The sequence below is a fragment of the Ahaetulla prasina genome, chromosome 2 (genome assembly GCF_028640845.1).
Source record: "Ahaetulla prasina isolate Xishuangbanna chromosome 2, ASM2864084v1, whole genome shotgun sequence".
NCBI classification, from domain to species: domain Eukaryota; kingdom Metazoa; phylum Chordata; class Lepidosauria; order Squamata; family Colubridae; genus Ahaetulla; species Ahaetulla prasina.
This window is the reverse complement of record NC_080540.1, coordinates 282,668,505-282,777,020: the sequence shown is the minus strand read 5'-3', so window position 1 is coordinate 282,777,020 and position 108,516 is coordinate 282,668,505. Positions and strand designations below refer to the sequence as shown.

The 108,516-nt window shown below is 42.3% G+C and overlaps 1 protein-coding gene across 7 annotated transcripts; it reads left to right on the top strand.

The window, feature by feature from the left end:
• Positions 1 to 26,702: 26,702 nt before the first annotated feature.
• ZNF532 (zinc finger protein 532) lies at positions 26,703 to 106,834 on the top strand. 7 transcript variants are annotated; one of them, XM_058170380.1, is made up of 10 exons: positions 27,321 to 27,863; positions 32,621 to 32,693; positions 54,374 to 56,743; positions 77,357 to 77,538; positions 81,313 to 81,489; positions 85,535 to 85,697; positions 87,027 to 87,305; positions 102,372 to 102,484; positions 102,826 to 102,973; positions 106,288 to 106,834. In XM_058170380.1, the coding sequence occupies exons 3-10, from the start codon at positions 54,401 to 54,403 to the stop codon at positions 106,780 to 106,782; spliced, it is 3,900 nt and encodes a 1,299-aa protein (XP_058026363.1). In that variant the 5' UTR covers positions 27,321 to 27,863; positions 32,621 to 32,693; positions 54,374 to 54,400; the 3' UTR covers positions 106,783 to 106,834. The 7 variants fall into 7 exon arrangements, with proteins under 7 accessions (XP_058026367.1, XP_058026363.1, XP_058026365.1 ...); XM_058170379.1 differs by lacking the exon at positions 27,321 to 27,863 and adding an exon at positions 27,900 to 31,658; XM_058170385.1 differs by lacking the exon at positions 27,321 to 27,863 and adding an exon at positions 27,900 to 31,658 and having other exon boundaries at positions 106,536 to 106,691.
• Positions 106,835 to 108,516: the final 1,682 nt, after the last annotated feature.

The window sequence follows — 108,516 nt, the reverse complement described above, 5'->3', positions numbered from 1 at the left end:
CCGGGTCAGAGGCCGCAAAGGCACGACAAATTTGATTACAGAAAATATGACTTCAGTAACAGTGGTCAATGCCTGGAATGCACTACCTGACTCTGTGGTTTCATCCCAAAACCCCCAAAAATTTCATGAAATTTAATTTTTGCTACTGTATTATTGCAAAAAGGCTTGGGCGCTTTAAACATTTATGTAAAAAGATAAGAGAATTTCCAATAGATGTTAAATCTTACCATCTCTCTTCTCTTCAGGAAAGTTTTTAAGTTATAAGGATGCTGATTTTAAAATTAAAAATGTATTTTTAATACATCCAAGTTATATGTATTTAATATGTAGAAGAGAGCGGGTCACCCTAAACAGAGAGGCCGGGCGGTTATCTGCCGACGCAATGACGGTGGAAATGTAGGCCCGCTTTGCCTCCCTCAGAGCCACTAGGTAGGTCTGAATATAAGACCTAACAAGTGTCCGGTCAGCTTCGGAACAGCTGGACTTCCAGGCACTCTCTAGGCGTCTTTTCCGGCGTTTCATCTCCCTCAGCTCCTCAGAGAACTAAGGAGCTGTTTGAGATCTATGCCGGGTCAGAGGCCGCAAAGGCACGACAAATTTGATTACAGAAAATATGACTTCAGTAACAGTGGTCAATGCCTGGAATGCACTACCTGACTCTGTGGTTTCATCCCAAAACCCCCAAAAATTTCATGAAATTTAATTTTTGCTACTGTATTAACATTGCAAAAAGGCTTGGGCGCTTTAAACATTTATGTAGAAAGATAAGAGAATTTCCAATAGATGTTAAATCTTACCATCTCTCTTCTCTTCAGGAAAGTTTGTAAGTTATAAGGATGCTGATTTTAAAATTAAAAATGTATTTTTAATACATCCAAGTTATATGTATTTAATATGTAGAAGAATATCACTACTACTTGAAATGCTCTTGCTATGGGTAATTCACTTAATTATTTCACATGTAGACTCTCTACCCATAGGGAACACAAAACAGCTAATATTAAAACAGAAAAGAAATTACTGTATTGTGAGGAAGAGAGGGAAAGTTGCAAGATCTTAAAATAGTCTTCTCGCTGCTCCAGCAATTTTCTTGCTATTCCCTTCCTAGTAAAAGCTTGGTAAGTGTTTGAGGTCATCACACAACATTCTTGTAGCATGGAGGTCAATCTGGGTCATTGGTGATTTTGAAGTAAAACCCAGGCAGAACATTTCCCCTGCAGCTTTTTCTTACTGGTTCTCAGTCTGAGGAAGGGAATATGTTTTTCAACTTTCTTACAAAAGAGAAAAGCATTTTGATGAAATTCCCCTTGGGGATTGGAGCATTCTTTCAGTTGTAAGGTGGTGGATATGAATACAGGTGGTCCTCGACTTACGATCATAATTGAGTCTGCAGTTACGGTTGTAGGATGCAACAGTCATGAAACGGGTCGCCACATGACCACACACGATTTTATGACTTTTTTTTTTTTTGCAGCTGATGGTTGTAAAGCAAACATCACGATTATTAAGCAAATGCTGCGGTTGTTAAGCGAACCCATTGTTTGCTATGGACCGGTTTTTTTGTCAGGAATCAGAAGTAATTGTCAAGTTCCAGTAAAAACATTGTAAATCAGTCATCTGACTTGTAGGGCACTACAAACAGTCTTAAAATGTGACAGGAGTGGGGTGGAGGCACCGTGTGAGTTTCAGATCCGTGTCATAGGTTCCTTTTCCAGGGTCTATCATGACTTCAAATGGTTGCTAAATAAACAGACATAAGGAATATCTGTATCCTGTCTTTCCTCTCTGTATCAGTCTCCATCCTCTCTGGCCTCCTGTGATTCCATTAAATCCCAAGGAAACTCTTGAAAATTCCAGAAAAAAAAATGTCTGCCAATGGATACTTTTTGCAATGAAGTTCTTCTCAGTCTTAAGGAGTCCTGCCTTTTGGAATGTGGCACAGTCAACAAGACTGCACTGGGGCTCAACTTCAAAGGACTATGTTAGGATATTAAATTTAGTAACTGAAACAGTAAAATGTACAATGGGCCAGAATACACAGTTGTAGTTGATTGGTTTGAGAGTGTTAGCTCGTGCAAGAGGCAATCTATGCTATGATAGGTTACTGTAAAGCAGTGGTTCTCAACCTTTATAGTGCTGCGCCCCCTTTAATACAATTCCCCACGATGTGGCGACCCCAACCGTAAAATTATTTTTTTTTAGGCAGAGATCTCAGCGCGCCTCAGCAGCCGCAGAAGGGGGGGGAAGCGGCAAACTGTTTTTTTGAATTTATCGCGCCTGAAGCCGTATTGGCTAGCGATCTGAACTGCTTGCGATTGCCTTGAGGACGGAGGCATTAAAGCGGAGACTCCTCCCCTATTAAGTTTATCACGCCTGAAGCCAGATTAGGCTAGCGATTGGGAGTGATTGCAGCTGGCTTGAGAGGGAGACATCAGAGCAAAGATTTCTTTTAATTCATCGCGCCTCAAGCCGAATTCGGCCAGTGATTTGAAGAGCCTGCAGCTGGCTTGTGGAGTCAACCATTGGAGCGCGATTCTTCGACTCACAAGTATACTTCCCATATTTCCGATGGCCTTAGGCGACCCCTGGCAAATCGTCATTCGACCCCCAACGGGGTCGCGACCCACAGGTTGAGAACCACTGCTGTAAAGGAAGGGTTTTCCTTTTTCTCGCCTTTTGCTTCTGTGTGTTCTGTGTGGCTGTTTTAAAAATTATTCATGGTGTGATCCCACTGCAAACTGGTAGTAAAGGTAAGCAGAATCCACCCCTGAACACAAAAAACAAGCTTAGTGTTAATGTCTCTAGAATTTGTATCTGTAGGAATTAAATATCTGCATTGAAAGCCTGAAACGTTTACAATCCTTAATTTGAGGAGCAAAGTTTAAATAACATGTAACTTTCAGTATTTTTGGCAAGTTTATCGGTATCTACCGATATGCATGAGAATAATGGAAAGAGAATGGACGCAGTTCAGTTTCTGAGGCATGACATCATTCCTGTAATTTCAGTTCTATTAGGTGAGGCATGCATTCCCAAACTATTCCACTAGAGGTCACACATTTCACATCAATTATACCAGAAAGCATGTTTGTGCTCAACTTACCTTAGTACCAGGGATGGCTAACCTTTTCAGCACCAAGTGCCGAGAGCGCGTCCGTGCACGTGCAAAAGCACACTTATAATGCAATGTGTGTGCAACCCGCCCATGTGAACCCCATGCATGTACATGCTGCCCACCCACATGCGCCCCACTCCCATGCACGTGATCTGCGCATGCACCCCACCCCCTGCGCATGCATGCGTGACCCGCCCCCCCGTGCATCTCCCACATGCGCCCTGTCCCCCGCGCATGCACGGCAGGGACCCAAAAACCAGCTGGCTGGCAGGAGGCGCACGCACATGCGTGGCAAAGCTGAGCTGGGGTGATGGCTCGCCTACCTGCAGAGAGGGCTCTGAATGCCACCTGTGGAAGGGGATTTGGAAATCCCTTCACTTGGCTGTGAGGGCAGAGCAATGTATGGTATGTTGGTGTGCTTTTTTAGCCAACTTAAGGACAGAGGAAAGATACAGGCACTAAATAGCTCCCCTCTTCATCCTAAGTGTCAATTCATCCAGAATTTCAGTAGTTGGCTCTTCTCATAGATTCACTTACCTTCCCTACCAGTTCGCAAATGTGAGCGCACCACCTTCCATGCAAGGTCAGCCTTCCGCGCATGCTCTTTGCTTTCACGTGTGCCTTCCGTGCATGCGCACGGCCTCCAAAACATGGCTAAATAGGATGTCATTACCTCCAACCAGGTAGGTGGGGCCTACCACAGTCGGCACTACCGGTTTGCCCAAACCAGACAGAACCGGCTGAATCCCACCACCGCATAGATTGCACACCCCCTTTGCATAAACTCTGATGCAATGTTAATTTTGCAACTAGCTTAATACATATTTTGTCCTCCTTGGTAGTAGTTGTTAATGGTTTATATTATCCTGTCTTTCCTCCAGTTCAAGGTGGTCTATTCTTTCCTCCCACACAACAACTCTGTGGGGTAGGACAACTTGAGAGAAAATATTGGCCCAGAATCACCCGGTAATTTTGGCTACCTGTTCCCTGGTATCCTTGGTCCTGGTCTGATGCCTTAATTAATTAGGCCACATCTTTATTAAAATATAACACAGGGACAGAATTAAAACTCCCGAGGACATGGACAGGTTGCTGGGTAGGCTGAATGCCACCACATGTTTACTGGATCCATGCCCCTCCTGGTTAGTACTGGCTACTCAGGAGGTGACACGAGGCTGGCTCCAGGAGATTACAAATGCTTCTTTGCGGGAAGGGGTCTTTCCCGCTGCCTTGAAAGAGGCGGTGGTGAGACCTCTCCTCAAGAAGCCTTCCCTGGACCCAGCTGTTTTAGGGAATTACCGCCCAGTCTCCAATCTTCGCTTCATGGCGAAGGTTGTAGAGAGTGCGGTGGCATGTCAGCTACCCCAGTACCTGGATGAAGCTGTCTATCTAGACCCGTTCCAGTCCGGCTTCCGGCCCGGATACAGTACGGAGACAGCTTTGGTCGCACTGGTGGATGATCTCTGGAGGGCCAGGGATAAGGGTTACTCCTCTGCCCTGGTCCTATTAGACCTCTCAGCGGCTTTTGATACCATCGACCATGGTATCCTGCTGCACCGGTTGGAGGGGTTGGGAGTGGGAGGCACCGTTTATCGGTGGTTCTCCTCCTACCTCTCTGACCGGACGCAGACGGTGTTGACAGGGGGGCAGAGATCGACTCCAAGGTGCCTCATGTGTGGGGTGCCGCAGGGGTCGATTCTCTCACCCCTCCTGTTCAACATCTATATGAAGCCGCTGGGTGAGATCATCAGTGGCTTTGGGGTGAGATACCAACTGTACGCTGATGACACTCAGCTGTACTTTTCCACCCCGGGCCACCCCAGTGAAGCTGTCGAAGTGCTGTCCCGGTGTTTGGAAGCCGTACGGGTCTGGATGGGGAGGAACAGGCTCAAACTTAATCCCTCCAAGACGGAGTGGCTGTGGATGCCGGCACCTCGGTACAGTCAGCTGCAGATGCGGCTGTCTGTCGGGGGTGAGTCATTGGCCCCGATAAAGAGGGTGTGCAACTTAGGCGTTCTCCTGGATGGACGGTTGTCTTTTGAAGAACATTTGACGACCGTATCCAGGAGAGCTTTTCATCAGGTATGCCTGATCCGCCAGTTGCACCCCGTCCTTGACCGGGATGCCTTATGCACGGTCACTCATGCTCTCGTCACATCTCTCCTGGACTACTGCAATGCTCTACATGGGGCTCCCCTTGAAGAGCACTCGGAGACTTCAGCTAGTCCAGAATGCGGCTGCATGGGTTATTGAGGGAGCGGTTCGGAGCTCCCACGTAACACCTATCCTGCGCAGACTGCACTGGCTATCTGTTGTTTTCTGGGTGCGCTTCAAGGTATTGGTTACCACCTTTAAAGCGCCCATGGCTTAGGACCGGCTATCTACGGACCGCCTACTGCCGGCCTCTATCTCCCATCGTCCGTGCATTCCCACAGAGAGGACTCCTCAGGGTGCCGTCAGCCAAACAGTGTCGACTGGCGGCCCCCAGGAGGGCCTTCTCTGTGGGGGCTCCACCCTGTGGAACGAACTTCCCTCGGACTTCACAACTACCTGACCTTAGGACCTTCACCGCGAACTTAAAACCTATTTATTTCGTATGGCTGGACTAGCTTGATTTTTATCTTTAATTTTAATTGAATTTGATGGGTTTTAAATTTTGTAATTTTATGGGTGTATATTATTTTAATTTTTGGGCATATTTAAATCAGTTTTTTAAGGGTTGTTTTAATTATTGTGTATGCTTGTATTTTATCTGCCTGTTCACCGCCCTGAGTCCTTCGGGAGAAGGGTGGTATACAAATTAAAATATTATTATTATTATTATTATTATTATTAAAAAAGTATGATGAAATGGATGCAAAACTTAAAAGAAATAATCACAGTACAACAGTGCGAAGAGCTATGGAATAACATTGGTAACATTTACTCCAAATTATAATTTCAGGAAAATTTGGTTTTACAGATATTTAACATTGTTAACAATTACCGAGATAAACCAATTATATGACAATGAACATTAGAAATTCTACAACAAAAAGAGACTATTCTAATATATGTAAAAAGACTCAAAAGCACTAGAAAGAAATGTATGAAAATATTCAGAAAATCCTAAAAATAAAAATTGAACTTCTCTGTGGGGGCACCCACACTCTGGAATGAGCTTCCCCCGGGTTTACGTCAAATACCTGACCTCCGGACATTTCGTCGCGAACTAAAAACACATCTTTTTATTCGCGGGGCTAACAAATTAGTTTTAAGGGGAAATTTTATTAATTTTAAATGGGGTTTTTAGTATGGAAAATTTTAATTTCAGGCTAATTTAATAAGTTTTTAAAAGGTATTTTAATTTGTATATTGTGTTGTTTTTTACTTTTGCCTGTACACCGCCCTGAGTCCTTCGGGAGAAGGGCGGTATAAAAATTAAATAAAATAAATAAAATAAATAAATAAATATCTCATTATTATTATTATTTTTGAGCCGTGGTAACATAATGGTTACAATGGAGTATTGAAGGCTAATTCTGCAGTTTTATTCTCACGGGCTCAAGGTTGACTCAGCCTTCCATCCTTCCAAGATTGGTAAAATGAGGAGCCAGATTGTTGGGGGCAATATGCTGACTCTGTAAACCGCTTAGAGAGGGCTGTAAAGCACTATATAAGTCTAAGTGCTATTGCTATTTTTTTACTCACTGTTATTCCAGATAAAAAATAGATTAAAAGCAATCACAATTTACTAAGACATATACTGCCAGCTGCAAAGACAAATTTTAGGCCCACATTGGAAAAGTGTAAAGTTACTGATAATATTGGGCGCTATCTAACAAAATGAAATTCAACAGTGAAAAAAGTAAGGTTCTACATTTAGGCCAAAAAAACAAAATGCACCAGTACCGTATATGTGGTACCTTGCTCAATAGTAGTACCTGTGAGAGGGATCTTGGAGTCCTAGTGGATAACCATTTAGATATGAGCCAGCAGTGTGCAGCAGCTGTTAAAAAAGCCAACACAGTTCTGGGCTGCATAAACAGAGGGATAGAATCAAGATCACGTGAAGTGTTAGTGCCACTTTATAATGCCTTGGTAAGGCCACACTTGGAATATTGCATCCAGTTTTGGTCGCCACGATGTAAAAAAGATGTTGAGACTCTAGAAAGAGTGCAGAGAAGAGCAACAAAGATGATTAGGGGACTGGAGGCTAAAACATATGAAGAACGGTTGCAGGAACTTGGTATGTCTAGTTTAATAAAAAGAAGGACTAGGGGAGACATGATAGCAGTGTTCCAATATCTCAGGGCTGCCACAAAGAAGAGGGAGTCGGGCTGTTCTCCAAAGCACCTGAAGGTAGAACAAGAAGCAATGGGTGGAAACTGATCAAAGAAAGAAGCAACTTAGAACTAAGGAGAAATTTCCTGACAGTTAGAACAATTAATAAGTGGAACGACTTGCCTTCAGAAGTTGTGAATGCTCCAACACTGGAAATTTTTAAGAAAATGTTGGATAACCATCTGACTGAGATGGTGTAGGGTTTCCTGCCTGGGCAGGGGGTTGGACTAGAAGGCCCCCAAGGTCCCTTCCAACTCTGATAGAATAGAATAGAATAGAATAGAATTTTATTGGCCAAGTGTGATTGGACACACAAGGAATTTGTCTTGGTGCATATGCTCTCAGTGTACATAAAAGAAAAGATACGTTCATCAAGGTACAACATTTACAACACAATTGATGATCAATATATCAATATAAATCATAAGGATTGCCAGCAACAAGTTATAGTCATACAGTCATAAGTGGAAAGAGATTGGTGATGGGAACTATGAAACGATTAATAGTAGTGCAGATTCAGTAAATAGTCTGACAGTGTTGAGGGAATTATTTGTTTAGCAGAGTGATGGCCTTCGGGAAAAAACTGTTCCTGTGTCTAGTTGTTCTGGTGTGCAGTGCTCTATAGCGCTTTTGAGGGTAGGAGTTGAAACAGTTTATGTCCAGGATGCGAGGGATCTGCAAATATTTTCACGGCTCTCTTCTTGATTCGTGCAGTATACAGGTCCTCAATGGAAGGCAGTTGGTAGCAATTATTTTTCTGCAGTTCTAATTATCCTCTGAAGTCTGTGTTTTTCTTGTTGGGCAAATGACAGACTCAATAATTCCTCGGTAGAACTGGATCAGCAGCTCCTTGGGCAGTTTGAGCTTACTGAGTTGGCGCAGAAAGAACATTCTTTGAGATCTTGCGATATGATAGAACCCAGAAATTTGAAGGTTTCTACTGTTGATACTGTGTTTTTTTTTTTTTATTATTTATTATTTAAATTTGTATACCGCCCTTCTCCCGAAGGACTCAGGGCGGTTCACAGCCAAGTAAAATGCACAATACATACAATTAAAATACTAATAAAAAACTTATTTAAATTGGCCATAATTAAAATTTGGAAGTAAAACCCATTTAAAAACCCATAACTTAAAAAAAAACTAACCCAGTCCAGCGCAGATAAATAAATAAGTTTTGAGCTCATGCGAAAGGTCTGGAGGTCCGGAAGTTGACGAAGTCCTGGGGAGCTCGTTCCAGAGGGCGGGAGCCCCCACAGAGAAGGTCTCCTGGTCGCCAGACGACACTGTCGCTACCGACGGCACCCTGAGGAGTCCCTCTCTGTGAGAGCGCACGGGTCGGTGAGAGGTATTTGGTAGCAGCAGGCGGTCCCGTGGTAACCCGGCCCTATGCCATGGAGCGCTTTAAAGACGCTCACCAACACCTTGAAGCGCACCCGAAGGCCACAGGTAGCCAGTGCAGCCTGCGCAGGATAGGTGTCACTGGGAGCCACGAGGGCTCCTCTATCACCCAAGAGCTGCATTCTGAACCAACTGCAGCCTCCAGATGCTCTTCAAGGGGAGCCCCATGTAGAGAGCATTGCAGTAGTCCAGACGAGACGTCACAAGGGCGTGAGTGACTGTGCACAAGGCATCCCGGTCTAGAAAGGGCGCAACTGGCGCACCAGGCGAACCTGATAGAAAGCCCCCCTGGAGACGGCTGCAATATGATCGTCTAATGACAGCCGTACATCCAGGAGGACACCCAAGTTGCGAACCCTCCATCGGGCCAATGACTCGCTCCCGACAGTCAGCCGGACTCAGCTGACTGTACCGGGATGCCGCATCCACAGCCACTCCGTCTTGGAGGGATTGAGCTTGAGCCTGTTTCTCCCCATCCAGACCCGACGGCTTCCAAACACCGGACAGCACTCGATAGCTTCATTGGGGTGGCCCGTGTGAAAAAGTACAGCTGGGTGTCATCAGCGTACAGCTGGTACCTCACCCCAAAGCCACGGATGATCTCCCCCAGCGGCTTCATATAGATGTTAAACAGAAGGGCGAGAATCGACCCCGCGGCACCCACAAGTGAGGCGCCGCGGGCCGACCTCTGCCCCTGTCAACACTGCTCGCGACATCGTCGGAGAGATAGGAGGAGAACCACCGATAAACGGTGCCTCCCACTCCCAACCCCCAACCGGCGCAGCAGGATACCATGGTCGATGGTATCAAAAGCCGCTGAGAGGTCTAATAGGACCAGGGCAGAGGAACAACCTCATCCCTGGCCCTCCAGAGATCATCCACCAACGCGACCAAAGCCGTCTCAGTGCTGTAACCGGTCGGAAGCCGGACTGAACGGGTCCAGATAGACAGTAGTGATAACTTTCACTGTAAAGTATTAATATTTCAATATCTATGTCGTGATCAGCAAATGTGTTACTGGAAAGTTTTTCCACGTTTATTTATGCTCAGAATTTGTTTCTTTTTTTTGAATTCTCTTGCCGCAACCTAATATAGACCTCTCCCTTGTATTTCATTATTTTAACAATAAAATACATTTTTTAGAAAATTATTATGCCACCTTTGGTCTCATATTATTCATCACTTGGATGCATCTTTCCATGTCTTCTTGGTGTTGCTATTCACAGCTAATATCGCAGATGGCTCTTTTTTTTGTTTTCTTTTTTTTTTGTTAAAGCCTGTAATGGCCCACCATATGTCTAACATTTGGTTTATGTTCTCGTTTGGCCACTCTTGCAGATCTTCAACCTCATAATGTATTATAGCACATAATACAAATACTTTGCTGTTGCAGGTTCAAAAGGAGAAGTTCTCAGGCCTGCTGGACAAATACCTTCCTTTCATTCTCTGTAGGTTATCTGAAATGGCTTTTTCTCTAGGACAGGGGTCTCCAACCTTGGCACCCTTGAAGACTTGTGGACTTCAACTCCAACTTGTGGACTTACAGTGGCATTCTTGGGATTTCTGACTGTGGTTAGGTGAATCTCACATGGTTGTTAAAAATGTTGGATAACCATCTGACTGAGATGGTGTAGGGTTTCCTGCCTAGGCAGGGGGTTGGACTAGAAGGCCTCCAAGGTCCCTTCCAACTCTGATGTTATGTTATGTTATATTAATACCAGATTGTACACTTTTAGACCAAAATGGGAATCAATGGCCTCCCTGACAGTAAATATTAAACAGGAATGGTTTCTTTTTATATTATATCACACATTTCATAGCTAGACAAATTTAGATATTTGGAATATGGTTTTAGGAAAGATGTGGCCAAAGATAGACAGTTTCCTCCAGGTGCAGGGGAAACTGATATGCCACCATATTTCTACAACCTTCGCTGGCAAGGTTGAGACCGGACGATAATTACCTAAAACAGCCGGGTCCAGGAAGGCTTCTTGAGGAGGGCCTCACCACCGCCTCTTTCAAGGCGGCCGGAAAGACTCCTCCAACAAGGAAGCTCGTAATCCCCTGAGCCAGCCTCGTGTCACCTCCTGAGTGGCCAGCACCAGCCAGGAGGCACGGGTCCAGTAAACACGTGGTGGCATTCAATCTACCCAGCAACCTGTCCATGTCCTCGGAGTCACAGGGTCAAACTCATCCCACACAACATCACCAAGACCGCCTCAGATACCTCGTCTGAATCGCCACAATTTTGGTCCAGACCGTCCCTAAGCTGAACGATTTTATCGTATAGATAACGTTAAACTCCTCAGCACGTCCCGCGGTCATCCCGCCTCCCCTGGTGAAGGAGGAGCGGGTCACCAAACAGGGCAGCTGGGCGGTTATCTGCCGACGCAATGAGGGAGGAGGCGAGGAACGCCGCTTCCCTCAGTGCCACTAGGTAGGTCCTGGTATAGGATCTAACTAGTGTCCGATCAGCCTCTGAACGGCTGGACCTCCAGGAACTCTCTAGGCGCCTTCTCCGCGCTTCATCCCCTCAGCTCCTCGGAGAACCAAGGAGCCGGTTGGGATCTGCGCCGGGTCAGAGGTCGCAAAGGCACGACACGGTCTAAAGCCCCAGCCGCAGCCCGCTCCCAGGCTGCAGCTAGTTCCTCTGCCGTGCCGTGAGCCAGACCTCAGGAAGTGGCCCAAGCTCCGTCCGAAACCTCTCTGGGTCCATCAGGCGCCTGGGACGGTACCACCGTAATGGTTCCGCCTCCCGCGGTGTTGGGTAGCGGTCAGAAAGTCCAGGCGAAGGAGAGTGATCTGACCATGACAAAGGTTCAATGACTATTTCCTTTAAGTCCAGATCTCTCAACCACTGACCAGAGACAAAAATCAGGTCCAGTGTGCCTCCCCCGATGTGAGTGGGGCCATCCACTACTTGAGTCAGGTCCAAGGCCGTCATGGAGGCCAGGAACTCCCGAGCTACCGTCGATGACGAGCCGGCAGATGGCAAGTTAAAGTCCCCCATGACTAAAAGTCTGGGGGTCTCCACTGCCACCCCGGCAAGCACCTCCAGGAGCTCGGGCAGGGCAGCTGTCACGCAGCAAGGAGCCAGGTACGACCAGCAAGCCCATCTGACATCTATGACCCCACCTCACAAAGAGGGATTCACACCGCAATCTGAGGTACAGTGGTCTCCTCGGCTCTAGACTCTCTTTAATAGCAACCGCCACCCTCCACCCCTACCCTGGGCCTCGGCTGATGGAATGCACGGAAACCGGTGGGCACATCTCGACCAGGGCACACCCTTCAGTGCCCAACCAGGTCTCCGTAACGCCTATAATATCCGGCACCCCTGAATCAGATCATGTATTAGGGGGCCTTATTGGCCACGGACCGTCGTTGCATAACATCAGACGAAGGCCCAGGCTCTGAGGGTCTTGGCCATCCGGGAACGGGAGAAGTCAGATCGGGCACGCGATCGCCTGCAAACATCGAACGTGACCCCTATGTCGATACGATCCCCTTCCGCCATATCTGCCCCTCCCACTTACTGCAAATAGACTCACCTCACACAAAGGAACACACTTCCATAACCTCCGAACCCAATTGATAGTCGCCACGAGCATGCGCTGGAACTGGTTTCCCTCCCGACGGGCTACCCCCCCCCCCCACCCTAACCCTCCACCCCACCCAACACTACCTCCCCTTCCAACCCAGACCCGTCAGTTCCCACCCTCCCCTTAAAACTCCCATCAAAATTCCCCTTAAAAACCCTATTAAAATAATTAATTAAAAATCCCCTGAGTCTCCTATTTTTGGCATGTTGTCAAGTATTGTGAGAGGTGGAAGTATGGAAGGGTTTTTCCTAAAATCTACCACCATTTCTACGGTTTTGAGTGTGTTCAGTTCCAGATTGTTTTGGTTGCACCACAAGGCTAGTCGTTCGACCTCTCGTCTATATGTGGATTCGTCATTGTCTCGAATGAGACCAATCACTGTTGTGTCATCTGCGAACTTCAGTAGCTTAACAAATGGATCATTGGAGATGCAGTCATTGGTATACAGAGAGAAGAGAAGTGGGGAGAGCACAGCCTTGGGGGCCCCTGTGCTAATTGTACAGGTATTTGATGTGATCTTGCTTAGCTTCACCTGCTGCTTCCTGTTTGTTAGGAAGCTTGTGATCCACTTACAAGTCTGTTCCGTACCTGTAGCTGGTTTAGCTTAGTTAGAAGAATGTCTGGAATGATGGTATTGAATGCTGAACTAAAGTCTACAAAAGGACCCTTGCATAGGTCTTTGGAGACTCAAGATGTTGTAGGATGTAGTGCAGAGCCATATTAACAGCATCATCTGTTGATCTATTTGCTCGGTATGCAAATTGCAAGGGGTCTAAAAGCGGATTCGTGATGGTTTTCAGGTAGGAAAGCACTAGCCTTTCAAAGGTTTTCATGACTACAGATGTTAGAGCAACTGGTCTGTAGTCATTCAGTTCCTTGATGGTGGGCTTCTTCGGCACTGGGATGATGGTAGAGCTTGAAGCAAGAAGGAACATAGCACATCTCTAGTGATTTATTGAAAATATGGGTGAAGATGGGGCCAATTGGTCAGCACAGACTTTTAAGCAAGAAGGAGTTATCTTGTCTGGGCCTGGAGCTTTTCCTGGCTTTTGTCTGTGAAATAGGTCCTGCACTTCCTTTTCTGTGATCACTAGGGTTGTGAACCCAATGAAATGGGGTCAGTTGTAGGAGGCTTGGCTGTTGTTGCTGTGTCTGAGATGGGGGTTGTGGAGATAGGTGGCTGTAGTTTCCTTTCAAACCTGCAGTAAAACTCATTCAGGTCATCTGCCAGTTGTTGATTACCTTCAGCCTGGGAAGGAGGTTTGCCATAGCCGGTGATATTTTTAAGAGTTTTCCACATGTTTGCTGGTTCATTTGCTGAAAATTGATTCTTTAGCTTTTCAGAGTAGCTTTTTTTTGCTGCTCTTATCTTCCTTGTTAGTGCATTTCTGGCCTGATTGTACAGCATTTTATCACCTTTTCTGTAGGCTTCTCTTGGAATGTCGTAGCTGCTTAAGTTTAGGTGTAAACCAAGGTTTGTTATTACTGTGTATTCGCAAGTTCCTTGTAGGTACATAGGTCTTCACAGAAGCTGACATATGATGTTACAGTATCTGTGAGTTCATCCAGGTCTGCAGAGGTATCTTTAAAAATATTCCAATCAGTGCAGTCAAAACATGCCTGTAGCTTTAATTCTGATTCCTCCGTCCAGGTTTTCACTGATTTAATTATTGGTTTTATGGCTTTAAGTCTTTGCCTGTAAGCAGGTACAAGGTGAATCATGCAATGATCAGAGTGTCCTACAGCTGCACGTGGTAAAGACCGATAGGCATCTTTTAGTGTTGTGTAGCAGTGGTCTAGAGTATTCTTGCCTCTGGTGGGACAATTGACATGCTGAAAGTATTTTGGTAGTTCTTTCCTTAAGTTTGCCTTGTTTAGATCTCCCAAAACAATGGCCAGTGAATCAGGGTGTTTGGCTTCAGCCTCCATGATTTGGTCAGCTAGAGTTCGTAATGCCTCGTTTACACAGGCTTGTGGTGGGACATAAACAGCAATTAGAAGAAATGAGGAAAATTCACGAGGCGAATAGTAAGGTTTGCAATTGATAATTAGAGTCTCTAAATTGTTGTCACAGAATTTGTAAATTATGTTAAAATCTTGACACCAGGTTGAATTAATATATAGGCATAAGCCTCCTCCTTTCTTTTTACCAGATGTTTCTGGAACCCTGTCTGATCGTTCAATTTGAAATCCTGGAATGTTCAGGCTGCTATTTTCAATGGATTCATTTAACCAGGTTTCAGAGAAGCATAGGACTGCTGAATTGCGAAAATCAGAATAGTATTTGTTTAAGAGGAGTATTTCATCCATCTTATTTGCAAGTGAGCGTATATTTGTTAGGAAAATTGAAGGCAGAGGAGTTTTAGTGCGAGTTCTTAGCTTGATTAAGATCCCAGATCTTTTACCTCGTTTCCTTCATTTCCGTCGTTTGGTTTTTTTAGTAATCCATGGCTCCGTGGGAATTGCCTCCTCCTGTGTTAGAATCTCCTCCGTGTTTGTAAAGACAGGCGGGGGTGAGATTAAAGAAAGCTGCTCCTTAAAGAAATGTTCCTTAATTTTTAGCAGATGGTCTCGTGAGTAGGAAATCCGTAGTGAGTCACAGAGAACAATTAGAAATAAAGAAACAATTAGAGAGCATTTCACCGAGGCAGCCTTCGTCGGCGCCATCTTAGGTGGAAATGTTATGTTATGTTATGTTATGTTATGTTATGTTATGTTATGTTATGTTATGTTATGTTATGTTATGTTAATACCAGATTGTACACTTTTAGACCAAAATGGGAATCAATGGCCTCCCTGACAGTAAATATTAAACAGGAATGGTTTCTTTTTATATTATATCACACATTTCATAGCTAGACAAATTTAGATATTTGGAATATGGTTTTAGGAAAGATGTGGCCAAAGATAGACAGTAGTGATAACTTTCACTGTAAAGTATTAATATTTCAATATCTATGTCGTGATCAGCAAATGTGTTACTGGAAAGTTTTTCCACGTTTATTTATGCTCAGAATTTGTTTCTTTTTTTTGAATTCTCTTGCCGCAACCTAATATAGACCTCTACCTTGTATTTCATTATTTTAACAATAAAATACATTTTTTAGAAAATTATTATGCCACCTTTGGTCTCATATTATTCATCACTTGGATACATCTTTCCGTGTCTTCTTGGTGTTGCTATTCACAGCTAATATCGCAGATGGCTCTTTTTTTTTTGTTAAAGCCTGTAATGGCCTACCATATGTCTAACATTTGGTTTATGTTCTCGTTTGGACACTCTTGCAGATCTTCAACCTCATAATGTATTATAGCACATAATACAAATACTTTGCAGGTTCAAAAGGAGAAGGTCTCAGGCCTGCTGGACAAATACCTTCCTTTCATTCTCTGTAGGTTATCTGAAATGGCTTTTTCTCTAGGACAGGGGTCTCCAACCTTGGCACCCTTGAAGACTTGTGGACTTCAACTCCAACTTACAGTGGCATTTTTGGGATTTCTGACTGTGGTTAGGTGAATCTCACATAGTGGTTAAACATGTCGTATCGTCACTATTTATGACTTTCCGCCAGCTTCCTCGTTGACTTTGCATGTCCGAAGCCCGCAGCGAAGTTTGCAAATGGCAATTATGTGATCGTGGGTTGCTGTGATGTCATAATTGCAATCCAGTTGTCAAACACCTGAATTAGGCCTACATAACCACTGCAACAGCTGCAATAATGAGAATAAGTCATAACCCCCAGTTCAGGGCTGTCATATCTTTAAATTGTCACCAACAAGCAATTGTAAAGCAAGGACTATTGTACAATTAATCCATAAACATCTCTTTTTTCTCACTTTTTGACACACCATCCAGCAGCACAGTAATTTTCTTGTCCTCTAATAAACATTCCTTCAAAAACTTCATGAAAATTCCATTGGCCAATCCAGACTGCTGAATCTCAAAAGCTTCTGCCCCTTGGCACCTTGACAATACGTAGAGAGCATGTTAGCACCATAGATGGGAGAGGCATCTGTATCACGCAGCGACTAAACCAGAGGTCTCCAACCTTGGCCACTTTAAGACTTGTGGACTTCAACTCCCAGAGTTCCTCAGCCAGTCTTGCTGGCTGAGGAACTCTGGGAGCTGAAGTCCACAAGTCTTCAAGTGGCCAGGGTTGAAGACCCCTACTCTAGGATATCCAAAATGGCCTTTTGGTCCAATATAATTTTAATGATGAATTAGGCAGAGCCAAGTTGATTGAGATGGAGTTGGTACATCCATCCTTCTGCTCCTTGGTCTTTGAATAAAGGTATCCTCCTTAACTCTCTGGAGTGGTTAGAATTCTGTGATGGTTTTTTTCAGAGATAGGCTTCACATTCTGTTACCACTGGTTCGCCCAGCACCGGAAATGTGAGCGTGTGTGTGTCAAACAACAAGGGAACTCACAAGCGTGTGACATCTGTGCATGTGTGTGATGTCAAAACCACAGCGATATAGGACGGGATTGCGCCCAGGCGGGTGGGCAGCCACCCGCAGGTCGCTACTACTAGTTCACCTGAACCAGTCCGAACAGGCTGAATCCCACCTCTGGTTTTCTTCCTTCTGTTGTGACCCAGGCCCAAATAGGTAGTAGTAGATGCACTCGGTTCAAAAACAAACAGACTTTATTAGAACAGCTGAGAATTAACTCATTCTCAGCATAGTCCAAACTAAATCAAAACAAATTCTTCATAACACAAGTCTTCAGTCTGATCACCAACCTTGGTTTAATTAGGCAAACTGCCAAAGGCTTTTCTTGGCAAAAGTTCAAAAGCAGAAGACATCAACAAGAAATAAATGCAGCAAGACAAGGAGCAAGTCTATCAATGTTGTTTTCCAACAAAGAGCCCAAACGCTGTTGCTGCTCTTTTAAGCCTTAAGGGAGGGGGCAATCATGTCTTGGCCCTACTCCCGAGTCGTCCTCTTAACATAACATAACATAACATAACATAACATAACATAACATAACATAACATAACATAACATAACATAACATAACATAACATAACATAACATAACATAACAACAGAGTTGGAAGGGACCTTGGAGGCCTTCTAGTCCAACCCTCTGCGCAGGCAGGAAACCCTACACCATCTCAGTCAGATGGTTATCCAACATTTTCTTAAAAATTTCCAGTGTTGGAGCATTCACAACTTCTTAGCTTTAGCTGCTCTTGCCTTCTGGCAGCTCTTCTCATGCGTGCATTAGGAACAGGCTCCTCCTGTTCCTCTGCCTCACTACTGTCAGCCTATGGAGGCTCCGGAGTCTGCACACCACTCCCCAATGGCCCTGGCCCCACCTCTGCCTCCGATGCAGAGCCCTCATCCAGGCCTTCCCCAGCCTCCAGGACTGGCCCATGTTCTTCCTCAGCTTCATCACTGTCTGACTCCACTACTAGCTCTGCAGGCTGCTTGTTGTGACCCAAGTTCCTGGACCCGGACTCCTGGACTCGAATGATTCAGAAAGTGAGGGAGAAGACCTGGCCAGCCCTGCTTCTCGTGAGCCCTTTCCCTCCCTGGCACCCACTCAAAGGGAGGAGGAGGGGCCGGCAAAGCCTGATTCCATGGAGCCTCCTTCTGATTTGGCAACGCCCCAAGAACAGTTTTGGAGTGATGCAAGATTACGAAGACGTGATCGGCGTGCGCAGCAGCGGAAGAGTTGGGACAAAGCCAAGTCATAATTGTCATGCAGTGACATCTGCAGAGACTATAAATAGGAGGCGGGACTTCCTGGTTTTTTGTCTTGGACAAAGTAATGAATTTGCGTGGGCAATCTGTATCAACGGAGGGAAGAATATATTCGTGAGTAATTCTGGCCTTATCTGTAATTTCCTTGTTATCTCCAGAAACTTGGCAGGCCCGTGGGTAGACGTAGCCAGGACATTTATATATATGTAAATAAATCAGAAAAGAGGCCTCTGACTGACTCTTTGCTGGGAGTATTGGGGGAAGGGAAACAGAACACTGCTGGTGGACCACAACACCTTCTTTCAGAGTGTTGGTTGAGTACAACTTGATCCCTGCAGGCCTCTTCTTTGTGGGGTGGCTACACTAGCTCGCCCCTATATTCGACAGCTACCTGAATTCATATCTACTTGGGATTTGTGGTTCAGTTATCTCTTTTGACCCCCAGAGCATCCAAGTGAGGCTGTCAAAGACATGTTCCAATAACTGCCTGGACCTTGATGTGGAGGAACTGTCCCCAAATTAGTCCTTTCACGACTGAGTAGGTGGGAGTTTTAGGGGCACCTACTTATAGAAATATTCCCTTTGCCTTTCAATAGGGATGTCCCAAATGTGCCTTTTTTCCCAAAAGGCAACTGGACTGTGAGTAGAGTAGAGTAGAGTAGTGTAAGAGTAAGAGTAAGAGTAGACAAGAGTAGAACAGAACAGAACAGGACAGGACAGGACAGAACAGAACAGAACAGAACAACAGAGTTGGAAGGGAACTTGGGAGTCTTCTAATCCAACCCTTGCTCAAGCAGGAAACCTTATACCAGTTCAGGCAGATGGTTGTCCAATCTCTTCTTAAAAACTTCCAGTGTTGGAGCATTCAAAACTTCTGGAGGCATGTTGTTCCATTGATTAACTGCTAGGAAATTTCTTCTTAGTTCTAGGTTGCTTCTCTCCTTGATTAGTTTCCAACCATTGCTTCTTGTCTTTTGTTTTAGATAACTGAGATCTCCATTGACATTGAGGATGGTATGGATGATTGAAAATCTCCATAGACGTTTTGATAAGGTTGCACTTCCCCCTTCAAAGGTGGTTCACAATTTGAGGGTCTTTATGGATTCACACTTGGAATAGGTGGTAGCTATGGCCATGACGGCTTTTGCACAACTTCACCTATTCAGGAAGATCCTTCAGGATGACTCATGCCTAGTCATCTGGCTCAACTATTGCAATGCATTCTAAATGGGGCTGCCCTTGAAGTCCACCTGGAAGATTCAGGTGATCCAGAATGCAAGAGAGACAATTATGGACATATCTCAGTACCCATTACTTGGCACTGTGACACTCTATATTTAAGAGAGTCAATTCTCAAGAGATTAGCCAGGTTATTAAAACAAAGATATACAACAACGTGGGTATGAAGCTAAATGTCACTAATATTCCTTGAAGTCACCAAGCAGGTGAGCATACAGGTCCTGAATAATTGATGACAGGACAATTTGGGAAAGGCAAGCATTGACTTTCTTGATAATCTGTATGGGTCACTATCTTATCAGACACAAGCGCAACATATAATGTCGTGATGAGCAGCATATGTTTAATATATATTGAGAGTAAAGTAAAGCCACCGATCTAGCAGTACAAAGGAAAAGGTGAAGAAAAACATTTTACAGATTTCCTAAGCAGAGAAGTTGGACAAGATCAGCTGTCCATCCTGTGTGTATTTAATATCCACCGAGTCTGAATCACGGAATATTAAAATATGACTCAGGAATACAAACAATTGTGTTTTTCTTCTGAAATGAGAAGGGGGAAAAAACCCAAATGGTACAAAGAGAAGAAAATTAATGCTTTCATGGCCAACACAGCCCTAGTCTGAAATATCCTATCTGAATAGCAGCTTTGTCTTGCTTTGTCTGTTCCATTGAGCAATAGTTGCTACATCCCTCCACTGGGTTGGGGAAAACCAAACTGCCATTCTTGCCCACAAAAAAAAAGAGAGAGAGCCTAAATTTGCATAAAATCTGCATATTTTCACAGATGCAAAAATAGGCAGAAATGCTAAGAATAAATAATTACTGTAATTAACCTTATTATGGTGGGAAAATTATGACTAGACACCATCTGCTCTATGCTGATGCTTAAATCCTAAATGCTGATGAGCGACTTCAAGGCTATGGAACTCCCATCTTGGATGTAGATGAGTGGTCCTTCAAACAGAGGACTATCTCCCGATACCTTCTGATATCTGTAAATGAAGCTCTGTGGTTTATGGCAATTCTTTCATACTCTCCCCCCACCAAGTTGGGCCTTTTTCCTCATGGGGGAAGATTTAAACTCACAGCCCACAGGGGCTAAATACATTTAAAAACAAGTGAAAGTCAGTTGTTAAGGTGTTGGATTGTGAGGACACCCAAGTTTAAGTCCAACTTCAGCTAGCTTTAGGCTACTTCCACTCTCTCAGATCAACATACAACACAGGGTTTTATTCAGGGGATGAAATGGAGATCCCCCTGTAAATCACCTTGAGCTCCTTGAAAAAAAGAGCGGATATACAACTAAAAAACAATAATTGCAGAGATTATGGGCAGGCAATAGTTGGTTTTTTTAATAAGTGTATAACAAATCTGTTCTACTTTGATGGACCTATAGAGGTGGTGCAGTGGTTAGAATGCAGTTTTACCAGCTAACTCATTACTCACTGCCAGGAATTCAATTCTGACCAGCTCAAAGTTGACTCAGCCTTCCATCCTTCCGAGGTCGGTAAAATGAGGACCCAGATTGTTGGGGGCAATAGGCTGACTCTGTAAACTACTTAGAGAGGGCTGTAAAAGCACTGTGAAGCAGTATATAAGTCCAAGCGCTATTGTGGCATATACTTATAAGTGCTACTTATAACTGTATGACTGTAACTTTGTTGCTTGTATCCTTATGATTTATATTGATATTATTTCCTGATTGCTTATTTGTACCCTATGACTATCATTAAATGTTGTACCTTATGATTCTTGATGAAGGTATCTTTTATGTACACTGAGAGCATATGCACCAAAGACAAATTCTTTGTGTGTCCAATCACACTTGGCCAATAAAAAATTCTATTCTATTCTATTCTATTGCTCTATGGCAAGGGTCTGCAAACTTGGTTCTTTTAAGACTTGTGGACTTCAACTCCCAGAGTTCCTCAGCTGCTGGCTGAGGAACTCTGGGAGTTGAAGTCCACAAGTCTTAAAAGAACCAAATTTGCAGACCCCTGCTCTATGGTATCACTTTAAAATGGGGCACACCAAGTTGCAGGTTGGAGAAAGATCACATCTTCTCACTAAAATATAAAAAAACACAATTAAACAGAGTTAAACAGAGTTAAAAGCAGAGTTTAAAAGGTGAAGAGAGTAGTGCCCTCAAAGCACCAACCACTTCCAAGGTTGTATGCCATTGTTAGACCCCAATGCCAGTTGGCAGAGACAGATCTTTCCAGTCTTCTAGAGGGCAGAAGAGTGGAGCCAGCCTCACCCCTGGAAGCAAGAGTTTAAATAGAGTGGGGGCAATGGCAGAAAAAGCTTTCTTTCTAATAATGTTAATAATACTGGGGGAAGAGGCAAAATAGATCTGATTCCTAACCCAACAATTACTATGAACTGGAAAATGAATGCAACTTCTAGTTCTCGCATGAAGATTAACAATAGAAAAAGCCAGAAAAAAATGAAGCAGCAGCAAAATGAAATGAAATAATGAAATAAAGTGAAGCAAAGCAATAGAGGCAGTCCTCAACTTACTGTTGTGGTCCACTGGTAGCCTGCAGAGCTGGCAGCAAAGTCAGACAATGAGGAAGCTGGGGAGGAACATGGGCCAGTCCTGGAATCTGGGGAAGGCTCGGACGAGGGCTCTGCACCAGAGGCAGAGATGGAGCCAGGGCCATCTGGGAGTGATGTGGTGACTCAGGAGCCTCCAGAGTCTGATGTCAGCAAGGCAGAGGAACAGGGGGACCCTGTTCCCAATGCGTGCATGCACAGAGCTGCCCAAAGGCAAGAACAGTTAAGACAAAAGGGGCAACTCGGGATTAAGGCTTTGAGATGATTGGCCCTTCCCATAAGACAAAGGAGGAACAACGGCACGTGAGCCTTTGGAGGAAGCAACTTTGTTCATGCTGGTCGGTTTAAATTTTGAAGCTCCGTTTTGACTCTGTGCTCCCTGTCGCCTTGCAAAACTAATTGCCAATTAGGTCTTTGGAAGCATGCCAAGGGAGATAAAGGTGGGTGCTTATCAGCCTTATCCCGAAGGACTGTAGCAAACTTCTGTTGGACTCTTTACAAACTATTCGGGTTTTGAATGAACAGGGCTTTGAATGAACAGAATTCACAGTCGTTGAAATAAAAAGAGGGTTTTGGGGACCAATTGTGTGCTTTTTACTGTCTCAGGAAGCCTAGGTAAGAACACTTACAACCACAATGGAGCCCAAAATGTCTGTTGCTAAGTAAGACAGTTATTAAGTTATTTTTGTCCCATTTTACAACCTTTCTTCCCATAGTTGTTAAGCGAATCATGGCTGTTGTTTAAGTTAGTAATACAGCTGTTAATGAATCTGACTTTCCCATTGACTTTGCTTGTCAGAAGGTCACAAAAGGTTATCACATGACCCAGGACACTGCAACCATCATAAATATGAGTTAGTGGCCAAGCGTCTGAATTTTTATCACCTGACCATGGGGATACTGCAGTGGTCTTTAAGTGTGGCAAAATGGTCATAAGTCACTTTTTTGTAGTGTCGTTGTAAGGTCAAACTGTCACTAAATGAACTGTTATAAGTTGAGGACTACCTGTACATTGTGTTTTTTGCCTCCATGGAATCAATCTTTTTTTAAAAAATATCTGTGCAAATGGGTAATGAACATAATTTAAAGCATCTTCTCCTTTTATTTAAGAGCTTTGCCAAAACTAAGACAGATTTACCATGAAGGGATTTTAATACTAGTAACGCTATTGCATCAATTATGATAGCATTGTGGCAAGGCAAGGATAAGGATAAAGAGAAAGAGAAAGTGTGCGGTTGATTACAAATACCCTTAAAGAGGAAAACTCACTCATATCACCTCAGTCTGATTTATTTTACCCAGTATCTGTCTGCCTCTCTTTTTCCACAACCTCCCATCTCCTTGTGGGGGAGAAATAAATACATTTCCAAATTCACTTAAACAATGTGACTTAGTTTTGTTGGAAGAAATGTCCATCTGGGTCAGGGGTGAAATCCAGCAGGTTCTGACAGGTTCTGGAGAACCGGTAGTGGAAATTTTGAGTAGTTCGGAGAACCGACAAATACCAAGTCTGCCAGTGGGGTGGGAATGGAGATTTTGCAGTATCCTTCCCCTGCCACGCCCACCAAGCCACGCTCACCAAGCCACACCTCGCCTACCAAGCCATGCCCACAGAACCAGTAGTAAAAAAAATTGGATTTCACCACTGATCTGGGTTTACTTCCAAGTGGGGAAAAAGACACAGGAAACATGGAGACTGTTTGGAAAGATGGTTTAATAGTGGACAGGATCACATGCCTTGATGATGTTGGGTGAAGGAGAAAAATGGGGAGAGATGCTGAGAGTCCCTAGGTTTTATGCCCACTCTGGGCTTTTGAATTTGGGCTTGTATTCTGATTGGTTGTCAGACTCCTATGGGGCCATGCAGGGGCAACTCTGTAGGCTGTCCTGAGTCCCAAGCTTGGCTGAGCCTTGCTGGGTGATGTAATCTTCCCAGGTGCCATGTGGCAAATTCTGTTGCTAGATGGGTAGAGGGCTAATCCTATCTTTGTTGGATCTTGGATGCTTATGAATAGACCTAGCTATCTCTTTATCTCTTAAGTGCTGACATCTGCTGTGGGTTATTGAGGAGGGTGGGGGCTATTAAGAGTGAGTCTGCTTCCTGCCTAAAAACATGTTTCTCCATTTCTCATTCAGGAAAATATAATTTTCTGCCTTTTTAATATTTCCTAGAATATTTCATTTTCCTAGGAGAGGGTGGGTGCTAACTTCCTACAGTTTGATCTCACAAATTTACCTCCACTGTAATATTTTGTTTTCTTATGGAAAGGAAACACTGCAACCAGGAGAGTTTTCAAAGTGTTGGCTGCAATAAAACAGAGCTTTTGGCCAGGTTAAACAAGCTTTCCAACCTTTGGGCCAGTAGGCACACATAGAATTTAAAAACAGGATGTTACGTCCACAGAAATGTAATTTCCAAATTACCTCACTCTGTTCCCACTTGAACTCCTGGGCCCAGTTCTGGGGACCAATTTTGTCAAGGATGCAGACAAATGCAGACAACCTCAAAGAAAGTCAGCAAGGGTGACCAAAGGACTAGCTATTAAAACCTGTGAAGAGAAACGGAAAGAGACAGCCTGTTTTGCTTTGAGAAAGGGTTGTAAGAAGTTAATACCCACCCCCCTCCTAGAAGAATGAAATATTTTAGAAAATATTTAAAAAGGCAGAATATATTTCCCTGGATGAGAAATGGAGAAACATGTTTTAAAGACAAAGCAGCTTCCTGACTCCCCCCACCTTTGTCAATGGGTCAGAGGTAGAAACTCATTCTCCCCACCTTTGTCAATGGGCCATCATCTGCAACATAATAGGACCCATCTAGCAACTGAAACTCACCACATGACACCTGGGAAGATTACATCAGCCAGCAAGGCTAGCTAAGACCCCCACCCCCTGGGAGTCTGACAACCAATCAGGATACTCTTCCTGTGCCCCAGAAAGTTCAAAGCTCAGAAAAAGCACAAAGCCAGGGAGCGCACAGGATCTCATCCCTTTTCTGTTCAGGATCTCAAGCCATGTGATCCTGGCCACCATTAAGCCATCTTTCCAATGTCTTTGTCTCCACTTGGAACTGAACCCAGATGGATATTTCTTCTAACAGGGTAAAGGAGAGGAGATATAATAGCACCCTTCAAATATCTTAGAAATAGTTCATAAAAAGTCAAACTCTGCTCTAGTTCCACAGTGCAGAACCCAGAATAAATTATAAGGAAGCAGAAGATGTGAAAGATTTTGAAAGAAGATTCAAAATGGAACCAACTGACAGGCTGCACCTTCACTGCATGTCATAAAGAAGATTCATAATGTAAGCCGCCCTGAATCTTCGGAGAAGGGCGGGATATAAATGCAAATAAAAAAACTTTTTAAAAAATCCTTCCTTCCCTCCCTCCCATCCATCAAAAAAAAAGGGTCCTAATTCCCAAAATTATTGACACACCATTCCTTCCTTCCTTCCTCCCTCCTTCCATTCCATCCATCAAAAGAATTGTTTGGGTCCTAATAACCAAAATTCTTGACATACTTTTCCTTCCTTCTTTCCTTCCTTGTCCTGTCCTTCCTTTCTCTACCTCCCTTTTTTTTTTTGTCTTTCTAAATCTGATGGCCTCATTTCCAAACCAAGCCCTGAGCTATGCTCTTTCTTATTATTATTTGCAAAGAATAGCACTCTGGTTTGTGTCCAGAGCCATTCTTGGAAATAAAAGTTGGGCCCCAAAATCTGGGGGCTACAAAGGAAGAAAGTAGCAGCCGCCACCACCACCATCACCGGCAGCACATCAGTCACCAGGTCCTTAAGGGCCCTTTCATTTATCCATCACTCCTGTTTTTGTGGATCACCTTCACAAACCTATTTCACTGTTTTTTTCTGGTTGCAAACCTCAACCGAGGGCTGCATTCCTCTTTTTAAACCCTCCACCCTTCCCCTTTCTCCTTAGGATATAACATTTGTCGAGATATATATATTGTAATTAGGGAGAACAACCACCCCCCAAAAAAACAAAAAAACCCCACGACCAGCTTTTTCCCTTCCACCCCTGCAGCGAGGAGCGACTGCAGATCTCTCTTTTTTTTCCCCCACCACCCCAAGCTGCTCCTTTCTTCCTCACCGGTAATTAAAACATGCCGGAGATTGAAGAAGGGGTGGTGGGGGTGGATATTGAATGCCTTTTTTTTAAAAAAAAAAACAATCACTTTTTTTCTCTGCCTTCTCCACAAGAGGGAATCCCTGATTTATCAAGCGACGGGGAGGGGAAGGAAGGGGAAGCTTCGGAAGAACACTAATAATGGTCGTTTTGGAGCGCGGGTGGAGGTGGGGGGGAGGTTTTCTTTCCCTTCTCCACCCCCCCCCTTCCCTTCCTCCTCCTCCTCCTCCACCATTTCTTCTTCACACTCCAGTGGCAAGTTTTAAATTGAATCCACAGGGGAGAGCGCTTCATCCACCCCCACCCCCCAAGCCCATCCATTCCTCTCTTTCCCAAGCCAGAGAGGCAGCCCCCCCCCCTCCCACTCCTTCCTCGTCCTTGCAAAAGGCTCGCTCTCCCTGCGTCTGCCTGCCTGCCTGCCTGCCTTTATGTGCAACCATCTTTTTTTTTTCTTTAAAAAAAAAAAAAGAAAAGAAAGAAAAGCCAGGCCTCTGGCTGCAAAGGCGCCTTTGGCGGGGTGGAGGAAAACCCTTCTAAAACATGTCTGTCTGAAAAAAAAAAAATACACCCTGGCAGGATCGGCCCCTCCCCGCGTGGCAGCACCCTGGCCTCTTGCCCAAAAGCTACCAGCAGCAGCAGGTCTGTTTGCATGGGGGTGATGGAAGAGGTTGCATGCGAGGGGTTGGGGAAGCAAAGCTGGGGAATCCATCAGGCTCTCTTTGCAAGAGATAACACCCCACCCCCCCATGTGCCCATCTCTCGTCCTCTTTTCTTTCTCCTCGCCTCCGTCCACCGTTGCCGGGGCCTGCCTGCTGCAGAGCCTACACACAGGGCTGGGTAGTGGTGGTGGTGGTGGTGGTGGGGCGGGGGAGAGAGAGAGAGAGAGAGAGAAAGGCACACATCTTCTTTCTCCAGCCAGATTGTCCTTCCCGGCTATGGCTCATCGCCGAGCCCCGCAAAGGAACAACGAGGAGGAGCCGCCGCCGCCGCTGCTGCGGTCGCCACTCGCTCCTCTCCGGGCCCGCCAGCTTTAGAGGCTCACGAAGCGCCAGCGGCCTCCACAAGGGGAGGAAAAAAAAAAAAAAAAAGGACCGGGAAGCAGCGTGGAGGGAAAAAAAAAAAAGGCCAGGCCAGGCCCGTTGGTGCTCTCGCCGGCCGGAGGGGGAAAAGAAAAAAAAAAGGCTAGGCCAGGCCAGGCCCGTTGGTGCTCTCGCCGGCCGGAGGGGGGAAAAAAAAAAGGCAGCCCGGTTGGCAAGGCACCGAAGATTTTAGGCCGGAGAGGCGGCAGCGCCAGTGGTTTCACAAGAGAGGCGGCTTCGGGCGGAGGACTTGACGACCCTGAGCTCGGGGAGGCCTGGGGCTGCTGGAGCGTTTGGCTTGAGGGGTTTTTATTTTTATTTTTATTTTATTTTGAACGCGCCCGCCTGGGAGCCGTAATAGAGCCGGTTTGGCAGCCGCAGAAATGGGTTGACTGAGCAAGGCCTCGGTCGGCGCCGCCTGGCAGAGAGGCGCTCTTTCTCAAGACCGGGACAGCCCCGCTTCCCTTCTTCTTCCCCGAAAAGCAGCCTTTGGGTTCGGGGTTTTTTTTTGTTTTTGTTTTTTTGGTCTGTTTCTGCAAAGCCCAGCAGGAGCCACCGGGAGCTAAAGGCATTGCTGGCAAGGGGGGTATCCATGGGGGGACTTGTTCAGGCCCTCATCCTGCCCTCCCCAAGAGCATCAGCCAAGCCTGGGCCCATTTGCTGGAGGCTCCAGTAAATGCACTGAGGATTTCTCTCAGGTAACGCCGGGTAGCTTTTTTTTTTAATTTTATTTTTGGCCGGCCCTTCTCAGTCTTTCTTCTTGGGAAGACCTGAAGGTGGGAAGAGAGGATCAGGCGATGTGGAGTTGGAGGGGGCTGCAGAGGTTAAAAGTTCTTTTTTTTCTCAACGTGCAGGGAAAGCGAAGGGTTACGAGAGCAGCCTGCCTTATGACGATTCTTAAAACATTTCCCCCAAAAAATGGAGAACCCACATACTCTATATAGGTCGACCACAGATAGGATCATGAAAGGAAGTTTTCTTCCCCTGTATTTAAATCTAGATAGTGACACCTGAACTTCCATTATTTCTGGCTGCGGTTCCTGGCCGTCTGCCCTGTAAAACAGGAATAGTTTGTCAACCAAATAAGCTTTTATTTATTTATTTAAAGCATTGATATAGATGTTGAAGTACATTTTGGAGCTAAGGGAGGTAGGCCCGAAATCAGATATGGAAGAGATCACATCTCTTTACATTGTTATAGGCCCCCCTGAACATGTCTGTTATATGCACAAGATTTCTGGGTGTCACGTTGGGGAGTCATTACACCACCACCACCCCATGACAAAGCATGAACAAAGAGATACCATGATCTGGGTGCTTAGGGAATTGGGTGGTATTGACCCATTTATTAGTTGCTTGGTGAAAGTTACATGGTTGGTACTTGTATCTGAGATGCTTTTCTGCCCCATATAGCTACGTGATCAACTTTCTATTTCCAAATATTGTTAACCACAGGACTGGAAACAGAAGTATTGAGATTCTAGATGTGTGGCTTTGAATCATCTGCATTCTGAAATTAAACATTTTTGGGTGGATAGAGTCTCACTCTTGACATGGAGTGATTGAGATTGAAATCCCCTTAGGTAGAAGAGTTTGAGCCAATCCTTATTTGTCACTGCCGGTTTGAGTTATTGAAGGGAAACGGTCTCTGTAGACATGAGCCCTTGGTTAGGAATATGAGATAACAATGTAGTAAGTGGGTGCTGCCAGAATCTCATTTCTAAGTGGTTATGGCTGCACAGTGCAGAGATGGTGAATGCAAGTGCCAATGACAAGATTGTTTTCCATGCTGATAGCAGTAATAGGGATGTAACAATAATGTGGGAGTCACCTATTTGACGTAACTGTGTTTTTTCCATTCTTTACTACAACCAACATGGACGAGTTGCTGTGCAAGCAGCAGCTGTATATTTGCAAATATTCAAATAATTGCATTATTCCAGTCCATCTAGTTTTTCAGTATGCTCTCCAGCTCTTTTTAAACTGATGGCTTCAAGCTAATGTCCTCCTATTTCAGTTCCCATGGAGGACACAAGTTCAGGAAACTATCTGTTCTGATCGTCAATGATCTCCCAGTTTTTACAACAATGGTCTTTGCCATCATGTAACAGGAGATAACAGGCTGAAACTGGTTCTTTTGCTTGTCAAACTGGATGCTTCCACTAATCTATATCCAATCACTGCTTATGGTTATCCAGCAGAACAATGTCTATATAATTCTAAGGTGGGATATTTGCAAGGGAACAGACGGACATAAAAGGGTGCACCTTGTTGAGAAAGTGATAATAGTAGAGATAATATAATGGAGAAATGTATGTCTGAACAACTGTCACAGTTGTTTGGTGGAATCGTTGCCATTGCAAAATTGTTCTTCTATGGTTGGTGCCCATTCTGTAGCAGAACCTACTTGTGAAGGAGTTGGTTGAATCCAAATGTAGAGTCAGGAGGAGATTAGAATGAGGTGAATCTGGGCTTCCTTGTGAAACAGATCTCTGTATTATATTTAAGAATGTGAGAATAACCCATAGATCAGGCCTAGACTCCTCTAGCCACCATTCCATTTGCTGTAGTAGTTTATCACATGTATCTAAGAAGAGATAAGTGGAGCCCTCCTGTCCCATTGTTGGTGCTATGAACCTAATACTTAAAAGTTGCCATATGCCCATTCATCAGAGCTAGAGGACAATGACTGAACTGTCCTTTAAAAGTATATCTAATCTCCAATTGAAGCACATAAAATAATGGCCAGCATCAGATCTTAGTAGTTATTTCATAAGTTGATTACATGCTACATGAATAAATATTTCCTTTTATTGCTTTTAAATCCACAAATTATCTTCATTGGTGGCCTCTAGTTCTAGTATTGTGGGAAATGGAAAACTCCCCCAGATTAGTCTTTCTTCCCCATATATAATTTTTAAAAACTTAATTATAATTTTTGTATTTCTTTTTTCTCAATCAAACTTCACCAATCATTCTATCTTGTCTTCAAGGCCCCTGATCATCTCGAGTGTCCTTTTTTGTATTATCTTCAGTTCCATAATATCTCTCCTGAAGTGTGCAGACCAGAATGGTATACGAAATGTGACACACAATAGGAAAGGCGGGGGGTCCCTTGAGGTCCCATTTGTGGGCTTCCTAAATGCATCTGGTGGATGTGAGGTGGAATGCTATATATCTGATGGATGTTCTGTTGAAGCCAATCACTAGTAGTTGCATTGGCATCCTTCTTAGAGAGGCAGCCAGCAAATCAGTCCTGCCATTATAATATGACTGAGAAGTGAAGGGTAAGTGTTTATGGTAATTAATACTTAAATTCTTACAGAGTGCATTTGTGTAATGATGACAGAAACTACTGGATGGCCACAGGCAGTTCTATCAAAATGGCGGCTTCTGTTCTTGTGTTGAATGGTGGTGATTATCAGGGATTGGGAAACTCTGGCTTTTCAGATGTTAAACTACAATAAACAATAGTCCCATCAGTATGATTAGTGGTGAGAGAGGTTGGGAGCTATATTTTTCAATATCCACTGGTCCAAAATTCCCATAACAACCAGTAAATGACTGGAAAGCTGCCCAGAATGATTATGTGTAACCCGTAATTCTTGGAGGAGACAAACAGAATAAGATTGTTTTCTAGTTTAGAATCTGCCATTGAGGAGGTTTTGAATTATGGAAATAGGAGATTTTAGTCTATGGAAAATATGGAATCTCACTGCTATTGAGGCTGGATTTGGAAACCATTTTAATAAGGAGAAGAAGGAAAGAAGATCTCTGAATGAAAACATAAGTTAAAAGATGCAGGACCGAGATAAGGAGATGAGGACTGGGGATTTTGAAAGCTGCTGTTCCAACACATATAGAAAATACCAACTTGGAAAATGGTGTCTTTAGGAACATCAGTATTTTAATATTGCAGAAGGATGAGTCAACTTCTCATGGCACCTTGCTTCAAGTTGCAGAAAAACAACATTTGCTGACACTTATTCAATGTTATAAGAGTAGAGATGAACATCAGTGAGGGACATGGAACTTCTGAATGGCAGGGTGAGCATCTTGTGAGGAAGGGGTCTTGCATAGGTGAAAAGAAGGCCTTGTAGTTGTAACAACTGTTGCTACGGTACGTGTAAGTTACTAGTGACTTAGAAATGGATAGACAAGGTTGGCAATAAGCCCCTTGTGAAGAGCAAGGACTATTTTACAACCACTCCAAATGTTCTACAGATGTGGGGTCTGAGAACATGGAAATCCTGCTTTTGTAAATGCCCCAACATTGAGAGCACATAGGAAAGTATGTCACTCAACAGAAGCATCTCCCTCTCTTGGGGAACAGAAGTGGAAGTGGGGGGGGGGTTTGCTTGCTCTTGTGGCCGAGTATCCTTCATGCAGCAAAGGAGATCCTGTGAGCATTAAAAAAAAAAACCCAACCAACAACTGCGGTCTCTCTTTGTTAGCTTCAAGACATACACAGCTTTTCAGCCAGGTTTTGGGAGGTAAGTTGTGGACGGCAAAGGGAAAAAGCTATAATGTCAAATGTTTCTGTCTCTCTATCTCAGTGTCTCTCTCTCTCTCTCTCTCTGTCTCAGTGTAAGGGGCTGTGATTGAAATTGCAGGGGGTGGGCTGGGGTGGGGGGAGAAACCAGATCAAAATTATCTGCACACCAGAGAAGAAAACAACTGAACCACTCTGGTTTTCAGGATTTGTTGGCAACTCAGCGAGGGTTGCCATAGCTTTCTACGTAGGGTGACCAGAACCGGCTGAAACTGGTTTGAGGCAGTTCAGCTCCTGAACACAATGCAGTTATTGAGATGGCTTCCTCCCGCCCTTCCTTCATGGCACCAAAAGCAGAGGATCTTGCAGAACAGATATCATCCCCTAACAATATGTGAATGCACACTTTAGACACACAGCTCTGGTATGTGGCTAATATAACAGTCATAAAGGTTTCTGTGTATGTTATGTGCCTATTTGCAATGGCTGATAACTTTGGCTGGTTCATGCCTTTAGAAAATAATGATAATAATGGTAATGCTATAAAAGAATGGACCATAGCTGAAGTTTATCACCCTTATTAAGAAGAAAGAAAGAAAATTGTTTCCTTTGCTAAGTGGGACACTGATATATTTTGGTGCTTGTTTTGTTTTTAAACAGCAAAATAAAATGGGTTGGCTTGCATTTCCCTTTTATGCATGTGGCTCAGGATTGCTACTTTGCTCTCTCTCTCGCTCTCTCTCTCGCTCTCTTTTTAACTGTGGTTGTATTGTGGATTTCTTTTCTGGAAAAAAAACCCTGAAATCTGTGTCTGCGTGTATCTATCTGTAAAAGGCCAAAAAACCCAAAAAACCAGCATTGTTGTAAAATTGTGCATGAAAGCCTTTGCAAAATAAGCTTTAAGAGGCATGCTCTTGTTTTCCTTTCAGGCCTATTGATTAGGGCTGCCTTTAACTCTTTCAGGTTTGCTGTGGTTGTGCAACCTTCACCGGCATCATTGGCATTTAAAAAATTGTCACAAGGCAAAGTACACAAGGTGAGCTGCGGTGCTTGTTAAGGGTGTAACAATCTGGGCATGGGCATAACATGGTAACAAAGCCTGAACACAATGTGTAATTGCATACCGAGACACACTAGAGAATAACACGTAGTCTGAGTTAAGAGAGGAAATGCTATTTAACTGATTTCAGGTGACCTAGGATTAAAACTACCTATTGTTTTATAAAGACTTAACTATAATCAGTCTTTGTTTGGTACACCTTACAGGAAGACATTTCTTTGCTACTGTTAAATCATAAAAGAAGAGGGCCCCATGTGATAAGTCATAAATTGGGGTCCATATGGCAGGGAGCTGTTTTGAATTACTTGATCATTAAACTTTTAACATCTTTTTCCTCCATATCAACACGATGACTTCTTATCCCTTCTCTCTCCTTTTTTTTTTTTTTGTTGGCTTAAATGAGATAACCTCGCTTTGATCTGTAAGTCAAAGACAGTTTTAAGGCAGACTGTACATTTTATACAAATTAGCATATGTACATCTTCCTGTCATTCTGTGAATTTTGGTCATTAAATAAATCTTGCGCTGAACATTTTAGCAATCCAGAGGAGGGGATCTGTTTCAAAAGGTTTGCAGAACACCAGTGGATTACTAGTAGGCTAAATTGCAATACTCTCACATTAATGACATTCAAATAGGAACCGGATGGACAGTGCATCAGCTGGTAAGCAATGTCTCCTCCTGACTCAAAGCTTCACAGCCTTAGATTTTGGATAATAATTCGCTTTCCTCTTAAAAAAAAAAGAAAGAAATGTATACCTAGATAAAGAGCAGACATTTTGCATCTTATGCTGAAGCTGGAAGCTCCAGGGAAAGGGAGTGGGGAAGTAAGATGAAGCAGTAATGAAATGGCAAAGGGAAGAACAAAGGCTCTTAAAGACGGTACTGGAGGACTTTTATTTTTGTTTGCGTTGGTGGCTATTTTGCTAGAAACAGTGACTTCCTAAAACAGGAAATCATCAGTAACCCTGGAATTTTATGTGCATTGTGAACTTACAGCAATCCACCCTGTCGTGGCTGACAATTGGCATTATGAATGTACAGTCCTGGAAAATAATAACTAAGGATAGAGGATAAAGAGTTGAAGGAAAGAAAAATGTGTTCTGATGGAGTTTAATATTTAGGGTGACTGTTGTATTCAAGCGGAATAAAGTAGACAATCTTAAAAGCCCTGGGAGTCTTTTGATTGGGCAAGTTCCATGGAGGCTGATGACAGGCAGGACTCGCTACTTTAGAGGGTGACACAAGCATTAAGGAACCTCTTTATTTCCTGATTGTGCAGCAGATGACATAAGGTATTTAAGGAATAAATTGTAGTGTATTGAAAAATTGCATGTGATCTGTTAAGCCTGAAAATATTTGGTCTGGTGTTTTAATGTGCTGTGCTTCTCCATTCTGACAGGGCATTGAATAGCTTGCATGAAGGAGCCCAGGGTGCTGTGATACCATCTTTGTGTTAGTGTTTAATAATACCAATATACAATAGCTCTGTATTTAACTGTGGATGTCTGTCTTACAAACCACCAGTCCCTGTTACATGATGGGGGAAAATAGATGGCTGTTCTGCACTGAGGCTTTTTCTAAGGGTCAGCTCCAATCCATGGGGTGGGGGCAGATGCTCACCTCTCTCTATATATATATTTATATTTATATATATATATATATATATTTGGAAGGCTTTTGCAAAATTGTGAGTAGCAGTGCTTTGTCTTGTGACAATGTCCTTCAGGCAGCTTAGGTTTGGAAATAGTAGTGCACCATACATGCTTCGGGTTGTTTGCATGTTGCCTTCATTTGATCTTTCTTGCTGCAAACGTTTTTTTCCTCTCCCCCCTTTCATTCAAACATTATGCTGGGAATTCTTTCCTATCACAGTAGAAATCTGAACAGATACTGTTTATGTTTCTTTGGCTGTTTCTATTTAAATTGTACAAACGTTGTAGAGAAGAAATTTAGGGGAGGGTGTTGTTGTTTTTTTAAAGCCATGTAGGCCATTCATTTAAGCAGAAAATGCAGATTAATGTCTCAGGACTGGCCTTTTGCCTTCTCCCAGTAGCTGATTCTGAGCAAGGCACAATAATTTAATGACAGCGTGGGGAGAATCTGGCCTGCAGGCCCAATTTAGGCAGGTTTTATGTCTTTTTCTGAAATGAAATAGTTTTGCTTCCTTTTCACTAAATACATTAATCAAAGGTGGAAGATTGGCACATATGTTTCTTTGTCTTAGCAGGTTTGAATGTATTCATGAAAATTATAAGGCCTACATCTTTATATATTTCAAGTTTTTTTTGGGGGGGAGGGGTAGTTACCAGGACTTGCCTTCTTATACAAAACATTGTCCATGGCATTTGCTCTGTTTTGCTTTAGCAGAGAAACCAAAAGGAAACCACAGCAGAATATTTCTTGGTTTGTCTTGTGTTTTTAACTAAAGATCTAAAGCATTTCAAAGCGCTCAAGGTAATATTAAATCCACTTACGGCATTGCAGGCCATTCCAGAACATTCCTTAAGTTTCAAGGTGTGGCTGACTAAGCTAGAAAGGAGAGATATATTAGGATCCTTGTGCCAAACTAAGTTTGGCAAATAGGCAAAATGCTGAACTAGGAGACAACCTGTAACTGATACGGATTGATCTAGAAATCTAAGCAGCTCAGCCTTGTCTAGTACTTGGAAGGGGAACCAACAGGACTGCAGTTAGACCGGAAAGTCAAGAAAACATCCTAAAAGAAAGCAATGGAAAATCACTTGTGGTATTGTGCCAAGATGAGTTTCTGTATATTTTTAAAGAAAATATATATATATATATATCTGCAATTTCCGTTCAGGACTTGGAACAGCTGGTCCAAGAATGTGTGCCTGTATGATATAAGAGGCGATAACTTGATTGTACAAAACATTTGTTGCTCTCTTATCATAGATTACTGTTTCCATAGGAGGAAAAAAAAACTCAAATACATATTAATGCAATATAAGTAGGTCAAGTGGAAGAGTTAAACGAGGACAAAATCCAAAGCAGTACCATAGAACTATATGATTTTGGTGATACAAATCATTTATTTATGATCTTACTTTTTTCCTTTCTTTACCTACTTTGTATGCATTTATTTAGCTACCAGATTCTCAGAGCTACTTATTATTCCTTAATTTTAGTGTTTCACTGAATCTCAGAAGATTGGCATGATGTAAGTCTTATTATATTAGCAGTTGAAACTAAAACATAACACATTTTATTCTTCTTGTAACAGTGACTTTCCTAGAACCTAGAAAGATTGGAACGTTGGCAATTTAGTTGCTTGGAAGGCTAGGGTTGTTATTGATCTCCAGATAATAGAAATATTGTTCAGCAGTCTGCATGCTGGTTTCTTAATATGGAAAATATGTTAGAAACTGGGAACGTGGTTTGAGGCCCAGCACATCTAGAATCTGGAGATGGGTACAGCTCCGTGATGGCAAACCTATGGCACATATGCCACAGGTGGCATGCGGAGCCATATCTAGAATAGAATAGAATAGAATAGAATAGAATAGAATAGAATAGAATAGAATAGAATAGAATAGAATAGAATAGAATAGAATAGAATAGAATAGAATTTTTTATTGGCCAAGTGTGATTGGACACACAAGGAATTTGTCTTGGTGCATATGCTCTCAGTGTGCATAAAAGAAAAGATATGTTCATCAAGGTACCACATTTACAACACAATTGATGGTCAATATATCAATATAAATCATAAGGATTGCCAGCAACAAAGTTACAGTCATACAGTCATAAGTGGAAAGAGATGGGTGATGGGAACGATGAGAAGATTAATAGTAGTGCAGATTTAGTAAATAGTTTGTCAGTGTTGAGGGAATTAGTTGTTTAGCAGAGTGATGGCCTTCGGGGGAAAAACTGTTCCTGTGTCTAGTTGTTCTGGTGTGCAGTGCTCTATAGTGTCGTTTTGAGGGTAGGAGTTGAAACAGTTTATGTCCAGGATGTGAGGGATCTGTAAATATTTTCACGGTCCTCTTCTTGATTCGTGCAGTATACAGGTCCTCAATGGAAGGCAGGTTGGTAGCAATTATTTTTTCTGCAGTTCTAATTATCTGTGGGCACACGAGCATTGCCCTAGCTCAGCTCCAGTGCACATCAGCCAGCTGATTTTCAGGCCTTCCAGGCCCACCAGAAGTTGGGAAAGAGGCAGTTTCCAGCCTTTGGAGGGCTTCTGGGTGGTGGGGAGAGGCAGTTTTCACCCTCCCAGGCTCCAAGAAAGCCTCTGGAACCTGGAGAGGGCAAAAAAAGGGGCCTACTGGGCCCACCGTGCCATCACGTGCCAAAAGCGGGTGGAGGGCAAGGGGGTCACATGCACAGGGGCGGGGCGCATTGAATTATGGGTGTGGGCACACACATGCACGACCCCTTCCCCCCCCCGTACTCCCCCCACATTTGACATGCGACAGCAAAAAGTTTAGCCATCACTGGTGTAGCTCATATCTGCTTTATGTTTCTTCAGAGCAACGTCTCCCAGTTCCAAACAGGAGAGAAATCTTGATTTTCTATTGAGGTCCCAAAGGTGCTTTTTCAAGAGACAACTGTGCTTTTTTGTTTTTTCTTTGAAGATGTTTTGCTTCTCATCCAAGAAGCTTCTTCAGCTCTGACTGGATGGTGGGGAATGGAAGGATTTATATTCCTTGCAGACAGCTAATCATTTGCATCCTTTTTGAGGGTCATTGAAGCACTTGGAGGTTTATCTGTGTCCTCAGGGTCACTTGAGTAGTGCTTAATGGTTCCTGTAGTCTGCAATTTTTCTGGAAACCAATTTGCACAGAGATTCTTAGTCATCCAGATCATGGTTGTCCCAAAGGTGCTTTTTCAGGAGGCAACTGGACTTCCTTGTGCTTCTCTAAAAGGATGAAAATGACCAGCTGTCTGCAAGGAATATAAATCTTTCCATTCCCCACCATCCAGTCAGAACTGAAGAAGCTTCTTGGATGAGAAGCGAAACTTCTTCAAAGAAAAAAACAAGAAAATCCAGTTGCCTCCTGAAAAGGCACCTTTGGGACAGCCATGACCTGGATAACTGAGAATCTCTACAGACTTCTATTGAAGGTTGCATTCAGTGGAGATCCCGTTTTTGCTAAACAATAGTAAGAGTGCTATGGTCTACCATCTATCCCCGAATTTTGTGGATATTGTAGCCTGCTGGCTCCTAAGGGAAGGTTAGAAGCCTACTCTTAGGGCAAACCTGATACCCAATCTCAACTCATATTATTGTAATCACAAATTAGCATATCAAAATAAAATTAAACTAAAAAGATAAAAGTAGAATTAGTGATAGGACTCCACCCTGACAGATGTTTTCATATTTGCAGCCATAAAAATACTTGTCTATTGAGTTGATCTGCCCTTCATCTACGGTTCTATTATAAGGTGACAAGAGGACCCTGTCTTGGCAAGAGAACAGAAGTGCTTTCCTTGTTTTTCTTTTCCCAGTCTCTCTTGCATACCTGGGTAGGTATGCCCAGTGTTCTTCCATCTAGGTACAGCCAACCTAATTCTGCTTACCTTCCAAACCAGGAGAAAGTCTTATGGCATTGCCATCTGCTGAGACATTCCATCACGATAAAAAAAAAGGCTCTGAATATTGAAGATGTATTTGAGTGGCCTTGCTATTATTAGCTATTATTATCACCGAGAAACCTGGCTGCCTTCTAGCTCACTTCTCAGCTCTTCCAGGCATCCAACTTATGGCTGCTGCTGTGATATAACCCTTCATTTCTCCATCTTGTTTGTATTTTATTTCTATCTATATCCAGCTGTTTTCACAACCGAATTAGGATGTTTAGGGGACCTAGGATGATTGTGACTTTCTTCTGCTTGTGGTTAAAATGGTAGGATTGATTGCATTTAGGCACATAACAGAGGTTTTTTTTTTAAAATGGTAATATTTCTGTTGATGGCTTTGATGTGTTTAGGATTGGTATCGAGAATTTCCATGAAGCTTATCAGCCAATTTGGTTATTGCTATAGTAATACATGGTTAGGGTTCAGCAAGGAAGAATTTAGAGTGTTCTGCTGAATCAACCCTAAATCTAAATTAATTCAGTGGTCCCCAACCTTTTTGGCACAAGGGACCAGTTTCATAGAAGTCAGTTTTTCCATGAACCTGGGGGAGTGGGATGGTTTTGTTTACTCACTCGCCCACCGCTCACCTCCAGCTGTGTGGACTGGTTCCTAACAGGCCACAGACTGCTATCAGTTCCAGGGGCTGGGAACTCCTCCTCTATAATACAGTGGCCAATGAGATTAGCATTGTGGAAAATTCAGTGAGTATTATGTGCATCCTGGAGGATCTAGAACACCCTTCCCCTGCTGGATGTCCTCTAGATTTCTAGACTAGAATTCTGCGGATTATTATTATTGCAACGCAAAGAGATTATAGAAGAACTAGAACGACAGTCTTAAAATTGAGCTAAATTTAAATTGAGCTAAACCCTAAATTTAATTTTGTGAATTTATTTTGTTTACACAAAATATTTATATTACCGTCTCTCTTGCAATGCCTTGCCAAGCAGTGTACAGAATTAAACAATACATTTAAACTCAACACATAAAATACAGTAAAAATGTGTACACATCAGGAGGTAGGTAAGAATGGGGGAGGGGGGGAGGTTACAAGCAACTCAGAGGATCATGATTTTTGTTTTAAAAGAACCTAGTTAGGTTTGTGAAAGGAAGGTGGAAACATTGTCAAAATTCACCCTGGGCTTTTCTTCCTGTTCTGTCTGTTCATGTTTACAGCAGGCATTTGCAGGCCTGAAAAAATTAACATAAAGATTAAAATATAATCTTTAAAAATAAGTAGTAAATTTATTTTTTTCCCAACCCTAATCCCGATGAAAGCATGTTTTATTTGGGGTGTGTGTGTGTGTGTGTGTGGGTGTGTGTGTGTGGGTGTGTGTGTGTGACTTATTCATTTATCTGCTGCCCCATCATGAAATGCTGAACTGAATAAAATCATTTCCAGTCTATGTCTAGTTTAATAGCAAAATTGTGCATGCTATTTCTAGGGGAAAAGCATTCCAATCAATGGGAATTGCATTGAGAAGCCATTATTTGTAAATGCATTAAATGCCTACGTTTTATTTTTAGAAATGCAAAGGATAGTGAGTGATCAACACTGTTGCTATGGGTGGGGAAAAACAACTGGTTTGCCCTGAAACAGTTGGAAATAGGATGCAGAAAGGTATGATGCGAAGGGACAAACAAATGAGGAAGGAGACCAAAGCTACCAACACAGACTGGAGATAAAAATAGTAGAAAAAGAAAAGGAAGCCAAATATTAATCAGATGTAATATGTAATATTGTGATAAGTTTGGTTTTTGCTTAACAATAGTATGTGAATCTGGTCAATATATTTGTAAACTACAGTATATAGCTTAGTGGTACCTGTGAATTATTTAACAAGCCAAGGTTAAATAAATTATGGTTTAATTTAATATTCATTGTGCAGCTTGGTGTATGAGTAAAAAGGTAAAAATTTCCCTGTCCAATAATGTCTGACTCTAGGGCATGGTGCTCATCTCCGTTTCTTGGATGAGGAAGCCAGCATTGTCCGAAGACATTTTCCATGGTCACGTAGCCAGCATGAGATAACCTTTGTTGTCGTTTTTTACTGTAAGCACGCTGGCACACATTAAAAAATGAAATTCTGTTGCCTGCTCTCAAAAGTGTACACCTACATAAAAACACATATAGATATGCTCTATACATACATATGTATATACCTACATCCTAACATATAAATACATATAAATATTAATCACAACATTAATCAAGACATAATCTTGAATACATAACGGAAAGAGGAAGCTTGAGAGTTCACAAGGTTGATACTTTATGGAACAAAACTGACTGAATCTGGATGTTCTGCTTCGGACACCACGAAGCCTCCTCCCGGAAGGTAACAAGGAAAACAGGTTGTGAAGAAGATGTGTATCTTCCCAGACAATACTGTGGACCCTGCTCAAGCAACGCTTATATGCCATGTCCTGGATAGAAGGGAGTGAACTACCGATAATCTTTTCTGCTATCCTCACCCCTCTGTACCACCTTTCTGTCCGAAGCAGTAATGCTTCCAAGCCAGACAGTAATGCCATATGACAAGATGCTCTCGATTGTCCTTCCATAGAAAGTGGTAAGGACAGGAGAAGGAAGATGTATTTTTCTCATGTGACACAGAAAATGCAAGCACTGCTCAGCTCGCTTCACCAGTATCTCATTGTTGAGCGACCAAGCTAGCCTACTCATTAGCTGCATACCATGTCTACACGCCAAAGGTGCACAGAATGCTGTTACCTTCCCACCAAAGTGGTACCTATTGATCTACTTGCATTTGCATGCTTCCAAACTGCTAGTTGGAACAAGGACAGGAGCTCACTCCGTTGCATAGACCTTGGGTCTCGAACCTGGTCTGTGAGCTTTCTAGCTGACGAGCTCAGTATCTTTCACCACTGAGCCATCACTCCCCTTCATGAATGAGTATCAGTAGGCAAATTAAATGTGTAGTCTTTTCCCATCTATGGTTTGCCTCTACGGGTAGTCCTCGACTTACAACCACAATTGATCCCAAAATTTCTGTTACTAGCAAGGCAATTGTTAAGTGAGTTTTGTCCCATTTTACCATCTTTCTTGACACAGTTATGTGAATCACTGCAGTTGTTAAGTTACCAACAGGGTTGTGGGGTGAATTTGGCTTCCCTATTGTCTTTACTTGTAAGAAGGTTGCAAGAGGCGATCCCATGACCCTGGGACACTGCAACTGTCATAAATATGAGCCAGTTGCCAAACCTTCAAATTTTAATCACATGACCTTGGGGATGCTGCAATGGTCGTAAGTTTGAAAAACTGTCATAAGCCGCTGCCATTGTAACTTTGAATGGTCACTAAACAAATGGTTGTAAGTTGAGGACTATCTGTATACAGTTGAAAACTCCTGGGTATTTTGATTGAATAACACACAGCCCCTTTTTAAAACTCCTTGATTAGTCTTCAACAACTTTGCCTACAGAGCTTATTGGGAAACTGAGTTACCTAATCACAACACTTGAATAAATGTTTTATAAGATCCAGGAACTGGAGAGAAAACACTGAAGAGGAAAGGGGGAAATGCTAGTTAGATTTGCTTTTATCATTTTCATTAAATATGCATTTGTTTAGTTCCAACTTCTGCTGGTTTGTGCTTTGATCACTAATACTGTTACTGTTATGATGAAGGTTCTTGGTATTTTCTTTTTCCCCCTCAAACTATTCATTGGGTTGATTTGAAGTCAGGAAGCAAAGTGAAGCAATCCCGTTTCATTTGTTGGGCTGAAGGTAAATAAGATGTGGGTAAATAATCTGTCAAATTCAAGATTGGTCTTTGCTAAGACACACACAAAAATCACATCCTTTAGCTCTTCATGGGCTCACTAACATCTGCATTGAGGTGAAATAGATCAATCAAAAATCAATGAATTACATTTGTCAGTTAGTTGATTAGTAGAAAAGCTAGCTTTTGAAGTGAAGCTTCATTACAAAATGAAGACCAAAAAATCCTCCTAACCATCTTCCCTAATCCAGTGCAGAGGACTTAGACTATATTTCATACATTCTCCACCCAAGACAGCCTTTGGGAACTGTATAGAGAGAACCTGTTGGTTGAGATCCCCTCAAAAAAGGTTCAGATATTCATAAACATTCAGCGGTTTCCCATGTTCAGTTGTGCCCGACTCAAGGGGGGAATCCTCCAATTCTCAGCCGAGGGAAAAATGTTTCTTTTTCATCATGTGGCCAGCATGAAAATATAGAACATAGTAACCTTTCTCACTGAAGTAGTACCTATTTATCTACTCTCATTTGCATGCTTTTGAACTGCTAGAGTGGTAGGAGCTGGGATGAGTTATGGGAGCTCACCCCGTCACACAGCACTCAGGTCTCAAATGCAGGCTGTCAATTTTTCAGCTGACCAGCTCAGCGTCTTAACCGCTGAGCCATTGAAACCTTAGATATTTATAGGCTGTATCAATTCCAACCTCCCCCCACCCAGGGTGGGCAACTCATGATGGGCCGAAGCTTAGGGTCCTGCTGAATGTTCCCCAGTAATGGTATCCAAATTCAGACTCATATTGTTCCTGGTGGGGAAGGTCATATTTAGCTGTCATTAGCAGGTGCTGATACTGTTGGTGCCCTTGAAATGTCTAGGTAATATCAACCTGCTTACAGCTGCATGCCATCTAGAGTGGTACCTTGGTACACAACTGCTCTGAAACTCATCAGATTTGGTACTCAATGCATTTTGACGGGAAAATTTTATCCCGGTACTCATTGTTTGATACCCAACGCACAAGCTAGAACTTGTCGGTGTCGGCTGCCTTGTGACTCACTATATTATTGTTTATGAGAAAAAAATTGGTACTCATCATTTTTGGTACTCATCGTGCCTTCTGAACCCAATTAACTATGAGTACGGAAGTACCACTATATTCTTGAAATCTGCAGTCTCTGGCAGATATCTGTTTCATTACTTAAGATTTCACAAGATTTTTAAAGTGAAGAATTTAATTTGGGATCCTTCCACTGATTAAATTTTAATTTTGTCACTCAATATCTTGACCAGTGGAGTTGGGAACATCAGTGAGGGTCTACTAATGAAAGAGATATTGAAAACGTAACAGCTAAAGTGGTGTGTTAGACAGAGGACATGGATCAGATGACTGAAGTGGAAATAGAAATGCCTTATGAGTTGTCTCATCTATCAATAACATGGAGACCAAGTGTTGTGGTCCACCAGCAGCCTGCGGAGCTAGCAATGGAATCGGACAGCAATGAGGTTGAGGAAGAACATGGGCCAGTCCTGAAGGTTGGGAAAGGCCTGATGAGGACTCTGCGTCGGAGGCAGAGATGGGGCCAGGGCCATCAGGGAGTGCAGACTCCGGAGCCTCTAGGGACTGACAATAGTGAGGCAAAGGAATAGGAGGAGCCTGTTCCTAATGCACACATGAGAAGAGCTGCCAGAAGGCAAGAGCAGCTAAAGCTAAGAAGACGACTCGGGAGTAGGGCCAAGAGATGATTGGCCCCTCCCATAAGGCTTAAAAGACCAGCAACAGTGTTGGGGCTCTTTGTCGGAAAGCAACGTTGATAGACTTGCTCCTTGTCTTGCTGCATTTATTTCTTACCAGTGTCTTCTACTTTTAAACTTTTGCCAAGAAAGGCCTTTGGAAGTTTGCCTAATTAGACCAAGGTTGGTGATAAGACTGAAGAATTGTGTTATGAAGAATTTGCTTTGATTTAGTTTGGACTACGCTGAGAATGAGTTAATTCTCAGCTGTTCTAATAAAGTCTGTTTTTGAACTGATTGCATTTACTACTACCTACTTGGGCCTGGGTCATAACACCAAGAATAGAGAGGAAGAAGATGAAATGTACCAATATGGGCATGCTCAGCTTCTGCAGGCCATTACTTCTAGATGTTCCCAATTTACAGAACTCCTATAGTCCATCACCCAAATTGGGAAACTCTGAATTAAGAGAACGAGATTCATTTAGTTAAATGTTAAGAAAAACTTCCGGAAATGGTAAGAGCAGGTTGACAGTGGAACTAATTGTTGAGGGAGTTGATGGGCTTCTTTCTATGGGGATGGGTTTTTTTTAAAAGCAGGAACCGGACAGCCATCTGTCACATACGCTTTCATTTGAATTTCTCCCTGAACAGAAGAGTGACTCCTTCCAATATTATGATTCTAGTGTTCAAACTTAAACCTCATGGTTATTGCTTAAGCTTTGTATTGCAAAGGCAGCTTTAGACATCTAGTTAAGGTATGATGTATTAGCTGATGTGAAAGCAATTATGAACCATATTTACATGAAGTGTATCCTGCTGTTCATAAAACTGATGGTGTATATTGCCTCAATATGCTATGGAAAACAATACATAAAAAGGTTGCAAATGATCATCAAATCCCTAGAGTTGGAACAAGACTATTTAGAGCATCAAATCCAACCTCCTGCTTAGTGTTGATTTCTAAATTTAAAGCATCCCTCACAGATATCTTTCCATGTTATTAGATCACAGTTGATTAATTCAACCCCTTTGAAAATTAAAGCAATTTCAGGTTAGTTACTGATGTTGCAATTTTTTTTTGAATAAATGAATAAATAAACAATTGTCTTGTATTTTAAAAAAAATAAAAATCTGCTTTTGGTTAATTCAATATTTTTTAAAACAGTTAATGTTTTCATATTACGTTGAATTAGTACATAATTAAATTAATTCCTATAATTCCAGATTTTCCATTGAAGAGCAGTGAAAAACTAAAGGATATGTTTTCTTTGGATCAGCTGCATTTGAAAATAAGGGAAATTGCAATGACTGAAAAATTAATTTGAAAAAATATATAATTATGGATATTTTAATACCATTTCAGAAAAAAATTCATCTGCACACATGCCATCTTAAGTAATAAAGAAGCATATTAATGTTTCCTAAGAGAAACTTGATTTTGCTTTTAAGTATTTTTTTTAAATACAAAACTGGAAAGTGCAGTTTAGGCCGTTATATCTGACTCTTCTTTCCCAATTTTTTTCCCAAACTGTTAGTTTCACTTTTAAAAATAATAATCTAAATAGCACAAACACATACCAATAAAATTACAGTATTACAATTTGATTACTTAGTTTTTAAATGAAAGACAAATATCTTTTCATTGCTCATATTCATCTGCAATGGTTTACTTTGGAGAAAAATAACAAATAATGATTTTAGCTGGATGAAGATTCTCCCCAAGGTATATTTTGAATGCTGAAATCAAAGCTCCCAATAACTCTTCTGCTTAATTTTGATTTATCATATACTATGTTCTCTTATTTTCTTTGCATTTTTTTCTTGTTAAGTTAAGCAGTGAGCCATAGACATTTCTGAAGCTGAAAATAAATAAAATAATTTATTTTATCTGTGATTTTACAAATAAGCTACAGTGTCTGAATTCAAACAGTGTGTTAAACCAAAACCAAGTAAACCTCATCCTAGTTTGGTGTGTTATATGATTTCGGCTGCCTGTCCAGTTGCCTGTTTTCTAATCTTCTTTTACAAATAAAACGGCTCCAATTCGATAGCATTTCAGGTAGTGTTATGTCATGTACAGTACTCTCCTGTCAAGAACCTAGTTGAACGCATTACATGAGAATAACCCAAAATTTGTGCATTAGTACTGCATTGCAGGATCTTACAACTTCTTAAGATAGAGTAGTATCTATTATTAAGTATATTGGCCAGCCTGAGCTGCCAGACCCTAATTTTTAATTTCATGATCGTGCTAGATGTATCCTTGGTATATGTTCATTAGCAAACCTTTCTTTCAAGTTAAAAATGAAACTTGGCAAAAGATTGTACGGTACATAAATACTGCTGTAAAGCAGTCCCTGTGGATTTTAGAGGGTGCATTGCTCATCTTTGTTTTAAAGCCATTGAACCAATGCTGTCCAAATATATTTCTGCAGTGATGTGGCCAGCATGATGTCACAAAGCGCTGTTAGCTTTCCACCGAAGTGGTACCTATTTGTCTACTTGCATTTGAATGGTTTCTAACTGCTAAGTGCGCAGGAGCTGGGGCAAGGATGGGAGCTCATCCTGTTGTGTAGCACTTGGATCTTGAACGTCGGCTGCTGGCTTCCCAGCCGACAAGCCCACTGTCAACATTTATAAATGCTATAAATCAACATGAACCTGAATTTTGTACCCCTGACAGTCTTTGCAGTAACATGCTTTATGAATCCCACTGTCTGAGTTCTTTTTCTGATTAACACATTTTATTAAAAGGCGAACGCATTTGTAGCTGCAGCTCCCTTCATCCGACCAAAGAGTGGTGAGACAGATTTAGGATTTACATTGGGAGGAACTGTGGGGAAAGGAAAGCGAAGACAGGTTAGTGATTCAGAGGCATGTTATGTGTGAGATAGGTAACAAGTACATCATCAATTAACAATTGTAGGATGTTAAAAACCCACTGCGGCAGTTGCAGCATTTTTAGATTGCCTTAAACATTTTGCGCTTCAGTAGCCTCCCAATTGTTAAAGCCTAATTTTTTCCAAAATTGTAACCTTGAGGTCTGCCACACAGTAACCTGGGAGACTTGAGTACTTTGATAGATTGTATAATTTGACTTTTTCTGATCACAGCAATTTACCAGAAGCCTAGCCGCTACTCTGTCATGCCTTCTGGAGAAAGATGCTGGCTACTATTTTGGCTAAGGTTTATCTTTTTCCATGTCAGGTGGGCACACTTGCAAGCAAGCCATTTTCTAAAAAAAAATATTTCAATATCATGGGCTAGGAGGGCCTTCTTGTAAATAAGGCTCCTAGAAGATCATACTTGTCTATTTAGTATGTTGGCTTCCTATTTATTTTTTAAAAATGAATTTATTTAATTTGAAAAAATAAAAGGCAAGCGGACAGGAAGACTGGCAAGGCAACAAGAGAGGCCAGTGGTACGCTGGATGCCATATGAAGGAAATCCCAGATTCCTTATTTTTAAACTCTGTTTCTTCAAAGAAAGAAGAGAAAAGCATTGGTTGAAATTGATCATTGTGTTCGTTTTAAAATATATTTAAAAATTCTCTCTCTGTGTGTGTATTATTGCAATCTGACCTTGTTGTGCCTTGAAGCAACCAAGATCATTTATAAGTAGATCCTGCTTACTTTAAGATGTATTGCTTGGTTCTTTGGCATATTTGCTATTTTGTAAGCTCAGAGAAGGCTAGACTGAGTGAAAATATTTGGTTGCAGAAGGCATGAGACTTTGCCGGGGAAAATGCGTAGTCTTCTCCATTGAGGTTCTAAATTAAAACAAATCTATTTTAAAAATGTTTTAAAATCCTTCGATATGTCCTCAGATAGCCACCTAATCTCTGTAGTCTTTTGTAAGATCTTCTGAAGTATCGACTGTTTTTAACTGAACATCTATTTAATGTAAAACAAAAAGAAAATTATTTGTGAGTTCCCCAGAGGTGTTCACCTTTTGCAATTGAATATCGCAGTAGAAGGAAGAGCATTCTTAAGAGGATCATTTTGTTTCTTTAAAAACAATTCTCCCTCATTCTGGTCATTCTGGTCATTCTGGACCTTATTTTCAGGTCAGTGTTTGCATTGCTGGTTGTTTCTTGCCCTCTTCACCAACAATTTTAAAACAATGATTGCGGAAGATAGGTGCAATAGTAGCAAAACGTTTGGGGGATTACAAAGTTATTGGCATATTATCTGGATCCTCAAAAATCCCGTAAAGGAAGCAGGACAATTATACAATAAAATCTCCCATAGAAATGGTTTTACTGAGGCCAGGAAACTAGACAGTACTGTCCCAGCTAAGAGCAATGTAAGAAAGGTTTGGTAGGGCTTAACATACAAGATAAGAAGCTATTCTATACTGATCTCTCATGGTTTCTTACTGTTGTGACCGAGGCTCAAGTAGTGATTACCAAACACAATTCAGTCCTGAACAAACTTATTTTATTAGAACAGCTGAGAATGAATTCATTCTCAACTTAATCCAAAACAAATTCTTCATAAACAGTCCTTACCAAACTTCGTTGTCTTTGGCAACCTGCCAAAGGCTTTTCTTGGCAAAACCCCCACAAAGTTCAAGAGACGCTGACAAGAAGCACTGGAATCAATGTTGCTTTTCTACAAAGAACCCAACGGCTCATTGCTGCTCTTTTAAGCCTTATGGGAGTGGCCAATCATCTTCTGGCCTTACTCCTGAATCGTGCTTTTTGCTTCAGCTGCTCTTGTCTTCTGGCAGCTCTTCGCATGCGTGCACCAGGAACAGGTTCCTCCTGTTCATCTGCCTCTCTGCTGTCCGCCTCTGGAGGCTCCGGAGTCCACGCATCACTCCCAGATGACCCTGGCCTCATCTCTGCCTCCGATGCAGAGCCCTCGTCCGGGCCTTCCCCTGATTCCAGGACTGGCCCATTGTCCTCCCAGCCTTCTCATTGTCCGACTCCGCTGCCAGGTCCGCAGGCTACTGGCGGACCACAACGCCTACAGTAGAGATGTAGGAAGTTATGCTCTGGAGTTAACAGCATATTTCCACATTGGGAGAAAGCAAATTAGGTTCCTTAAGGTCTGTTGCCTAAGCAACTCTTATTTGCCAATGTGACAAAGCTTCCATCTTTTCTGCAACAAGTTGTAAAAAATATAATTGAGGAACAATTGTAGAATTAGATCTGTACATTGATAGCGCATTTCAGACCATATTGTTTTTACGGGAGAAAAAGCAATTATTTACTTCTCCCTATTAGATTGAATACAGGTAGTCCTCGACATACAACAGTTCGTTTAGTGACTGTTCAAAGTTACAACCACACTGAAAAAAGTGATTTACAAATGTGTTTCACGCTTACAACCATTGCAGCATCCCCATGGTCATGTGATCAAAATTCAGACCCTTGGCCACTGATTCATATTTATGACCATTGCAGTGTCCCGGGGTCGTGATCCACTTTTTGCGACCTGACAAGCAAAGTGAATGAGGAAGTCAGATCCACTTAACAACCCTGTTACTGCACTGATTCACTTAACAAATGTGGCAAGAATGATTGTAAAATGGGGCAAAACTCACTTAACAAATGTCTCACTTAGCAACAGATATTTTAGGTTCAGTTGCGGTTGTAAATCAAGGACTACCTGTGTATTGATGCAATTACTTGGAAATTCTGTTTGGGAAAATATTTTCTGCATTCCTTATAAGTGGTCACAGTACATTCATTGGTGAGGTGTGAGATCTTCCATAGTCATGATATTTGAGAGACAAGGATTGGTTGAACTTGTTATGGATTGGATTCTGTCTATTTAGCAATAGCACTTACACTTACATACTGTTTCATAGTGCTTTACAGCAGGGGTCCCCAACCCCCAGGCTGCGGCCCACTACTGGGCTACGGCCTGTTCGAAAACAGGCCATGTAAATGGCGGGCGAGCACATGCACACATGGGAAATTCCACTCGCACAAACATGGCTCCCCTTACACACAAAGGTCCTGCAACTCTCAGGGAACTATCTCCTCTTCTCCCTACTGGGCCGCCAAATCAGAAAAGTTGGGGACCGCTGCTTTACAACACTCTGAGCAGTTTACAAAGTCAGCCCTATTGTCCCCAACAATCTGAGTCCTCATTTTACCGACCTCAGAAGGATGGAAAGCTGAATCAACCTTGAGCTGGTCAAGATCCAACTCCTGGCAGTCAGCAGAATTTGCCTGCAATGCTGCATTCTAACCACTGCGCCACCACTGCTGCTTCAGTTTAATCTGGAATTCCTTTAGCGTTAGCTGAACGTAGACTGCAGAACCTTCATTTACAGATTTATCCAATTAATATGCGGATTCATTAAGTAAAACAGATTTCTTCCCTCCACCTTATTTTTTTTTTTAAACTGAAAGTGGAGAGTGAAAGCTCATTCCCACCTCTGGTGACTTTGGGTCTTAACATCATCTGATTCTATATCAGTTAATAGTATTTTGGAGGGTGGGGGAAATAGTATCCAAAGGTATCTGGGCATTGTATACATAGTGCACAATGTATGACCACAATTGAGCCCAGAATTTCTGTTGCTAAGTGAGACAGTTGTTAAGTGAGATTTGCCCTATTTTACAACCTTTCTTACCACAGTTGTTAAGTGAATCACTGCAGTTGTTGCATTAGTAACACAGTTGTTAAGTGAATCTGGCTTCCCCATCTGACATTGCTTGTTAGAAGGTCACAAAAGGGGACCACACGACTGTGGGATGCTGCAACCGTCACACTTGCATACCTATTGCCAAGCATCCAAATTTTGATCATGTGAACTACGGGGGAATGTTACAACAGCTGTAAATGTGAAAAATGGTCTCCTCAGTCACGTTTTTAAGGGACATTGCACCTTTGAAAGGTCACTAACGAACCGTTGTAAGTCGAGGACTATCTGCACGGTGTTTTGGATTTGATTCAGAAAAAGTGATTCATCAACATAGCATGCGTCTGAAACTCTTTAAAATGAGTCGGGCTCAGATAGGTGCCCTTTGCAGCCACTGGTACAATTTTTGGAATTGAATCCAAACTGCTGCACAGCTTTAATATACATGCATCCAAATGACTAGCATGTGGGTCTATAAAAGGATTTTATTTGATGGGTTATTTTATCTTTTTGGCATTTATACTGTGATCATCCTTCAGCAAATGTAATTATGATAATCTCTGTCTTGCAATAATATTTGGAGAGAAGCGACTTACATACCCACTGCAGCAGTGCAAACTAAATGGAGTCCTTTTTCAGTTTTTCAAGATTACCGATTGGTTTTGTCAGTTTACCTAATTTGGGGAGAGCAAATTCAATAAAAAGGCAAAAATACTGGAGGAAATATTTTTATTGTTCGATATTGCAATGAAAAATTTGGACGAAACAAGAGAGTGGCGGATAAATAGAGCCTCATAATTTGCTGTTAATAGGATTTTTGAGTCACCTGGTATGTAAGCTGTTCACTCCATTCCAACTCTTCATTTTGCCTATAATATTCAGATGTTTATACCTCAGATCTAAATAGGTTGCTCAGATAATTTTGCCAAGCCAATTTAAAATTTCACTGATTTACTAGCAAATTGTTTTCCACAGTAGGTGTTTTCAGAGCATATATAAGCTGCGATTTATAAAGATAAAAGAGAAAGAAACAAGATAAACTGATTGTTTATATGTCTTCCCTCTTCCCTACCTGCTATCTTTGCTTCTACTTTGATTTAGCATTATACTGAACTTTATGATTAAGATGGATTGCGATTAGTTTGAAACAAGGGTTTGTTTTTTTTAATTAAAAAAAAAATAGAAGCAAAACTTAAAACGTCCCTGAGGTTTTAGAAAGGGATTGTTTGAGACACCAGTATTTTTCTTGATTTGTTCCCATCTCCAAACACCTTTTATTCCCTCTGGTTTACAGCAGAAATCCCCAAGTAGAGGCACTCACAATGCATGATCACATCTGTGGAACCCCCAAATTAAATATAAATTATTTTTGATAGCCAGAGCAGGCAAATTTTGCAAACTTCAAGTGAAAAATCCAGCTTTTCAAGATACTGTGTGCATACATGAGATTCTGTGCATTGCCAAAATCTCACAATATTTAAAGATTTTGCAACAGTTTCACCTTTGTTTAGCGTTCAGTATTTTGGCACTCATCTCTGAAATATTTTGCCAAATCCTAGTTTACAAATCCTGATTACAGTGATTGTCAGATATTACAGTTATTTCCTTGATGTGGTTTAAAAATATTTTATGTGTGTCAAAACAAAATAGGTATGCAAAATGTCCCATCGTTGTTTTTACCCCCAAATAAACTGTTCTGACTTTGGAATAAATTACTGTATTCCAAGTACAGGAAGTGCTCAATTTACAACCGATTGTTTACCAACCATTCAAAGTTACAACAGACACTGAAAAAAGTTACATTTCCAACCCTCCCAGCCAGTTTCCAACCAGCAGAGTTGGGGGGAGGGGGGACAGGGGAGAAGCCATTTAACAACTATGTGATTCACTTAACAGCTGCAATGATTCACTTAACAGTGAGGGCAAAAAAGATCACAAAATCAGGCATGACTCACTTAACTATTGCCTTCCTTAGCAATTAAAATTCTGCTCCCAGTCATAGTCATATGTCGAGGATTAACTAGGTTACAAAAGGGGTCAACCAAAATCAACCAATTTATGGGTCAACAACTTCGTGGAACACTCAGATTGGTTCATTCATTGGTTCAATATATAACTAACTTTCTGGCTAGTTCCCTCTGCCCATGCTGCCCAGCTGAATTCTGTGCAACCCCTGCTGTACTCACCGATGCATGCGCATGCGCGCTCACAACCAGCAAACCCGTTGTGAACGTAAGTACAGCCCACCTCTAGTTCATTCCCTGGTTGGAATAGTCCATTCTAGGTGTGGAACATTGCATGATATTTTACATGTTCCTACTTAATATCTAGCAGTTCAAAAGCATACAAGTGTAAGTAGATTGATAGTTAATTAATAGGTACTGCTTTGGTGGGAAGGTGACAGCATTCCATGTGCCTTTGGTGTATAGCTATCCTGACCACATGGCCACAGAAATTGTCTTCGGAGAAGTCAGGCTCCCTTGGCCAAAAAAATAGAGATGAACACTGTGCCCTAGAACAGGGGTCTCCAACCTTGGCAACTTTTAAGACTTGTGGACTTCAACTCCCAGAATTCTGCCCTAGAATCAGACATGACTGGATCAGACATGACCCATTACTAAGATTGACTTTTGAAATTGGCCATATAAACCTAAAATTAAATTAGAATTGAATGCATGGTCCTTTTTTACATGTGCATGTATTCAGTTATTCCACATAAGCTTCTTATTTGATTAGCTAGCTAGTTACATTTTATTTTTAAGTCATCAGCTCAGCATGGAGAAATGTATTTTTTTTTTCATTGTGGACATGTTGGTATAATTTGAATGTATCCATATTTAAACATAATAATTTCCATTTTTGTATGTAGCATAAAGAGGATTAGGTACATACAAATTAATTTATTTCCCCCTTCATCTAACAGAGGAAAATCTTTAAAAAAATTCTTGTCCCATTACAGGAACATACTTACATCGTCATTCTTTCTTCGGTATTCATTGGACCCTGAATATACTTATTTAAAATTATTATTTTAATTTCTGTTTCTGTTAAGAATTTTTCTCCTGAAACATTTTTTTCCTGTACAAATCAGACATTATAATTATGATTCTCCAATAGGCATTTTCTTGTCTGCTATCCCTAAAGAGGGACACAGAGTTCTTTTTTGTGTTGCGATGCTGAACAAATTGAGCTACCTTGAGTACTGAGATTGAGTTAAATGTTGTAAAGGAACTTTTATCATACTGTTTTAAAATATTAAGCTTAGTAAAGAATATGGAGAGGAATTTTTCAGTGAAATGCATACAGTATTTTTTTTTCAGACACTCTATGGCTATGCTAATTTTTTTTATTTATTTACATTTATATCCCGCCCTTCTCCGAAGACTCAGGGCGGCTTACACTATGTCAAGCAATAGTCTTCATCCATTTGTATATTATATACAAAGTCAACTTATTGCCCCCAACAATCTGGGTCCTCATTTTACCTACCTTATAAAGGATAGAAGGCTGAGTCAACCTTGGGCCTGGTGGGGCTTGAACCTGCAGTAATTGCAAGCAGCTGCCGTTAATAACAGACTGTCTTACCAGTCTGAGCCACAGAGGCCCTGTGATAATTATCTTTTTCATTCAATGCAATGTGGTGAACTCATTAAATAGAGCTAAAATTAGTAGTTTTGATAATTTTGATGATGTGCTGATATTTTTATCTGTATATTATATTAAATATTTCTGGTATGATTAGTTAAAATTGTAACAGTTTCCATATTTGTGAGTTTTCAACATAAATTAGAGACAAAGGACTGGAAGAATATAGCCAGTTTGAAAAAAATCACATAAGCTTTTTTATTTCCACTGATAGTTTTAAAAATGGGTTTCATTTTTTTTTTTAAATCAGAAGGGTATTGTTCTGAAACATAGATCAGGTGTTTTGAAAGAACAAAAGGTGCTAACATAAACATTTGTTTTGTTTTGCAGATTGACTCCTAAAAAGCTAACGTGACCATGGGAGATATGAAGACTCCAGACTTCGACGATCTGCTTGCAGCCTTTGACATACCAGATATGGTTGACCCGAAAGCGGCTATTGAATCTGGCCACGAGGATCACGACAGCCATATAAAGCAGAATGTCCATCCGGAGGATGATTCCCATGCACCGTCCTCATCTGATGTCGGTGTAAGTGTCATTGTGAAAAACGTGCGGACAATTGATTCCTCTGAAGGAGCGGAGAAAGACAACCACCATTCCACAGGCAACGGGTTACACAACGGTTTCTTGACGGTATCAGCTCTAGAAAGTTATAATAAAGAGGAAGGCAAATCGCTCAAAGACGAGGGCTCCGTCTCGGAAAATACACTGAAAGAGTCTGCCTTTAACCAATTTAGTCCTATCTCAAGTGCTGAAGAGTTCGACGACGACGAAAAAATCGAGGTGGACGACCCCCCGGATAAAGAGGACATGCGTGGGAACTTCAGAACAAACGTATTAACAAGGTCTGTCTCCCAGCAGGACTATGAGAAGTTAAAAATACTCGGAGGAGAAAACTTGATGAAACACGGAGTTGCAGGTCCAGGTAATTCTGAGAAACCCAAGGTGTCTAAAAGAGACTCGGAAACAAACCCATCACCTTTGGGTCACTATGAATCCTTTAAAGCTAGGAAGATAGACGACAAGCTGCTTAAAGAAAATGCAGAGAAACTCCTTGAAAACAGAGCAGTCGATGGGAAAATAAATCCGGAGAAAGGAGAAGCAACCCTTACCAGTCTTTCCCAGGCTAAAGCGAAATCCTCAGCAAAACTCTCTTCCTGTATTGCTGCAATTGCAGCTCTAAGTGCTAAGAAAGCAGCCACGGACCCTGGTAAAGATCCACAATCCAATTCAAGGGGATCCTCTCCCTTGCAGAAAGACACCAGTGAAAGCCCCCGCGCCGTGGACAAATCCCCCGAGTCTCAGAGCCTCATTGACTGTGCAAAAAAGCCCCCTGTCAAACAACCTGACAGTCCCAGGAGTATATCAAGTGAAAACAGCAGCAAAGGTTCCCCACCATCGCCTGCAGGCTCAACGCCAGCCATCCCCAAAGTGCGCATCAAAACCATCAAGACATCCTCAGGGGAGATCAAGAGAACGGTCACGCGAGTGTTGCCGGACGTGGATTTGTTGGACAGCGGTCGGAAACCAGAGCAAGCTGCTTCCATGGTGGCTTCTGTGACATCGTTGCTTTCTTCCCCGACTTCCGCTGCAGTTCTTTCTTCTCCCCCCAGGGCATCTCTCCAGCCGACAGTGGTCACCAACGCGGTGGCTTCTGCGGAGCTCACTCCCAAGCAAGTCACCATTAAGCCGGTGGCCACTGCTTTTCTCCCTGTATCGGCTGTCAAGACGGCAGGATCCCAGGTGATCAACCTGAAACTCGCAAACAACACCACGGTGAAGGCCACCGTCATATCCGCTGCTTCGGTGCAAAGCGCCAGCAGTGCCATCATCAAGGCTGCCAACGCGATACAGCAGCAAACGGTTGTGGTGCCCGCCTCGAGCCTTGCCAGTGCGAAACTTGTGCCAAAGACGGTCCATCTTGCCAACCTTAATCTACTGCCTCAAAGTGCTCAGACCACCTCCGAACTCCGTCAAGTGCTCACAAAACCTCAGCAACAGATCAAGCAGGCAATAATTTCTGCAGCAGCTTCTCAGCCTTCGAAGAAAGTGTCTCGGGTTCAGGTGGTGTCCTCTCTACAGAGCTCTGTCGTTGAAGCTTTCAACAAGGTGCTCAGCAGTGTTAACCCCGTCCCAGTCTATATCCCAAACCTCAGCCCACCTATAAACGCGGGCATCGCTTTACCCACCCGTGGTTACAAATGCTTGGAATGCGGTGACTCCTTCGCCCTTGAAAAAAGCCTGGCTCAACACTACGACAGGAGGAGCGTGCGGATCGAAGTCACCTGCAACCACTGCACAAAAAACCTGGTTTTCTATAACAAATGCAGCCTTCTTTCTCATGCACGGAGTCACAAAGAGAAAGGGGTGGTGATGCAGTGTTCTCATTTGATTTTGAAGCCAGTTCCTGCCGATCAGATGATAGCTTCTCCCACCAGCAATAGTTCTGTTACGTCGTCCATTCTTCAGAATCCCACCGGAGTGGGCACCCACACCATAACGAAGATACAATCCGGCATAACTGGGACAGTCATATCAGCTCCTTCAAGTACGCCTGTCCCACCAGCCATGCCTCTAGATGAAGACTCTTCGAAGTTGTGCAGGCATAGTCTGAAGTGTTTGGAATGTAATGAAGTTTTCCAAGATGAAACGTCTTTAGCCACCCACTTCCAGCAGGCTGCAGACTCGAGTGGACAAGTACAGTATCTTACGTTTACATTCCAGTATTTTTGCCATGTGCAAAAAAACCTTTGGATGGGGGCTTTTTCCTAGCTTTCTTATAAGCGTTAACTATCTTTATAGCAAAGCAGTGGAAGGATGATTTTAAATTGGGAGGAATGGTTTGAAAAGTAGTTATTGCTTTGAAAGAACAAAAGCGGCTTGGAATTCCTACTTAGCTCTTTATTTGTTTAGAATATAAGAATATAGTTATCTCTTTAGATCTATACTGAAAAGTCAGAACTGAGTTATAATAAGCCAGAAACAAAAGGTAAAGTCAACTGTAAAACAGTATTTCTTAACCGTAGCCACTGTAAGAACTGAGGACTTCAGCTTCTAGAATTCTGGGAGTTGAAGTCCACACATCTTAAAGTGACCAAGCTGAGAAATGCTGCAGTAAAACATTTCTGCAGGGTTAGTGCAGAATCTACTAAAAATTATAGACTAAACACATAACTATGGAACTAACTCATTTTCCTTGTCTCTGTGAGTTTTGTTAGGATCTGGAACTGGAGAGAATTAGAAAAAAGATGGTACTGTTCTCTCCATGCTCCTTTTCTTGTTGCTCCAAGCAAGTATTTTTTAAAAAAAAGGATGACAATGGTGGGAATAAGCATTATGTAAATTACAGGTCAGGCCCAATAGAATAGAATAGGAATAGGGTAGGGTAGGGTAGGGTAGAGTAGAGTAGAGTAGAATAGAATAGAGTAGAGTAGAATATTTTATTGTTCAAGTGTGATTGGACACATAAGGAATTTGTCTTGGTGCTTACGCTCTCAGTGTACATAAAAGAAAAGATACGTTCATCAAGAATTCTAAGATACAACACTTAATGATAGTCATAGGGTACAAATAAGCAATCAGGAAACAGTAAATATCAATATAAATTGTAAGGATACAAGCAACAAAGTTACAGTCATACAGTCATAAGTGGAAGGAGATGGGTGATGGGAACGATGAGATTAATAGTAGTGCCGTCTTAGTGAATAGTTTGACAGTGTTGAGAGAATATGACTAGTAAATTCACATATAACGTTCTCCAAGATGATAATTTAGATTTTCAGATTAAAAATGTGATTTGGTCTAGTGGTTAAGGCATCAAGCTATAAAACGGAAAGCAGTGAATTCTGGTCTCTCCTTAGGCATGAAAGTCAGCTTGGTTATTTTGGGCCAATCACCAGGAGACTGTCACTTCCAGTCCCACCTTAGACATGAACACCAGTTCAGTGACTTTGAGCCGGTCACTCTCCCTCAGCCCAACCTACCTCACTGAGTTGTGATTATTGAGAAAATAGGAGGAAGGAGAAGTATTAAGATATGTTCACCACCTTGTGTTATTTATAAAAAATAACAAAGGGAATATATAAATAAAAATAAAAGTGCAAAAGGCAGCAATTCCTATAAATCTTAAGGCACACAATAGAAAGATACCGTGTGAGAAATAGCTGTGTTAGAGGCTTTGTTGGCATCATTACTGAATATGCCATGCTGGACAATTTCAACATGGAGAAATATGAGGGAATGAAAAGCAAAGTGACAGCAAAAGACCGTTCGTTCTTTGCTGAGATTTTATTTTATTTATTTATTTATTTATTTTATTTTATTTGCATTTATATCCCGCCCTTCTCCGAAGACTCAGGGCGGCTTACACTATGTCAAGCAATAGTCTTCATCCATTTGTATATTATATACAAAGTCAACTTATTGCCCCCCAACAATCTGGGTCCTCATTTTACCTACCTTATAAAGGATGGAAGGCTGAGTCAACCTTGGGCCTGGTGGGACTTGAACCTGCAGTAATTGCAAACAGCTGCTGTTAATAACAGACTGCATTAGTCTGTTGAGCCACCAGAGGCCCTATAAAAGGTTTTTTTTGTGTGACATTTGGTTTTGACAATCAAGAGTTACTTAACACATTTTCTGTTTTTATAAGTGCTTGAATTAATGTTAGCAAATTTTGCTATATACTCAACTTGCATAATGCAACCTTATTTATGGGAACTTTCTAGTTCATCAATCAATTGATGTAACCATTCCCTTTTTTAAAAAAAATCCCAGTTAAGCTTTTTCTACAAAGTTTCCTTACTTTTTGGCCTTTAGTCTTCTCAGCAATATTTTTGCATGAAGTCCATGTAATAATATGTCTGCTGTGATATATAGGCTTGTCACATTTTTTGGGGGGTGGGGGAGGTGAAGTTGGCAATTAATAGTTATTGTTTCCTTTTACATGGCAGATTTTGTGCTTGGCTCAACATCTTCTATACTAAATGGGTTTTAATGGGATAGATGGAATAACTCTATATCCTCTACCAACATGGATTTTGCATTAAGGATCTACAGTGGTGGCAACAAGACAAACGAAACATCCCAAATGCTAATATATGTTCTTCCAAATAATTGACGTTTTCCACTTACTGACAACAAAAGAAGAGATAAGCCTGTCTTATCTATCTGTACTTCATTTCCTTAAACCTCCTCTGGCAGTTGACTGTCCAAGTAGAAAATGTGGCACAAGTTGTATAAAAGAGAAAATACTGTGAATGGTTGGATGGTATATGCAGGGTGGGTGGGGGAAGGAAACTATCCAAGGCCTCTTGTATGCCTCAAAGGCATTTATGTTTCTTCCTGGTGAAGAAAAAGAATAAATATAGGTTCTCATTCTGACTAGTTTTTATTTCAGCTTGTGACAAATGTGGCGGGATGAGAACAATTCCATTTAAAATAAGCCTTCCTGCAATTTTTCACTAGCATCCCTTGATTTCATATTTATTTATTTAAAACCATTTATACAGGTAGTCCTTGACTTACGACCTCAGTTGAGCCCAAAATTTATGTTGCTAATCAAGACATTTGTTAGGTGAATTTTTCTCCCATTTTACAATGGGACAACCTTTCTTGCCACAGCTGTTAAATGAATGACTGCAGTTGTTAAGTTAGTAACATGTTTAGTTAAGTGAACTACTGCCTTCGCTTGACAGAAGTTCTCAAAAGGTGATCACATGACCCTGGGACATTGCAACCGTCATAAATATGAATCAGTTGCCAAGTGTCTGAATTTTGATCACATGACCATGGGGATGCTGCAATGGTCATAATTGTGAAAAATGATATTAGTCACTTTTTTCAGTGCTGCTGTAATTTTGAACGATCACTAAACGATCTGTTGTAAATTGAGGACTACCTGCATAGCGACTCATCCATCAATCAACTCTGGGCAGCTCCCAATTAATATAAAACAGGGGTCTCCAACCTTGGCAACTTTAAGACTTGTGGACTTCAACAGTTGAATAGATAGAATTATATTGGCCAAGCGTGATTGGACACACAAGGAATTTGTCTTGATGCATATACTCTCAGTGTACATAAAAGAAAAGATACCTTCATCAAGGTACAACACTTACAACACTTAATGATAGTCATAGGGTACAAATTTAACACTTAATGATACAACACTTAATGATAGTCATTAAGCAATCAGGAAATAATCAATTACAGTATAAATTGTAAGGATACAAGCATCAAAGTTACAGTCATAAGTGGAAGGAGATGGATGAGGGGAATGATGAGAAGATTAATAGTAGTGCAGATTTAGTAAATAGTTTGACAGTGTTGAGGGAATTATTTGTTTAGCAGGGTAATAGCGTTCGGGGAAAAACTGTTCTGGTGTCTAGTTGTTCTGGTGTGCAGTGCTCTATAGCGTTGTTTTGAGGGTAGGAATTGAAACAGTTTATGTCCAGGATGTGAGGGGTCTGTAAATATTTTCTCGGCCCTCTTTTTGACCCGTGCAGTATACAGGTCCTCAATGGAAGGCAGGTTGGTAGCAATTGTTTTTTCTGCAGTTCTAATGAAGTCTGTGTCTGTCTTGTTGGGTCCACAAGTCTTAAAGTTGCCAAGATTGGAGACCCCTGATATATAACATAAATAAAATTATATAAACATCATAGGGCAGCTTGGCACTGGAGAAAAGCATTTATAAACTAATTAAAAGCTAAATATTTAGGGTAAGGGGGATAATTTTCTGGAATGCATTCTGGTATATCACTAGTGATTATACTCGTGGCCAACAAAACCTTGCCTATAATATTTTGCTTACACTTTTCCTTCTAGTAGATAGTAATAGTAGTAGTAATAATTATGATCGGAATGTCTGTCACTATGCAATGCAGTCATAAAGCCCAACATCTTGTGACCATGCTATTTAGCAAAAGAAATTCCAGCACTTCCAATTGCTGTTGGTAAGCAAATCACCATTGGCCATTAAGTGAGGATGTCATGTCATTACTATTGGTAATCTCTTGCCAGCTTCCCCATTGACTTTGCTTCTAGGAAGCTATCAAAAGAGATCGCAAATGGCAATCACATAGTGGGGGGGGGGGTTGCTGTGATCAACATAGTATGTTCAAATGGTCCCTGAACAAGTGGTCTTTATGTGAGGACCACCTATATTTTATTTTTTTTACACTTGTATAATTTGAGCTGGAGCTTCATCATTTAGCAGGGGTGTCAAACTCAAATTTCATATTTTTTTAAATCATTTTTTTATTATTATTTGCATTTATATCACTAGTGATTATACTCGTGGCCAACAAAACCTTGCCTATAATATTTTGCTTACACTTTTCCTTCTAGTAGATAGTAATAGTAGTAGTAATAATTATGATCGGAATGTCTGTCACTATGCAATGCAGACATAAAGCCCAACATCTTGTGACCATGCTATTTAGCAAAAGAAATTCCAGCACTTCCAATTGCTGTTGGTAAGCAAATCACCATTGGCCATTAAGTGAGGATGTCATGTCATTACTATTGGTAATCTCTTGCCAGCTTCCCCATTGACTTTGCTTCTAGGAAGCTATCAAAAGAGATCGCAAATGGCAATCACATGGGGGGGGGGGGTTGCTGTGATCAACATAGTATGTTCAAATGGTCCCTGAACAAGTGGTCTTTATGAGAGGACCACCTATATTTTATTCTTTTTACACTTGTATAATTTGAGCTGGAGCTTCATCTACAGCAGGGGTGTCAAACTCGAATTTCATATTTTTTTTAATCATTTTTTTATTTTATAGACAAACAAACATACTATATATAATCAATCATTCAGTGTATCATCTGCGTGCATCTTTTGTGTCTTCTTCTTACTCCTCCTATATTCATCATTTCTTGGTACTATCTGTTCATTAGTTGTAACATTCTCCCCACATTTCTTTCTTTGCTGTTAATACATTTATCTATCTTCTATCTCTTCTTTCTTCTTCCCTTGTTTCATTACGTTACCCTATATATATCTCTTCTCTAACCAATGGTAAAATTGTCCCCATATCTTAAAATATTCCGAGTCCTCCCTTTCTTTAATTATCAAAGTCAATCTATTCATTTCTGCACAATCCAATATTTTCTTAATTACTTCCCCTTACAGCAGGGGTGTCAAATTCAGTTCCGTTGAGGGCCACATCACGGTTGTGTTTGACCTCGGGAGGCTGGGGTGGGCGTGACCAGGATGGGTATAGCCAGCTCAATGTCACTTGTGTCGGGGGCGCCTGTGGTGGCCTGAGCACTCTGCCAGCAAAAACGGGCTCCTGAGTGCCGATTTCAGCTGTGATGGCCTCCTGCAAACCCCTGCCAGTGAAAACGGAGCTCAGGTGGGCCACAGATGCAGCCCTCCCTAGCTCCATTTTAGCTTGCAGAGGCACCATGGGCCTGTCCTTTGTTTGTTTCCAGATCTGCAGTGTGGCTCAGGCTGTAAGAAGCCTGTTATTAAAACACAGCTGCCTGCAATTACTGCAGGTTCTAGTCCCACCAGGTCCAAGGTTGACTCAGCCTTCCATCCTTTATAAGGTAGGTAAAATGAGGACCCAGATTGTTGGGGGGGCAATAAGTTGACTTTGTAAATATACAAATAGAATGAGACTATTGCCTTACACACTGTAAGCCGCCCTGAGTCTTTGGAGAAGGGCGGGATATAAATGTAAATTTTAAAAAAAAAGATCCCCTTGAGTTTGAACACCCCTGATCTACAGACATGTAGTTGCTTTATCAGCTGTGGTTGCCACCCATCTTCTGCAAGGGATGAATTCCTGAATAAGCATGACCCTCCAGAAAGCTTTAAAAAAGCAAACAGACATGCTGATAGCCTGATCAGACGATTCATCAGCTGTGTTGGGCTGATTGATGTGCAACTGTAAAGGGAAATCGAAAAAAGGGCCTCATAATGTATGAAAAGAGGGCGTTTAGATCAATTCTACAGGGGACTCTTTCACTAGAAGGCTTTTTACAACCCTCACTCTCAAATGAAGTTATGGAAACTCATTTAGAATGTTAAAGCTTTTAAAGGAGAGATGTAGAAGTTATGATACAATATTATTTCATTTCCGAGCATTAATGCTTATAATAACTGGCCCCATGCTATTCAAGATTTTAACAATTATCTTAAAGACTACTTTGGATTGTACGAAGCTCTGGAATTTCATTTTATTGACATTGACAGAGTCCTTTTAGTGGTGGTGCCAGAATTGTAAACTTCTGTTTCTGGACAGCTCTGAAATGCAACTGATCACAGGTCATTTATGGGCAACCCAGCTTGCATTCTTCATTTTCTTAATATTGTACTTTATGATTAAAAATAAGTTTCTAAGACAATTTAGATTAAAATTGTCTGAAATTGTCCTCTGGTAGCTCAGACTGCTAAGACAGTCTGTTACTAACACAGCTGCTTGCAATTACTACAGGTTCAAGTCCCAACAGGCCCAAGGTTGACTCAGCCTTCCATCCTTTATAAGGTAGGTAAAATGAGGACCCAGATTGTTGGGGGCAATAAGTTGACTTTGTATATAATATACAAATGGATGAAGACTATTGCTAACATAGTGTAAGCCGCCCTGAGTCTTCGGAGAAGGGCGGGATATAAATGCAAATTAAAAAAAAAAGAATATTAATTTTAAATGTGGGATACAAATATCTTCAGTAAACAACCAGATCCTTGTTTGAGTTTCTCTGCCTTAAAACAGGCAGAACAGTAACATACCTGTTATGTCCCCCTCCCCACTTCACAGAGCAAACACAAAGACGCGTGTCTCCCAGTCTTTTTTTTTGCTACAGACCTGATTTTCTTCAGTTGAGGAAATACTTGGCAGTGACCGTGCAAAGGCTTGCCAAGTTCTGAGTCCGTTATCTCGTGTCCAAGATCCATTGCCAAAACTCAAAGTCCTTTAACCCTCCAACAACCGAGCTGCAGTGCGTCCTTGGTAGCTTTTTTGTCCATCACAAGGGCCACATGGCAGCTCCACTCACTTTTATACCCTGTGGGGTGTGGCTCAGTGACTCAGCAATCTCTGAGCCTGCCACACCTTTTCCTCTGCTGTGCATGCTTATCTTTACCTCGCTGCCTCGGATCAATCCAGGATTGATCAGCAGCAGCTGGGACTTGAGGCATTGCTAGGGAGGAGGAGGGTGCGAGAGAGGGAGGCCTTGTCAGCTTCTCCTCCTGGCCTGCAGCTGGAACTTGGGGCGGTGCCAGCGAGGAGGGTCCTGGCGAGGGAGGCCTTGCTGGTTCCTCTCCCTCACTCCCCGAGTCACTCTCCTCCATGAGGACATGTTCGGGGGCCAGAGTCACAACACTACCAGAGAATATAACAATATAATATTTACGTGTTTCCGACAATTCAGAGGAGACTGATATAATTATAACTCCTGATTAAATAAGTCTCATTAGCATGGCTGTGTTTTAGCTAGTGGAATAGATTATATGATTAATTTTGTTAATGCACATGGACCTGGTATGCTGGCTAGTTATGCTGCTGCTAAATGAGAAGTCCATATTTCACAAAATTCTCATTAGTTACAATTAGAATATTCAGTTCATTCCATTTATTCCCTAAATCAAGTTCCCCATTTGGTCATCTTGACTAGGAAGTCGGAAGGCTGAAATCCATCCTTTGTAAATTATCAGATTGCAAAAGGCTGGGATAAATCCTTTTTTTTTTTTTTTAATTGTTAGGATTGTTAAATCTGCATAGCTTATCAAATGTTTTTATGGAGTAATTTATAAGCAGAGATAAGCGTTGCAATAAATATTCATTGCTCCCCAAATCATTGAATATTTTTTTTAGTACTTTTGATTTCTTTTTGTCTCAGTAGATGTAATGGAATATGTGGATGCTGTTGGGGAACAAGGAAGAGATGCTGCCTAGAACAGGGGTCTCCAACCTTGGCAACTTTAAGCCTGGCGGACTTCAAAGCTGGCTGGGGAATTCTGGGAGTTGAAGTCTGCCAGGCTTAAAGTTGCCAAGGTTGGAGACCCCTGGCCTAGAAAACAGCTAGACAAAGCGAGGCATGAGCCCCCAGAGGCTTATTGCTCAGAGACAGAAAATTAGGGGAACCCCCCCCCCCCAATGGAACAAGCCGTTGAAAATGGCGTCATTAGAAAATTTGTATAGTCAGACTTTCAAGAGTCTACTAATGTAGCTTCACAATAAAGTAGAATTAGTTCATCTTGTCATGTTTCCTGTTTGGTTTAGCTATGAGGGCTGACTCAATCTTACAAGTCTCCTACTCTTTTCCCAAGAGAGGAATTTCAAGAATGGCGTCCAATCCTCAAGGAACCCTTCTAACTGCTGAATGTCTGGCAGCCATGTTGTTAAAACACTAACAGCAAATATATGTACAGATGACTAGCTTACAGATTGCCGTGATAACAGCCAACACAGCAACTGGAGAAGAATTTGCCTCAACCCACAGCATCACCAGAGTGATGCTTGCCGGAGATTCTTGGAGAGGATCAGGATCAATTCCATAATTTGGCTCCTGGTGTGAGATGTTGATGTCAGGCAGACCAAGTGGAATTTCTCGCTGATCGCAGCAAAATAACGTTGGCATTGAGCTTGCTGAAGGAAGCAGCAGCAAAGGGAACAATGCTGTTTATTGAGACAAAGAGTAAGGAAATATATTTCAGACTTTTAATTTATTTGTTGATGATGCAGGGTGGAATGACTTAGCCCTGATGACCAGTTCAGCGAAGGGCTGACTGATGACCTGAGAGGTGAAACTGATGAAATAAAGCACCACAACTATCCTAGAAGAGCTCTGTCAATGTGGTATAATTATAGATGCCCAACTGAAGGAGTTACGGCAGAGGAGAAACCCCCATTGGGTCATGACCTCAGAATACAGCGTGGGAAAGCCCAAGCAAATTGGAGACCAACTAAGATATCCCTGTGGTTGGGAGAGAAGGAAAGAAGAAAAGATCAAGCGCTATGTTTTTACAATGAGACCCCTGGACACCCAGCCAGATCGTGCCCAGTAAAAGCGCCAGCCACAACAATAAGATGCAGAACTTATGAAACAATGGAGCACAAAGCCAGCAAATTGCCCAGCTTGATCCCAGACAGCATCTCAGGAAAACTTCACCAGCCCTCATTCCTTGAAGCTTTCTCTCAATTTGACTTTTATATCTCATATGTCCCAGGTTCCCACAACAAGCTTCCAGAACCCGTCTTACACAAGCCAGAAGATGAATGACCTTAATCTGTCCGTCCCGGCCCCTCTCTCTCTCTCTCTCTCACACACACACACACCAGCAACAATCCTGCAGCCAAGCAACTTTGAGTTTCACCCTAAGACAGATCAACACAAAAGGCTGGGAGCAGTAAGGCAAGTTGTTGGTCTCTGATTGAATTAAGGTAGAGCAGAAGCAGGATGCATACTCCAGAGCCCAGGTAAATGAACAAGGAAGCCCAACAAGGTACTGTTTCACTTTTTCACAATGGCAAAAGGGCAGGTATTGCACAGTGGACACTTACATACTGTGTACCTCTTCCTCCATGGGAGGAAGTACCTGTGCCACGAAAGCAAATAGCAGGACATGGGGATATTCAAAACCCAACAAAGAGAGAATTTTGATGGTCCCACATCCTTGGAGATACAAGAGGTGTTAGGTTTCCTTTTGTCATGTATGTCAAAGAGCAAAGCCAATCCCTGGTAAGTCAAGATTTTTCAACTGCTAAACACTCCCCATCCCACCCCGCCCCTCGGCTGCACAAGGAAGATTGTATTTCTAGATTTCTTCACTGGTCTTCCTCTGATGCGGAATTATATTACCATACTGATAATAGCTATGTTATTTATTTACCAAATTGGTCCATTTCATTCCTTGCAAAGGTCTCCCAATGGCCTCCAAAAATAACTCTTTTTTAAAAATGTCTTTAGGTATAGAAGATTAGTCAATCACGTCATAAGTAACCAGTAGTCAATTTACTTCCAAATTTTGGCAGACCCTCTTGCAAATGTTAAATGTTAAAATTTATTTTTCATCTGCCCATCTTCTGGCTTTCAACAGAGAAACTAAAAAGATTAACCAGCTCCAAACATTGGAACAATATTTAAAATGCTACTTTTCTTACCAGCAAGACAACTGAACTGCTTACAACAATGCTGCACACTCCTCTATTGGTGTGTCTTCATTCCAGGCAATACATGAATTCTACCTGTTTGTTTTACCAACATCCAGACAAGAAAGTGCTGTTCCTCACACCACAGATTTCTTCCATGAGAAGCAAGAAGCCCAAAGCCTCTTTAAAGAACAGGTCAAACTAGCAAAGATATGTACAAAAAAGCAGCACTTGCACATAGATATAAGAAGTGCAGAAGGAGATTTAATATGCCTTTCTTCAAAAGGTTTAAATTCTGTGAGACCTTCCAAGAAATTAGACTCAAAATATATTGGTCCCTTTCCAGTAACTAAAGAAAGCAACCCAGATCAGCCTACAAAACACGAGAGGTGGAGATCAACAGATTCCCGCAGGAGGGACAACTGTCATCTCAATTCGGGTAGATGCTTTACAGGACACCTGGTGTGCTTATTGGGAGTTGCCAGGAGAAGACAGAAGTGATACAGCTATGTTACTTTCTGACAACCGACAACCTATCTCCTGGGGATTTGGGAGAGGAAGATGTGTCTAAAGGAGAAAGTAATGTAAATGTGTGTATCACCTTCGGGAATGAGGGGAAGAGACAAAGCTGGCTGAGGAACTCTGGGAGTTGAAGTCCACAAGTCTTAGTTGCCAAGGCTGGAGACCCCTGGCCTAGGGAACAATCAGACAAGAGAGATAGGAGCTCCCAGTGGCATAACAATCTGAGAATTTTTTTTTTTTAGGAAGGACCAGCCCTAATGGATCAAGGACCTATTCCCAAATTATGTCAAAAATGGAGGTCTTCATGCAGTGAACTCAGTATATCAAATCAAATATGGCCTTCTCCTTCCCTATGTAGCATATATTTGTAACCATTTCCACTGTTCCTGCTATTTTATGGTGCTGTTCCAGAGTGATGAAGTAGAATGGATTTTAGGTTGTGGCCCTTTCAAAGTTTCCTGCCTCTGCTGCTGTTCCTTGGTCTTGCTGTCCTCTTCTGAGGAGAGAGGCAGTGATGGGTACAAGGAGTTTGTGTGTGAGAGAGAGATGGATGATAACCACTATCCTTCTGGATTGCTGGGTGAAGAGTGGCCTCTTTTGCACAGTACATTTCATGCAATCAACCTGTTCTGTCCCCTCCAGCTCACCCAAGAAAACACACGTGTCAAAGAATGTCTACCAGCAATTTATTTACAAGTTGGCCTGGTTTCCTTTGGCAGAGGAAAGTTCTGGCAGCGATTCCCCAAGTGCCTGCCAAGTTCTTATCAAGAGTCAGCGTGTTTACAGTCCATTGCCGGAGCAACCAGGAGTCTAAAGAATGATCAAGAGTTACTCAGGAAAATCCAAGCCTTAAATCCAAAAACTGTCTGAAGCTCACACGAAGCAGTTCACCCTTAGTAGCTTTTGTCCGTCACAAGGGCCAGATGGCAACCCCACCCGCTTTTATCCCCTGTGGGATGTGGCTCAGTAACTCAGCACTCTCTGGGCCTGCCACACCTCTTCCTCTGCTGCACACGCCTCTCTTGCCGACGGTGCCTAGGGTCTATCCAGGATTGATCCTCCTCATCCTCTATCTGTGGAGGCTCTGACACGCCTTCTTCCTGACCTTCCACCAGCACTTGAGGCGTTGTCAGGAAAAAGGGACCTGGAGAGGGAGGCCTTGTCGGCTCCTCTCCCTCACTCTCTAAGTCCTCCTCCTCCATGAGGACAGGCTTGGGGTCCGGAGTCACAACACAACCACTACCTGAGTCAAAGCTACTTACTACTGATTCTGGTAGCATTTAACCACATGGCTTGGATCAACGTTTTGATGAATATGTCTCTGCTCAGTCCAGAAGGCACCTTGTATCTCGTAAGACCTTCCCTGAGAAGAAAGCTGGCAAACTCCATGCTATCATTAGCTCCCGTCCTATTGCCTAAGCAGGGACAGTGACCCTAGGTTTGGGGTTACAACAAACAGTTTTGGGGCTGCCAGGACTTTGCCAGTGAGTTGTATAATGAAACTTTTTAAAACTACTCTCCATCTTTTTTAGAAGGGCCTCTGTGGCTCAGACTGGTAGGACAGTCTGTTATTAACAGCAGCTGCTTGCAATTAATGCTTGCAATTACTGCAGGTTCAAGCCCCACCAGGCCCAAGGTTGACTCAGCCTTCCATCCTTTATAAGGTAGGTAAAATGAGGACCCAGATTGTTGGGGGGGCAATAAGTTGACTTTGTATATAAATATACAAATGGATGAAGACTATTGCTTAACACAATGTAAGCCGCCCTGAGTCTTCGGAGAAGGGTGCGATATAAATGCATTTTTTTTTTAAAAAGAGTGATTTAGTTGGGATTTTAAAACCCAGCTGGTGGTGAAATTCATTTTTTTTCTACCAGTTCTGTGGGCATGGCTTGGTGGGCGTGGCAAGGGAAGGATACTGCAAAATCTCCATTCCCACCCACTCTGGGGCCAGCCAGAGGTGATATTTGCCAGTTCTCTGAACTACTCAAAATTTCTGCTACCAGTTTGTCAGAACCTGCTGGATTTCGCCCCTGGTTATGGCTTGGACAACATGACTGACCCCAATCAAACCCAGGGCTGCTTTGGATTAAATTGAACGGCTCTCTGGGTTGTGATATTCACATTTTATTAGTCCACATTAGCTCAATGAAAATTTTTGTTGGCCAACCTATCCATTAAGAAACTATACTGGGGATATTAACTTGAGTGCCTACCTCTCGTAAGGACAGCCTGGGTAATATTCACTCTCCTTTTTGTTGTTTTGTTGCTGTTAGTTGCAAAGTCGTGTCCGACCCATCGCGACCCCACGGACAACGTTCCTCCAGGCCTTCCTGTCCTCTACCATCCTCTGGAGTCCACTTAAGCTCACACCGACTGCTTCAGTGACTCCATCCAGCCACCTCGTTCTCTGTCGTCCCCTTCTTCTTCTGCCCTCCATCTTTCCCAGCCTTTTTATTGTTAGACCTTCCTAAGTAAAACTCTCAAGTCTGGAGAGCTGATTGGTTAAGAAGGATAGGAAATAACAATCCTTTTTTCTCCCCAGAAAATTTTTGTTGTACGTCCTCAGAAAGAAGACAAAATCTGCAAGATGATGTGGATCTTCATGATGCAACTGTCACTCTTTTTGTGTCCATTGACACAAACAGACACATGAATGTGTGTCCACCTACTTTTAACATGAATGCATGTTAAAAGGAGGTGGGGCTAGCATTGTGGTACTCAATCCATCATCTTTCCCATTTACTTTATACCCTCCCTTCCTTCCCTCCTCTGCAGAAATAGCTGCATCAAATGTTTTGCCCAGCTGGAAAAGTTTTACAAACTCTTTTTGGTTTGGTTTAAAAAGAAGTTCAAGGCAGAAACTACCAAAATGCATTTTCACTGTTAGTAAAAGTTGTCTTAGAAGCCAACTAGCTAGGTAGCTAAGGCATGTTAACAGTTCTGGTCTAAGATGGTAAGTGAATGGGAAATTAGGGGAATGTGCATGACATCCACCCTCACTGCGTCATGATTTCTGAACCCTCTGAGTGTTGGTGGCAAATCCAAACAAAAAGAACCACATTTGAAATATAGACACCCATAATCTGTAAACTAACATTGCTGTTCTGGGTATTTTATTATTGCCCAGAGACCTCCATCTGTTAGTTATTTTATACTCTCCTTCTGGACAAGATTGGCCCATCTGGTCCTGTGCAGTGCAATCCAGCAATGGACTCTCTGTACTAGATCAAGACCATTCTTTCTTTTACAGATGACATGGAATCATTTCTATTTGTTTAGAAAAGAAAATCTAACAGACATATCTGTTAGTCATTTTTCTCAGTTGGTTTGGTACATCAGTTAGGGACTCTTCTAAAAAAATGACCCAGAAACATTTTAAATGGATAAAATAATGACAGTTATACGGGTACAACAAAAATATGCTTCTTGTATGTTCTATCTCATTTGACTAAGAATTTGGTTCTACTGCAGCCCTAGCCATAGAAGCAAGTTGTAGAGGACAGGGTATGCATCTTACCTGTATTTTTCGGAGTATAAGACACACCTTAGTTTTTTGGGAGGAAAATAAGAAAACTGATTGGCAGGTGGATCGACCTTCCAGAATACCCCAATCAGCTGTTCCCAGAGGTGAATTTTAGCAACAGGTTCCTTGATTATGAGCTCCATGCCTTGCTTTTTTTTTTTTTTTTGCTTTTTTTTCTGCCTCTAAAAACCTCCAAAACAGAACTTCAGGAAAAAAAGCCTCTGAAGTTCTGTTTGGGAGCTTCTTTTCTGAAGCTCTATTTGGGAGCTTTTTTTTTTTCTGAAACTCTGTTTGGGAGCATCTTTTCTGAAGCTTCTTTCAGCCTCTGAAACTTTCATTTGAGAAGCTGGGTGGGGCTACATTCGGAGTATAAGACGCACCCAGATTTTCACCCTCTTTTTTTGGGGAAAAGGGTGCGTTTTATACTCCAAAAAATACAGTATTTTGTCATTAAATCATCAATAACCTCTGTACTTTATTTAATCCTGGTTTCTCTCTGGTTTAATGAAATATTGATGTGATTTCCATCTATGGGTGTGGACTAGAAGACCTCCAAGATCCCTTTCAACTCTTTTATTCTGTCAGGACCCATAGCCTAGGGTTTTCTTTGTGTTGACCTCCTAAATTGTGGGTTTTCTTCCAACAGTATTGTAATTAGTCACTGGTATGCCTTCAAAACTGAATTGTTGATCTCTAAGATGAGCATAAAATTATCCTTGCCAGTTTGTGGCAAATTTCCTCTGTGGATATTTTATTGAAAGATTTAATTGTTATACCAGAATGCAGTATTTTTCATTGGGCTGAACATGATCTTGATTTTTGAGAAGAAAGCAGAGCGCTTGAAATCAATGCCATCATGGTTAGTTCTAAACCAACTTAGAAGGATATAACTCTGTCTTGGGAAAATTGAGTTATTGTTGTTATTTCTGTCAAGTTGGGAATCAGACTGTGGAGTCGGTGGTGATTTCTAATCTTGGATGTTCGCTTGCAATGTTTAATTACCTGACTAAGTAATATCATCAGTGGTAGTGAGTGTGGGGTTTGCTTCATTTTTATAATGGTTGTTTGACCTGCCAGTGGGGGTGTGCTTTTCCCCTTGGTTTTACACACCATTCAAAAGAGACAATTTAAAAAAGCTAAGAAGTGGGTGCGGGGGAAGACCAGAATATATCCATTCCATGAACCAATAACCAGATAAGCAGGGTAACACCAGACAAACAGTCAAGCAGAAAACAATACTATAACCAAGGAGAAAAACCCCACCCCACCAACACCATCAGGGTATCTACTTTATATAAATAGGGAGCAAACCCCCCTCACACACGGCAACTAATGGTGTTATCTAATTGCATATTGAAACATCTGCAATCTAATTGCATATTGAAACATCTGCAAGCAAACACAGTCGGAGAACACCAAAGATTACACAGCTCAATCCTGAGCTACATATATTACCTTCTATGGAAATAAGATTATTTGAGCCGTGAGAGAAGATGCAGCATGTTGAGAATACTGATCACAGAGGAAGGTCTACTCTGTGCCTCTCAATGATAGCCAAAAATCAGAGAGCTCCTTTTCAATAAATTCTATTCAAAAGCATAAGCATTTGTGAGCTACAGTCTCTTCTGATGGGCTAATTTACTCCACACATCATATATTTTTCCTCTGGAAGAATGTAAAACAAAAGGGGCCATGCCAGATACCTAAAGTAGTTCAGGTGCACACAGTTTATTGATCAAAAAATAAAATGATCAGGATGGTCTGTATCAGATCTAGACTGTAGTAAATTCAAATGGTTGAATGCGGAGAAGATTGGAGCTAAAAGTGAGAGAAGCTAATGCAGCAGTGGTTCGCAGGGGTTCGGGAGAACCTCTAGCTAAGATTCTGTGCAGTTCGGAGAACCCCCAAATCCCACTCCTGGCTGGCCTCGCCCACCCCTCCCCTCCCAGGAGACCCCACACGGCCTGTTTTTGATGCAGGTAAGTACAGGGCGCTCCCGGAGGTTCAGGGAGGGTGAAAAATGGACCTATCGGAAGTTTGGGAAGGCCGGAAACGGAGCCATTTCCGGCCTTCAGAGGGCCTCTGGAGCCTGGGGAGGCTGTTTTTGCCCTCCCAGAGGCTGAAGGAAAGACTCCGGAGCCTGGAGAGGGAAACCCCCCCCCACCATGGTGCAGGAGGCCAAGTAGGCTGCACCCACCATGGCCACGCCCACTCAGCAACTGGGCAGAGAACCCCTTGCTTAAAATTTTTGAAGCCCACCCCTGAGCTAACGGACAAGAAATAATTGACTAGCTGAAATCACTTCGGTGGCTGAGGGTGAGCTTGAATCTGGACTTCAGATTAGTCAAACCCTTTAACCCTTCAACCTTTCAGTCGAATTGGGTCTTCATTCTATGTTGACTTATAGCCTCTGTCCTAATCATAAAACATGGGTCTACTATTACAAGTTGGTTGGAGGGGGGCAGCAAAAGGAATTTTCTTTTTAAAATACAAGCACCTTCATTCAAATGTAGAATTCAAATCCCATTTCCCATCTAGATAGGAGGGAGACTCGGATCAAGTTGATTTTATTACTGTAAAGGACACCAATATGGTTTAGATCAGCAGTCCCCAACCATTTTGGCTCAGTAGACTGACAGAAGTGGTGGCAGGAAAAGACGAGATGGTTTAATGTGCTCTTACAAATGCAACTGTGTGCATGCGCTCTCGCTTACCACTTCCACAGGCCAAATGGGCTGTGGCCCAGCACCAGGCCAGCGACCACGGGTTGGGGACCCCTGGTTTAGATTATCAGATTCAGGGGTGAAATTCTCCCAGTTCACACCGGATCATCCGATCCGGTAACGATGGTGGTGGGTGGTTCGGAGAAGCGGTAGCAAAAATCCCTCCCCCCACACCCCAGCTGAGCCGCGTGATCATCAGAGGTGGTTTTTTTTTTTTACTTTTAAAAGCATTTTTTCTTCTGCTGAAAAAATGTTTTTAAAAGTTAAAAAAAAGCCTCTGATAATCGCACAGCTCAGCTGGGATCATCAGAACCCTTTAAAAGCTTTTTTTTTAGCAACCTCTTCGGCCGAAAAGGTTGTTAAAAAAAAAAAGCTTTTAAAAGGCTCCTTTAGCGATCCCAGCTGAGTTGCCTGATCTCCCGAACCTTTTAAAAGCAGGTTTTCTACAAGCTCTTCGGCCGAAGAGGTTGTAGAAAAAATGCTTTTAAAAGTTAAAAAAAAAAAGTTGGCCACCCCCACCCAGTCACATTACCCCCACCACCAAGCCACGCCCACAGAACTGGTAGTAACAAATTTTACATTTCACCCTGATCCGATTCCCCCTTTTTTTAGAGATAGAGTGTAAACAAGCACAAGTAAAAAAGTTGTGAAAAGAATAAGAGATTGAAGGGGATAAGCAGGGGATCGAAAAATATACTGGAGGTTTCAGTTTTCCAGTGTATCTTTAATTATCTACGAATAGTTGAATATGTTATATCATTTTAAAAGATTAAGAAACTTTTGGAGATGGTTAAGCTTTGAGCTGAAAATAAATACAAAGAACTATTATAGTCAGTACAGTATAAATCACAGATTGAAATAAGCTATAATAAATTGAATTGATATTGAGAATCTATTCTCATTAGAATATCGCATGAAACTAAAATATAGACTATGTATACAGAGAACCCCACATTTTGGATGAGGTACAAATCCATGTATTAAGTTACACTTTGGAAATGGTTTCTATTTTGAATTGAATTCTAGGTCAACTTTATTTTTAAGGTGCGAAGTAATTCTAGCCCTTCACTCTTACTCCCACAACTTCGTTAACCATTCTTCTAAGGGGGAAATCAAACAATCTTTCCAGCCTAACGCATACTGGAATTTCAGTATGAGACATACTAATTCAGTATACTTGGATGGGATGTATGGTTTAGTAAAGTTCAATTAAAAAGAGGGCAAGTTGAAATGGGAATTCAGGCTTCAGCATTAGTTTCATTGTAGTTTGGATCATTTTTCAGAATTGTTCAGCTTTACAGCATTGCTGCCAATTATTGCAAATGATTCAAAAGGTTCTAAACTGATTTTTAAAAAAATGATGTGCAGTATTATAAATCCATACAAGAATTTACTTTTTCCCTAAGAAGTCTATTTTCTTTTTTTCTACACCAAGTATTAGCAAACTGTATGGTCATCCAACAGAAAACCAAAACCATTTGTCCTAACACTACCTTTATTGTAAGGTTAGAGTACTGTAATAGTACAAGTCTGAAAGCACTTTCCTCCTCCCTGCCTTTACTTTCCAGAAAAGTTAGTCCTTTCTGAAGCCAATTACTGTCTTTTTGCCTAACAAAGATTATTGTGAATTGAAATAGTATAATGAACACAAAACATGTTGAAAGTATTTGATGCTGTCTCTGTCACTATTTCTTATATGGGCTGATAGAAGAAATGTCTAATATGTTTTGTCTGGCTGGGGTCTTCAAACTTAGCAACTTTAAGACTTGCGGACTTCAGCTCCCAGGATTCTTCAGCTGAGGAGTTGTGGGAGTTGAAGTCCACAAGTACAGGTAGTCCTCAACTTACGACCACAATAGAGCCCAAAATTTGTGTTGTTAAGTGAGACATTTGCTAAGTGTTCTTTGCCCCTTTTTGCTACTTTTCTTGCCACCGTTGTTAAGTGAATCATTGCAGTTGTTAAAATCAGTAATATTGTCGTTACTTGAATCTGGCTTTCCCATTGACTTTGCTTATCAGAAGGTCGCGAAATATGATCACGTGGCTGTGGGACACTGCAACCGTCATAAATATGAACTAGTTGCCAATCATCTGAATTTTGCTCACATGACTGACCATGGGGATGCTGCAATGGTTGTAAGTGTGAAAAATGGTCATATGTCACTTTTTTCAGTGCCGTTGTAACTTCAAACAGTCACTAAATGAAGCGTTGTAAGTCAAGGACTACCTGCATTAAAGTTGCCAAATTTGGAAACCCCTGTTCTAAGCTGGAGCTCCTCCTCCCCCTGTCTCCCAAGGTTATCCTCACAGGCCTTTACACAATATGATCCTGCTGTTAAAAAAAAGCAAACACAGCATTACTAGGAAACAGAAATTTTAAAACTTGAGGAATAGCCATTATACTCTGCTCTGCTTTGGTAAACACCAGACTTTGAGAAGATTTCAGACAAACTTGGAATAGCTTTGGGATCTGAGGATGATCAGGAGACCAGACACTAAATCCTGTGAAGAGAGATTCAAGGAACCGTGTAGTCTTGGTATCAAGATAACTATCGCGGGAAATGATAGGACTGTTCAAATGTTTGAAACAAGGTCGCTCAAAAGAAATTCAAGAAAGGTTTTCTGTAGTTCCACAGTGTGGAATGCAAAATCATGGATTTACCTTAAAACAGGGGTCTCCAAACTCGGCAACTTTAAGACTTGTGGACTTTGACTCCCAGAATTCCTCAGCCAGCAAAGCTTGTGGACTTTAAGACTTGTGGACTGAGGAATTCTGGGAGTTGAAGTTGCCACATTTTGAGGCTCCTGCCTTAGAAGAAGGCAGATTCTCCTGGAATGTTAGAAAAAAAAATTCTTGACAGTAAGAGCAATTCAGCAATGGAACCCAACCCTCAAAGCATTAGATACCACTTTACTGGTTGCAATCAAAGGGAAGCAATATAAACAGGAGAGATCTGTTCCTAGGAATGTACAATCTAATTCAGGGGTCTCCAACCTTGGCAACTTTAAGACTTGTGGACTTCAACTCCCAGAATCCTTCAGCCAGTAAAGCTGGCTGAGGAATTCTGGGAGTTGAAGTCCACAAGTCTTAAAGCTGCCAAGGTTGGAGACCCCTGATCTAATTTCATCTTAATGGAAGAGAGAAGAAGCTAGAAAAGGAAAGGGTAAGAAGTGAAAGCAAGTGAATACACACTTGTACCTTACTGACTGTAAGGTACAAGTTGCTCTTAATCTGGAGGTGTGAAAGGACAAAGACTCAGTCAGTTACGAGCAAGGGTAGCTAATGGCTGTTTTATTGTTATTCTTTCGAATGCTGATATTTTCATAATGTGATTTCCTTTCAAAGGTTTGTGGCAGGTCATAACCGACTCTGTAACTGTGGAGTATTTGTGCCTGTGTTCAATGGCTGATTGTCGCAATTTTTTCAATTCCGTAGAAGACCTGCAGTATCTGCCAGATGTTGCTTCCAAATTTGTGCAGTTTTGCATCACATCAGAGGATACATCAGCATAAATCTCCATATACATGTCCTGAATGTGGGGCCATTTGCAGATCAGTCCACTTCCAAACTCATGTCACAAAGAATTGCCTGCATTATACAAGAAGAGTTGGATTCCGGTTAGTATGATGACGATGATTTAAAACTATTCAAATATATACAAACATCACACTCCATTGGGACCGGAAAGGAAGTATTCCTCTCCCTTGTCAACACCTTGATCTTCTCTATCTTGCTGATTAAAGGGGGTAGGAGCATCATGGGGAATTTTTCTCATCATAAATTTTTTTAAAAAAAACTTCCATATCAAACGAACTGCTGTCTCACAGAGGATCAGGTTGCACAGGTAGTCCTCGACTTACAATTACAGTTCCTTTAGTGACCGTTCAAAGTTACAACGGCACTGAAAAAAGTGACTTACGACCGTTTTTCAGAGTCATGATCTTTGCAGCATTCCCCATGGTCACATGATCAAAATCCGGCCGCTTGGCAACTGGTTCATGTTTATGGCCGTTGCAGGGTCCCAGGATCATGTGATCCCCTTTTGCGACCTTCCAATAAGCAAAGTCAATGGGGAAGCCAGATTCACTTAACAGCCGGGTTAGTAACTTATCAACCGCAGCGATTCACTTAACCACGGTGGCAAGAAACATCGTCAGATAGGGCAAAACTCACTTAACAAATGTCTCATTTATCAAAAGAAATTTTGGGCCTCAATTGTGGTCGTAAGTCGAGGATTATCGAGTATTTATAACTTTCGTTTTTGCTTGTTAAATAGTGATTGGGGGGGAGATGTTTATTCAAATCATTTTCTTGGCTGCTTATTTGATCACAGCCTTGGACTCTTCCTCCTGTTCTTCAGGGCCATTCCCTATGCCCTCTACACTTATACAAACATACAATTATTCAGCATTTTACACACTGCTTAAGATTTAAGGTGATGATTGTAAATGATGGTATAGCGCACCACAATTCTCCATCTGAGCTAAAGTATCGTAAGTCACTGCCCAGATGTTCTGTGGAAAATTTTGGTGTTCAGTTCTGACTTCAAAGCAATAAAAATAGGGCCCTCTGCATCTCAGAAGGCAAATAATTCCAGTAGGTAAAGTTGTTGTTTCTCAAACACAACTTTTAAGATGAGTGGGCATGCTGGCTGGAATTAAAGTCCACATATCTTAAAAGTTGCCAAATTCGAAAACACTGATATAGGAGGAACCTCTGGTTTTTCACTACCTCATTTTACATAGGACAGAGTAAATATTCAGCAACTTTCCATGTGTAATATGGACTGACCTTGTCATGAAAGTTTGGTTCAAAACATCGTCTATGAAAGCTAGTTTGTTTTTGCTTGATCATCACGTAGAGCTCATAAAATATGGTGGACGCCTCCATTGTCTCATACAACATCCTGAGAACAGGGAATACAAGTTTTGCATAGTTTGAATCTAAGCCAATTGTAACATCATCCCATTGCAATTCTATGGCTACATATTATAATGAAATTTATTATGTTTATATATAATGTATGATGTAGCACGACCACATAGCCACATACATGTATAATGTATGATGTAGCACGACCACAAAGCCAAACAACAGCTATGCAGCTCACCAGCTCAAATCCCCCTGCAACACAGACTAAACTGAGCACAACCAAGCCCCCACCAACACAGGACACACCCCGAGCCAATCAGAGCACAAAAAACCCCCATCCAATCAGAGCACAGCCAAGCTCCCACCCAATCAGTTCAAACCCCCACTAGCAGTTAAAAGGAAGAAACAGCTGCGATCACACATTGCTCCCAGAAGCACGAAGCTGAAGCCTGAAGATGATGAATGAGACTTCGTCGAAACGTCGCCAAGACACTTCCAATTTTACGGGAGAAAACCGAACAACCAAAGACATATATATATATATATATATATATATATATATATATATATATATATATATATATATATATATATATATATATATATATATATATATATATATATACCGTCTTTCCCTGAAAATAAGACCCTGTCTTATATTTTTTTTGAACCCTGAAATAAACGCTTGGCCTTATTGCCATGCACTCAAAAGCCCAATTGGGCTTATTATCAGGGGATGTTTTATTTTGGGGGAAACAGGGTATATATATGTATACGGTGTTTCCCCGAAAATAAGATCTCCCTGGATAATAAGCCCAATCGGGCTTTTGAGTGCATGTGCTAAAATAACTCCCCCCCTCTGAAAATAAGCCCTCCCTGAAAATATTTAAACCCAGGTGCAGCTGGTCCCTGCCATTTACTCTGATTAGGGTTAGGGAGACAGCTGGAAATCAGATAACACGGCAAGAGGGCCGGTGAATAGCGCAGGCTGATAATGCCTGTTATTAAGAACACAAAGCCTGTTATTAAGAACACAAAGCCTGCAATTACTGCAGGTTCGAGCCCGGCCCAAGGTTGACTCAGCCCTCCATCCTTTATAAGGTAGGTAAAATGAGGACCAAGATTGTTGGGGGGGCAATAAGTTGACTTTGTAAAAAAAATATACAAATAGAATGAGACTATTGCCTTATACACTGTAAGCCGCCCTGAGTCTTCGGAGAAGGGCGGGGTATAAATGTAAACAAAAACAAAAAAAAACAAAAACAAAAAAAGAGGAGCCCCATCTTGCTCCACGCGCCCCAAAATAATAAGATCTATATTTGCTGAAACTTTTTTTTGCCATACCCTAAATTAAAAAAGAAATCTAAGCCATACTTTAATATCATGAGGTAATAGCTTAGAACAGGGGTCTCCAACCTTGACAACTTTAAGACTTGTGGACTTCAACTCCCAGAGTTTCTCAGTCAGCTTTGCTGGCTGAGGTATTCATGGAGTTGAAGTCCACAAGTCTTATACTTGCCAAGGTTGGAGACCCCCGGCTTAGAATTTCGAAAAGAAGTTTCCCGATATGGAAGGAAAGATGTACTGTCTTATCTTTGTTTTCCCTCCCCCTTTTAAATTCTACTATATTTATTTTCAGTATTGTATTTATTAAGTTGCAATCATTTTTATTAGCTGTGCCCTGCTGTCAGATACAAAGCCAAGCAGCAATATTTAAAACCAACAGAGCACATGTCCTCGGAGGCCTGAGATATGTGACATTTTCCTTACTGCTATAGATTCTCTCAGCAAACCTCTCATCACGCCTGGCCTCGCTCACCCAGCTGTGTCTTTACATCCTGCACAAGGAATGTTAGGAAACTTCCCCCATGACATACAGCTGCCAAAGAGCAGATGCCTTGACTGCCTCTTCTTTTGTCCTGCTGGAAAGACAATTGCAGATCTTTTTAAAAAATTAATATTTGTTGTGACTTCGTTTCACTTCCAGGATGTCTCTGTACTTAGATCTGTGTTTCATGGTGGCCTATTATTTTAGGAAGGTAAAAACTCTGGCCCTATTCGTCTCTGGAGATTCTCAAATCATCCAAGTCATGGTTGTCCCAAAGGTGTCTTTTTTTTTTTTTCAAGAAGCAACTGGACTTTCTTTGTTTTTCCTCGATGTTTTGCTTCTCATCCAAGAAGCTTCCTCAGTTGTGAAGAAGTGTAGAAGCTTCTTGGATGAGAAGTGAAATATCTTCAAGAAAAAACAAAGAAAGCCTGGTTGCCTCTTGAAAAAAAAAACACCTTTGGGTTTTGCCCTGCTCCATCACTCGTTGCTTTCCTTTCAGCTACAATAAGAATCTTTTCCAGTCTTTACTGAGGAATTCATGCTTGCTTTTCTGTTTCTGTTTAATGTGCCCAGTTAGAAATCTTTCGGGTAGACGGATTTTGCAATATCATTTATAACCTTTGTCCTGGAGTGGGGGGAAAAACTGGCCAGTACATCCAGCAAGACTCTTAACTCTCTATCTTTCTTACAGCTGTGTCCATTGCAACGTGGTGTATTCTGACGTGGCTGCACTCAAGTCCCATATTCAAGGTTCTCATTGTGAAGTCTTCTACAAGTGTCCTATTTGCCCAATGGCATTCAAATCAGCACCCAGCACCCATTCCCATGCCTATACCCAACACCCTGGAATCAAAATAGGAGAGCCCAAGTAAGTGTCCTTCTTGTCAAATTCCAGAAACTATTGAAGCTTGGATGACAGACTGTGTGCTTATTCTCTTAAGAAGTATATCCTGTATATAAAATGGTAGGGCTCCCTTTCCCCCCCCTCCCCTCCCCGGCCACTTGAGAAGCAGGAAAAGGCAAAAGCACTATAATATAAGTAATCCTCGACTTACGACCATAATTGAACCTGAAATTTCTCTTGCTAAGTGAGCCAGTGAGTTTTGCTCCATTTGACGACCTTCCTTGCCACAGTTGTTAAGTGAATCACCGCAGTTGATAGGTTAGCAACATGGTTGTTAAGTGAATCTGTTTTCCCCCCATTGACTTTGCTTGTCAGAAGGTCGCAAAAGGAGATCACAGGACCTTGGGACACAGCAACGGTCATAAATATGAGTCAGTTGCCAAGCATCTGAATTTTAATCACATGATCATGGGGATGCTGCAAAAGGTCCTAAAGTGTGAAAAACAGTGTCACTTTTTCCAGTGCTGTTGTAACGTAGAATGGTTACTAAATGAACATAGTAAATGTTACTACATTGAAGAAAATCTGTAATTCATATTGCTAGAACTAAAAGGAGCGTGCTGGGCCTTTTAGACAATGCAATTATAACATAAGATTTATAATATTTTATATTTATATTTTATTAGATTTTTATACCGCCCTTCTCCCGAAGGACTCAGGGCGGTGTACAGCCAGAATAAAATACAGAATATATACAATTAAAAGAATTTAAAATAAACTATTACTAAACGGCCGATAATTTAAAAGATTTAAAAATTTAAAATATTACTAAAACCCCAATTTAAAATCAACTATTTATGCCAGTCCTGCTTGAATAAATAAATATGTTTTTAGCTCACGACGAATTTCAGATAAGAATTTCAGGTTGAAAATAAGCTCCTCTTGCAAGGTTGGAGCAATCCACCTCTAGCTAAAAAAACTTGAATTTGAATTCTGAATTGGAAGGTTTCCCCACCCCCCACCCCATTTTAGATACTACAAATGGGAAAGTTGAAAATTATTTTGGATGGAAAAAAACAAATTCTGGGGAGTTGCACGAAATAAGTATTCTTTCTATTCTGGTTCAGGGCAATGCATAGGTAAAGGTAAACGTAAAGGTTCCACTCGCACATCTGTGCTAGTCGTTCCCAACTTTAGGAGATGGTGCTCATCTGCATTTCAAAGCCGAAGAGCCAGCGCTGTCCGAAGACATCTCCGTGGTCATGTGGCCAGCATGACTCAACGCCAAAGGTGCACGGAACGCTGTTACCTTCCCACCAGAGGTGGTCCCTATTTTTTCTACTTGTATTTTTTACATGCTTTTGAACTGCTAGGTTGGCAGAAGCTGGGACAAGTAACAGGAGTTCACCCTGTTACTCGGCACTAGAGATTTGAATCGCTGAACTGCTGACCTTTCAATCAACAAACTCAGCGTCTTAGCCACTGAGCCACCGCCTTCATTTTATTTTATTTTATTTATTTTATTTTATTATTTTATTTTTAGAGACTTTCTGTTAAATCAGAATTGTTACTTCCTTTTCAGTTATGCATGGATGGCCTTTTAAAATTGACATTTGGCTGTGACATATTGGGTTATGTTTCCACCATAATGCTTTGTGTGGGAGTTAACTTCCAGTGAACCATTTTATATCCTGCTGAATCAGTTAAGGGAGTGTTTACCCTTGTTCCCCACTTCCCATCCCTGGCTTAGCTATTAGCTGCAGTTGTAATTGGAGAGTAGGTAGAAAGACGGAAAATCACTGGACCAAAGAGAAAGATAATCCTGAATTACACAGGTGGCAACAACCGAACCAAAGAACAGGAAACTGCTGTGCCTGGAGGACAAATGACATTCTTTAGAGCAGGGGTGTCCAACTTTAAGATTTCCCAAAGGTGTTTTTTTCAGGAGGCAACTGGACTTTCTTGGTTTTTTTTCTTTTGAAGACGTTTCGCTTCCCATCCAAGAAGCTTCTTCAGCTCTGACAGGAAAGTGGGGAATGGAATCTTAAAGACTTGAGGCTTCAACTCCCAGAATTCCCAAGCCAGCCATTTTTATACACATAAAAAACACACAGCTCACAGTGAGAGCTATTATCTTGATCGCTTTTGCTACTACTACTGTTTCACGGATGCCCCTAGACATCAGTTCCTGTTCAAAGGAAGTGAATTAAATGCTAACAAAGAAATTTGAAACTAAAACGGGAAGGATACTGCAAAATCCCTATTCCCTCCCCACTCTGGGGCCAGCCAGAGGTGGTATTTGCTGGTTCTCCGAACTACTCAAAATTTCCGCTACCAGTTCTCCAGGTGCTGGGATTTTACCCCAACGTCTTCCCATAGCCAAGCCTATATAGGATTAATTTTAGGATGTTGCTACCTTAAGCAGTGCCGCTTTTTTTCACGAACAGCCTCTGCTATTCTGGTTTATTACTTGGACCTTTGTGTTAGGCTTTTGAAAATAACTAACAATATTGGGCATATTGGTAAAATGTGATTATCACTTGCTGCGATCTTGAGATACTATAGAACCGTACATTTCTAGAGTTGGAAGATACCATAAGGATGATCTGATTCAAGTTTTCAATTTTTTTCCCCCCATGTGGCCATGTCCCTTCCATCTGGTCACAGCATCCCCAGATGGTTTCTGCAGCTCTTTACGAGGTTGCGAGACGGAGTTGCAGCACCTAGTTTCTCAGACATTGGTCACCCATGTTGATAAAAATGAATGTTGCAATAAAAACACTGATATTTCTGATACCTCAACAAGAAATCAGCATTATCAGAGAAGCCAGACAGCTTTAAATAGTTAACTTCGAGTGACCTCCCCATACCTTTTGGGCACCCAGGGATCGGTTCCGTGGTTTGTCCATGGACCAGAGTGGGTGTGGTTTTGCATGCTGCCTACATCCCACAGATGGGACTTCCCTTGTTTGCATGGCCAAGTTTCTGACATGCCATGGACCGGTCCCGGCCACTGACCAGGGGTTGGGGACCCCTTGACTTAGAGTGTTTTTTCATTTTAAAAAAAAACTTCGGGTTTGGAAAAGAAACCTAAAAATGTTCGCTGGAATCCTCACAGTACTTTTGATAATTCTTGACCTTGCAGAAATGTTTTGCCTGAGGAACAATGCCTGCTTCAGATGTTGTTTCAGGCAAAATATCAGTTTGCGCCTTAATGGTACAGTAAATGGCTGATGACACCTCCTGATTAACAGCAAAACAGTTTGTGCTTTGTTGCCTCAGGCAATCCACACCGAGGTTCTTTGAATGTCACAGAAACTTCCTTAGAATGAATTTATAATGCAGGGAATAGGTCACACTCGTTAGCCTCATGACCAACATCACTGCGTCCTTCCCGATATGTTCCTGGCCTTTGTATGTGAGTTGAAAGACCTGTAAGGAATGTCTGTCTGAGTACAGCTGTGTATCTGTGGAATTAATATGAAGCCTTGGTGGTGCAGTGGGTTAAAGTGAATTATTGCAGACAAACATGAGTTTGATGATCCTGATGGGCTCAACGTTGACTCAGCCTTCCATCCTTGCTAGATTGGTAAAATGAGGACCCAGATTGTTGGGGGCAATATGCAAATAATGCTTCTACATTGTGAACCTCCCAGAGAGTGCTGTAAAGTGCTATGGGGCAGTAGGTACATAAGCCTAAAATGCTTATTACTAACATACAGAAGTTAGGGTCCCTACTGAGGCAGGAGTGAAAGGTGGGATTCCATTCTTCCTCCATGAATTTCTCCAAATCTGGAGTCCAGGTGAATTTCTGTCAGTATGAACCCTAATATAACAAGCCATGAGTCAGAACATTTCAGTCATGCCCAAATATTCCATTAAGGATCTCTTACTTGGAGAAATGCATCTGAATAAATTGTAATACATTGATTTGGGGGCAAAGAATATACAATGTTGGATGTGTCTTTTTTGTTGTTGTAGTTGCTAGTAACCTTTTCGCTTAGTCTTGCTATGAACTAAATGACTGCAGTGGGCAGTCATTACTTCTTCAACTCTCTTTGGTTTTTAGAATCATATACAAATGTTCCATGTGCGACACAGTGTTTACCCTGCAGCCGTTGCTGTATCGTCACTTTGACCAGCACATTGAAAACCAGAAAGTATCTGTCTTCAAGTGTCCGGACTGCTCGCTTTTGTATGCACAGAAGCAACTCATGATGGATCATATCAAGGTACAAGTCATCCGATTTTACTTGGAAACAGCCCTATGGCATAAAACAATAAGGGGTGATAATTAATAATAGCGAAGTTATCAAGAGTAGATGTCAGAAGCCGGGAGGTACTCAGCAAACACCTGAATTTAGTGGTACATTTAGATCAGGGGTGTCGATTTCATTGAGAGCCGCATCAGGGTTGTGTTTGACCTCAGGGGCCAGGGTGGGCGTGGCCAGTTTGATATCACTCGTATCAGGGGTGTCTGTGGTGGCCCAAGCACTCTGCCAGCGAAAACGGACTCCCGAGCTCCATTTTCAGCTGCAACAGGCTCCTGCCACGCTCTGCCAGTGAAAATGGGCTTCCGAGCTCTGTTCTTAGCCGCGACAGCTTCCTGCCACCCTCTGCCAGTGAAAATGGGCTTTCAAGCTCCGTTCTTAGCCATGACAGCCTCCTGCTACCCTTTGCCAGTTAAAATGGGCTCCCAAGCTCTGTTTTCAGCCGCAGCAGGCTCCTGCCACCTTCTGCCAGTGAAAACAGAGCTCAGGGGTGGTGCATGTGCCATTACCCCCGGGTCCATTTTTGCTGGCAAAGGGCAGCAGGAGGCCATCAAAGCCAAAAATGGAGCCTGGGAGGGCTTACGTGGCCCTCCCGAGCTCCGTTTTTGCTGGCAGAGGCACTGCGGGCTGGTCCTTTGCTGTTTCTAGGGCGATCAGATCTAAGCACCCCATGGGCCAGATCCAGGCCCCGGGCCTTGCGTTTAACACCCCTGATTTAGATAAAAAGGATGAGGGTCCCTCTTCATTACTATGTCAACCACTAATTCACTGTTCCAGAACAGTACTGAAATTTGTGGTATATTTTTTTCAAGCTCTGAATGCCTTCGACTTCAAAAATTCAAATGGCGTGTCACCTCGGAGACAATTTAGTGTCACGATGTTGATGATCCTATATACCATGATATTAGAAGACTTTACACAAAGACAACAAACCTTGTGTAAGATTTCAGTGTTCTCACATAAAGCCTCACGTGACTGATTGTCACGTGAGAGTGATCGAATGCCCAACTTTTTGCACACAAGCCCATAATAATAATAATAATAATAATAATAATAATAAAAGCTCTCTTGAATATTCCATTCCCTCTAAATCAGGGGTCTCCAACTTTGGCAACTTTAAGACTTGTGGACTTTAAGACTTGTGGACTTCAGTTTCCAGAATTCATCCCAGCTTTGCTGGCTGAGGAATTCTGGGAGTTGAAGTCCACAAGCCTTAAATTTGGCAAGGTTAGGGACCCCTGCTCTAAATAGCAAGTACAATCTAATGGCCTTCCTTTCCTCCTTCCACAGTCCATGCACGGGACGTTGAAAAGCGTTGAAGGGCCACCGAACCTCGGTATCAATTTGCCATTGAGTACAAAGCCTTCCATCCAGAACTCAGTCAGCCACAATAAAGAGGACTCGAAATCCATCAATGGGACGGATAAAGCAGAGAAGAATTCCCCCACTACTGCGAAGAAGGCAGAGCCCAAAAAAGGGTCTAATCCTGGCTGGACATGCTGGGAATGTGATCGGCTGTTTACTCAGAGAGATGTTTATATATCCCACATGAGGAAAGAACACGGAAAAGTAAGTTGTTGAGGGGTCCTGGGTCGCTCTCCGAGCTTGCTTGTTTTCTTGCAGACTTTTGAATACCCAAATGTTCTGACCTAGGCTTCCGCAGCAGCACGAAGCCCAGTCCTCGTCCCGATAAACCCCTTTTATTTAATTTACAGTCTTTCCTCTCCCACAGTTTTTCAAGATAGTTCACAATTACTGACCTTTATCAGGCTTGGAGAGTGGCCAAGGCTGATACCTTTCAGATGCCGCAATACTTGGCAACAATGCAGGAATGAACTAATTGTCTCCTGCAAACTCCACTCCCCTTTCGGTCCTCTTTTATTCCCTCTGGGAGGGGTCGTTCATCGTCCACCTGTGGCCTTACTCCCAAGCTGACCCTTGTTCTTTAGCTGTTTCCTTCGTCTGGCAACTCTGCGCATGCGCACACTGGGAAGAGGCTCCAGCTGTTCGCCTATCTCACTGATGTCTGACTCTAAAGGCAGCTGATAACTGGCATATGGCTCTGGCCCCCTCTCTGCCTCCAATGCAGAGCCCCCATCAGGGCCTTCCCCAGACTCAGGACTGGCCCAAGTTCCTCCCCAACCTCCTCATTGTCCGAATCTGCTGCCGGCTCTGCTGGCCACTGGCGGGCCACAGCACCAAACATTATCAGTGCTAATAAGTTGTTGCTCTTACATCCTTCTATTTGTGAGCTCTACAAGTAGTCTCGACCTACAGCAGATCGTTTAGTGATGGTTTCAAGTTACAGCAGCACTGAAAAAATGGCTTAATGACCATTTTTTACACTTATGACCGTTGAAGCATCCCCATGATCAGAATTTGGACACTTGGCAACTGCCATGTATTTATGATGGTTGCAGTGTCCCGGGGTCATGTGATCACCTTTTGTGATGTTCTGACAAGCCAAGTCAATGGGGAAGCCAAAATTTATGTTCTTAATTAAGACATTTGTTAAGTGAGTTTTACAATTTTTCTTGCCACAGTCGTTAAGTGAATAACTGAGGTTGTTGAGTTAGTAACACGGTTGCTAAGTGAAACTGACTTCCCCATTGACTGCTTATCAGAAAGTCACAAAAGGGGATCACCTGACCCTGGGACACTGCAGCCGTCATAAATATGAATCAGTTGCCAAGCATCCAAATTAGGATCATGTGACCGTAGAGATGCTGCAATGGTCCATAAGAATTGCTTTGCATTGCATTGCATTGCAATGAATTTTTTATTGGCCAAGTGTGATTGGACACACAAGGAATTTGTCTTGGTTCATAGGCTGTCAGTGTACATAAAAGAAAAGATCATCAAGAATCGTAAGGTACAACACTTAATGATAGTCATAGGGTAGAAATAAGCAATCAGGAACCTATCAATATAAATCATATAAATTCATAAGTATGAAAAGCAGTCATAAGTCACTTTTTCTGTTGTAACTTTGAACAGTCACTAAACAAACTGTTGTAAGTCGAGGACTACCTTTACTAATTTAACCACAATGATTCACTTAACAACTGTGGCAAGAACGGTTGTAAAAAGGGACAAACTCAGTCTCACTTAGCAACAGAAATTTGGGGCTCAATCATGATTGTAACTTGAGGACTACCTGTATTTCATGTCATGCTTAACAGAATCATGGGGCAGGATCCATGCGTGTCATGAAAAATTTCCAGACTGTACAGATGAACTGTTTACCTAATCCAGAAAGGTTTAGATTTAACCCCAAATCTTTGACCAAAGGTTTTTGGTCTTTGACTAAAGAAATTCCTTCCAATCAACTAAATCTCTCCATATGAAGGAAGTGACTTATCTGAATATTATTTGGCTCTTTTCATTCCCTGAGATTACAAGAGGATGAATTTGGAGGGAGGGGAATGAATGAATTTTGGGGGTGGGGAACTTCCATCTGTCTCTTTCACCCTTTTTCTTTAGCCAGATGAGGGGGGCAGGGCGGGGAAACCCTCCTGAATATGTCTGAGCAGTGCTGACCACAAGTATATCAATGGATTTTAAAATCTCTTTGGTGGGGGAAAAAAACATGAAAAGAGAGGAAGTGAAAAGGCAGCTTCCTGTGTAGCAGTTGTAAGAACTAAAAGAAAAAATGCTGCGTCATAGATCCAGACATCTTGTGTTGTTTCATGCCAGCACGCCACACAATGAGTCTGTTGACTGGTGAGTGGGTGGCTAGAGGGGGTTTGTGTTGCATGAACACAACCAGTATGAATATTAGAGTCAAGCTGCTTTTTAAGTTGGTGCTGAATTAGGGTTAGTGAATTATATTTTATTCTTAGTAGCTCTCTCTTTCTCAATTGAATTATCTGTGAAATGTACTGATTAAACCTGTGTGTTGCCAAAGTCTTAGAAGATGACTCTTTTGGCAGCATTGAAGAAAGTGTGAAAATCTATCACCCAGTAAATGAAATTAATTGTTTGTTAAAAACACGTTTGCCTATTCATTTTTCTCTTGCATTCCTTGTTAGTGCAACACGCAAGTAATAAAATAGCTTCAGAAATAAGTCTGCAGTTCAGCCTTTCACAATTTTTAAGAATATGAGGCTACCAGTTCCATTACATTAAATTATATTAAATTACAGAATATCTCTCCAGCATACTAAGTGGGATTTTGTAGGAATGCATTTATCTTATCTTATCTTATCTTATCTTATCTTATCTTATCTTATCTTATCTTATCTTATCTTATCTTATCTTATCTTATCTTATCTTATCTTATCTTATCTTATCCAAGGAGATAGGAGGTTAAGAAATATGAATGAATGAATGAATGAATGAATGAATGAATGTTTGTTTGTTTGTTTGTTTGTTTGTTTGTTTGTTTGTTACAAAAAGCCCATTTGTTCTAGTGGCTAAGATACCAGGCTAAAAACCAGGATGCTGTTCTACTCCCACCTTAGGCATGAAATCGCTGATTTTGTGATCTGTACTTATGGGGAAAAAATAATTATATACATCTTTTTAATTCCTATGGCCACCCATCTTAAACAAATAGTGGGCTGGCAAACATCACAAAAACAAATAAATGATAGCTAGGTAGGTGGATGGATGGATGGATGGATGGATGGATGGATGGATGGATGGATGGACGGACAGGCAGACAGAACCAACCAGCATAAACAAAACAAGATACAGTTAATATTGAATTATTATTAAAATGAACATGGCTCTAAGCAGTTCACAAATTATTTTAAACATTAAAAATGACAAAGAAAAAGAAGGGTTACAGTTAAAACAACAGCCACAGGGCACTCAGTGATTAAAACTAGCAACAGTTCTATTAATGAAGTAAACCTGCTGTACTTGTTGGCATCCAATATTAGTCATTGAGAATGCAGGTCTCTTCGCTCAATAAAACAGTTTCATATAACATTGGATCAGTTCTAACATATAGTCTGCCCCTGAAGCATGATCCATGTTCAGGGTTTTATAAACAACACAACCATGTTCTAGCTCTTGTGTATCTGCATGCTACAACACAATGCATGCACGAAAGGGCAAGGTTTCCATCACAATACAGTTAGCTCTCAGTTAATGACCAGCATTGGGACTGGAACTCTGCTGCTAAACAATGCAGTCGTAACATGAAAAATCAGGCGACCGCATTGACTTGTGACGACAGTTCTGGCAGTTTTGCAGTTGCAATCAGTACGTGAATCACGCCCGGTTGTTGACGTCACATGACCACAACTTGTGATTTCCTTCTGGCTTCTCCGTTGATTTTGATTGTTGGGAGCTAGCAATGAAGGTCACAAGAATCTGAATAACAGTCATATGAACAAAGAGTCATTACAATGGCCATAATTTGGAATACTGTCACAAATCTTCATCTTCAGCATTGCGGTAACTTTGCACGGTTGCTGAGCAAGTGGTCACTAAGCAAGGACTATCTGTAATGTCATATTGGCTCCTATGGATGGTCATGTCCATAGCTTTGGACAGAGAAACAAAGAAATGGACCACGTCCCTATCTATAAGATTAAAAACACACTTTTTTGCCTGCATAACATTTTCTTAGTTGTCTGTTCATTAGATTGTTGAGGGTGGGAGCTTCCAGGATACAATACAGGTAGTCCTCGACTTATGACCACAATTGAGCCCAACATTTCCATTGTTAAGTGGGACATTTGTTAAATGAGTTTTGTCCCGTTCCCCACAGTTGTTAAGTGAATCACTGCAGTTGATTAGTTAGAAACCCAGTTGTTAAGTGAATCTGAGTTGACGGGACCGCCTACTGCTACCGAATACCTCTCACCAACCCGTGCGCTCTCACAGAGAGGGACTCCTCAGGGTGCCGTCAGCGAGGCAGTGTCGTCTGGCGACGCCCAGGGGAAGGGCCTTCTCTGTGGGGGCTCCCACCCTCTGGAACGAACTACCCCTAGGACTTCGTCAACTTCCGGACCTCCGAACCTTCCGTCGCGAGCTTAAAATTATTTATTTTATTTATTTTATTTTATTTTATTAAATTTTTATACCGCCCTTCTCCCGAAGGACTCAGGGCGGTGTACAGCCAAAGTAAAAACAAAGATATATACAGTTTAAAACAACAATTAAAAAGAGCAAATTTTAAAGGCCGATTATTAAAATTTAAATTAAAAAGTTAAAAAATATTAAAACCCCAATTAAAATACATCACTAATTATGCCAGTCCCGCTTTAATGAATAAATATGTTTTGAGCTCACGACGGAAGGTCCGAAGATCGGGCACTTGACGCAGACCGGGGGGAAGTTCATTCCAGAGCGTCACTGCCCCCACAGAGAAGGCCCTACTCCTGGGGGCCGCCAGCCGACACTGTTTGGCGGACGGCACCTGAGGAGACCCTCTGTGCGAGCGCACGGGTCGGTGGGAGGCAAAAGGTAACAGCAGGCGGTCTCGTAAGTACCGGGTCCTAAGCCATGGGCGCTTTAAAGATAGTTACCAAAATCTTGAAGCGCACCGAAGACCACAGGAAGCCAGTGCAAGCTACGGAGCAGCGGTGTCACGTGGGAGCCACGAGCGGCTCCCGTTACTACTCGCGCAGCCGCATTCTGACTAACTGCAGCCTCGGGTGCACCTCAAGGCAGCCCCATGTAGAGAGCATTGCAATAATCCAGCCTAGGCGTAACCAGGCGTGGTGACCGTGCATAAGGCATCCCGATCAAGGAAGGGCGCAACTGGCGAACCAGGCGAACCTGGTAAAGGCCCTCCTGGCGGCCGCCAGGTGTTCATCAAAGACAGCCGTCCATCCAGGAGGACACCCAAGTTGCGAACCGCCTCCTTTGGGGCCACTAACTGCGCCCCAACAGTCAGCTGCGGATGCAGCTGACTGTACCGGGATGCCGGCATCCACAGCCACTCCGTCTTGGAGGATTGAGCTTGAGTCTGTTTCTCCCCATCCAGACCCGTACAGCTTCCAGGCACGGGACAGCACTTGACCGCCGTTGGGGTGGTCCGGGGTGGAAAAATACAGCTGAGTATCATCAGCGTACAGATGATAACTCACCCGAAACCACTGATGACCTCACCCAGCGGCTTCATATAGATGTTGAACAGGGTGGGCGAGAGAATCGACCCCTGAGGCACCCACAAGTGAGGCGCCTCGGGGCGACCTCTGCCCCCTGTCAACACCGTCTGCGACCGGTCAGAGAGATAGGAGGAGAACCACCGATAAACGGTGCCCCCACTCCCAATCCCTCCAACCGCGCAGCAGGATACCATGGTCGATGGTATCGAAAGCCGCTGAGAGATCTAATAGGACCAAGGCAGAGGAGCAACCTGTCCCTGGCCCTCAGAGGTCATCCACCAACGCGACCAAAGCCGTCTCCGTGCTATAACCGGGTCGGAAGCGGACTGGAGCAGGTCCAGATAGACAGTTTCCTCCAGGTGCGGGGAGCTGCCATGCAACCACTCTCAACAACCTTCGCCACAAAGCGAAGGTTGGAGACTGGGCGATAATTACTCAAAATAGCTGGGTCAGGAAGGCTTCTTGAGGAGAGGTCTCACCACCGCCTCCTTCAAGGCGGCGGGGAAAACCCCTTCCATCAAAGAAGCATTTATAATCCCCTGGAGCCAGCCTCGTGTCACTTCCTGAGCAGCCAGCACTAACCAGGAAGGGCACGGGTCCAGTAAACATGTAGTTGCATGTAACCTCCCCAGCAACCTGTCCATGTCCTCGGGAGCCACAGAATCAAACTCATCCCAAATAACCTCAACAAGACGCGTCTCTGTCGTCCCGGCTGTATCATCACACTTAAAACACACACTTATCATCACACACTGTAAAACACACTTATTCATCTGCGCAGGACTGGTTTAGATTTTAAATTTATTGGTTTTAAATGGGTTTTATTTTTTATAATGTTTTTAAACATTCGGCCTTTTAGAATAAGTTTTTTTAATTGTTATTTTAATCTGTATTTATATGTTTTTATTTGCCTGTGAACCGCCCTGAGTCCTTCGGGAGATAGGGTGGTATATAAATATGATTAATAAATAAATAAATAAAAAAAAATAAAGAAGGTCACCAAAAGGGACCTCAGGACACTGAAACGGTCATAAATACGAACAGTTGCCAAGTATCTGAATTTTGATCCCCTGATCATGGGGATGCTGCAAAGGTCACTGTGAAAAACGGTCATAAATCACTTTTTTCAGTGTCGCTGTAACTTTGAACGGTCACTTAAATGAACTGTTGTAAGTCGAGGACTACTTGTAAAACTTAAAGGTTTTCCTGTCCAGTTGTGTTCGACTCTAGGATGCAGTGTTCATCTTTGTTTTTTGGCCGAGGGAGCCGACATTGTCTGAAGACATTTTCCGTGATCATGAGGCCAGCATGGCTATACGCCAAAGGCTACTAGGTGGGCAGGAGTTGGGGCAAGGAATGGGAACTCACTCTGTTGCATGGTGCTCAGGTCTTGTTGTGGCCTGCCGGCGGTCAGCAAAACTGACAGCAGAGTCAGACAGTGAGAAGGTTGGGGAGGAACTTGGGCCAATCTTGGGGGCTGGGGAAAGCTCGGACAAGGGCTCTGCGTCAGAAGCAGAGAGGGAGTTAGACAGCAGCGAGGCAGAATAACAGCTGGAGCCTTTTCCCAGTGTGTGCATGTGCAGAGCTGCCAGAAGACAAGAGCAACTCAGAAAGCAGGGTCGGCTCTGGAGTAAAGCCTCACCTTGGAAGTGATTGGCCCCTCCCATAGGAAATAAAAGAGGAGCAAACAGAGAGTGGGCTTTTGCAGGAAACAATGGGTTCGTTCCGTGACTCTGAGAGACTCTGTGCTGGGTTTTGCCTTGTACTACAGTTGGAAACAAGTTAAATGGCAGCTTGCCAAACGAGATAAGGTGTGTTGAGAAATACTCCTTTGCAAAACTGTTTGGACAAACCTTGCTGACTGTGAATGAACGTAATTCACAGTTGTGTAAATAAAAGTGGTTTTGCCAGGACCAGTTCTTGCCTCCTAACTAATTTCGTTGTATACATGATGTACAATGACAATAAAGGCTGTACTATACTCCTGCTTGTTAAGGGAGCCTAGGTCAGAACAGGTCTTGAACTTGGGCTGAGTAGTTTCCAGTTAACAATAGAAAGAATTAACAAAACAGGTGCCTTTCCATCTATGGAAATCCAATTGCACGTCTCCGTTGTCAAAGCTAGGTTGGACTAAGCATGTGCAAGCATTAGGGAATATTTGCTGAGTGCTGGAAGAAGGTCATGGGAGGTGGTAGAAAGACCAGGTATATCACAAATATATTTCGAAGATGTACAATTCAAATGCTGAATGGGAGTAGCAAATTATTTCCCCCTTCCCCTGAGCAAACTGGATGTGGGGGAGCTGACTCATACTTTTTTGTGCCTATTACTCAGTGCAAACCTTTAGGCAGGAGTAAACCTAATAAAAATAATGCCAGTTTTGCTGTCAAAGTGGGTTGAGGAGGTATAGGAGGGAGGAAGCAGCAGATGAGCCCATGGGAAATCTTGTGAAAATGAAATTGGCTCCAAGAAGTTAGCAGTAACAAAACAAAAAACCCAGCTTCCTACAGACCTGAGTTGCTAGGTGAGAGAGGTTGCAATACAACCTTCCTCAAATTCCACCTATGTTAGACTCATCATCCTCAGCTAGTACACCTTTGCTGATCAGGCCAGGTTATTATCAGAATTGCTGATAATCAGAATAATTGGTTGCAGCAAGTTGGTATAATAAAATGCTGGTTTGGTTTCTTTCCAAAGCTGTTAGTGAAAAGGGTTGCACATTGGAAGCAGTGGTGAAATCCAAATTTTTTTACTTACTGGTTCTGCGGGTGTGGCTTGGTGGGCGTGGCATGGGAAGGATATTGTAAAATCTCCATTCCCTCCCCAATCCAGGGGAAGGTTGCAAAATCCCCATTTCTTCCTGATCAGCTGGGACTTGGGAGGCAGAGAATAGATGGGGACGGGGCCAGTCAGAATTTTTACTACCAGTTCTCCAAACTACTCAAAATTTCCACTACCAGTTCTCCAGAACTGGTCAGAACCTGCTGAAACCCACCTCTGGTGGGCGTGGCTTGTGAGCATGGCAGGGGAAGGATATTGCAAAATCTCCATTCCCACTCCACTCTGGGACCAGCCAGAGGTGGTATTTGCTGGTTCTCCGAACTGCTGAAAATTTCCACTATCGATTCTCCAGAACCTGCTGGATTTCACCCCTGATCTGAAGGCAGATGGCTGAAGATGCATGTTTTTGTTGATTTGCTAGGAAGCAAATCCATCTTCCTCCACAAGCTCGAGCAACGTATATAGTATTCCTCCATCTCTCATAGAAACAGTCCTGGAGGTAGCTGAGCAGGCAGAGGGAACCGGCCTTAAGTCCTCCATTGAGTTTCTGCTTTTGAGGGTTGTATGAACCTGGATCTCTTGTCTCCACATTATACTCCAGCACCTTAACTACTGTACCACTCTGGCTGTAGAAGATATGGTGTGTTAGGCTTTGTGTCCCAAAGGTGCTTTTCTCAAGAGACAACTGGACTTTCTGGAGATTTTTTTAAAGACATTTTGCTTCTCATCCAAGAAGCTTCTTCAGCTCATTTGCACCATTCAGGTGATCCTGATGACACAGATAAACGTCCCAGTGACCTTAACGACCTGCTAAAAAATGCAAATGACCAGTTTTCTGCAAGGAGTATAAATCCTTCCATTTTGCACCATCCAGTCAGAGCTGAAGAAGGTTTTTGGGTGAGAAGCGAAACATCTTCAAAGAAAACCAGAAAGTCCACTTGTTTCTTGCAAAAGCAACCATGGGACTATGACCATGACCTAGATGACTAAGACTCTCCATAGACATTTTCTTTGAAGAAATTTCACTTCTTATCCAAGAAGCTTCTTCAGCTCTGACTGGATAGTGGAAGAATGGAAGGATTCTTGGATGAGAAGTGAAATATCTTCAAAGAAAAACAAGAAAGTCCAATTGCCTCTTGAAAAACCACCATTGGGACAACTCTGGCATGGATGACTGAGAACCTCAATAGACTGTTAGATTTGTGGTTTCCAACGTTCAGTTGGATGGTGCTCTGCTTGCAAGTGGTTTGTTGAAAGAGATAATGTTTCTGCTTTCATGTTGCTTTAAGGCCTGGAAGATGCCTGATGTGAATCAAGGAATGGGATCAATGGAGGACTCATCCCTAGGATAGATGAGGGTGGTGATGTGATCTGAAACAGAGCTTAGAATGTAATCTGCACATGGATTGAGTTGTCCCTGAAGGGCCACTGTATCTCAGTGAGCAAAGTTTTAAGGAGTGAAAACCCCTCCTTCTGAACCGAACCCAACCTCCAGGCTTGCTTTTCTTCAGATGTCTTTCTTCCCTGTTTCTTTCTTCATAGAACAGAATAGAATAGAAAAGAAAAGAATAGAAAATAGAATAGAATTGAATTTTTATTGGCCAGGTGTGATTGGACACACAAGGAATTTGTCTTGGTGTATATGCTCTCAGTGTACATAAAAGAAAAGATACGTTCATCAATAATCATACGGTAAACACTTAATGATAGACATAGGGTACAAATAAGCAATCGGGAAACAATCAATATCAATATAAATCGTAAGGATACAAGCAACAAAGTTACAGTCATAAGTGGAAAGAGATGGGTGATGGGAACGATGAGAAGATTAATAGCAGTGCAGATTTAGTAAATAGTTTGACAGTGTTGATGGAATTATTTGTTTAGCAGAGTGATGGCCTTCGGGAAAAAACTGTTCCTGTGTCTAGTTGTTCTGGTGTGCAGTGCTCTATAGCTTCATTTTGAGGGTAGGAGTTGAAACAATTTATGTCCAGGATGTGAGGGTCTGTAAATATTTTCACAGCCATCTTTTTGACTCGTGCAGTATACAAGTCCTCAATGGAAGACCAGGTTGGTAGCAATTGTTTTTTTCTGCAGTTTCAATTATCCTCTGAAGTCTATGTCTGTCTTGTTGGGTTGCAGAACCAAACCAGACAGTTATAGAGGTGCAGATGACAGACTCAATAGTTCCTCTGTAGAACTGGATCAGCAGCTCTTTGGGCAGTCTGAGCTTTCTGAGTTGGCGCAGAAAGAACATTATTTGTTGTGCTTTTTTGATGATGTGTTGATGTTGGGTGTCTACTTTAGATCTTGCGATATGGTAGAACCTAGAAATTTGAAGGTCTCTGCTGTTGATACTGTGTTGTCTAGTATGTTGTCTTCTTAGACAAATCAGTCCTTTTTCTATAGAGAGGAAGTGGAGAGAAGTAATCCTCTGTAGTCATGGAGAAAGCTTTTATGACCAATCACTCAAAACAAAACAAAATAAGGGTATTTTCATGAATTAGAATCCTCTTTCAATCCTGAGCTTGGAAGGAAGAAGATGTTGGGTAGGCTGGGTAGACTCAAAGTTAGATCAAATTACCTCAGAGTTCTCATCCCAGTTCAGGAGACGAACTCTTCAAGGCACACTTCAAATATCTGTATTTTTTTTAAAAAAAAATATCCTGTACTAATACCAGGTTGGTGAAAATGGTATCATATGGTTGTAACAGCAGTTATTTAGATGCCCCGGAAACTCTTGAAGCTGAGCAGACCACAGATGTTCCTCAACAGGTCAGTCAGTTCCCAGTCCCCAGTTCCCAGTTAATTAGGCAAATCCTCAAACTTATTTGCCTTGGGCTCATGTATATTTATTTCTGGAGAAGGTGGTCTATATGTGTAAGGTTTCTGAATCGATTGTAGAAAGATGCTTTGAACTCCCCACGGACACCCAGATAAGTATCTTTCAGCGCCTACTTAAATTATACCTATTTCCACAGGATTGCACTATTGTCTGGGTCCCCCAATCAAGACTCAACATTAAACATTGAATTACCTACTTCCAGACTTTCCATGGCTTACTTGATATTAGGACTTGACGGATGTCTCATATATCCATTTTGGCCACACGGATCCAGAAACCGATTCTACCAGAAGACTGTAGTGTTGAAGCAGAAGTGTTGAAATCAGCCATATAGCAGAAGTCTGACAGCACTGGTTTTCTGGTTCCCAGTTTCCTTTTTCACCCCAGCTACAGCTGGAGTGGTGGGACCTGGAAAAGAATGCAGCCATTTCAGAGAGTTACAGAGAAAAGCATTGCAAAGTGTCCTTTTCGCCTTTGAATTTAAAGCACTCTGCCTATAAGCCTAATTTATTTATTTATTTTATTTTATTAGATTTTTATACCGCCCTTCTCCCGAAGGACTCAGGGCGGTGTACAGCCAAAATAAAATACAGAATATATACAATTAAAAGAATTTAAAATAAACTATTACTAAACGGCCAATAATTTAAAAGATTTAAAAATTTAAAATATTAATAAAACCCCAATTTAAAATCAACTATTTATGCCAGTCCTGCTTGAGTGAATAAATATGTTTTTAGCTCACGACGAAAGGTCCGAAGATCAGGCACTTGACGTAAGCCAGGGGGGAGTTCATTCCAGAGCGTCGGTGCTCCCACAGAGAAGGCCCTACTCCTGGGGGCCGCCAGCCGACATTGTTTGGCGGACATCACCCTGAGAAGGCCCTCTCTGTGAGAGCGTACAGGTCGGTGGGAGGCATAAGGTAGCAGCAGGCGGTCTCGTAAGTACCCGGGTCCTAAGCCATGGAGCGCTTTAAAGGTGGTGACCAGGATCTTGAAGCGCACCCGAAAGACTACAGGAAGCCAGTGCAGACTACAGAGCAATGGTGTTATGTGGGAGCCACGAGCGGCTCCCATTACCACTCGCGCAGCTGCATTCTGGACTAACTGCAGCCTCCGGGTGCACCTCAAGGGCAGCCCCATGTAGAGAGCATTGCAATAATCCAGCCGAGACGTAACCAGAGCGTGAGTGACTGTGCATAAGGCATCCCGGTCAAGGAAGGGACGCAACTGGCGGACCAAGCGAACTTGGTAAAAGGCCCTCCTGGAGACGGCCGCCAGATGTTCATCAAAGGACAGCCGACCATCCAGGAGGACGCCCAAGTTGCGAACCACCTCCTTTGGGGCCACTAACTCGCCCCCAACAGTCAGCTGCGGGTGCAGCTGACTGTACCGGGGTGCCGGCATCCACAGCCACTCCGTCTTGGAGGGATTGAGTTTGAGTCTGTTTCTCCCCATCCAGACCCGTACGGCTTCCAGACACCGAGACAGCACTTCGACCACTTCGTTGGGGTGGTCCGGGGTGGAAAAGTACAGCTGAGTATCATCAGCATACAGATGATAACTCACCCCGAAACCACTGATGACCTCGCCCAGCGGCTTCATATAGATGTTGAACAGGGTGGGCGAGAGAATCGACCCCTAAGAGAATTGGTTACAGGAATCTGGGACAAGCCACTATGGCAGAAGATCTGACTGCCAAGAATGGAGAAAGGATAGTTTTGGCCTGTATTTGACAAGTAGGGATTTGTGTTTATGTGTTCATTCCTCTGCTTTTTGACATCTGGTCTATATTAATGTTACCTCTCCCTGACTTTGGTGGGCCTGGGGAAGCAGTTGGAAATTGGGCAGTGGGTCACCCCTATTCATTAAACCAGGGGTCTCCAACCTTGGACCCTTTAAGACTTGTGGACTTCAACTCCCAGAGACTCTGGGAGTTGAAGTCCACAAGTCTTAAAAGAGTCCAAAGTTGGAGGCCCGTGCATTAAACAAAAGCTGCAGTTGTTGAGCAAACATAGTAGTTCTTAAATGAATCCATTGTCTGCAATGGACAGGGGTTTGTTCCTTGTTGTTTTTTGCCAGGAACCAGAAATAAATACTGTTTTCTATCGAAAACATCCTACGTAAATTTTAGTTAGGTGACTGCAGGACACTACAAATAATTATAAATGTGTGCCACTTGCTGAGTGCCCAAAATGTTATCATGTGACCTTGGAGGTGGCCATCAGAATTTTGAATTTGGGTCTTAAGTAGCCCTGGGGAGATCCGTCGTAAGTTCAACTAGTCGCTTAGCGTAAATCGAGGATGCTCTGTAAGTTATTGTAGGTAAGGAAGAAGTTATTCTTACGATTTTCAAAAATTATCTGTGTGCGTCTCCCTCTAGTGGACATGGTGGGATTGGACACAGATGTGACTAACTTCACTCCCATTTCTTTCAGAAGTTTTGCGTTAAGTTTGCAGAACTTAAAATCTGCATACAAACTGATTGTTTTGCAACGGTGTCAGCATAGCGTTCCCACCAGCCAACTCCTTCCACTTATGACTGTATGACTGTAACCTTGTTGCTTGTATCCTTACGATTTATGTTGATATTGTTTCCTGATTGCTTCTTTGTACCCTATGACTATCATTAAGTGTTGTACCTTATGATTCTTGACGAAGTATCTTTTCTTTTATGTACACTGAGAGCATATGCGCCAAGACAAATTCCTTGTGTGTCCAATCACACTTGGACAATTAAAAAATTCTGTTCTATTCTATTCTATTCTATTCTATTCTATTCTATTCTATTCTATTCTATTCTATTCTATTCTAAATTGGTTCAAAGAGTCCCTGGTGCTCAGAATGCTCTCCTTAAAGCTGCAGTCTGAATCCCTCTGTTGACCTTTAAGACTTGTGGACTTCAACTCCCAGAGTTCCTCAGCCAGCAAAGCTGGCTGAGGGACTCTGGGAGTTGAAGTCCACAAGTCTTAAAGAGTCCAAAGTTGGAGGCCCGTGCATTAAACAAAAGCTGCAGTTGTTGAGCAAACATAGTAGTTCTTAAATGAATCCATTGTCTGCAATGGACAGGGGTTTGTTCCTTGTTGTTTTTTTGCCAGGAACCAGAAATAAATACTGTTTTCTATCGAAAACATCCTACGTAAATTGTAGTTAGGTGACTGCAGGACACTACAAACAATTATAAAGTGTGCCACTTGCTGAGTGCCCAAAATGTTATCATGTGACCTTGGAGATGGCCATCAGAATTTTGAATTTGGGTCTTAAGTAGCCCTGGGGAGATCTGTCATAAGTTCAACTAGTCGCTTAGCGTAAATCGAGGACTCTTAAGTTATTGTAGGTAAGGAAGAAGTTATTCTTACGATTTTCAAAAATTATCTGTGTGCGTCTCCCTCTAGTGGACATGGTGGGATTGGACACAGATGTGACTAACTTCACTCCCCATTTCTTTCAGAAGTTTTGCGTTAAGTTTGCAGAACTTAAAATCTGCATACAAACTGATTGTTTTGCAACGGTGTCAGCATAGCGTTCCCACCAGCCAACTCCTTCCACTTATGACTGTATGACTGTAACCTTGTTGCTTGTATCCTTACGATTTATATTGATATTGTTTCCTGATTGCTTCTTTGTACCCTATGACTATCATTAAGTGTTGTACCTTATGATTCTTGACGAACGTATCTTTTCTTTTATGTACACTGAGAACATTTGCACCAAGACAAATTCCTTGTGTGTCCAATCACACTTGGACAATTAAAAAATTCTATTCTATTCTATTCTATTCTATTCTATTCTATTCTATTCTATTCTATTCTATTCTATTCTAAATTGGTTCAAAGAGTCCCTGGTGCTCAGAATGCTCTCCTTAAACCTGCAGTCTGAATCCCTCTGTTGACCTTTAAAGGTATCTGCTCCTTCTTCAATGTTTTATTTCCTTTCGTTAAAGCAAATGAAGAAACATCCTTGTCGACAGTGTGACAAATCATTCAGTTCATCGCACAGCCTTTGCCGCCACAATCGTATCAAGCACAAAGGCATCAGGAAAGTTTACACCTGCTCGTAAGTTCTGCTTTTGAAAGTTTTTGTTTACGTAAGCAGACAAATATTCAACCGTATCACATAGTTAACAGACCAGGCAACAGTTAAAAGATTTCCCATAGACCTTCAGATTTGCGAAGTCTTTGAATAACCATTGTGTCTGTCATTCTTATGATGCTCCCCCCAGTGAGTCTATCAGATCTTTACCTACCAGGCTTACTTCAAAGTTATGGAGAAGGAGAGCTTTCATCTTTCACGCATCTTGGTTAGTTTATTGATTGCCTGCCCATCTTTGAGTATCATTTGGATAACGCTGGACATTTGAAGCTATCCATTCATAGCCTGCTCTACGTTTTCTTCAGGCACTGCCCGGATTCCAGAAGAACTTTTACTAAACGATTAATGCTAGAAAAACATATTCAGCTGATGCACGGCATTAAGGAACCTGACGTGAAAGAAATGACAGAATCAACGAACATGGGAGAAAGTTCAGCCAAGGAAGACACGAAGGTGAGCTATCACGTTTCTCATTGATGTGGGTCATATTTCTGTAGAAGCATATATCTTTTTTTTCCCCCTTTCTAGCAGCATCCACAGGAAATCAAATAATCAAAACATTGGTCATAGCAGTACACCACGTTTGTACATGGAGCATAAAGACAAACTCTGGGGGAGGAATCCTTTATGGAAGGTAAAGGATAACCGAAGGCTCTAGAACAGGGATGTCCAACTCAAGGCCTGTGGGCCAGATACGGCTCGCGATGTGGTTGGATCTGGCCCACGCGGCTGTCCTTGAAACGGTAAGGTGTCAGCCCGCATCGCTTCACCCTAGCCCATGCCATCCCGGCAGGCATATAGATGCACAGGAAGCTGCAGGCGCATGCGTGCACAGGCCCGGTCCTGGCAGATGGGCAGGCTCACAGGAGGAGGCAGGCTCATACCCACATGCCAGGATAGGGTAGGCCGGGCCTGTGTGCATGTGTGCCTGCCACCTCCTGTGCTCAGGCATGCCTGCTGAGATGGCATGGGCCAGGCCTGTGTGCACGTCCACCAGCTGCCTTCTGCGCATGCGCACGCCTGCTGGGCTGGGATGGGCCGGGGCAAAGCAACACCGGCTGACCCCTTATCGTTTCCAGGACAGCCACATTTACTGGCCTTTCAGGTGTGTGTGCATGTGTGTGGGGGTGGGAGTGTCTGGCAGCAGGGGCTCCACAGCTGGCCCTCCCAAGAAGCAGACGCGGCGGCAGCAGGCGGGGTGGGGGGGGAGGCACGTGATGCACAACACTGGACGTGCCTGCTCCATTCCATGTGGCTGGAACAGGGCAGGTGGTTGCCCGGCACATCCATCAGGCTGGTCCACGTGCCTCTCCCCTGCACCTCTGCATCTGGCTACTTCCGTCACCGCGGGCCAAGACAAGGTGAAGAAGGTGTAGGGCTATCGACTTATTTGTTGCTTCATTATCTACGATTAAACCTTGGAACTGAGCCCCATGGATTAAAAAGGTCCACAATTCCCCTCCAAGCACAACATATTAAGCACAGAACTGGCCCTTGGGACTTTATGGCTTTTTCAGATTATCCAGAAGGCTAAAAAGCAGGTTGAAATCATATAGTCTGCAGCAGGGGTGAAATGCTCCCGGTTCGGACCAGATCTCCCGATCTGTTAGCAATGGCGGTGGGTGGTTCGAAGAACTGGTAGCAAAAATCCCTGCCCCGCCCCCATGCCCAGCTGAGCCGCGCGATCTTCAGAGTTGGTTTTTACTTTTAAAAGCATTTTTTTTCTTTGGCCGAAAAAATGCTTTTAAAAGTAAAAAAAAAAAAAGCCTCTGATGATCGCGCGGCTCAGCTGGGATCGTCAGAGGAGCCTTTTAAAAGCATTTTTTTCTACAACATCTTCGGCCAAAGTGGTTGTAAAAAAATGCTTTTAAAAGGCTCCTCCGACGATCCCAGCTGTTGCCTGATCATCAGAGGCTTTTAAAAGCATTTTTAACAACCTCTTCAGCCAAAGAGGTTGTAGAAAAAATGCTTTAAAAGTAAAAAAAAAAAAAAAGTTGGCCACGCCTACCCACTCACATTACCCCCCCTCACCAAGCCACGCCCACAGAACCGGTAGTAACAAGTTTTACATTTCACCCCTGGTCTACAGGTGGGAAGGGTTTCCTATTCAGTATATATTAGATATAGCTGTTAAATATCTGCATGATGGAACATTTGGCGTCTTTTGTGCCTCTTTTCCATTTTGTCTGGAAAGGAGCCAGAGGCAAGCTGTGCTTTGAGAACTAGCTTTGCTAGAAACAGATGTCTCTCAAGTCTACTCCGCAGGTGCAGGCATCTGAGGTTTAAAAAGGTGGTCCTGTAGGTCCATCAAAGTCCATGTAGTTTCCATCTCTCTACAACCTGAAGCGTGTACTTTGACCTCAGAGCTTTTGGTACAGCCCAAAGAATTCTTTCAAAACGTTTCCACTGAATTTTCATCTTTGAGAACAGCAACAAAAAAAAAATTAAGTCCATAGGGAATGATCATATGAACTGCATCTAATTAAAATTAAATCAAATGTAGCTTTATTCCCGGCCCCTTCTATTTGTTTTTGTCCTGATCTAGCAGACTCACGGACTGAGAAAAACATTGCTCCTCCCTATTAATATTAGGTATTTATAAGAGGGGCCCAGAGATTCTGGCTTCACTCTGCTGTTTGTCTGGTGTCATTTGTTTATTATTACCCTTGTAAAGGATACAACCCTATGTTGTAAAGATAGAAATAGACATTATTGTGTCTAATAATTGTGACATTCCTATCCTCTTAATCCAGTGGTGAAATCCAAATTTTTTTACTACCGCTTCTATGGGTGTAGCTTGGTGGGCATGATGTAGCTTGGTGGGCATGGCAGGGAAGGATATTACAAAATCTCCATTCCCACCCCACTCTGGGGCCAGCCAGAGGTGTTATTTGCTGGTTCTCTGAACTACTCAAAATTTCCACTACCAGTTCTCCAGAACCTGCTGGATTTCACCCCTGTCTTAATCCACTATGACTTCCTTCTTGAAGTGACCCATAATATAGGAAAGTACATTTATTTATTTATAGGTGATAGATAGATAGATAGATAGATAGATAGATAGATAGATAGATAGATAGATAGATACATAGATACATAGATACATAGATACATAGATACATAGATAAAGAGCCACGGTGGCGCAGTGGTTAGAGTGTAGTACTGCAGGCTACTTCTGCTGATCACCGGCTGCCAGCAGTTTGGCAGGTCGAATCTCACTGAGAGATTCGCCAAACTGACTCAGCCTTCCATCCTTCTGAAGTCGGTAAAATGAGGACCCAGATTGTTGGAGGCAACAGGCTGACTCTGTAATCCTCTTAGAGAAGGCTGTAAAGCACTATGAAGCAGTATATAAGTCTAAGTGCTATTGCTATTTAGCGTATGGCAAATACATGAACACAATGTGATGGATATTTTGTCCTTTGGGCCTAAAAAGGCCTGTTTCCCGTTGCCATGTATATAGAGAGCCAGGAGTTCTACAAAGATATCTGGCTACCAACTGTTGTTAACTGCCAATTCTTCAATGTAGTCTGACTGCCAGTTGTTGCTAGTCGTTTGGTTCACACTACCGTGCTATCCAGGGTACTGTCCACGAGGGGGCGAACTAGCAACACCGCCCCAGGAAAGCGCATCCTATCCATGATACTGCGGATTGAACTTCTGTCTCAAATTTCATTTCACTGACAAAAAACTGTATGAAAGTGACTGGCCGTATTGTACTTGATTTCTTTAATGGACATGTTTAATGTTGTTCTCAACTTCTTCAGGTTCCCAGTCCAAAGCGTAAATTAGAGGAGCCCGTGTTGGAATTCAGGCCCCCTCGAGGGGCCATCACCCAGCCGCTGAAGAAGTTGAAAATCAATGTTTTTAAAGTTCACAAATGCGCCGTCTGTGGCTTCACAACCGAGAACCTGCTTCAGTTCCACGAACATATTCCCCAGCACAAATCTGACGGCTCCTCCTATCAGTGCAGGGAATGCGGTCTTTGTTATACGTCCCATGTCTCTTTGTCTAGGCATCTCTTCATTGTCCATAAGCTGAAGGAACCTCAGCCAGTTTCCAAACAGAATGGCTCTGGAGAAGACAGTCAGCAGGAGAACAAGCCCAGCCATGAGGAGGAATCTACGGATCGATCCACCTCTGACAGGAAATGCAAAGTGTGCGCAAAGACCTTTGAAACGGAAGCTGCCTTAAACACCCACATGAGGACACACGGGATGGCTTTTATTAAATCCAAACGAATGAGTTCGGCTGAAAAATGACCTGCTCCTGTCTTTCATCCCATAAGCATCTTCCAAAAGCCCAGGAGGGGGTGGGGGGTGGGGGGGGAGAGAGAAATCAACCTTTCTACTTCAGAATGGAGTTGACTTTTTTCTTTGGGGGAATATAAAAGATTTACCATACCGTAAATTTTAACAATTCTCCCCCAGGCTGTTGCAATAGAATCCTACTCTATTCTATATTTCAATTTTATCTTCCTCACCTCATCACTATAGAGATTTATAAGTAGTCATTCGTCATTCGCTCCCCTGAAAGACAGCGTTTAAAAAAAAAAGCAGTATTTGAGTCTAAAAGAATTTGTATATATTTAAACAAAAAGAATTTCATAATCTTTGTTACATGTTTGTATTTGTATTTAGTGGGATTTTTTTTCCCCCTCCTGTTTTGTTCGTCTTTCTTGCTTAGGTCTTTTCTAACCAATGGATTGTTTCAAAGCAGAATTCTTAAAAGGTTGGAGCAATACTTTAGATTTATTAAGCTGATTCAGATGTGATCCTTTTCTGAGATTGCCTGAGTAGCTTTGGAAAAATTCCCATGTTTCGCTCTCGTACTCCCTGGGAAGAAGAACCGCAATGAAATAGTTCCTTCCCAACCAGCATTACCCCATTACCCCTCCAGAAAACTAGGTCATGTTTTATATATATATATATATGTAGGTAGGTAGGTAGGTCTTGGCGTATTCGGGTCTTTTCCCGTGTAAGGTTGAGAGTATCTTGGTGACGTTTCGATGAGATCTCACTCTTCATCTTCAGGCTGGTTCTTACGGCTTCGTGCTTGTGCGAGCAAGTGTGGTCGGAGCTGACGTCTCTCTATAAATATAGGAGGTCACATTCCCAGAACTCAGGACGTTTCCAGGAAGCCCATTAACCAGGTCGTTATAACACAAAAGACTAATGGGCACACAACGAGGACCACACCCACACAGGATGCTACGAAACAGCCGACTAATCTGCAAACACCCACTCCACCTACCAATCAAGATGCAACTACACAGCCAGCCAACCCGCTTAAAGGCAACACTCCCCCCTCCCCACCAGTATTTGTAGAGAGACGGCAGCTCCGACCACACTTTGCTCGCACAAGCACGAAGCCATAAGCACCAGCCTGAAGATGATGAGTGAGACCTCGTCGAAACGTCGCCAAAATACTCTCAACCTTACACGGGAAAAGACTGGAATACGCCAAGACCTATATATATATATATATATTTGGATTTCATTTAACCAGAAATGTTTGATATTGCCAACATTGTGCTGAAAAATCAGTTCGCACATTTCTGAATGAAAAGTCAGAAGACTCGTGTGTCTGAGCAGTATTGGAAGAGAAGGGTTTTTAAACAGCAAATATGTTTTTTGTTGCAACTCAAGGAGCAGTTGTAGTTGGACCTGCAAATGAGTAGCCCGATTCTTATGACTAGGTAGGATTAAGGATCATTTAATATGATCTTTTGCTTAAATATTTCAGGTGTTTTGGGAAAAATCTGCTCAATTTCTCTATTGAGAAAATTCTGAGTATAGTATTCAGCCCATGAGGGTTTAATCTACTTTGCAAGAGCTCATTTGGAATGAAACGGAGTTGAATCAAAGCAGTGGGTTGTTGTTTTTTTGTCTTGGAGGATTTTGCTATGTGTCATTTTAATCCTTGTCTGTCTTCACAGTCCTCTACTGAGCTTTGAGAGACCTCATTGAATGTTGCAGGGCCTTTTAAAGGCTACT

Excerpts from the sequence above, each read along its gene's own strand:
- ZNF532 (XM_058170384.1), top strand. The coding sequence starts at position 54,401 with ATGGGAGATATGAAGACTCCAGACTTCGACGATCTGCTTGCAGCCTTT. Across the intron at positions 77,539-81,312 it reads ACAAGAAGAGTTGGATTCCG|CTGTGTCCATTGCAACGTGG; the intron begins GTTAGTATGATG and ends TCTTTCTTACAG. Across the intron at positions 102,974-106,287 it reads CAGCCAAGGAAGACACGAAG|GTTCCCAGTCCAAAGCGTAA; the intron begins GTGAGCTATCAC and ends CAACTTCTTCAG.